Raw genomic sequence first — 140,272 nt, 5'->3', positions numbered from 1 at the left:
GAACAGATCCAGGACCAGCCGAAGGATGTCGAGGAACAAAGTGGCTGCTTGTTGTTCAGTATAAGAACCAGGGGATTGTTCACTAGTGCCCTGACTTCATGTGCACGAGTACGCATTACAATCCTGCTCAGAGCGAAGCGTCTGTTCGTGTCTGCTGTTAGACTCAGGTTAGAGATGTTCTTGCTGCTTTCTCATTGGTCTGCAGCTCTTTGCTGTTGGTGCTGTGTGTGTGTGTGTGTGTGTGTGTGTGTGTGTCTGCGTGTGTGTGTGTGTGTGTGTGTGTGTCTGCGTGTGTGTGTGTGTCTGCGTGTGTGTGTGTGTCTGCGTGTGTGTGTGTCTGCGTGTGTGTGTGTGTCTGCGTGTGTGTGTGTGTCTGCGTGTGTGTGTGTGTCTGCGTGTGTCTGCGTGTGTGTGCGTGTGTGTCTGCGTGTGTGTCTGCGTGTGTGTGCGTGTGTGTCTGCGTGTGTGTCTGCGTGTGTGTGTGTGTGCGCGTGTGTGTCTGCGTGTGTGTGTCTGCGCGTGTCTGCGTGTGTGTGTCTGCGCGTGTGTGTGTGTGTGTCTGCGTGTGTGTGTCTGCGTGTGTGTCTGCGTGTGTGTGTGCGCGTGTGTGTCTGCGTGTCTGCGCGTGTGTGTCTGCGTGTGTGTGTGTCAGTGTGTGTGTGTGTCTGCGTGTGTGTGTGTCTGCGTGTGTGTCTGCGTGTGTGTCTGCGTGTGTGTGTGTGTGTGTGTCTGTGTGTGTGCGTGTGCGTGTCTGTGTGTGCGTGTGCGTGTCTGTGTGTGCGTGTGCGTGTCTGTGTGTGTGTCTGTGTGTGTGTGTGTCTGTGTGTGTGCGTGTGCGTGTGTCTGTGTGTGTCTGTGTGTCTGTGTGTGTCTGCGTGTGTGTGTGTGTGTGTGTCTGCGTGTCTGCGTGTGTGTGTGTCTGTGTGTGTGTGTGTGTGTGTGTCTGTGTGTGTGTCTGTGTGTGTGTGTGTCTGTGTGTGTGCAGGTTTGTGACTCACTGATGTCTTGCTGGTTTCCGTCGCTGTCCTGCAGATCGGGCCCAAGTGGATCGACGTGGTTTCGCGCTGCATTAAAGGCCACTACCAGCCGCTGCTGCTGCTGTACGCCGACCCGCGGGGGACGCCGGTGTCTGCGCAGGACCTGCCCTCGCGCCTCGACCTCCACCACCTCAACAAGGCCTGTTACGACAGCGAAGACTCGGGTAACTACAACACAGCTAGGAGTCGTAGTAGTAGCACAGCAGCAAACACTCAGGTAACTAAACCAGCCTCAGTCGCTCCAATAACACTTTTACTGGCAGGCGGCAGCTGGAGGAGCAGTAGAAGTAGTTCTTAATGTTTAGGCGTGTCTGATGTGATGAGTGCTTTTGTTGTGCTGTGTTTGTGTGAGTCCATCTCCACTGACCTCCTCCCTCCATCCTCCGCCTCCCACTCGCCCAGGCTGCGAGCCGTCGATCTCCAGCGACACTCGCACCGATTCGTCGACGGAGAGCTACTCGTACCGACAGCCCTCCCACTCGCACCATGAGTCCCTGGCCAGTCGCTACTCCTCCGACTCCCAGGGAACCGTCATCTGCATCGACCGCCCAGACGGAGCCCCGCACGCCTCGCTCTGCAGCCTGGATACCGTAGGTGGGTCAGAGGGGGGAACCGGAGACACTGGAACCCTTTTTAGTGTCTGCCAGCATGTGAGTCCACCAGCGGTCCTAAGCTCAAAGATGGAAGGCGTGGGTGTCTTCCTAGCAGAGATGCCCACATCAACAGCCAGTTTTCTTAACTGTGTTCAGTTTGAAGCTTTAGTTTTTAAAAAGGAGCTGGTGTTCCTGTGGTAACCAGCACTACCATAAACTGGGCTTTAATTTAATCTTGAGCTTAAACCATATTTTCGTCAAACAGCCAACGTGAGCAGGAAATGTTTCGTATTTTCTTCCAGAATAAACGAACGTTCTCCATCTTTGTGCTTTGGACGCTCGGTGCGATGAAACAGGATTTAATGAACGTGACAGTTACATTCATTCATTGCTCCGCCTCAGTCATGTGACCCATCTATGCAGCCAATCGCATTCATGCATTCTGCTTCTTTTTCCTATCATGGCGGTCACGCTGTGAACATGTGTTGCCCTGCTTCTTGTTGCTAAGGCCACGCGACGGACGGTGAGCAGCATCAGCCTCCGAGGAAAGGAGGCGTGGCCGGGGATAGGAGGCGGAGCGCTAGCCGCCACCGGCGGTCTAAACCTGAGAACGAAGCGTCGTCAGCTGGTTACCACAGTGAGGGTAGGCGGGGCTTAGGCCAAAGACTTGCTCTGTGAACTGCCTGACATGTGACATGAGTCTAAAAGTATCACGAGCCCACGCTCAGCCTGGCGACAAACACTCGAGTTTCACAGCAGGATGATTTCTGGGCCATAGCGCCATCTAGTGGCATTTTTGTGACCTCTGATAATTCAGCACCAGCTGTGTAGGTGTAGTGTATGTGGGTGGAGCAAAGTCTCAGGGCGTAGATCAGCTGATTCTGAAGGTGAAGCCGTGTTTTTATTTCCCATCCAGTCATTCATCCACCTCCTTCGTTCACTCTCCTCTGGGGTAAGGTTACTCCTTCTCCTCCTCGTCTTTTCTTACTCCTGCTTTTCTCCTCCTCCAGGCGAGACGTTAAAGGAGCAGCAGGTTCCTCGTCACCTCCCCAAACCTTCGTCTTCCTTCTCATCATCGACCAGCCGCCTGCGAGACTTCAAGGAGACCATGAGCAACATCATCCACAGCCGACCCCTCTCCTCCTCCTCCTCCACGTCTCTGCCGGCCGCCGGCTTCTCCTCTGAAATCACCCCCTCCTCGAACAGCAGCCATCACCACCACCTCCCTGCCAGCAGCGCCGCTCCTTCCTCCTCCTCCTCCGCTGGGAAAGCTCAGGACTGGGAGGCCGACAGCACCAGCAGCGAGTCAAAGTCCAGCTCCTCCGGGGGAACAGGGAGGTACCGGCCGGCTTGGAGGCCCCGGAGGGAGGCGCTCAACATCGACAGCATCTTTAACCGCGAGAGGCGGAGGCAAGCAGGGTACAGCCCCCTCGGAGCGCCGCTGCTCGACGACTGTGGAGCTCAGGACGCCTCCTCGGCCCTGGAGGAGGTGACGCCTGTCCGGACGGGCTCCTCCAGGACTCTCCCCGCCTCCTTCTCCAGCAGCCACAGAGGAGGTGGAGCTGGACCGGGAGGTGAGAACGAAGGAGCGGGAGGAGCCGTGCTGTCTCCCGCTGCTCCTCCTGCTGCTCCACCCAGGCTGATCCAGAGGATGGAGAGCGGCTACGAGAGCAGCGAGAGGAACAGCAGCAGCCCGGTCAGCCTGGACCTGAACCCGGGAGACAGGTGAGCTCCAGAAGGTCGTCATCAATCGATCAATACTCCAGTCGGCAGATCGTATCGCACCTTACGTGAAGTCACTGTTTAAGTAAAATAATTATATTTATTAAAGACAGAACAAGGGAGTAAATTCAAACGTGAGATGGCGTGTACGCGAACACAGTAACGTAAAAAACAACATACGATGAGATAATAAAAGCACAAAGTGAAATAAAAGGTACAATAATAAAAGAACTCCATTAAATAAAAAGAAAACAATGCAATAAAAATAATGTAAATATAAAATAAATCAAAATCCTTCAGCAGATTTAAAAATGCACATTTTCTCATCTGTATAAACAAAGCTGTAAAAAGTGGCATAATCAGGAAATTTCCACCTTTTCAGTGGTCCTTGAACTGCCCATGTGCCCTGTTTACTCAAACAATTGGCAAAAATAAACCATTTGCACCAATCAGATCCTGTAAAAACAAATAATACACAAAAGAAAACACGCAGGATCGCCGTCGCTGTGTTTCTGCAGCGGGTTTGTCAGATTAGGAGCAGAGCTGATTACGACCCCGTCCTGCTGCAGCAGTTAAACTTTCCTGTCATGCTAAGTGACTCCTTTGGTGGTTTGAGAGTTCGTTCTTGTAAAGTCATTAAAGAATGATCCTGCCCCTGAACCTGTATGACAGAATATGAGTGTTCAGTGGAGTCTAAACTCAGGATTGGTGTGTGTGTGTGTGTGTGTGTGTGTGTGTGTGTGTGTGTGTGTGTGTGTGTTATATGAAACTTCAGCTCCTGACGCTAAACGTGTCTCTGTTTCTCCTCTTCAGGGAGTGTGTGGTGAAGAAGGCTTTGTCGTCCTCTTCCTCCTCAGGACCCTCGTGGAGGAACGCCCGCTCGAAGAGCAGCGGCGCTTTGCTGCAGGAGCTCAGCTCGTCCAGCAGGGGGAGCCTCGGTACGAACGTCTTCGTGTTCTTGCTCATGCAGACGTTGAGCTCTCAGCTCTGCATGTCAACAGGCCGACTTTACTCCGGCGTGCAAACTTGTTTTATATATTAATGCTGATGGTGTTGTTGCAGCGCCCTCTGCAGGCCGCAGCGAGCTGGACGAGCTGCAGGAGGAGGTGCTGAGGAGAGCGAGGGAGGAGGAGCAGCAGCGGCGGCAGGAGAAGGAGAGGGAGGCGGCGCTCGGCTTCAACCCGAGACCCAGCAAGTACCTGGACCTGGACCAGCTGCAGATCCAGGGTACAGACACACACAGACACACACACACACTGACACACACACACACTGACACACACACACACGCACACACACACACGCACACACACACACTGACACACACACACAGACACACACACACACGCACACACACACACTGACACACACACACGCACACAGACACGCACACAGACACGCACACAGACACACACAGACACACACACAGACACACACACACAGACACACACACACAGACACACACAGACACACACACAGACACACGCACACAGACACACACACACAGACACACACACACAGACACACACAGACACAGACACACACACAGACACACACTGACACACACACAGACACACACAGACACACACACAGACACAGACAGACACACACACACTGACACACACACACAGACACGCACACACTGACACACTGACACACACACACAGACACGCACACACTGACACACAGACACAGACACACACAGACACGCACACACTGACACGCACACACTGACACACACAGACACACACACAGACACACACAGACAGACACACACACACTGACACACACACACAGACACACACACAGACACGCACACACTGACACACACACACAGACACACACACACTGACACACACACAGACAGACACACACACACTGACACACGCACAGACACACACACACTGACACACACACACAGACACACACACAGACACACACACACACAGACACACACACAGACACACACACACACAGACACACGCACACAGACACACGCACACACAGACACACGCACACAGACACACACACACTGACACACACACACTGACACACACACACTGACACACACACAGACACACACAGACACACACACACACACACACAGACACGCACACACTGACACACACACAGACACACACTGACACACACACACTGACGCACACACTGACACACACACAGACACACACAGACACGCACACACTGACACACACACACAGACACACACAGACACGCACACACTGACACACACAGACACAGACACACGCACACAGACACACACACAGACACACACAGACACACACACACTGACACACACACACTGACACACACACAGACACACACAGACACACACACAGACACAGACAGACACACACACACTGACACACACACACAGACACGCACACACTGACACACAGACACAGACACACACAGACACGCACACACTGACACGCACACACTGACACACACAGACACACACACAGACACACACAGACAGACACACACACACTGACACACACACACAGACACACACACAGACACGCACACACTGACACACACACACAGACACACACAGACACACACAGACAGACACACACACACTGACACACGCACAGACACACACACACTGACACACACACACAGACACACACACAGACACGCACACACTGACACACACACACAGACACACACACAGACACACACACACACAGACACACGCACACAGACACACACACACACAGACACACAGACACACACACACTGACACACACACACAGACACACACACACTGACACACACACACAGACACACACACAGACACACACACAGACACACACAGACAGACACACACACAGACACACACAGACACACACAGACAGACACACACACAGACACACACAGACAGACACACACACACTGACACACACAGACACACACACAGACACACACACACTGACACACACACACTGACACACACAGACACACACACACAGACACACACACACAGACACACACACACAGACACGCACACACTGACACACACACAGACACGCACTGACACACACACACTGACGCACACACTGACACACACACAGACACACACAGACACGCACACACTGACACGCACACACTGACACACACACACAGACACGCACACACTGACACACACACACTGACACACACAGACACACACACAGACACACACAGACACACACACAGACACACACACACTGACACACACACACAGACACACACAGACACGCACACACTGACACACACACAGACACACACAGACACGCACACACTGACACACACACAGACACACACTGACACACACACACTGACGCACACACTGACACACACACAGACACACACTGACACACACACACTGACGCACACACTGACACACACACAGACACACACTGACACACACACACAGACACACACAGAAACACACACACAGACACACACAGACACACACTGACACACACACACTGACACACACACACTGACACACACACACTGACACACACACTGACACACACACAGACACACACACAGACACACACTGACACACACACACTGACACACACACACTGACACACACACACTGACACACACTGACACACACACACTGACACACACACACTGACACACACACACTGACACACACACACTGACACACACACACACACACACTGACACACACACACACACTGACACACACACACACACTGACACACACACACTGACACACACACACTGACACACACACACACTGACACACACACACAGACACACACTGACACACACACACTGACACACACACACAGACACACACAGACACACACACACAGACACACACAGACACACACACACAGACACACACTGACACACACTGACACACACACACTGACACACACACACTGACACACACACACACACACACTGACACACACACTGACACACAGACACACACACACACTGACACACACACACTGACACACACACACTGACACACACACACTGACACACACACTGACACACACACACTGACACACACACTGACACACACACACTGACACACACACACAGACACACACACACACTGACACACACACACTGACACACACACTGACACACACACACTGACACACACAGACACACACACACTGACACACACACACTGACACACACACACTGACACACACACTGACACACACACACTGACACACACACACAGACACTCTTCACGCTTCAGCTCAGACTGTTACTAAATTCACGATTTCATAAAAAATGGTTTTATTTTGAAAATCCTGTTGGCTGTAATTCTCACTCTTGTTGCTTCCTCTTTGTTTTTTCTCTCGTTATGTGGCGTTTGTCTCGTGCTGCGAGTGGGTTGTTTGATTGGACGGTTAGCTCGTGTCGCGAGCAGAAGGAGAGACGCATCGAGGTGTTGGGAGTTCAGTGGAAAGTCCGCGGGGGAGTCGGGAAGGACTCCGTGAAAACACAAAGTTTAAAGCTGTGTGCGTCTTCCTCTTTTGCTCTGCAGGTAAATCGGACACTTACGAGCGGTGCGTGTCAGAGGCGGAGCTCCTGCTGGACCAGTCGATGCGTCTGGAGCAGGCAGGCGAGGTCGCCGCCGCGCTGTCAGCTGTCAATGAAGCTGTCTGTAAGCTCCTCCCACTGCCACTAACCACACTCTCTCCACTTTGAACGCAGCCAGGCAGAAACCTGACAGCCGACTTACACACACACGAACGCGAGAAGCTGAATCGAGCTTTAAACAATCCGCTCACCCAAACAAACATCGGGATGGTTTTTGATGACATCATTACTGCGTCTGTATTCGCCGCTGTTTGCTTCACGTGTGTCAGTCAGATGTGAACCATGAGGGTCTGTAAATATCACAGAGTGTTAACTCAGCTCAGGGTTCGAGTCACTTCATCAGATTTGGCTCATTCTGTAGTGGGACAAAGTGAAGACTGTCCTCATTAAAAATAGACAGGAAATGTCCTCAGTGTGACCCCGCCCCCTGCAGATCCTCTTATGTCCAGCAGAGGCAGCAGTGAGTCTGTCCCCATAAACTCCCATGTTAAACGATAGAGCAGGAATATTCATACTTACAGCCTGATACTAACGGTTTCCCTTCAGAAAGCCTGTTTTAAACTTCTGTTAGAGAATAAAGATGAGAGGAAGTAGAAGAAGAAGAGTGTCACTGTATGCAGATGACACAGTGCTGTAAACGGGAGACGTTGAGGGGTCAGAGGTGGACGGGGTCACAGTTCGACTTCATTTCTGTCAGTAATCTGGAACTCCAAATGGTCCCTCTGTCTTCTGTTGGAAAGAAGTTTAATTCTGAAAGTCATCCATTTATCAAACAGACCATCATCACAGCACGTCAGTTTTTCCTCGCCACAGAGAAAAGCAGCTGGAGTGAATCTAAGAAGCCGTGAGCTCTGCTCCTCTAAACACCTGCAAACATCCCAGAAAAGCACAGAAAGGCTGTTTCACACTGGGCTGCATCACACAGCAGCCTCTGTTATTTACTGGTTCATGTGTGACTTCCTGCGCTGTGAGGTCACATGTGAACGTGCGGTTCAGCGCCGTCACCCGTAGATGATCAAGCGTGTCGGAGGTGTCCTCGAAGCTGACAGCCGGGTTGTTTTTCTTTGGTTGTGATTCTCTTACTTTAACCTTCTGTCTGGACTTGATTTCTCCATTTCATCGTTAATAACCACGCCACCTTCATGTCAGCAGTGCGATGTTTGATTTCCTGTCAGCTGTGAGTTTTCTTTGTCAGATTGTTTTGCATGAAATCATCATAACGAGTTCTTTTCTGCATCTTTGGTTCATTTTTTATTCTTTTCTCTCTTTCTGTTTTCTTTTCATTTTCCTTCTGTTGTGGATTTTCTGTTGAATCGTGACCCGGCTGCAGCCAAACTGCGGCCGGTGGTGGCTGAGGGCGGAGCTAGTAGTCACAGCCGGCTGCAGCGCTGCATGAGGAGAGCCCGCAGCCTGCAGCAGCGCATGCAACTGCTGCAGCAACAACAGCAGGACTCAGAGGCAGGCAGAGAGAAACCACCGCAGCAGCAGGAGGAGCAGCAGCTCCAGGAACAGCACAGGTACCGCTGCAGCCTGATCAGCCAATCAGAACGCACCAGCAGGTGGCGCCCTGTTACCTTCTGTGTATTAAACCTTGTTATTCCTGATGTGTGAACAGAACCTGTGGAGGTTGGAGGTGTAAATCCTCAGCTGAGCTCAAAACTCCTGACATCTTACCTCCTCATGGGCTGATGTAAGAACCTGACGAGAGCTTCAACCAGAGCAAAAATAAATTGAGAATAAATCGGGCAGTAATTATTAGTCTCGTGCAGTAAACTCACACATGTGGTTCTAACGCGATGATGTGGCGTTATTTTTGTGCCACTAATCTGAGCGCACGTAAGAAAAATTTGCAAGTTTTGCATTTTGAAGAGAAATTTGTTTTGAGCGAAGAAAAGCTAAATCTGAGCGAACAAAACTCATCGCTGCGTGCAAAAACTGTGTTTCAGTGTTTGCTATTATCCACACACACACAACAGCAGCCCCTCTCGCTCAGTTTTTGCATGTGTTGCTCGCGCTCTCAACATTTCTGCCCGTGTGCGCTCAGCTCTTTCTCTACACCGTTATATTTGTGCCACAAAACCAGCCAATCACAGACTTGGATGCAAAAAATTCTGATTGGCTGTTTTGGTCTCCAATCAGCTTGTTAGCTGCTGTAGCTAAACCCAGGCAAATATCCCAGAATGCATTTCATCCAAAACACAGAGTGGCCAAGTTTGAAATATTACTCTGTCTGGGTCACAAAATAAACGTTTAAGATATTTTCAGGTGAGGATGTTGCTGTGTGAACTTCAAATATCTGCTCGATTCATCAAGACGTCACATATTTGCAAAAGTGCTCTAACGTTTCCAGAGATGCCTGTTACCCACCAGCTGACCGGGTGGTCAAGGCGTGGCCCCAGGTATTGACCGGCCCACCAGGTATTACATGAAAAACCATAAAGCCTTTGAACGAAAGCAAAGCTGCTGTGACAGTGACGTACACTGTTGTATATATGTATGATTTGTATCACCTTCATGTTTCCAAACCGACATCATGACCAGCAGCTTTCCAGCTGTGGCTCCCACAAACATCAGCTGATACTAGAAATTAATATTAAATCAATTCTAACAACAGCTGATCAAGCTTAAATGTGCTGCTGTTGTTTAGCGCGACATCCGCTGGTTTCCTGTTTCTGGCGCAAAGTGGGCGATAAACAAACAAGAGAGCCGATCAGCTGATCATTGATCAGTTTCATGATTGAAGTAGCAACAGGAGAGGGAGGGGGGAGAATGAGAGAAGAAGAAACAGCTGTGCAGCAAAGACACAGAATAACTCCAGCTTTGTGTCTTTTTTCATTGTAGCTGAAGTCCGGGACAAATCGCTTCCCTTTTCACCTCAACATGGATGTATTGTAATTAGAGATGGCACGATACCACTTTTTTATGTCCGATACCGATACCGATATCATAAATTTGGATATCTGCCGATACCGATATGAATCCGATATAGTGTTTTTTAATCAACAAAACTGTTTTTTAATATCTTGCTGCATTTTGTATAAGTTCATACTCAAGTTTAAAACAACAACTACACTAAAGCTATTCTGTTATACCTGTATACAAAAAAAATATTTCATAGTTCAGCAATACTGATCAATCTAATAAACTTAGACCTACACCATCCTCCCTATTCTGGTATTTTAAAGAGTACTTAGCGTAAATATTAAGCAACCTAACTAATAGGGTTCCAACTCCCAGCAACAACAAAAATAAATAAATAAAAAATAGGGAACCACCCCTCACGCTCCACCTTATGATGCTTAATCGACGTAATCAACCTTAATTTGATGCAGTGTGAAAAAAAATGCACAGAAATCAATTATTTTTCAAGAAATATTAAATAGATTCAACATCTTTCTTCAACAAAATTGCAGACTGCACAGATGGTACCTTCCCAAAGGAAAAAGTACTATAGCTTACTAGGGTATATATATTAGACTTAATAGTCACTATATACAGTAATTGACTTCTATTCATTTTACATCAAATTAAAACTTTGGGTGTCAGATAATTATTTATTAAAAGCTCGACATTTTAAATGAGAATAAGAAAGAAAAGTATGTCTTTGTGCCCCCTTTTCCCTGTTAATGCCCTATCGGCCCCCCTGGTTAAACTTTGCTAGATCCGCCCCTGCACAGTTACCAGCGTCAGCTACGTAGAAAAAGATCCTCGAGTAGAAAGTAATATTAAATACATTCTAACAACAGCTTATCAAGCTTAAACGTGCTGCTGTTGTTCAGCCGCTGGTTTCCTCTTTCTGGTGCAAAGTGGGCCAAAAACAAAGACGGACTCGCGACAGAAAAGCCAATCAGCTGATCATTTAAGCAGTTTCACGATTGAAGTAGCAGCCGGAGAGCGAGAGGCAGTCGCTCGTTAAGCTTAACGCAGGAATGCTTTACAAACATTCAGAGATGGACTTACACACTTGCTTTACTTCTCTCGGGGATAACTTTGTCGGAGATGAAATGCCAGGTTGCTAGCGAAGCTCCACATGCTATCCAGACCACCGACAGGTCCCGCATGCCACAGCCGCTCTATCACGTGATGCATACTGCTCTGACATGCTAACGTTCTGAGGTGAGTTACGGCGTGTTGCAAGTTTTGTGAGGTGCTTTCGTGATATTTAATGGATCGGATTACATTTTTTATTTTTCTCCGATATCCGATCCAGTCATTTAGGTCAGTATCGGACCGATACCGATACGTAATATCGGATCGGTCCATCTCTAATTGTAATTGGTCCAGCCCAGCGTTGATCATGACCAATTGGCTAATTCACCACCATCATCGTTTATACCGTTAGAAAATGAAAGTGCCAAATGCCCGGCATGCCCAATGGCCACTCCAGCTGTGCGGTCAGCTGGTGGCTAACAGACGTCTCTGAAAACGTCAGAGCACTTTTGCAAATATGTGACGTCTTGATAAATGGAGCAGATATTTGAAGTTTACACAGAGCTCTGGCGTAAAGCCAGTCATTAACACACCCCTCTCTCCCCCCCGCCTTTCTATCCTATTCCCCCCAAAGTGAAAAGCCTCTCTCGGGCCGAATACTTCTGACAGAGATGCACAGCAGCCAATCAGCCTCCTCTGTGGACCAGCAGACGCCGCCTCCCTCCACCTGCCTCATTAGGTCGCTGCCTCCCCAGTCAACCTCGGTGTCTGACCCCGCCCCTTCAGGTTCACCTCGGGAGGACAGGAAGACCCTCTGTAGCGTCGGCTCCCTCCCTGCTCTCTGTGTGGATGCCCCTGTGGAAGACTTGGCTCCACCCCCTCCGCTTGAAGAGGAGGAGCTTTCAGTGCAGTGGACCATAACATCTCCTGCCCCAGTGCCTCCAGTACAAGCCCCGCCCCCACCCCGGCTGCATCCCCAAATCCTGTCACCTGTTGAGACGTTGAAACCGTCTTACACCCGGCAGCCTCAGGCCACACCCCCAGACTCCAGCCACATACCGTCCCCGCCCCCTGCCCCTCATGCAACCAGGAACTGGTCGTGCTTATACCTAGACCAAGACGTCATCGACTCTCCCAGTCCACCAATCAGCTCGCACCTGTACTCACCGCCAGACTCCCCCGCCAACATTCCCCCAGTGAGCCGCCCGGACCTGCCCGTTTCCCCGCCCACAGTGGCGCTGCCCGTGGAACGCTGGGCTGAAAACGTCAACAGATACTATGGCTCCCAGAGCACTGGGGGAGGGGGACTGGTGGCGGCGGCGCTGGTGACGCCCGGCGAGGAGCTGTCAGAGCTGGAATCGCTGTACCAGGCCAGTCTGCTGGCTCCCAGCATGCACCGGGGCAGCCGGGGAGTCAGCCCCCAGCCGAGCGGCAGCAAACCAGGTAGGAGCCTCTGCTGGACGTCAGTGGAACTGCAGCGTTTGGTGCCTCAGAGGTTGAAGCTGGACATTTATTAATAGTTCCAACCAATCAGGAGCCTTCGCTCAGCTGACCTGTTCATGCCGTCATAAACGTGAACTGATGGCGCTGCTAACACGAGTTAATAAAACAAGTTCAGATTGTTCCAGCAGAAGCAACGCCTGCTCCGTGTTTACCCACAATGCACTTTAAGTTTCCTGCAGTGAGTGAAACGGATCAAACGTGAGGCACCAACGCTGGTCTCAGCTCCTCTACGTCACAGACATGAAGCTGCTGATAGCAGACGCCATCCTGCCCGTGTGACTGTGAGCTATAAATGATGTTCATAGTGTGTGTGTGTGTGTGTGTGTGCGCGTGCAGGCGTGAGGAGGAGGCAGTTGGGTCCCGGACGCTCAAAAACGCCGACAGCTGAGATCGAGAGAGACGCCTACAGGACCCCAATAGCAGGCCTGCAGAAGGTGTGCACACCTGTGCGTTCAGCCGATGACGGCGTTCACGTTGTTTGTGCGACCTTGTTAAAAAAACTGAACTCTCCTGTTTGACCTGCAGCCGCCGTCAGCTGAAGACGAGAGCTACAGCGCCGAAAACCTGCGACGCATCGCCCGCAGCCTCAGTGGGACCGTCATCGGGTCGCGACCCCAAAACCTCGCCCCCTCCCACAGCTGTGTAAGAGAGAAACACACACACACAAGCTCGTTCAACTATCTTAGTGAGGACCTTCATTGACATAATGGTTTCCCTAGCCCGGACTCTAAACCTGACCATGACCTAATTGTAACCCTGACACTAAAACCACATTTTGAGCCTCAGAAAGGCTTCAAACTTGTGAGGACACACCGGTTCTCACAAGTGTAGTAGAATGCAGATTTCGGTCCTCACAAAGATAGTTAGACAGGAACACACAGAGGCACTAGCAGCTTCCTTCTGCTACCTTGTGGTCGCACCTTGTAACTGCAGCCTGGAGCTCAGCTTTGGTGCAGAGCAGGGAAACCTCTTTATTCCGTCCATGTCACAGAAAAATGAGGCATCTTTAAAAATCAGTGAACCTGTCCAGGTGAACTCGAGTCACACCCATCGAGTGACGCTGTCACATTTTAGCCTGTGACCTCATAAACACGTTACCACTCATGAGGATGGAGAATATTTAACTGGAACTGTCTCTGAGCAGCAGCTTCCTGTGTTTCTGCACGCTTCGCTCTGCTCTCGGCGCCGCTGGCGTTCAGCCATCTCGTATTCAGGCCTCAGGAATCGCCTCAGGCCGCCGCATTAAACATTGATGGGCAGTTTAGTTCTCCCATTAAGCTTCTAACCTCAGAGCCCGACAGCTGAGCGGCGCTCGGCGTCAGATCCTCACCGCGTTCCCTCGGCCCGAGGGTTTGATTCCTAAATCTGTTACAACGTGAGGGGAGAACTGAGTCATTCAGCAGCGTGCACGCAGACACGATCATGGTGTCACCCCCAGACTTGCATCTCAAAGATGCAAGCCCCTCCCCCATGTTTGTTGTTTTTTTTTTTAATCTTTTCACTCTTGTTTCATGTGTGTTTTTTTCTTCATCACGTTAACATGTTTTCATTTCTCCCCCTCCCTTTGTTTTCTCACTGACGCCTCCACCTTCACTCCTCCTCCTCCTCCTGAAGGACCCCTCTGTGTCCAGACCCCCCCTCAGACATTCTTCCTCCTCCTCTTCCCTCCTGCGTCGTTCCAGCTCCTCTACCCTGCATCCCCCCTCCTCTCCCTCCTTCACTGCAGACCACTCCCACCACCACCAGCCCCGACTCCACGGCCCCTCTCCTCCTGCACAGCACCCCCCCACGCAGACATCACAGCCCCCCAGCTCCAGGCCCTCATCCTGGGGACACTCAGGTAACGTGCCGGCCCTTCACCTCCATCTTCAGAGCAGCTGGCCGGGCATGCTGGGAAATGCAGTTCAACAAATGCTGAAGTCGGATTCTCTCTGTAGTTCAGACAGTTTAGTTTGATTAAACGCTCCCAGCGTTCCCATGGCAACCTGCTCACAGGTGAAAACCTGGAAATGATCAAAGTGACAGGATTCCTTTGCAGTCATGTGACCCTGCTGCCGTGCTGTACATGTGAACCCGTCACGCCTACAGTGCTGTGCATAAGTCTTGAGTCACTGTTTGTAGGAAAAAGTGAAACGTGTGCAGAGTTACTGAAACATGATGGAGGCGGGCTGTTTGGTGTGAGCCCCGCCTCATTTCTGCCGGTCGTCTTCAGGACTTTTGCACAGCGCTGAGGGTGTGGCAGAAAGCGTGAACGCCGCCTGACGTGTCCTCTTCCTCTTCCTCAGGAGCTGGTGCGAGCATCCAGCAGCACGTTCTGGTTGTGCCTGACCGGCGTCAGACTCTTTCAGCTCACGGCGTCCCGCTGAGTTATGGCACGCTGCCTCGAGCTCCTCGCCGAGCCCCACCTCCCTCCACCTCCTCCCTCCCCAGGCCCAGAGCTGGCACCGGCCCCGCCTCCCCTCTGGGACAGCAGAGCCTCTACGCCACCATGCTCCGCCCTCGTCGTTCCGCCGCCAGCGCCAACGGCCACTACGGGCACCCCTCATTGGGCTACGCCCCCCACCACCTCAGAGCGTCAGATGGCCCTGCCCACCCACTCCGCCTGGACATCCCCCCAGACGGCGACTGGCGACGCGATACCAACTCCAGGACAGTCCAGCCCAGCTCCTCCTGGGACGCCCGCCTCGCTCGCCACCCGCAGCCTCCTTGGCCCCGCCGGCCCCCCCAGCTCTGCTCGCTCTGCCAGCAGCTTCCTGCCGAGCCGGCGCGCTCCTGTTGCTCCTCGTGCGGTGCCTACGTGGCTCGGTTCCGGCCAACCAGCTGATCGGACCACAGCGAGAGTTTTACTGCAAATGTGGCTCGCTGACATCGTGAAGGAGCTCAAACGCTGTGTGTGCGGCGTGATGATGTCACTTTGGAGGAAAACTCTTGGATTGGCTCTGCAGTGTCGCCCTCTCATCCTCACTTCTTCATCACGGATCTCCTGCTGCTCCGCTCGCCTCGCCGAGCTCACGCACACCAACACGTCTCTGACATCACGAAGCTCCGAGCGGCGACCTGCTGTCTGCTCGGCCCTGAACTCTGATTGGACAGAAGCAAAGAGCGGCTTGGTTTGAGAGCTGAAGCACGCTCGAGGTCCTGATCTTAGAGAAGTGTTTGATAATTTCTGTAAAGCTCAAATTCAGACGCGCTGCTTGTAAACTTAAACGCTAACAAACGGTTGCGATGCCTGGCGTGGGTTCACCTGCTATCGCGTGAGCCCCCCCTGGTGGACGCCAGCGTTATAACACCACTCTGCTCCTGACCGTCTTCAGAGGAACGTCCCCAACGAGCCGGCGCAGTTTGCATTAACCTCAGCATCATTTTTTTTGTTTTAGTCTGTTAGGAGGTTTTAACTGAAAAGCTGTCAAATATACGGTCCGGGGGCCAGAACCGGCCCGCAAAAGCAGGGCGCTCTGGTCCACCTGTATATAAACAATGAGGGCTTCAGCTCGTTCAGTGACGGGTGGATGCTGGCTCACGGGTGGAGGACTTTCTTCTGTTGGTCCAGTTGATCAACTTTGATTGGAGCATCAGGAGTTGTTTGCGGGTCGTGGCGCTGACGCGTGGAAGCGCGTCCTCCTGGTGATTTTTGTAGTTGTGTGTAGGCGAACTAACCTGAGCGTGCTCACCTGTCGCAGCCCGGCCGGCTCATTTCTCTTCTCTAGATTATTGTAGAAGAATAACCGCAGCTTTGTTTGAGCAGCTAATATTTAGCATGTCTTCAGCTCACCTGTCGTAGGTGTTCGTGTGCTGCCGTGATGACGTTTGTTAGCGCGGTAGCTTGACCGCTTTTAGCGCACTTCACAAGTGTTACGATAGACGTTTCTTTCGCTCGTTGCCAATTTCTTTCGACATCCCTCCCATTTATTTGGGGGAGGAGCCTCCCTTATTTTTCTTACTCCGATTGGCTTGTTAGACTTTCTGCCAAGACCGGCACTGGCTCCACCCACGTGGTGCTCCAGGTGAGCTCGGAGTGAAAGGTTGATGTTTCAGATGAAGTTATTTTTGCATCATGTTTGCTTTGCCACAGTGGATTTTGATTTCGTTGGTATATTTTTGATGCTTATTTTTCTACGCTGTAGAGTGAACACAGACGAGAGGACGAATAAAATGTTTAAAGGAAAAAGTCTCACTGGTTCATTGTCTCATTCAGGGTTTATTTAAATATTTTCTGCTGTGTTTTTACATCATGAAACTCGTGACTTTACATTCAAATATTTTCTTCATGTAAAATAAAGTAAAAATTAAAAATTGCCTCAAGTTTAAAATAACAAAAACATTTCCCACTTTATGTCCACTCTGATTGGTCAGTAATTGAGCATTTTTAAGCTTGTATGAGCTCTCTGCTATAAGCCCCACCCATCACACGGGCGTGGCTTTCACTCAAGTCCGTCCAGACTTTCAGCGTCACGGCGTTGCACAGAGCTGAGGGTTTTCAGGAGACGTCGATTCTGTAGTTTTGACAGCAGAAGAAGAAAATCCTTTTTTTTTTTGTCACATGTATGAAACCAGAGCTTTCCTGCTGAGCTCTGCTTTTAAAAACCTTTAAATAACCAAAACCTGCAACTGAATGTTAGAAACACGAGGCTGAGCTGTGCTCTCTGTTTTAGTCTAATGATTCAAAACACGAGCAAAGACTCATCGGGTCAAACCGTCCTTCAACTCCCAGAATCAACGCTGACAGGATACACGGGGCAAGTGTTGACAATTTAAAAAAATAAAAACATAAACTTCACGTCCATGAAAACGAGGAGTTACTCTCCATATGAAGATCACACAGACGTCCGCCTTTTTTTCAGTAGAACCAAAAATGTAGTTTGGAGGCTTACTGCCACTTTATTAGGTACACCTAGAGCTGCTTTAATCCTTCACGACAGACATGACAAGGTTCTCATCCATGGTGACACGACATCATCACGACATCATCACTCAGCTGCTGCATCTGTGATGACACCCTCCCGCTCCTCCACATCTCAAAGCTGCTCTGTTAAACTGAGATCTGTGACTGTGGAGCCGCCTGAGTGAACTCGCTTTGTGACATCAGAGGACGGGCGTGGCCCTGATCACAGCAGCAGCAGCAGGCTGAGGTCTGACGCAGGCAGGATGGATTAACTCTGACCATCTGACACTCACAGAGCAGGAAACGTTTCTCCATCCTCTGCTGTCCAGGTTTCTGTGTGAGCTGTAGCCTCAGCTTCCTGTTCTTAACACAGGACTGCTCTTCTGCTGCTGCTGCACATTCACAGATGCTCTTCTGCAGAGCCCGGCTGTAACGAGTGACTTCCCGTTTCTTTCCTATCAGCTTGAAGCAGTCTGTGTATCGTCCTCTGACCTCAGCGAGTCATTTCCTCCCTGAGAGCTGCTCACTGGATGTTTCCTCTATGAGCTCTGTGTGAAACACTCAGACCAACTTTGAGTCTCTTACTCCTCCTTTCTCAGTCTGAACTTCAGCAGCTCGTCTGCATGCTTAAATGCTTTGAGCTGCTGCTCTGTGATTGGCTGATTAGATATTTACAGGAAGATGCACCTAATAAAGTGGCAGTGAGTGCATACTGTAGGTTTGAGAGGTTTAGATTTTTTCTTTTGCTCATTTCTAGCATATTCTTTTCCTCAGTGTTTTGCTGGAACCAAACTGGCCGTCACGCTAAATATGACATTAAAAAAAACAGAATTCTTCTTCTGAGCTGAAATCACAACATCGGATTATTTCACTCCTCCTGGTCCTCTAAGCTGCCTTCATCCGTCCATTCATCCAACCAGTTCCTTCAGCTGTCAGCTGATTGGTCCACAGCGCTCTCAGGTGGTTGGGTAGAGCAGCAGACATGCGAACATGTTGTCCTCTGACTCCGCCCAGTCTCCTCCCCTCAGTTCCAGCCTCACCTCCTGTCCCTCCCTCAGCAGCAGGAGGCTCACCCCGGTAGCCGGCCCCTCCTTACTTACTTCCTGCCTCTGCAGAGGCACCCACGCTCCGCCCTTCTCCTCCTCCTCCCCCATGCTCCTTAGGACCACATGGGCGGGGCCTGGTCTCAGGTGCAAGGTGAGGACAAACAGGTAGATCCCATCCACTGGAACCGTGAAGGTACTGCCAGAGTAAAACTGACCCTGGGTCAAAGACGGCTCAAAAACAACAACGCCAGAGACGCTCTGAAGAGACCGAGCAACGAACAGCGGGGCGCGTTCTGATAGGCTGGCGGGGACGGGTTCACCTGGAGAGAAGAGGAGGGGACAATGGAAGAAGATGTAAAGAAAAAAACCAACAAACAAACAACTATTATCAATAAAACATTAAGACACTGTTGGGCAGCAGTGTGTTACCTGAAACCTCACCTGGTGACTCCCTCCTGCTGCGCCGCTTTCCTCCCCTCTCTGACTCCTCCCTCCGTCCTCCTTGCTTCTTCTTCTCTTTCTTCTTCAGCAGCTGCCACAGCTTATCCAGCTCCAGCGTGGCGTTGGATCTCGCCAGCACGTCGGCGTTGCTGAAGACGTTCTTGAACACCCCCAGGTGTTGCTCCAGCCCCTTTTTCAGCCAAGTCACCTCATTCATCACCGTGGCAGCCACACGTGAGGCGTTGGGGCAGGAGCACGTTTTCTCCTCCAGCTGGGATAGCCTGCGCTCCACCTCCTCCACCTTCCTCTCCAGGTTCCATAGGTCACCGCCATCCCCGGGATGGAAGAGCATCTGCTGCTCCCTAGCAGGAAGTCCGTCGCCGCCGCCCCTCCTTGGGTCACCGGGCAACCAGGAGGGAGGCTGGTCTGCAGATGGCACCTCCTCTCTGCCTCCTGAGAACAGACGAGTCAAAAATGAGTTGAAGCAAAAACAGGAAGCAGCTTCTTAAAAGTACATTTTATCTAACATCCAGCAGGGGGCAACCCTGACAGAATAGCTCATTCAAAATAAAAGCATCAGCTGCCTGCAGCTGTCCCTTCACAGTAAAGGCGTACCCGTCTGGCCCTGCTTCAGCATGATGATCGTATGCTCGTGTTCTCTCAGCTGCTCCTGCAGGTGCCTCAGGTCCTCCTTCAGAGCCTGGACGGAGATGAAGTCAGCCTCCTCCTCCTCCTCGTCCTCGTGGTCCTGCCTCTCCTTCTCCCTCAGGCTGATCATCTTCAAGAAGTCGATCACCTCGTCTCCCAGCAACATCTTCAGTACCCTGCTGTGTCGGCTGGCGTCTTGGAGGAGGATGTTGAAGGTGGTGTCCAGCACCTTTATCTTGGCGTCCTGCTGTCTGTCTGCGTGCTTCAGGCCAGAGACTGAGGCATTCAGGTGGGTCAGGCCGAGGTCCAGAGTCCTGATCCTGCTCTGCTCCTGCAGGAGGAGGATGGAGAGGAAACAGAAACACAGAAAGCAGCCTGTTTAGAAACGCTGTGTGGACCTGTCTCCGGATCGTTATCAGCTGAAAGTCGTGTCTGCTCTTATTTACAGTTTCATTGCTCGTACCCTGTGGAGGCCAAGTTGGAGCGCCTTTACCGCCGGCTCCCAGTCGCTGCTCGTACCCCAATGCCCTCCCCTGCTGTTGTCGTCCAGAGCTAATCTGTTCTCATTGGCCAGCTCGGTCACGTTGGCCAAGTCCCTCTGCAAGATAGCCACGGTCGCCTGCAGGCTCTCACAGTTGCATTCGATGCGCGAGTTGTTCTTGCAGGCGTTCGGGATCGTCCACAGGCAGTCCATGTCCTCCTCAACATCGTCCAGTCGTTTAACCTGCTGGCTCAGCTTCCCCGCCAGCTCGTTTACACGATTCAGCACCTTCACTTTGGCGTCCTCCACCTCCAGCCCCGTCTCCATGAACAGCACCTGGGTGCGCCGCGCCGTGTCGTTGATCTGCTTTTCCAGCTCCTTAACGTGCCGACTCAGCTGCTGGACGGCGCGCGATGTCACCGCCGCATCCTCCATCAGTGTGGTCACCTGCACGGGACACATTTCAGTTTCCTGTTTCAGTCCTGATTTTACTGTCAGAAAGCACACTCGTGCTGAACGTCAAGAACAAAGTCCTCATGTGTGCAGGCTCACCTTCACCGTGTTGTTGACCACCGTGTTGTCCAGCCGGTCGATGGCGTCCCACAGCTCTGAGGCGTCCGTGGGAGGCGGCAGCTGGTGTGGAGGGTTGGTGGGCGGATGGAGGTCGTCCTGATCCTGCTCATCCTCAGCCATCTGCCACTGGTCCAACTTCAGCTCTGTCAGCGTGGCGTTCATGGCCTGCAGGCTGACCTGAGATCAGCAACAGGAGTTATGAATAAATGTGTTTCATTGGCAACATATGAACAGACTGTACTTAAAAATGAGAGCTGCCCTGACTCTGGCTTCCTCTAACAGCCTGAGGGTCCCACCAACACCAGCTAATGTTAGATTATAATGACCTATGTCACCGATCGGACCAACCACACAATGACAGGGAGGAAACATCAGCAATGATCTCAGGGAGGCGACTGCAGCTGTGCATCAACCTCAGGAGAAAGATCACTCAGACACCTGACAGTCTTCTTTGAAGTCAGGCCGTGCAAAACCCAAGAGCTCATACTCAACTGGCCTCAACTAGCATGTGAAAAGCTTGGAAAGGTTGCAGGAGAAAGCCTCTTCTCTCTAAAAGAAACATGGCAGCAGAGCTTTGGTTAGCAAAGCTGCATCAGAATGAAGCGAGAGCGCTCTGAAACCTCATTTCCTAACAGTTCGTGGAAACATTTGTATCCTGCACAAAAAACATGCGATTCATGCAACATGCACACCAGCCTGTGCAATCTGCATAAGCCCGCCCCCATTTCCTCTATATAACACATTTTCCTCCAGGTGAAGCAAAGACAGCAGTGATGATGTCAAAGACAAGCTTGCATCTCTAAGGCAGGAAAACAACGAGCTTGTTCGTTGTGTCCAAGAGGAATCAAGAAAAGGCACAACCGTCCAGACTGCATCCATCACAGGAACGATGGTTCAAGATCAAAAAAATAAAATAATGGAGGCACCGCATGTCATCTCCTCTGACACTGTGGCTCAGTCGAAAAAGAAAGTTTGGACAAAAGTAAGAAAGAAAAGAAGAGGAAAACAGCTGGAGATGACAAACTCCAGATTCTCCAGCATCCAGGGACAGTGCCAAAATATTAGGCCGTCAGTGATGACACCCAGGAATAACAGAAGTCATTTTCTTTAAAAGAGAAGCTGGGATGAGGAATACTGGAATATGTTTAAATCAAAAGTTTCATGGAGCCTTCTAACGTTTTAGAGAACTGTAAATAATGACCAAAAGGATGAATTATTGATCGTGGCCATTTTAAAGATGTTTAAATTCCCAGCCAGGCCTCAGTTTGTCATAATGTCATCATTTCTTTTCATTTTACATCCTCCTGATTCATTATAAAGGTTTATATCGACATCACCATGAATCCTGTAAAGTGTTGGCCTCCCTCGTGCACTGACCTGCAGCGTCTTCTGCTGGCGTTTCAGCTTCACGTCGATGTCGGCCTTGAAGCTGGTGAGGTTGTAGTGCAGCATTACATGCTGCGAGTGCAGCCTCTTCTCCATCTCATTCTGCTGCACCTCCACCTGCCTCTTGACCTCCCCGATGTTCTGAATCACTTCATCTAATCTGGCGTCCAACCGCTCCTCCACCCCATCATCACGCTCCTCCTGAAGAGTCATCTGATGCCCCGCCCCCAGCTGGCTGCTCTTCAGCTGGGCCACATCATGGGCCAGGTCACCTACCCTCTGGCTCAGGTGTTCCAGTGAGTGGTTAAAGTGCTCCATGACCGGCTGCAGCTGGGACCACACCCGGTCCATCATGTAGGGGACAATAAGGGGAATAAGGGCACCGGGATATGGGAGAGGGGCGGCACTGAGGTCCTCTGGAAAAAATACAAATTATGTTTTCAATGTTTGGACATTTCAAAATTAAAGGAACCAAACGGTACAAAGGAAACTGCAGTTACACAGCTCAACGACTGTGTGGATTGTCCTGGAATAAGCTACTTGGTTATATTCGATCTGGAAGTAGATCTGTGTAGGAAAAAAATGCAAAACCCCCCAAATATTTTAAATAAAAGGTAGAAAGAATCTAAATGATCATACAATGAGAGCAGGTCCTAACGTCCTGCCATACCTTTGTAACACCTTTGAGTCCACCTGTAATTAATGCAGGTGATCCACAGAGATCATCTCTGCACTCAAACCTGAATATACATCTTTATGCAGAGGACACTCTCATATGTGCCACCAGCTCGTCTCTCAATCCGCTTGATTTCTGTTTCTCATGAAATATGAAGTTTTTCTAAACTGACAAAGGGAGCAGCCCAGCACGCTGTTTATCAATGAGACACTTAACTTAGCCAAAGCTCTCATTCTTACACTGAACCTGGAGTTAAATATTCTGCGTATTCTGATTTCACGGGAGAGTTTTAAACTTTGCATTTATTTATTTCTGCCTTTACTCAGACCTTTGTTGACACGTGAACACGCTGTCTTTGTGTTACCTGCTGTGACTGCAGCCATTCCCCAACAACAGCCTTGAGAATTTGCATATTAATGACCAAGAAGCTGAGCTCGTTGTTAGTCAGTGTGCTGATGTTTCTCCCAGTGAGAAACTACGTCCAGATGAACAGAATCAACTTGTTGGGACATTTTATTCTTGATGAGCTCATGGTCACATGTGAGGATAGGAACACAGACTGGCCTGCAAACATCCAGCATGGCAGCGCACTCCTTCCTGCTGATATCCATCAACGTGGCTTCACATCTGTCTGCAAACTGCTCCAGTGTGAGCTGAAGGTCATCATTTGATGATGCCAACAAAACCACATCATCTGCAAAAAGCAGAGCTCCTGAAACCTCTGAACAGAAAAGTCTCCACCTCATAGCTGTGCCTAGAAATTCATCCCACTAGAAGTCAAGAACAGAACTGCTGGAACATTAAACTGGAACCTGTGTATCTACTCTGAAACTGTATAAACTGTGTTGTGTGCTCAGGTCTGTTTTAATGTCACTGGTTTAATAAATGATGCAATGGTAAAAATGTCCAGTTTCTATCTTCACTGGTTTAAAAGCTGATTCAAAAACACGAGAACAGTCATGACCACATGAGGAGTTGTGGGCTGCAGCAGAAGTTTTGACCTGTTGGCGGCACTAGAAGAACGCAGGAACCTGACAGTAGGATATCAGCCGCTGGGAAACTCTGGACTTCTGAACCAGATTTCTGAAATAAAAATAGAACCCCGAGGGGCTATTCGCCCACTGCTGACAAAAACACACTCCCCCCTGTGAACCATGGCTCTCTGGGGAGCTAGACTGGATTGTTGTGCTCTAAAATGGAACCAGCTGAGGCTCCAGTCTGGGTTAAAAACACAGCAGAGCTCCAAAGGGAAGCAAACACACCTCAGACTGGTGCTGGGAGGATTCAGAGGATAGTCGCTGAGCTTTACAGCGCCTTGGGATGGTTTGATGAAAAGTGAACATGCAGACCTCAGGGCGCTGCCGGTCCTTCGGCTGGTCGGAGGCACCTCGGGGCCAAGAGGATCTGATTGTGTTGTTATTGTTATTCCTGGAGTCTGAAATAAATCCAACTGTGCTTACACTTCCTGCTCAGCGATCCCGAGAGGCTCTGAAGGACAGAACAGGCTGAGCCAAAGCCAGCCACAAACTGCTGCTGCAAGCATGAAAGCTGTGTTTCAGCAGACGCACGTCACATTACGATCACCTCCACTGGGCGGAAACACGTATTTGGCTTATTCCGAGTTCAAATCCAGGCTGCATCTTTGGAAAGTTAGAAAAGTGCTCTTAATCTGAACCTGTTGATAGTCACCAGGTTTCCAGTAAAGCACTTAACAGTGGGGCTCAGGTTAGCGCTACACATGCTACACAAAGTGAGTTTCACAGAGGAAAAGATGTTGGCCTTCAAACCAACGCTTCACTGGAAAAATGTCTTTAAAAAGGGCGAAATATGAATGTAACCCTGAACGAGTCCGAGTGGTGGATGCTAACAGATTAAAGGATTCGATTCCAGGGCCGGTTTTGTGTGGAAGACTTTTTCCAGTCTGAGTTATTTTTCTACAATGTTGGGAATTGGAACACTTTGAAAGCCCCCCAGAAACCTCATTTATTGGACAAACATTTAACCCTTTCATGCATGAATTATGACAACCTCAATCTGGATTCTTTTCTTAAGTATTTTTATTCATCTTTAGGCATGAAAATAGATTTCTTTACATGTCCACCAAGGTGAACAACACTGGCTGACCAGTGGGTGGCAGGGCATGGACACATCAGTGTCCAATGTAGTGGTTTATGTGCAAGTAAACCATCAACATGGACATAAATACAAGAAGACAGCCTTTGAATAGCTGTAGGCACCACTGTGTCTGAAAGGGTTAAATGCAACACTTTTGTTTTTGCTCCCATTTTTCACGAGCTGAGCTCAAAGATCTGAAACATTTTCTACAAACACAAAGACCCACGGCTCTCAGATATTGTTCACAAATCTGTCTAAATCTGTGTGAGTGAGCACTTCTCCTTTGCTGAGATAATCCCACCTCACAGGTGTGCCTCAGACTGCTCACACTAAAAGGCCACTCGGACATGTGCAGTTCGATCACACAGCACAACGCCACAGATGCCCCAACCTTTGAGGGATGTCAACCGGAGCAGCTGCCATGAAATGAACGTTCGTTTCTCTACCATGAGCCGTCTCCAAAGGTGTTTCAGAGAATTTGGCAGTACATCCAACCGGCCTCACAACCACAGACCACGTGTAACCAGCCCAGGACCTCCACTTCCAGCACGTTCACGTCCAGGATGGTCTGAGACCAGCCAACCGGACAGCTGCAGCAACAATCGGTTTGCACAAACTGTCAGAAACCGTCTCAGGGAAGCTCATCTGCATGCTCGTGTTCTCACCAAGGTCCCGACCCGACTGCAGTTCGTCGTCGTACAACGCGCACATTTCATGGCGTCTGGCACGTCCTGGTTTCACTGTTCAGGACGGATGGCAGACAGCGTATGGGCGGGCGGTTTGCTGATGTCAGCGTTGTGGACCGAGTGTGGTTCTGGTATGGGCAGGCGTCTGTTATGGACAACGAACACATTGCTGGCATTTTGAATCACAGAGATCGTGACACTGATGGTTGTGTCATTCAACCACAACCATTACTCATGTCGCAGCACGATAATGCACAGCCCATATTACAAGGATCTGTACACAATTCCTGGAAGCTGCAAACTTCCCAGTTCATGCATGGCCAGCAGACTCACCGGACACATCACCCATCAAGCATGTTTGGGGGGGGGGGGCTTACAGGTCTGGGTATGCTGGAAGCAAGGGTCCTCACATGTGAGGAATACAAGTGTGTGTGTGTGTGTGCTTGGCTTTGGAGATGCAGTCCAGACACAAAACCACCTGAAACACTCACTCTGATCATCATGACCCGTTTTCTTTAGCATATGTAGAGGTCAAAGGTCAGCTTACAGTGAGGTCACCTCAGGCTGCAGCTGCAGTCAGCAGAGAGGGAAAGAAATCACACGCTCCCGTGTCAGCTGCAGTGTTTCTATCTAATGATCGTCAGCGTGATTTACGGAGGCGAGCACAGGCGACTTCCTGTTTCGACAAAAGAGCGTGTGTTACACTGAAGCGCTTCATTTCTTCTTCTTAAGAAGGTGAGACGTCACTTTAAGTTTATTAAAAGGAAAGCTTAATATGGCATAAGAAATGAACCCAAAATTACACAAAATATTGTGGACTGAAATAAAACTTGTTGTTTATCACTGGATGGTTTTATAAACATAAACTAAGGAGTCGCTGTCTGTGCTTTCTACACCAGCACAGGAGGCTAAAGCTAACAGCTCCGTCACAGAGATGATTTTATAGATCAGCTGTTATTTTTCTCTGGACTGGAGGTTCTGAAACACTCATAAATGTTCCTCTCAGGATGATGTAGCTGGCTGGTCACTGAGGTCAAAGGTCAGAGAAAACAGAACTGTGGGAAACTGAGAGCTGGCCAATCCCAAACAAGCTGGAAGTGGGGGTGTGATGTCATAGGTGTGCTGGTCGGGTGACTCACACACACACACTGATGTATATGTAACGGAGGAACAAGCGGATTTCCTTCGGCGGAAGTGTGTGTGGGTGTTTATCAGCAATGGAAGATGTGCTCACGTCTTTATTTAAATAAAAGAATCAGGAACGCCAAAATAAAAGCCCTGACTTCATCATGCAGGCAGGTTGCAGTTCCTCCAATGTCCACCGGAGGCTCCAGCAGTGGAAGAGTCCCCATTAGTCAGAACAGTTTCCCCTCATAAGTTTTTAAGTGTCACCTGTTTAAATTATATTAAGGTTCAAAGTTTGGAGGGGCGTGGCCTCCTTGACTGACAGGTGGATGGTGACACTGCTAGTCGTCTGCTCGGCTTCACCTCAGCTAATTAGAGTCCCTGAACTGGACCTCTGGGTCGTGATTGGCTGTTGGAACCTTCTCAGTACAGACAGAAACTCACCTGGCGTTCGGTGTTCCTGCTGTGGGTGATCTGGATCAAGGTGGTGGGGGTGTCGGTCGTGGTTGTGAGTGTTCGTCGCCTGGTATGATGTATGATGGCGTTTGTGGGCGTGTCCTGGCCCCGGGGTGGGATGTGTGTCGTTGTCCTGGCTGCTTGGGTAGCTGGCATCATACAGCGTGCTGTCGGGCACTTGGTGGTCGTTCTGTTCGTGGTTCAGGTCTCCGCCCCGCTGCTGGGGCCGAGTATGAACAACTGAAACGTAAAAACAACAATCAGAGCGAGAAGCTGCAGAAAACGTTAAAAACTCAGACTGACGAATGTCTGAGATAATCGAGGTTAACCTAAAACACGCCCAGGAAAAGCAAACCTGGTGTGTATTCTTCTTTGGGAATACCGAACTGAAGGCAGACAGTGACGATACGAGCCTCACTGACCTGAACTAACACAGAGATGAACAGGAAGTCTTGCAGACCGGCTGTGAGAGAGACGGAGAGGCTGATGGGAAACAGGCTGATGTATTTGGGGATTTCTCCGCTGAGCTTCCGTCGTTTTTGTTTGAGCTCATTGTTGGAATCGCAGCGACAGCAGGAGCGCTGATCTCTGAGTCGGTGACCTGCAGGCCGGGTCGAAGGCATAAAATACATCAAAGCAGCTTCTGCGGCTGCAAAGGAAGACAGCGAGGAACACTGTCATCGTTTTCTCCTCTGAGGCTGCAGCACGTCTGAGGTCTTTGACTTTAGTCCCATCTAAAAGTTTTGTTCATGAACATCTGACAACTCAGAAGAGTTAAAAACTTTTAATTCAGCAGGAACATCAGTTTGGCTGGATCAGATTCAGAGGAAGCCGAGGTGGATGGAAAGATGAAATATGTGACCAGTAAAACCTTTTTGGTAATTTTACGTTGCTAGGCTTATTTTGTGGGTCTGCAGGTGAATCTCTTTGTAATGGTTTGTCATTTTATTCTCCTTTCACATCCTGCTGTAGTCATTTTGCATCCCTTTGTGGCTGTTTGTCTGAAACCACAACAGTTTGTAGATCAGCCTTCCTGTGTGCTCTCTTTGCATCCATCTGGAGCGATTCGGTATCCCACAGTGGTAGTTTTTACTTCACTTCATTATGTTGTGTCTCGTTATCATCGTTATTCCTCTGTAGAGTGTTCCTGGTCTTGCATTTCTTTCAGGTGCTTCCTTCAGGGAGCGCCACAGCAGGTCTGCCTCCAGCCCACCCCCAGGATCCCCCCCAGCATCCCTCTGTAATCATTTCACATCCCCTTGATGTAGTTGAGGATCTGTGCCTCTTTTGTATGATTTTAAAATAATTTTCCATTCTTTTGTGCCCATTTTGCATCCCTCTGGTTGCATATGTTTGGTTCTATACGATTTCTTTTTCATCCGTCTGACTGCTGTCATCCTGAATGAACTCGATTCAGTTCGGAGAGTTTCTCCTTCAATTTCTTGAACTCTCTGCCTGCATCACCTCATTCATGCATCTAACCAGGAAGGTCTGAAACTTTAGATTTATCTTCCTCAGCGATACTTTACCTCAGGTTGGCTGCAAACATTATCCTACTGGGAGCACTCATGTGTCTGCTTCCATATGATCTGCAGTGGACTAAAGAAACTAAAGAATAAGTACAGTAAGCGAATGTGAGTCGCTGTATTTGCGTCTTTGGACGGTTGAATAATTATTTTGGTCACTTTTAAGAAAAAACCCCAAAGATTTGTTTGTTTTAGCTTCTTAAGTGTGAACATTTGATACTTCTCTTTTCTCTGAATTTAATATTTTAGATATTTTTGGAGCTGAAGAAACTGATAACTGATGATTTAACCGATAGCTGCTGCTCTAAAACAAAACTGTAATCTCGTCTCATTTATCATTTTTAAGACCACTGAGAGGTGATTCAGGGATTCATGGCTCAATTTGTTGTTTTAAAGTCTTGATCTCTTCTCTCTTTAAAAAGCTGGACACACGTGCATTAGCTTCCACTGCAGAGGCTACTACCGCACAAAGAATTTCATGTGATGCAGTGCTTGCAAGTGTTATGAGTGGATGACTCACGCTTGTTGTATTTGAAGGTGTTCCTGTTATTGTGTCCCATCGTGTTAGTGATTTAATTTCATCGACCCCAGCTCGCAGGAAGTGGGTTCAATCGTAGGCGCGGTGGGAGCGGACTGTACCGTGTGGAGGTGTGTGAGGAACGGCCTTTTTGTTTGTCTTTCTTTGTTAAATCGAGCCCGTAAAGGCCAAAGGTCTATTTCAGTCCCGTGTTTTTCCAACAACATCGACTGTTTTGATTCTCAGGCTTCTCAGTGCCGCACACGCTATAAATACTTCATGTACTCTGCATGTATCCTGCAGTAATGAAATTTCACAGTGCGGCACCGAAGCTGAGAAAACTGTTGTTGTTACTTCCTGTTGAATCAAAAGCAGAACAAAGAGAATCAACCTGCTGCAGTTAGAAAACCGAAAAACAGCAGAACAACCAAAAACTTGCTCTCCTCGGTTCATTGACGTTCGTTTGAGTTTCTGCTGTTGCGCGCTCTTAAACTCCCTTTAACGTCTCTTTGTACTTATTTTGCATCCCTCTAGTCATTCAGTGTCCATTAGATGTTGTTGTTCATTCTTTTGTGGTAATTTCACATTCAGCCCTTTGATTATTTTGTTCGTCTTTAAAAATATCTATCATCATGGTAAATGGCCTGCATTTGTATAGCGCTTTTCTAGTCCATAGGACCCCAAAGCGCTTCACACTACATTCAGTCATTCACCCATTCACACACACATTCACACACTGGCGATAGCAAGCTACATTGTAGCCACAGCTGCCCTGGGGCGCACTGACAGAGGCGAGGCTGCCGGACAAAGGCGCCACCGGGCCCTCTGACCACCACCAGTAGGCAAACATCATGCATTTCTCTGCGGTAAATTTGCCCTTTTATACACTCATGTTGTTATCCCTTTGTAGTCATTGCTTTTGCTTTGGTTGTTTAAAGTCATTAAGTTGTTCTGCATCATTCAGTACTTATTTTGCATCCTTTTGTGGGGTTTTGTTTAATTTTAGTCATTTTTGCACACCCTTGTAGTCAAATTTTTACTTTTCATGCATGCTTGTGGTCTTATTCCATCAGTTCATGGTCACTCTACATGTCTTAGTACTTATTTTGCATCCCACTGTAGTCATTTAGGGTGTATTTGATATTCTTTGGCATCTGTTTGTGATGGTCTTAGGTCACTGCAGCCAATGTCGTGTGAAATGTGTCCTGCATCAGGATCACCTCTGCCCACCTGTCCTGCACAATGCTCGGTCTTTTTGCACAACCAACTGTCATTGTTGCACTTTTCTACTGTCTGGTGTTGCCCTGTTTTTGTTCTCCTTCACTGTGCACATGGTTGCAATGATGATAAAGCCACTTGACTTGACTTGCACTCTTCTCCTCTCCATCAGCTCACTCCAACTTGAATCTTCTCATCAGGCCAGTGTGACCTTTGACCTCTGAACAGTGTGTCTGTGGTTTCCAGATGACTCACTCTTTGTTTATATGTTGCGAATGTGGGAGTAGGGGGTGGGGTGGGAGGTGACCTTGGTACTGGCGCACCCACGCCCTCTTCTCCAGGGGAGAGGAGGGAACTTGACCTTTTGTCAATGTGAGTGCGGTGGTTAAGCGCGGTGCTTCCTCACTTTGTTAGAACAGTAATGAGTCAGAGCGCGGCGTTAACGCAGAGAGTGAAGGTGAAACTCAAGAGCCAACCAATTTATTCTGAGCAAACACGAAGTCGAAAACCACCGCAAACAGAGACCAGCAGGTCAGCCAGAGATCGCCGTAACCAGTTTTCCCCGGTGTGACCGCAGCAGCACCTCCTGCAGCTGGAGGCGGCTCCTCTAGCTCCGTTTTCTCAGCTTATTCTTCCTCCAGGTTTCTGAGGTCATCCTCACTGCAGACCCCTCCTCCACCCTTTAATGACCAGATCTTTTCACTTGTTGTTCTTAATGAGTACATATCATTATTATTCCCTCTACCTGATCTTTTCTTTACACTTATTCATATTTATTCATTTTACTTTGCTTTTAATAATATGTTTATATTTCTGTGTATCTTTGTGTGATTTTCAATGATTTATGACTGGAGACTCATTTGGGTCATTTCCTGTTGTTTTTAAATCTGTCATGTGACTGACGTAGCTTTGCATGATTCACAGTCCAGAGTAATCCTTCTTTCTCAGGTCCATGCATCATCAGTGCATCCTGTGTTTGAAACAAGCTGTTTAGCTCTTCTCTCTTTTTCTGATTGGTCATTTTTAGGAAGCCTGCTGAGGGGCAGTACTTGTAAGCTTTAAAAAGAGTTACTACAAACAGATCTGATAGAAAGCTGAGTTCTGGGTCTCGACTGTAAGTGGAAAAGTCTCAAATCGATCACCCTGAGGTGGAGTCTGATTGTTGACTCCATCGATGACCACTTCCTGTTCGTTATGACCAACGCACTGATTGGCTCGCTGTGGTTCTACAGTCTGAGACGTGAGTTACCTGAAGAGTCAAAAATGTTTCATTTCCAAGAGCGTACCTGGAGCCTTGACCTCTGATGTGCCTGCTTCAGATCGTCCAATCAGAGTCGAGCTTTCAGAATCCTGCCGAGGGCCTGAGACTGTTGGAGAAGAAACAAGCTGTAAAACTGCAGTTTAAACTAACAAAGACAGAGAGTCAGCTCAGAGACAGTCAATACAAATGATTGTATCCTGGAGGCAGCGGTCCGAGCTGAGACGCCCGCTCCTCCTCCTCTTCCCATAAACTCAGATTAAATCAGAGCTGACATCCGAGCACAACGAGGGCTCAGAGCAGCAATAATAACAATAATAATAATAAACTGAGGCAGAGAATGAACGACTTTAATGTTTCTCTTCATGACCTCCTGATTTGAGACTCAGTGATGGATTCATGAACTTGTGGCTTTGACTTTGTGCCTCAGATGCTGGAAACAGAAAAACGCAGGCAGCAGCCGTCTCTGTTTTAGCCGGCTACGATCATGCAATAATGTGGCCTGTTTGTGGGGGAGCTGGGAGCTTTGAGAGACGACCGCTGATAAACTTTGAGCGTCACACAAACAGAAGCGAAGAGCAGAGGACGTCCTCCCGCAGATAAACACGGCTGTTCCCACCCGCTGAGAAAATCTGGAACACATTAAGTTCCCGAGCGATACTAAAGCCCGCCTGTTCTTGGAAAAGTAAAAATAGACTCCAGCGGAGGGAAACCAGAACCAGGCGTCCATTCAGAGCAACTCTTAATATGCTCCATCCTCATCTCCTCTATTAAAACGAGTAGTTTATGAATAACCGCGGCTGCTTTCAGGCTCACTGTGGCCGTCGGGATCAAACTCACTAAACATAAATATTAATAAATATGTTTACATCATAAATACAAAAGGATTTCTACCATTGAAAGGACAATAATATAAATAAAACACATTTTCATACATTATTCCCTGAATATGTTATTCAGGCTGTTTCTGTTCACTTGTTTCTGACTTTGGAACCACATTAAAGTGCAGTGGATAAATGTAATCAGGCTGCTTTTAACCCAAACAAACCAGAGCAGATTTTAGCCAGCGAGTGCAGACCCGGCGCCACCTAAAGGCCAAAACAGGAAGGGCACCAAACATGACAGGAACGCTTAAGGTGGACTTTTAATGGATAACTCTCTGATGTCAGTCTGAGCGTTTGTGCTACAACCTGCGCAACACTGAAGTCTGCTTCACAAAAACATCCTTAACGCGGACTCGAGTGACGGTGATGCTGCTGACTCACCTGTGTCCTCGCAGTTGTGTCCTCCGTGTCCCGGACAGCAGCGCCACAGCAGAGCGGTTACGATCTTCTGCTGCTGCCTGTAAATCGGCCGTGTGGACAGCTTGTACCTGCACACGAACACACACACAAACACACCGTGGTTACCGCTGCTCGGCCTCTATAGAAGCCATCACCTTCAGCAAAGACGTCACGTCTGTGGGCGGGTTGACTCCCAAAGTTTAAGGTTTATTCTGACTCTGAACTTTCAGATTCAGGATTTTGACACAGGAAAACATGAGAAATATGAAACATCAAGCTGGACCCAGGTCAGTGAAGGGATAAAACATGCTTTCTACTGTCTACTAAAGTTACACTGAAAACACACATCAAAGTAGTTTGAAGATGATGATTAGTGACAGGAGGCTTTTAGATCTGATGCCACTGTCACCAAGCACTTTGGTGACAGAAGGAAGACAGGATACAGACATGCTGTGAAAGAGAGACAGAGACTAATAACGAGACAGAATAAATGCATGAACTAGTTTTTCAGCGTCACTCTGAGACAGGATATTTCTAATTTTAGAGATGTTGCACAAATGGAAGAAAGCAGTCTTACATATTTGTTTAATATGTGCATTGAAGGACATGTCCTGGTCAAAAATGACTCCAAGGTTCCTCACAGCGTTACTGGAGGCCAAGGTAATGCCATCCAGAGTAAGAATCTGGTTAGAGACCATATTTGTAAGCTTTTCAGGGCCGAGTACAATAACCTCAGTTTGATCTGAATTAAGAAGCAGAAAGTTAGCGGCCATCCAGGTCTTTATGTCTTTAAGACATTCCTGCAGTTTAACTCATTGGTGTGTGTTATCTGGCTTCATGGACAGATAGAGCTGGGTGTCATCTGCATAGCAGTGTAAATGTATGCTATGTCTTCTAATGATGCTGCCTAAGGGAAGCATGTATAATGTAAACAGAATTGGTCCTAGCACTGAACCCTGTGGAACTCCATAATTAACCTCAGTGTGTGAAGAGGACTCTCCATTTACATGCACAAACTGGAGTCTGTTAGATAGATATATATCATATCTACATATTAAACAGATTTGGAAGTTACTGAGCAAAGATCAACGCATTTTACACTGACGGTGTTATAGAAACCTCACGATCCCCAATGAGAAAAACTAAAATGATCAACGAATGAGTCACAGTCTTCTTCAGCTGAAGCCACGAACCAAAGACACTCACATGGTCAGGTGACAGTCGGGCGTCCCGCTCGGACATGGACTCTGGGACTTGATGGTGTACTTCTCTGTTCCACACATAACTGCCATCGTTTGCACATGGTTATGCACGAACGGACACCAGTTCCTACACACACACACACACACACACACACACACACACACACACACACACACACACACACACACACACACACACACACACACACACACACACACAGAGTCAGGATGTAGTGTGATATGTCCACAGTTTTCCTGCTAAGAAAAAATGTTAGTGCTCCTTTAAGAACAAGAAGAAAGATCACATATTTGTGTGTAACTCGGTCTAACTGCCTCTGCTGTATGTGCACAGACGTGTAGTCGGCTCCTCTTAAAGGCCGGTTGTGAGCCAGGAAAACCCCAGATGTCCACAGCGTTACAGGAAGATGGAAACACACACACAGTTTGTTGTTCTGTATTCCTGTTTGGGGTCAGAGGTCAAAGACTGTGCCCTCTTCTCAGTGGCCACCAACACTCAGCTTCAAGGAAAAGCCCTCTTCCACTCTCTGAAGAGTAATCAACCATGAAAACCACAGAATAAGAATAAAAACGTGAGCCGAGTCCAAAAATGCAGATTTAGTTTATGTTTTTGTTGTGAGACAACGGCGAATGAAATAGTAACACCAGAATAACTAAAAACTATGTTTTTAGTCATTATGTTAATTTGGCATCCCTTTATGAATATTTTTGCTCCAAGACATTTTTCATGGTTTTTAATTTAGCATCATTTTTTAAATGCTTCTTGTTCCTTTGCAGTTGCCTCGTGTTATCCTGATACCTCTGTAATTATTTTGCATCCCTTTTCTAAATGTCCTCTCTCTTTTCGGTTGTTCTGATGTGGTTTTCATCTCTTTGGGATCTGATCACTAAAGTTTTGATTCTTTTTTTGTTTTTGTGAAAAGACACAAGGCTCGTCTTTGGGTTTGTTTTAATCCCTGATCCCACCTGATGAAGACCCTGGAGCGGCTGGTCCTGGCTCAGCTTCGGCGCCTGGTGAGCTCATCACTGGACCCACTTTAGTTTGCCTACCATTGGCATTGGAGCGGATGATGCCGTCATTCACCTCCTACATCGTTCCCTCTCTCACCTGGAGACCGCTGGAAGCACTGTGAGAATCATGTTCTTTGATTTCTCCAGTGCCTTCAACACTATTCTTCCCTCGGTCCTGAAGGACAAGCTGGAGAACTCTGGAGTGGACCATCATAGAGATGGACCGATCCGATATTACGTATCGGTATCGGTCCGATACTGACCTAAATTACTGGATCGGATATCGGAGAAAAATAAAAAATGTAATCCGATCCATTAAATATCACGAAAGCACCTCGCAAAACTTGCAACACGCCGTAACTCACCTCAGAACGTTAGCACGTCGGAGCAGTATGCATCACGTGATAGAGCGGCTGTGGCTTGCGGGACCTGTCGGTGGTCTGGATAGCATGTGGAGCTTCGCTAGCAACCCGGCATTTCATCTCCGACAAAGTTATCCCCGAGAGAAGTAAAGCAAGTGTGTAAGTCCATCTCTGAATGTTTGTAAAGCATTCCTGCGTTAAGCTTACCAAACGATATATGGAGCGACTGCTTCTTCTGGCTGCTACTTCAATCATGAAACTGCTTAATGATCAGCTGATCGGCTTTTCTGTGCGAGTCCGTCTCTCTTGTTTGTTTTTGGCCCACTTTGCACCAGAAAGAGGAAACCAGCGGCTGAACAACAGCAGCACGTTTAAGCTTGATCAGCTGTTGTTAGAATTTATTTAATATTACTTTCTACTCGAGGATCTTTTTCTACGTAGCTGACGCTGGTAACTGTGCAGGGGCGGATCTAGCAAAGTTTAGCCAGGGGGGCCGATAGGGCATGAACAGGGAAAAGGGGGCACAAAGACATACTTTTCTTTCTTATTCTCATTTAAAATGTCGAGCTTTTAATAAATAATTATCTGACACCCAAAGTTTTAATTTGATGTAAAATGAATAGAAGTCAATTACTGTATATAGTGACTATTAAGTCTAATATATATACCCTAGTAAGCTATAGTACTTTTTCCTTTGGGAAGGTACCATCTGTGCAGTCTGCAATTTTGTTGAAGAAAGATGTTGAATCTATTTAATATTTCTTGAAAAATAATTGATTTCTGTGCATTTTTTTTCCACACTGCATCAAATTAAGGTTGATTACGTCGATTAAGCATCATGAGGTGGAGCGTGAGGGGTGGTTCCCTATTTTTTATTTATTTATTTTTGTTGTTGCTGGGAGTTGGAACCCTATTAGTTAGGTTGCTTAATATTTACGCTAAGTACTCTTTAAAATACCAGAATAGGGAGGATGGTGTAGGTCTAAGTTTATTAGATTGATCAGTATTGCTGAACTATGAAATATTTTTTTTTTGCATACAGGTATAACAGAATAGCTTTAGTGTAGTTGTTGTTTTAAACTTGAGTATGAACTTATACAGAATGCAGCAAGATATTTAAAAAAAAAACAGTTTTGTTGATTAAAAAACACTATATCGGATTCATATCGGTATCGGCAGATATCCAAATTTATGATATCGGAATCGGACATAAAAAAGTGGTATCGTGCCATCTCTAGACCATCACCTCACTACATGGATTTTGGACTACCTCACCGACCGACCACAGTATGTGAGGACTCAGGGCTGTGTGTCGGACAGGGTCGTCTGCAGTACGGGGGCCCACAGGGAACGGTTCTGGCTCCGTTCCTCTTCACCATCTACACTGCAGACGTCTCCCACAACTCCACCCAGTGCTTCCTGCAGAAGTTCTCTGATGACTCTGCAATAGTCACCTCATCACTGATGGAGACGACAAGGATACAGAGGACTGACTCAAGGCTTTGTGGACTGGTGCCAGCTGAACTACCTCCAGATCAACGCCAGTAAAACCAAGGAGCTGGTGGTAGACCTCCGCAGGCACAAGCATTCTCCACTGCAACCACTGAACATCCAAGGTATGAACATCGAGGCTGTGGACAGCTACAGGTACCTTGGTGTTCATCTGAACAACAAACTGGACTGGACTCATAACTCAAGACGCCCTCTACAGGAAAGGGCAGAGCAGGCTGTACCTGCTGCGGAGACTCAGGTCGTTTGGAGTGAAGGGCCCACTCCTGAAGACCTTCTATGACTCTGTGGTGGCCTCAGCCTTCCTTTACTCTGTGGTCTGCTGGGGCGGCAGCATCTCTGCCGGGGACAGGAAGAGACTGAACAGGCTGATCCGCAGGGCCAGCTCTGTTCTGCCCTCTGGACCCAGTGGAGGTGGTGAGTGACAGGAGAACGGTGGCTAAGCTGTCATCCCTGTTGGACAACATCTCCCACCCCATGCAGGAGACTGTGACAGCACTGAGCAGCTCCTTCAGTGGCTGCAGCACCCACGGTGTGGGACGGAGAGATTTCACAGGTCTTTCCTTCCCACTGACGGTTGTCGTAAACCACCGCCTCTGTTCAAAGATGGTCGCTCACAGTGGACATAGATGGCTTCTTTTACTCCTCTTTCAAACCGTCTGTCCTCTCTGTCCAAAATGTGAACATTGGCATCCTAAAGGACAAAGGTCACTCTTTCGAGGATGCCAATGTTCACATTTTGGACAGAGAGGACAGACGGTTTGAAAGAGGAGTAAAAGAAGCCATCTATGTCCAGTTTAAGTCTAGTTTAAAAGAAAAACGTAATCCTGCTGAGGCTTTCAGTCACGAGTACAGGATGTGTAGAAAGGAGCAGTCACAGCATGAAGCCCGAGAACGGCGTCAGTTTATGTGACTGCAGAGAGAGAGCGTCCACAGTTTACTGGTCGACTGAACGCTGAAGCAAACAGCTGCTCTGTGTGTGTGTCTGTTTATCTCGGGACTTCCTGTCTGTTGACTCTGGCGAACGGTGGCACCAACAGCTCTCAGAGTTCGTATTTTCACGTTTCACGACCTCGTCTGTGCTCCTGGACGCGAGTCTTAGACAAACACGACTCCCAGTTTTGATGCACGAGGCCTCTGAAGCCTCCACAGTTGCATCCCGGGAGGGGGGGGGGTGCATCTTGTAGTGATTTTCCATCATTTTCTCGTAACTTTTACTCGTTTGCGGTTGCCCCCCCCCCCGCCTGTCAGCCATTGTGCATCCATTCGTAAATGTTCTGATCCTTCCCGTGGCTGTTTCCCTTTAAAGGGCATTTCTTCACTCCTTCATCTTTTAAAGTTCCAGCCTTGTGGTCATTGTGCATCCTCTTTTTAAATGTTTGACATCTCCTTGTGGCTTTTGTGTGTTTCACATTCATGCTGTTCTCCTTTGTGGATCATTTAAATCGATGTCCTCGGGGTCTTCGGGGTTTCTCGTTGCACCTTAAAGAATGTTGAGATAAGGTTTAATTTGATAGGCTAACCTGGTCCATTTTATTTCAGGAGCATGTGACAATCCTCCCCTCTGTAGCTGAACTTTTACTCAACAATCTGTCCTCACAGTGTGAGTAATTCAATACAGGAAGTCTCCCCTCATCCTGCTGCTGAGCCTGAACAACGAAACACACACTTTCAAACAAATAAAGCAGAAACACACACACACCTCGCAGATCGACTCCAGGCTAAACTGAAACACAAATGCATGAGCAAGCTGGAGGAGCAGATTAGGAAGCTTGTGGACTACAATGAGACAACACAGCAACACAAAAGAGTTAACCACAAAGACACAAAAACATCCAAAAACAAAGTAACTGCAAAAAGAGCACAAATCTCTGTAATTGGGGGGAGTGTGGCTCCTCTGTGGGATGCTGGGGGCCCGTCTGTGCTTGCTGCACGCTGGGTCATCGTGTTATTTCCAGGAAACTAAGCTGTTAAACGTCTTTCGTGCACAGGTGAGTGTGAGACAGTGCAACAACATCAGAGAGCAACTCTTTAATCTCCACCTTCAGCTCCATTTGACCCGTCAGACTAAACTCGGGGCTCTGCACCACATCATGCAGGCTAATCTCGTCATTTATCCTGAGAAAACTCCTCAAATGTGCGAGCAGAGCGAGAACCTGCAGGTCTGAGAGTGAAGTGGAAACTCCTCCGACTCATTTCAACACTTTATCTTCACAAACATGAGCCGCTGCAACAAAGTGAAACTAAATGAGGGGATTTTGTTTTTGTTGGATTGCAGAGAAGCTGTTTAGATGGATGTTTGACTCATGCCAGGAATTACTTCAGTGATGAATGACTGTAATTTCCTATAGTTGAGAGCAGACGATATTTTCCTAGAACACATTTCGAAATTTGTGCTTGAACTTGTAGCAGGAGAGCGAAGGATGATGGGAATGAGTGTTCACAGAAGAAATGAGAGATAAAGAGATTTGAGCTCTTTTTACATCTTTTACTCTTCACGTTGTAGACCTTTGAACAACTTTTAGTAACCATCTTGCATCTGTTTATAGAGCTTTTGTGTTTCTTTGTGGTCATTTTGCATCCCTGTGCCCATTCAGCGTCCCTTGGCCTCTGAGTCTGTTCATTTTGGATAATTCTAGTAATTTCTTTAACACTTGTCGTGATCAGACATGATTGTTCCGTTTTATGATCATTTAATGTCTGCCAACAATAACACTTGTTGCTCTTGTTACTATTTGGCATCCCTTTGGGATTTTGTGGAAATTATTTTTCTAATCTTTGTACCTATTGTGCACCAATTTAGCAATATTTGGTGTCCCTTTGATCACTTCGCATCCTTGTACCTGTTTAATGTACCTGCATATTAAAGTCATTTTTCTGTCCTTTTTGTGGACATTCTGAATCCCTGTGCCTGTATTTTGGGTCCATTTTCTCCTCCTTTGCACTCATTTTGTATACTATTGTGGTCACTTTGTATATTTATAGTCATTTTACATAATATTAGTGGCTTTTCTTCTGTCATTTTCCTCATAAATCTATTTAGCGTCCGCCTTTGAAGTCACTGTGTGTCGCCACTCTGGACATTTTTGAAATTAAATTTATTTTTCGGTCAACAACAACAACAACAACAGATTATAATTTTACATAAAAGTATTCAACCAAACAGTAACCGAAAAAGGAATAGGCTGAAGCCTTGTGGCTTATAATTATCCTGTCCTTTACCCCCATACGAATAATCAAATCCTTAGCCAAGAAAATAAATAGCATTGATAAATAAGTTACATAACAGTTTGAAAAGAAATCAATGATAAATCAAGAAATTAAATCAACACAAAATTATTCATCAAACCAAATTTCTATTACCTTGTATGATACAAATTTTTTAATTCTTCCTGAAAAATGACAAATAAAAACACATCTTCAGTTCATCATTAAGTCCATTCCATAATTTCACTCCCATAACTGACACACATCTATACTTAACATTGGTTCTCACTTTAGGCATTTCAAACACATAAGACCCCATTAAATCATATTTTGCATCTCTTAGTTGAAACATACTTAAAATACAAATTGGAACATTCTTTGTCATCACTCGATATATAATTTCTAAAGTTTTAGAATATATAATGTCCATGAATTTTAACATAGATGATCCTACAAAAGACTGGTTGGTGGACTCCCTATATCCAACTTTATTTATTATTCTAATAGCTCTTTTTTGCAATTTAAATATTGAATCCAAATAGGTTTTCTATGTGTTCCTATTTCCACACAATAGGTCATATAAGGCAAACAAAGGGAAGTATACAATAAATCAAGGCAGTTCTTATTCAAAGAATCTCTTGTTTTATAAAGAATAGAAACAGACTTGGATAATTTCCGTTTCACATGTTCGATGTGGGGCTTCCAACAAAGTTTATCATCAATAATTACTCCTAAAAATTTGTCTCATATACTCTTTCAATTTCAGCATTATTTAAATTCAATTTTACTTTAATATTACTTTTACTACCTCCAAATAACATAAATTTTGTTTTACTTTCACTCAATGATAGTTTATTTAATACAAACCATCTATTTAATTACATGAGTTCTGTTTCCACTGTTTTCCGTAATTTCTTTATGTCCTATCAGCAAACACCACATATTTTAAAGTATCACTGGCTGTACAAATATCATTTATATAAAGTAAAAATAACTTAGGTCCCAAAACAGATCCTTGCAGAACTCCGGAAGTTACTTTTCTAAGTTTAGATTTCATGTTATTAATACTCACATATTGGAACCTATTATTCAAGTAACTATTTAACCAAAATTGTGCAACACCTCTTTACCTTTCACACTTCTGTAAAAGTAACGAATGATCTATCGTATCGAAGGCTTTACGTAAATCAATGAACACCTATTCCGAACTGTTTTTCGTCCACAGCCGTTGCAATATTTTCAATAAATTCCATCACAGCCAGAGATGTTGAACGGTTTCTTCTGAAGCCATACTGATGATCATTCAATAAATCATATTTATCAATAAAGGAATCTAGTTTGTTTGCAAATAGTTTTTCAAGAATCTTCAAAAACTGAGGCAGTAAAGATACCAATCTGTTTATCACCAGTTTTATATAATGGGATCCCTTTGGTGATTCATCATTCATTCTGGTAATTTATTTCTCATCATTAGACCTGTGGTTAACTTTGGGCCATATTCCATCTCTTTGCACAAACTTTGTCGTTATTTTCTACTATTTCGTTTTCTATTAGCCTTTTCCCTCATTTTGCATCCCGTTTCATGTCTTGCGCATCTCTTTTTTAACAAATGCTCCCATTTCCAGTTACCTGGTGTCTCTTTGTGATCATGTTACACCTTCATAGTATTTTTTTTCCTGTCATTTGGTTTTTATTTTCCATCCTCTTGAGATTTTGTCTCTACTTGTGATCATTTTCCATCTTTCAAGTTATTTTGTGTCTCCATGCAGTTATTAATAATTATTGTTGCATTATTAATAACAGCATTTTGTAATAGTTTTACTCGTTCCTGGCTGTCATCTTATCAGCTTATTAAGCTGTTTGGGTTTTTTTGTCGGCAACAGATGTTACAGTGTGTTTTTGAACTTTTAAGAGGAGCACTGACATGTTCAGTGTGAGTCAGCCTGAAGAGATTTGAGCTTTTCCAACACAAACATCCAGTCAGTGGGTTTAATTTCACTCTGTCAGTCATTTTCTAAGGAGGAGGTGTCACTGTGTTTTAAACATCGTGGACCAAACATCCTCAAATCTGCTCGGCGTCACAGCTGTGGTCTGTCAAACCGCCGCGTTTAGCTGTGTGCGCATTTGTTTTGGTGAGCGTACAAGATCAAGATCTTAGCGTTTCCGAGGAAGAGTCATCCCGAGAGACACGGAGGAAAACAAGCCGAGGCCGCTGAGGTTCCTGCTGCAGGCCGAGAGTTCAGGTTCATATCTGAAGGCTGTTTGTGAAAGAGCCTCGATCTGAATAACGAGGCTGCAGGAGGTCAGGACGGATATGTCATAACGCCACACAGAGCTCACTCTCAGCAACGTGAAGTTTGGAAGATGCGAAAGCTTCATCCTGCTGAGATCAGGAGGGTCTGCAGTCAGTTTAATGAAAATGTGGCTGCAGACGGTGCTGGATGAACCGGCGGTGCTCTCCTGAGACTTTGTGCACACTTTAAATAAGCACGATGAATATTAAATTATGCTTTGCACCCATCAGCATGTGCAGCTCAGACATGTGACCGTGGTGGAAGATACAAGCCTGATCTCATCATCTTCAGCCCTTAAACACTTTAAACTTCTCATCCTGCACCATTATTTTTATACCAGATTGACACACCTGCATGATCATCGATTACAGCACTGACGATGAGGAGGACATGTTATCTGAATGCTGATGACAGTCACCTGGAGGCATGCGCACATAAAGCACACAAAGAGAAAGAATTTAAATATCTGAGCGCGCTCAGTCCATTTTCTCCCGCAGACACATAATTTCAAAATTCTATAACAAGAGGACAGCCGAAAAGCACAGCATGCATCTACACACAGCACTGTGCAACAGTCTTCCCATGTAAACACATGGAGCAGTTTAGCTTGGAAGTAAATATTTGATATGACCAAGATTCAAAAAACATCTCTCAGGTGTGAGGACTGGACTGAAAATGGGTGAAAAAGCAGCCAATGTCCAAAGAAGAACTTTGGAAGAGCTTCAGGAAGCCAGAGAACTGAGACGGGAAGGAAGTCCGAGTTCTTGGAAGTAAACTGTCAAGAAATGAGAGCCAGCTCAAGACTTTTGCACAGTGTAGTATCTTGTTCAAATAACGTCAAAGGGTTAAAGAAAAAGAAGAAAAAACAGAGAGCTCACTTTGTTAAGAGAAAATATAAATAAAAAAACTGAATAAAATACAATAAAGTGTTTATTTCAAGGTCTGAATGTTCCTGCAGCACGTCTGCAGTTTCGAGCTGATCTTTTTTAAAGGACCTGAAAACGTCGGCAGCCTCGACATGAAGGAATCAAAAACTATCCGTTCACCTTTGACCTCTGATGAAAATGTACACAGTCAGCCGCCCTCCGACTCCGTGAGGAAAGGAGCTGTTATCGTTACAGCACAAAGAGCTCCGCCTGTGTGATTAAAGCAGCGTTGTGGTGATGGGGGCTGATGGGGGCACTTAAAGAGCTAATAGAGGGTTGTTTTGCTGAGAGCCCGGGGGATCGTTTTATCTGGGAATCTGTACGATGGATGTGGGTTGGAATAATGACCGAGGCCTCTGAGCATACTCCAAAAACAAAAAAAAGTCACCCTTTTGGAGATTTAATCCTCTTATTTAGTCTGTCAGTCTCAGCTCCAACAAACACGTTCCACATCTCAGCGTCCACTCCACTTAAGACATCATGAAATGTGACTGAAGGAAAAACAAACACTGTAAGATAATCCTCACTGTCAGAGAGTCCTCCCTTATATAACTGTTGTCTTTTAGAAAATACTCTAAAAGTGAACGCAAAGGCATTTCAAACGAGACACAAAACTACCAACAGGGGGATGCTAAATGGCCCCAAGAAAGTTGTAAAATCACTGAAAAGCTGCTTAAATGTGCACACAAGAAAGAAAATCTACAAATTCAAAAACAAACCAAGTAAAATAATGATAAAATGTCACAGTTACTCCAAAAGGACCTGGAAGTACAGCCAAATGTGTAAAATGAAGGAGGGGAGACAAAATGAGCATAAAAGAGGAAAAATGTCAAGTTAACAAAAAGTCAAGCAGACATGAAGTAACATCGCAACAGAAGAAATGAATGAATGTCAAAGAGGTGATTCAAAATAATTAAACTGAACCCATAAAATGACCTTAAATACAAGTGCTGCAAAAGGATCAAGTGAATCTATAAAATGGCCTCAAAGAGAAGCCAAACCAAACGGGACACAAAATGTTCACAAAATGGGAAGAAAACAAACAAACAACAAAATCAGGACAGGGAGGCATAAATAAGAAAACTACCACACATCAGATGGATGCAAAGACACCAGATTCACAAGCAAAGTAAAAGAGGGATGCAAAATGATGACAAAGCCATTAGAAACCAAAGTGCTGACATGCAGAATTAGACAGGAGATGTTTACTCAAGTCCAAAGATACGAGAGATTAATGTGTTCACAGACCCCGTCTCATATCTGAACTACACTTTGTTGGTGGGACTCTGAATAAAGGACTTCTTTCACCATCAGCTGGAGCACAGGCTTTAAGGGGACATGAATCATGCATGTGTTTGCAGCCTGTTAAAATTATGCTGGCATGACAGAGTCAACAGGGCAAAGCTGTTTCTCAACTTTACACCTATCACAAAGAGCCGATGAAGAGGAGGCCCTGCACGTGAAGAAGATGCAGATCAGCGTGTGAGGTCCAGAGCGGTGAGCGTGTCTGAACATGCCGACAAAACAAACTGCAGAACAGCCACAAAGTCAAAGACAAAGAGCTTCTCCTTGCAAACTTAGCGTGCTCACTGTGAGTCCACAGCCCTAACCAAAGATTATCTTAAGCTTCATCTGAATCAGAGGACGCCTCTTCCAAAGTCACAGCCTTCAGTGCCACAGCCGCTCTCATTGTTCCTGATGTTCCACAGGAAGCAAGAGCAGGAAATGTTATCCCAACCAGACGTCTTATTTCTGAGCACATCGACACAAACGCTGATTCAAGCCTCGCGCTAACGTGTTGTGACCCAACACCAAAGAGAGGTGGATTTATTCTACCCTAGAACGGGATGCAAAATTACCACACAAACTCAAAATAAACAAAATGATATGTTACAAAAACAACAGGGGATGCAAAATGAGCACAAAGTGGTGCAACTCACAAATAAGGGGGTTGCAAAATAAAGATTAAACCATGAAGCAGTAGAAATGAACAGATGTTCCAGAACTATGAAAACAAAAAGCAGAAATGCCAAATAAATAATAGGATCCAAAATAATCAAAAAAAAAACTTCACAGCAACAAAAAGTTTCACTGAAACAAAAAAAAACATTTTTTCTATGAAATTATTTTTCTTTTGCAGAGTGAGGAGGCAGTGGTTTGTGGACTCACCCGGATCGGGCCGGATTGCTCCCCGTCTCTCCCAGTGGGCTGGTCTCGGTCGTCCTGGGGTGAAGGGGGAGCACTCCTCCTCCTCCTCCTCCTCCTCCCAGCTCCCCTTCCTCCTCCTCCACCTCGGGGTCTCGTGCTCTCACCTCGCAGTGAGCGCTCACCAATAATCCCAGCACCAGCACCAGTTCTCCCACTGCCGTCATGTCTGCATCTGTGTGGCTCACGCGCCAGCCGGTTTTAAACAGCTGGAGGAGAGAGAAGGAGGGGGGGGGAGGGAGGAGGTCACGCCTCCTGTTTCCTCTGCAGGAGGAAAGGGTTTAGTCACGTTTCCCCTCCTCCTCCGACCGGCTCCAGCTCTGTGTTTATAACGGATCAATAAATGTGATCGACACTCTTTCATGCAGAGACATTTTCAGTTCATTTAATGTTTTCTGAACATTTTTTTGCCCTTTTCTTTTTGTGAGTGAAAAGCTTTCTGCATTTGTAGCATTTTGGATTTATTTACCTGCTTTATTAAATACTTTGAGGTACTTTATGTCTTTGAGCCGCTCGATAAAAGGCTTCAGTGGGCGTTGTGCCTGTTGTTGCTGCTCTCTGTGTGAACACAGTACGGACAGTTTCACCTCCTTGTTGACTCCATTAAGATTCCTTCACTGACTCAGGGTCTGTGCTTGTGCAGAGTGATAAGAGGAGGGGAAATCCACCCGCCTCCTTCCTTTCTGTTTGTGCTGCAGCTGCTGTGAGTGTTCGACCTGAACGTGAGGACATTTTCTTTGAGCAGCTCCTTCAGGCCAAAGATTTTCATTTTTATCCAGACTGAAGCCGAACGTCCCTTCGTCTCTGTCCTGGTCTGTTTAAAACTTTGCTCCTCTTAAACTTTAGTTTGTGTGCAGTACCCAGCTGTGGCAGCAGAGGTCGCTGTTCCTGCAGCAGGACACAGGGCACTGCTGTGCACCTGTTTTATGCACATTTTTAGACAAAACTAAAATACAGAGAAATTTAAAATAATTAAAGTCTTGATCTTGGCTGAGATGTAGAAACTAAAACTCGATTTTTATTTTCATGATTTTCTGTTTAATTCAGTTTGGATTTGAAACAAACTCTACTTTAAAATCCGTTTAGTAGAAGCTGATTTTATTGGGATTTTTATTCGAGGTATGGGGCCTCGTCTCACTCTGACACTTTTATTTTCTCATGTTTGCAGCTGATTAAGGTGAAGTGAAGCAGGACGCAGTGACGGAGGCCGACCTGGAGCCGGAGCCAGGAGGGGGCAGCTGGTCTTCTGGGTGGGGATCGTTTCCGTGCATTGTTTCAGAGCTGGGGGGAGGAGGAGGAATGAGAAAATGAAGATTACTACTACTAATGAGGGATTGTGCACGTGCGGGCCATATTTGTGTTATCTGTGTGATTTATTGTGGATAAAATGATTTTGAGTCTTGTGGCAGCACGGTGGCACGGTGGTTAGCACTGTTGCCTCACAGCAAGAAGGTCCTGAGTTCAATTCCAACATCAGGCCGGGGTCTTTCTGTGTGGAGTTTGCATGTTCTCACCGTGTTTGCGTGGGTTCCCTCCGGGTACTCCGGCTTCCTCCCACCATCCAAAGACATGCAGCTTGTGGGGATAGGTTAATTGGATAATACAAATTGTCACTAGGTGTGAATATGAGTATGAATGGTTGTCTGTCCCTGTGTGTTAGCCCTGCGACAGACTGGCCACCTGTCCAGGGTGTACCCTGCCTCTCGCCCTATGACAGCTGGGATAGGCTCCAGCGCCCCTGAAAAGGATAAGCGGGAGCGGATGGATGGATGGATGGATGAAAATGATTTTGAGGAAGTGTGGTTTTCGTTGAGCTTTTGCTTTTTATGCTATTTTGACTCATTTTATTGTGGCTATTCTTTGTTTTTGTGATTAATACTCGGTCACTGTTGTTCTTTGTTCTTGTTTTTGCCGGTCCTGTCCGGCACTGTACTAATCAGAATTATTGCCTGAAGGCTAACAAAAAATTTCCAAATGTTCATCTTGTGGGATTCTTGTTAGTTGGGCTCATTTGTGCCACGTGTATTTTTTTAATGGTTACCTTTTTATCTGATGTTTTGATTCATTTTTCTTTGACGTGGGTGCTTTTTGAATGTTTTCCTGTGTTTTTCTCCCTGCAGTCTCTACTTTGAGCCCAGGCTGTGTGTTGCAGATGTGACCAGCAGGGGGCAGCAGCTCCATAAACTCTGCTTCTCTGTCTATAGATTTGAGTTCTGGGGAAACGTGAAGATTTCTGCCTCCTGTGCTGTCCCAGCTCGTGTTTGTGCAGAAAACGGCCTGGGGGGGCATTTCCTGCTTGCTGCGATAACAAAACAAGCTCAACAATCTTCTTCCGGCACATTAACTGCTCTGCCTCCCAGCCCACCAGCCGTTTACAGACCCCTCATCCCAGTGCAGAGGCCCAAAAAGCAGAGGCCTCTGACTCTGGAACGGTCTGAAGGTGAAACACGTCAGCTGATTCTGAGAATTAGAAATAATCGAACTTGTTTGTTTTACCAGCAGAATTTTCTGTGTGCAGGCTGCGATCAGCTGACCTGCTGCTCCGTGCTGTTAGCTTCAGCATGACATTTGTAACAAGGATGAATCACTAATGAGTTAATACAAATGAGGTATTAGGATATTGGGCTATTTTAAACTGGAGCCAATGGTCAATAATCAATAAATACACATAAGAAGACGCTTGTGCAGGAACCATGTAAAGGAAAGAAAACAGCTGAAAACAGGCTTAAAGTGCACAAAGACGACAGAATAATCTTTTAGCTTAGAACAAACAATACAGAGTCTCCAATTTCAATTATGTTCTCCTCCATTGAGCGGGACGCTTCAGTGGAGGAAGGTTCTGACACCCAGCCGTCCGTTGACTCGGCATTCTTTTAAACCCAAAAAGGGTCACCTGACCGGTATTAAATAAAAACGGCCAATAAGAATTCACAAGAATAATGCAAAGATGTCAGTCAGTTTACATTGACAAAAACCAAAAACTCAGGCACACATTGCTGGGTCCATGACACGTGGGATTATTATTATTGAGCAAGAATCTCCGTACTGTCAGTGAACGCACCACCAGGACATCCTGGTTCTCAGTGATCCATGTTTAAATGATCGTTAGTCCCAGATCCACGTTCACTGGATTTACTGTGATTCAGGTCAGACTCGTGTGTTTGCTTCAAATACACGAGTCTGAAACTGTGTGTGTGTGTGTGTGTGTGTGTGTGTGTGTGTCAGGTTGAACTGAAGATGTTGAGTTAAAATTAAGAGTCGTTGAGTTTTTGCTGTCTTTGCAGAAACATGCAGGTCACCACAGCTGTGAAAATATAATTAACACAAACAGGCATGTGAGAAACACACACACACACACACACACACATCAACCTGGTGGGTCTCAATTAGCCGTCAGATTCCTCACGGAGGTTCAGTCCTGAGCTCGTCGGGAGGAAAACATCATGAGACTCGATGACTCACCCATGAGCTTTAACACACACGCTGGACTCAACCAACCAAACTGAGTATTAAACATGTTAATGACACTCTCAGCTCCACTGAGCCATCAAACTTCCTGTCTATGACTTTTCACATTAAAACTTTAATGTTTTAATGTTAATCTTTAAAAGCAACAGCATGCGTGACGCTTACAGACCCCAAACCAAAAAAACAGCATTTAGTATTTTTATTAAGAGCGTCATCAATAATCCACTTTGCCAATGCTCCCACTGAAGACTGAAATATGAGTCATAATTACACTAAAAAGTATTTATTTCATTGTTGTGGTGGCAGTAACTCAGTGACGTGTCTGTGTGTTTGTGAGTTGCTAACGTTGTGTTGGAAGTATTTTCCAGTCCATTATTCTCTGTTTCATCTGGATTAAAGAGCCCTTTGTCTGTCTGTGTCCTGAAGGCGAGCAGCTGAAGCAGTGTGAATACAAACATCTGTGATATCTGATCCAATAATCACGCTCACTGAAAAGCACTTCAGCTACATTTAACTACACATCTCAGTTCAGTATTTAGGGTTTTTAGCTCTGCTGGGATTCAAATTCAAGCAGAAGAGGACGGACACGCTGAGCCGACACGAGGCCACACCTCCTGGGTCTGAAGGTTTAGGCTGTTTGTTAAGACGTGACCATGTTATTGGATAATGCCCAGTAAGCTTGGTGATACCTGCAACAATCAGCTGATTTCTGGAATTTCACTCACCAAAACTGGAGCTCCGCCTCCTCAGATGCTCTGTGAGTACAGTGACTCACAGCACCGATATTACTGGTCACATGATGTCACTAAAAACTAGCAGACAACTAGCAGCTACAACCACCTGTGCCACCATTCACCTGTCACTCACAGAGGCCACGCCCCTAATAATGCTAACTTTAACTCAGCTGAGTTATAAAAACATTGTCCCTCCATACAGGTGTTATAAAGGAGGAAGTGATCCACAGAGACCAAACAGTTTGTGTACCACGTGTTTCTGATGGAAGGTTTAACATGGGAGTCTATGGGGACGGACTCGCTGCCGCCCTCTGTCGGACGTCAGAGGAACTGCAGGTTTCATGTTCTTGTTGCTGCTTGGCGGTAAAGAGAGATTTGTCACTAATAACAGAGACGATGCTGGAAAGTGATTTGGTGTAAAATGTTTTTGAAGCATTTGTTTCTAAGAGGCCACAAAGCTGAAACCTTTTGGACGTTTTATATTTGACATATTGGAAGCTGATCAGCTGTGAATAATTCTTCACTTCTGGTTAAAAGTGTGATTTACAGGTAAACAAAGCGCTGCAGTCCTTTCACTGATGATCAGAAGAATCTGCTTCTTGCTCTCAGGTCACATTTCCCAACGAGGATCAATGACACAAACCATCAATAGGCGTCTTTGTGCAGCTATTAGAGAATTCTTCATGAGAATCAATAATGTATAACATTACTGTGTACGCCTGTGTGTGTGTGTGTGTGTGTGTGCGCAGAGCTGATGGTCAGCATCGATCACTACTGTTGAGAAGACAGCTCTTATCGCCACGGTAACCCACAACAGACAGTGCTGCTGATGAGCCTCGCCCATCAGTGTGGGGAAAAACATGAAATAAAGTGCATCTAAAAATAGCTCGGCGCCTGCAGTCAGCCAATAAGAGAAGAGGTGAGGCAGCCAAGGGTAAGTGTGGGAGAGAGCTGCGAGTTCTGCTGAGTCACGTTCGGGTTCGTTTCAGAGGACGAAGGTGATGAATCCACTCCTTCATCATTTCCTCTGCCACGTCCTCCATAAACCTGCCAGACTCGCCGCGGTCGAACGGGACTTCCACATTCACCACACGACACCAGAAAGCTCCAGAAACATTTCGATCATGGTTCTCGCCACCTTTGACCACCAAAAGATAAAAGTTCAGGTCTGCCAATTTCTAAAGTCCAACAAAGGCCTACAAAGTTTGGTAAAGTTGTGAAAATGAGGGGTGAGGGTCCTCAAAGCCACTGGTTCTTTTTCATTTGTTCTGTAGCTGCGTGTTCACTCACTGTTTAGGTGTAAAGTTACGTGGTCGGCTTTTTAAAGAGTCGTCCTTCATGTTAAAGAGAGACGACGAGTTTCTGATGACGATAACTCGAGGCATCACGCGCCTCAGTATTGTACCAGCATCATGCTTTCACACCACATGAGCAATGACAATTTCAACCCGATCTTTGGGAGAAGCTGAGATATTACAGTTATTCTTATTATATTTATTAAATCTGTAATTCAGGTCAGTTTTATTAATAACGCAGCAGTGCACAGCAGTTTTATTCTTTGAGAAAAAGGCCTGACAGTGAGCTCTCAGAGGTGGAACATTACTCATTTCTTTCTTATGTGGACACAACACTGCTGAGTGCTGCCCCTCGGCAGGCTTCCAGAAGTTGGCCAACCAGAGGAATGTTGCTTTTAGGGAGGGAGGGCTTAAAGAGACAGGAGGTAAAACAGCTCCCAGAGAATGAACAAGGCCCAGCATCAGATAAAGAAGGATTATTTTGAACTATCAGTCATGCAAAGCTGTTTGAGTAAAAATACAGAGATGGAGCAGATCCATCGCGAAAAGATCCCACTGCTCTTCTGACACACATTAAACACATGGTACAATCTATAATTTATTCCAACATCTTTACACACACACGCACACACACACACACACACACACACACACACACACACACACACACACACACACACACACACACACACACACACACACACACACACACACGGCTGGTCTAAGTGGATTAACCGTGTCAGCATGCACACAGGGACCATGTTTGATGGAAGAAGCTTTGAGCTAAAAATAGAGGACGGTGAAGTTGGCTTTGTGTTTTCTCCCAGTGTCCTCGTCTCATCTCACCATTAAAGAAGGAAAGATGGAGGCTGGCTTCCTTTAATCTGATTGGAGGCTCTGTTCAGCGCTCAGCAAACAGCAGCTAAGTGATTACCTTCTGCTCCGTGTGCAACTGAAGTTTTCACTACAGCAGATAAAATGTGGCCCCAACCAAAAGCTCGTGAGCTGGAGAATCATTTTATATGTCTGATAGATCTGATTGGTTCAGGGAGGACTCTGGTCTCCTGCAGCTGTTAGAAAGATGACCAAAGGAAAGGTCCAAGAGGGTGAACAGCACAGCAGAAGTTCTCAAGCTGAGACGTTCTCGAATATCAGCTCTTTGTTGAGTGAATCCTTAGCATGAAATCCTGCAGATATTTTGATGGAATTTCCACATTAATGGAGTCGAAGGCACAGCTACAGATGACGGGGAGCCTCCGCACACTGTTTCACTCCAACAGTCCAATAAACAGGAGTCCTTTAGCTTTAGTTACCTTTAAAATCCTGAGCCTGAGTAAAGTGACAGTCCTGAGATAAAGAATATTATATTTCACGTGTTTGTGGGACATCGTCATTACTCAGTTTCCTGATTAAACCAAGAATCCTCCAGACCTGAAAAAGGAGGAAGTACCAAAGCCGATGTTCCTCCGCTGTCCACGCGAGGCTCTGAAAGCCAGCCAGTCCCCACAAACCCCCATTTTAAAACATCTAAGCCAGTTTTTAGCCCCTGCAGGTGTTTCTGAGCAGTAATGTCTCTGTTGTGTGTTTCAGTCTGAGCTCCAGGTCTGGGGACATTTATGGTTTTAGCATTTTCTCTGTTTTCTCCTTTTCCTTCTTATCTCCGACTCACTTTTCTCCTCTGTAGGCTCCACTGCACCACATGCACATCCACATGCACAGAGCTGTTTGCACGTATTACCCTCCCTCCCTTTCTCGTAAGCAGCCCTCTCTCCTCACGTGCCCTCTCTCCACCCTCTCTCTCACTTATGCATTAGCAAGAGGAACAGATCCCAGCAGACGAGAAGAGGCGAGGCACCCGAGGCAGACGGAGCAGCAGAAGAAGACAAGCAAAGCATCATGGACGTTTTCAAGAAGGGATTCTCCATGGCGAAGGATGGAGTCGTCGCCGCCGCCGAGAAGACGAAGGCCGGAGTGGAGGAGGCAGCTGCCAAGACCAAGGAGGGGGTCATCTACGTTGGTGAGAGGAGATGGATGCAAGTAAAATTAGATTTGTGGTGAAAAGAGGAAGAGAAAGACGAGGACGGAAGCTGCATTTAAATAATTTATCATTTAAGAAGAAAAGATAAAAGGAGGGACGGGTGGAGGACAAATAAAATCTGAAAGAAAGAAAATATGATGAAAAATTACAAACAATCACAGCACTGTGAGGAAAGGAGGAGGCAGGGGGAGGGATAAAACAGGAAGTTAAACTTTAGTGACAGATCAGGGAAACACAATTCATCCCGACGCTGTGCATGAAAGATGTGGGAAGAGAGATGGAGGGATGAGAGGATGAGGGGGATAAAGAAGAGAAGCTTTCATCTTTCTGCTGGAACCCGAGCGATGGATGGACGGAGTGAATGTCAACACCATCCCTCCATCTTTCCATCTGCAGATTTAACACAGCGTCAGGATGAATTGCACTTTTCTCTCCACTTCCTGTCGTCCGTGTGTTTCTTTTAATATTTCAGGATTCAGTTTCTGCTCCAACTTTGAATTTCACTCTCTTCTAAAACTACTTTGCACTTGAAATTTCACATTTCCTGGTGGACAGTGGATGAAGCATGGGCGGAGGACGAGTGAAATCCAACACCAAAGGACAAACAGCAGTGGACGGAGACAGACGCACCCACTCGTTTCATTCATTCACCACCAAAAGTATATCCTCCATCTCTCCTCTTCTGGCTGTTTGTCTCTTTCTTGTCCCTTCTTCATCCCTTCCTTTCATTCATCCCCGTTTGCTGTCGAATTTCACTCGTCCTCCTCGCATCCCTCATGATGGGGAACAGACCGAGGGAGAATAGGAAGATGAGGGGAGGTGGAGGAAGAGGAAAACACGAACACAGTGTACAGTCGAGTCTTAATAGCTTACTTACAGCTGGGCTACACCACCCATCAGGCTCCATGCTTTAGGGCGATGCCTGTAACGCTCTGCCTGTTGCCTTCATATTAAATCATTATGAGACGTGAGATTGAGACACAGACATCTGAGCCTCTTAATGCGTGTTTTGTTTGGGTTTCCACCGACGTGGAAACCAAAAAATGAGAGATCATAGCAAACATATGAAACAGGAAAGTACCGCCGTGTAATCCGTTTATTTCAACAAAGTAACTGTATTCTAAATACCACCTTTTAAACAGTAACTGTAACAGTATACAGTTACTCATATTTAGTATTTTAAATACTTAACGGCGGCACATGTACTCTGTTACTCCCCAACACTGAGTGGCATTTGTTTAACACCAGAACAACAGACTAATGGAAAGAAAGAACTGAGATTTCTTGTGTAGAAAATCAAGGAGGGCTGAGTGGAGGACACTAAAATCAAGGAGGGATGAAGAGAGCGGGCGACAGGAAGCTGAATGTTCAGTGATTTAAAGTGCAGCTCTTCCTGATGGATCGCAGCTCCGGTTAGCGTAACCTGTCAGAACGACGCTGCGACCGGATCCTGATCTGCTGCTGCAGCACGATTTCATCCGTCCACTTATCCAAAGCAGGTGAAGCAGGTGAAGCAGGAGTGGCGAGGCCCTCCCAGGCACGAAGACACATTTAGTCCCTCAGACGAGTTCTCACTCTTCTTCATCCAGAGACTCTCGGTCACTGCGGGGATGTAGGTCCATGCATGCCAATTCATAGTTTCTGAAAACGTGCTTGTTCAGCATGTGGCCAAAACACAACCAAAGCCCCGCCCATTATGACCCTTTATGGTGGATGTTACCTGAGGCAGTAATCCGGCTCACGCCCGGCTGCAGACGGCGCCGGTTCATGCTGAAGGTCGTGTGAAGAACAGAAGACCATCATCTGCATTCAGAGATCCCCAGATTGGATCCTGTCCACGAGCAGGAAGGGTCAGAGATGAGCCCGACACCTAATCACACCGTGCTCACCTGTTCAGCAAGCTCAGGCTTTCAAAGTAAAAGCTTCTGACAGCTGAAGGATAATTCGTCATCTGTGGGGTTTAAATGTGTGTGCTGTTTGATATTTAATGACATTAAAGCAGCTCTGCCCTGTTCATTCAACTGTTCTTCTGTTCAGCCACAAACCACAGCTCATGTGGGGCGAATAAAACCAGGAGCAACAAGCAAACGTCTGTTTTTAAACGTCCAGACGGAGGCTGACCTGGTTTCTACCTCACAGATAAACTGAGCTCTCTGAGTTATTCACTCATGTCACCCACTTTGCGCCCAGGCAGCCCACTCTCTGCTCTCATTCCCCTTGTTTTGTTCTTTATTAACATTCTGGGGACGGCGCGCTGCCTCTGATCAGACAGCGAGGTGGACGGACGACTTCAACACTCGGCATTCTTCTTCGTGTTGTTTGGAAACGATTCAGACTCGGTTGTAATTCAGCCAGTGGGCGTCGAGCTGCTCGGACATGTGACGGTTCGCAGTGAACGGACTCTTTGTCTGTGATTCGCTGTCGGCTGATCTCACACAAACACCGTGGAAACTGTTTCCCTGCAGCGCTGATGTTTGAAGCTGAGGCTGCTGCACGAGCGCAGTTACAGGAAGGAAGACGCTCAAAGATGCAAAGATGATGCATAATTAACGAGGCTGCAGATTGGCTGCTGTCAGCGAATGGCCTTTTATTCATACCAATAAACAATCATCATCCTTTATCCATGCAAAACAGCTGAGTCTGATAATGGTGCTTTTTCATGAAACAGATTAATAGATTATAACAAAGGTGAAGAGATGAGATTTTCTGTCTGGCCGCCTCTAACAGCTGTGGCCTGATTCTTTGAAGCCTTTTTAATCGTTGGAAACAGCAGGAAGGGTTTGAAATCCAGACTCATAAAATCGGGTCCATGAACACGGCTGTGATTGTGCTGCTGCGCTGATGTGAAGAACGAACATTGTATGAAGCATCAGCAAAGTAAGCACTGAGAAGCCAGCGAGAAAGTCTCCAGCCACTGTTGGTGAATCGAATCAACTTGATTTTATTTATATGGCACAAAAACAAACAGTGTTGCATTCTGCTGGTTTATATTGTACAGTAAAGAGAAAACCCCAACAAACATACGAGCGAGCACTCGGTGACAGCGGAGAGGAAGACTCCCTGTTAAGAGGAAGGAACCTCCAGAAGAACCAGGCTCAGGGAGGGGCGGCACGGTGCGGAAGAGCCAGAGAGGAATAATGACCACACAAACTCTCTGCTTCTGATTTATGCATTTCTCACGAAGGTTTTCTCTCTTTTTTTCCAGGAAGTAAGACGATGGAGGGAGTTGTGACAGGTGTGAACACAGGTAAAGCACCTGCAGTGCAAACTGCACTTACTGTACTGAAGTTATGCAATGGTGGAAGCAAGAATCGAAATCATTCACGAGTTTGTAAATTCATCTTTTTCTCATTTACTTTAAAACGTAAACAATAAAAATAGCATTGATTTCCTGTCTCCCAGTTGCTCAGAAGACGAACGAGCAGGCTAACGTCGTGGCCGACACCGCTGTTTCTGGGGCCAATGAGGTTGCCCAGGCAACGGTGCAGGGGGTGGAGAATGCGGCAGCGGCAACCGGATTCGTTAGCACGGTGAGTGACGTCAGCTGATTATAAATTTTAAATATAAACGAGAACTGAGGCGTCTCGTTTCCATTTTTGCTTTTGTGTTGTTGTTATTTTATTTGTATAACCTGGGGTTTGTTTTTCTCACATGTTACAGATAAAGGTTATACTTGTATTATACAATTATTTCAAATTTCTGTTTTTAAGTAATTTATTAGCTGGACTTCTACTTTGCACATTAACAAAATTACAAAAATATATTTCTAAACCGAATTTTGAAAGTCGTGACAGAATTTTGGAGACTCACATAAAGTGTGTTTCATTATATTCATGACTACTGAGTCAAAGTCATGTGTTCAGCATTCATGCAGTAATTATTCACAGTCTGTTTTTTGTGTATAACTTTTTTTGTCCTTTGTCATTTCCAACTCTCTGGTTATTGGATGTGAACAGGAGGAGGCGGAGCCAGTGCCTGAGGAGGTGCCTGATTGGTTGAGGGGGAGGGGTGGCATGGCATGAAGCTTCTTGCCTGATTATCTGACATCGACAGCTTCACGAATCAGACATTTCAGATCAGAAAAGACCAGATGTCAGGGATTTTTTGGACATCAGTAAAATATCATTTCCTTTAGATAAAGTCCTCCTACTGTCGCTGCGTATGAAGTTAAAACAGACAAATAAGGTCCTGGACAAGGAGAATAACAAAATAACAAGCAAAAACACTGTAAACTTAAAAGAAAAGAAACCAGCGAATTTACAGTAAAACAACCAGCAGATATGTGAAAATAAAACAAAGGAAAATGAATGTGGAAAAGGAGCATGTTTACAAGAAAAAAGTAGAATCTAGAGAATTTGTTTGACAGCCTTAATGATCCCTCTCCGACCTTTCGTTTAATGCTGACAGGCGCTCTCTGAGAGCTGGGCTTGATTTAAGCGGTGTGGGTGCTGTGACAGCGGTGGCAGTATGGAAGTATCAGAGGGAATCGAACAGCAATCTCTGCTCCTACGACACAAGAAACAAAACCTGCATGAAGGGTGTTTAAGCAGAAAAGAGGCTGACGATGAATAACAACACTAACAGGAAACGGCTGCATGATACTGCTCTTTATTCTGTTAACCACAACTGACAACTCTGCACCCATGAAGACAATGACTACATGTAACTTTGAAATATATTTCCTGATGTATCGCATCATATGTAGCCATGTTCTCTTGAGGAGCCTACAGAAACCAAAGTAGGAGCTGGAAATGATCACAGATGATCTCAGCAGGTTGTTTACAGCGACTAACACGAGTTTTTCTTTCGCCTTTGCTCAACTTTGGCTTCGTCTTACTTTTCTGGATTTCTGAACGCCTTGCTGTGGTTCTGATTGCTCCAAATGAAGTTTCATTTCTCCCAAAAATAAGCAGCTTAACTTCTATTTACATCTATTTTACATCAGCAAACCTTTAAAGTGGTGTCTCAGAGTCAAACCACAAGGAGATTATTCATGTCATTAGTGTTGTGTTAATGGCTTCTGTTTTGGGGAGAAATGCAGCTTTGTATATGGACAAATTTGCTGCACTGACCTCTTTTCTGTCTGATTTGTAGACTGAGCTGCAAAAACCAAACGCAGGAGGAGAACAGACTGAACCAGCTGAACAGTAGGTGAGAAAAACCATGAAAGAGCGGTGATGCTGAGTTTCAGCTGCAGATGAATCTGCAGAGTTTTGGGGAAGCAGGATGATAATGATCCTCATACGATCAGAGTGCGTTCGCTCTATTCTGCAGAGTTGATTGCACTTCCTGACAAAGCCCTCCCCCTCGTAGTTAATCAGTCTCATGTCAGCTGTGTCTGACTAGCCGAAGATGCAGGTCAAACTGCTGGAGCGGTTCACTTTTAGATCAGTTAACTCGTCTAAATGCAAACATCCTTTTAAACGACAGAGTCAGTAGATAACAACACCCCTACCTTGGTTCAAAGATTCTTATCGGACATCCTGATGGTACATGAGTGAGCAGATGAAGGATCACCTGCTGGTGCTGATGGCGCACATCTGTAAGTGTCTCAGCTCAGCAGACCAGCACTTACTGCCCTCTGGTGGCATTTCTGTGCAGTACACTAAATGGTAAATGGCCTGTATTTGTATAGCGCTTTAGGACCCTAAGGACCCCAAAGCGCTTTACACATCCAGTCATCCACCCATTCACACACTGGTGATGGCAGCTACACTGTAGCCACAGCTGTTGGTGTGAAAGCCCACAGCCCTTCAGGTTTCACATTGCTCCTGTTAGCTGTAAATAACAAACATGGCCCCAATAAGACCAACGTGGTGCTAATCATAAAGTTTCTGTGCAGAGAACAAGCAAATAAACCAGCATGAAGCTGCCACCAGGAGGCACAACATAATTATGAGAACATACAGAAAAGAAAAGCTGCTCGGTGATGCGAGTCACCAGGAAAGATGCCCACAGCTCAGCATCAATACAACACAAAAATGATCCATTACAGGTCAAAAGTCCTTGATTAAAATGTCCTTTGGATATATGTGCTGCACCGTACCTGTCACAGGTAAGCTTCACGTCAGCTGACCTAACTCACCTGCTTTAAACAAAATGTTTCTCCTCTTCATTTGGTTTCCCTCAGACTCTGAACTTCCTGCCGTCACCGAACGAGAGAAGAAGAAGGATCTTCATATTTTATCTGTTGCTCAACCTTTGACCTCTGACCCCTCATTAACCAAGAGAAACCCTCCTCATCACTCCCCCCGCGCACCATGGTTACGCCGCCTTCGCTCATCATATACACTGTCGGTTTAACTCCACACTTTCATCTGATTGGCTGTTGTGGACCACAGGTTTCTTTTGGGCTCCGCCCCCTGACAGAGGGCTACCTGAAGCCTTATAAATGCACGTGGCTTTGCTGACACACACACTGAAACGATTAATCCACACACACACTTCCTGTATGTGTTGCTGATTTTTAACAACAAAATAAAAATGTTTTAACATTCTGAGCTTCGTCGTCTTCAGTGTCACAAAACGTTGATTCGTTCTTGTTGTTTTTATTCAAAGGATTTTATTTTGCTTCATATTTTATTCACCTGCTGTGGAGCATTTTCATGTGTCCGCAGTATTCCCGGGACGGTCTGAGGGGGAACGTTTGTTTCAAAAATGAATTTTGATTTGCTAAATTTAAAACCAAAAACACAAACAAACAAAAAGACTTGAAAGACTGGTGTTTGTGTGTCGTCACTAAAGCAAACGTCTGTGTCGCCCACAGACACTCAGCTCGTGTTTTCCGCCCGCGCAGACGAGCTGATGAAAGGATTTTTCAGTTTTTTATTTTGGGGCTCAGAGTAAACATGTGCCTGATTTCCTGCTTCCTGTCAGCAAACACAATAAAACAACTCTGATTGATATCCAGTAGAATATCTTTTACTTTTGCTGACGCTGCAGGTTTCTGGTTCTCATCTTCACCCGGGTGTCACTCGGTCCACCGTTAGAAAAATGATGTTTATTGTAGGACTCAGAAAGGAAGACTCGCCGTATAAACAGGAAATGCTTTGAATTTAAACACAGAATTCGTTATTTCGATGCGCGTGGCTGTTGTTGTCCTGGTTTAAAGCCAGTGCTAAAACTATGCGATGTGTAAATTTTCACTCTTTATGTTAAATATTTGATTAACTAGTGTTCATTTTAAAGTGATTCTGCGTTTCCGTTAACAGAGTTGCTAAAATCGAAACACTGTTTCTAGTCTAAATGTTAAAGCTGCCACATGTGTGAGGCGCTGCTGCTCCTCTGCAGGGCCGCCGAGCTGCTGCAGCGTCACCCAGTGTCAGAAATGCGCAGCAACAAGCTCGTCCTGCTGTCGGGAGGAGAGCAAAGCTTTTTGATTCCTGTCATCATTTAAACTTTTTCCCCAGAGCGATGAGTTTCTTATATTAACCCTCAGAAATCTGACGTCTGGTGTCTTAACATTAAATCAGCAAATTATTATTTTACATTTTTTCTTCATATTGAACTTTATTTCAGTTTAGAAATTTTATTTCATCATTTTTTAAATTATGAATCTATATCATCTTTTTTATTATTGTGTTGATTTGAATTTCAAATAGTAATTTAATTGTAACTGATGCTTTGATCTGCACTTTTCTTGGACTTTGAGTTTGAGTTTTGACCCAGAACATAAACTTCTGTAAAACTGTGATTTTTATAAATTGTCTTCACAGTAGAGTTTTTGCAGATTGCTGAACCTCGGCTCTTCTTTACTTCTGAAAAACTCTGAGATCCTCTTTTCAGACCCGATCATGTGACTGACCTGCTGAGCTGCTGAACGTTCCCAGTGTTTGGGAATGCAGTTCTATTTTCAGTTAGTTTATTGTCTGCTCTTTGTTTCCTGACCTGATTAAGCTTTGTGTTCCAGATTTACTGGATGTTTTCAGGTGCAGCGATGTGTCGGTATGTTCCAGTCTGCAGGGCGTTCCTCACGAGTATTTTTACTTCTTGCTGATGATCGCGTGAAACTGTCACTTAACGAAAGAGAAACCTGTTTCTCTGCAGAGCAGCTGATGTCACAAAGTGGCAGTTGAAGAAACTCCTCGCTAATTTTTAAAAGTCAAGATTAACTGAGTTTAAACAATAAAGAAACATATAGCAGGAAAAACAGCAAACGACTAAAACCATTTGATACTGCCAGTCACAATCTGTTTATGAAACTCACACGTTTTCATCTTTCTGAAGAAGCTGTTATGATTTAATGTGGATTTAATCATAACAGTGTATACCAAAGATCTGCTGAGCTTGAATCCTCTGTAGGAGTCCCACAAGGCTCCATACTTGGGCCACTTTTGCTGCACTGTGAAGATCTACACAACACACGTAGAAAAGTTAATATAGACCAAATGTTTCCAGACGACACAGAAAAGGTTGCCTACTTGTTTCTGCTGTTCTGTATAAGGACTAAACCTCAACTAGTTTCAGTTCAGGTACCTCGTGGGAGCTCACATCTGTGTCCTTACAGTGGATGGTGGGATGCAAACACTGTCCCTTCTTATGTAGATGCACTCACAGATACTTTTTTCTCTAATTCAAATGTTATTTGTGAAGAAGTTCATGAAGTCATTACTAGTTAACGTTAAAGGGATTGTTGGCTCAAAAGAGCTCTGACTGTTTGTCAGCCTGGCTACAGAGCTGAAGAGAAACCTGGGGTTGTTCTTATTCTTCAATCAGTGATGAATAGTAAGATGTTCTGGCTTTGCGGAGGGCTTTCTTATAAAGCAACAAACTATTTCTCCAGGCTAAATGATGATCCTCTAAATTTGTGACACGCCATTTCCTCTCCAGCTTACGAGTCTTTTGCTTTAGGCTACGTGTTTGAGAATTATACCACGGAGTCAGGTACTTCTGATTAGAGACCTTAGTTTTCACAGGAGCTACAGTATCCAGAGTCGTACGTAGTGAGGAGGTGAAATTATTAACAAGATAATCGACCTCTGTTGGGGTAGCGTTCAGATAGCTGCTCTGCTCTATGTTGGTACAGGGCATTGAAGATGATAACAGTGGGTGGATTATATTCTTAAACTTAGTTGCAGCGCTTTCAGAAAGACATCTACTGTGATAAACGTCTACTCTCCACCGCTGTGTAATCAGTTATTGTAAATGTAAATATTATCAGGAAATGATCAGACAGGAGAGGGTTTTCAGGAATGTTAAATGTTTTGGATTTTATATTATGTTATCTTATTATGCTAGTTTGAGATTTTGAGTTTTAGTCTCAAAATGTGGACTAACATGAATATATATTTATATATTTATTTATATATTTCAAATTTAAAAATGTTGTTTTTATCTCATTTTTAAAAAAATTTTTATTACTGAAGACGTGAAATTATGTTGCTTGAATTGCTTCCATTATGTTGACTCCTGTAAATGAGCTAATAAGATCAACATGAACATGTTGCGCGTAAAAGGCTGCAGGTGAGTTTGTCCTGTCACCTGGTTTCCATGGTTACTGTAAACTAATGTGGAAAGGCGTTCAACAACAGCTGGGCAGGTGCAGTCCAACCCATAAACCATCTGCTAAGAGCAACACCTGGATTCAGCAGCCAATCACGTACCCGATCCTCATCGCTGCCTCCATCAACACAGCAGTGTGAGAACCGAGCAGCCGTGTGACAGCAAACCAGCAGGAACCAAAGAGAGAAGACACATTTGTGTCATGACACACAGCAACAACACACACACACACACACACACACACACACACACACACACACACACACACACACACACACACACACACACACACACACACACAGTCCTTCCTGCTGTGTCCTGATGCAGTTCTATGAAAGCAGGTTTTTATTATGAGCATTAATAATAAAGCTTGTTATTGTCACTTAAATATGCAGACACACCCCTCATTGTTTTTAGAGCCAGTAGGTGATGCTCATAGTATCGGCGTAGCTCTGACCGCAGGCGATGTGACTTTTACATGTGGAGCTCCTCACCGTCACTCTTCAACTGCCGCCTGGGTTCACACCAACATGATTGGTCCTGTGTGGCAGCCACACCTGATTCCTCAGCAGGGCGGGAACGGCTCTCGTACCGCATCACCTGAGGGGACGAGCGCACCCGCGTGTATAAGACCGAAGCTTCGGCATCCACAGACACACTCCAGACAGCAGCAGTCATGGACGGGATTGCTCGTACTGCAGGACAGCAAGCCGGTGAGTTTGGTTTAAATGTTATTTTAAAAAGAGAAGAGTTTTTATTCTGCTGTCTGCAACAGCTTCAAACCTCAGGCCGTTTATTTCTAAAGATGCACAATCAGAAGCTAAAGGCAAAGATTTTAATATGTTATGAAAGAATGTGCACTTTTTTCTTTTTATCATTAGATCGTGTTTCAAACATTTTAAAGTTGGGACGTTTTTGTAGAGTCAAACTTACTCGCATCATATTTGACATCATGTTTCATACACACAGCTCAATGATAACCATGACGACAAAGAGCATAACTTTACTCATGGATCAAGTTTAAAAACAAAGATGAGAGAAAAATGTCAGACAGATGATCAGACACAGAAACTACAGAACTATTAAATAAAACAGGTTCCATTCAAACATGAACATATTTAATAAATCATTTAAAGCAGAATCAGTTCAACAGTTTTAGCAAAAATTATAAAAATACAAAAAGAAAAGGAAAGATGATAAAAAGATGACATCAGTGAGGACATCCTCTAATAAATCATTACTGTGCAGGTAAGGTGGTGGAAGGTGTCGTGAAGAAGGCCTTGGGTGGAAACAAGCAGCAGGAGGGTGAGCAGAAGAAGGAAGGAGGAGGAGGAGGAGGAGGAGGAGGAGGAGGCGTGGGAGACGTCCTCAAACTGGCCGGTGGAAACAAGAATGAGGATCAAGGAGGAGCAGGAGGAGGTGAGCGCTGTCTAACTTCCTTTTCGTTTCCTCCTGTAACTGTGAAGCTCACAGCTACGGCAAAGCAACAGCTGTCACATGATGTGGATGTGATAAGATCCCAGCTGTGCCAGGATCTGTAACAGCATCCTTTTCTTACTTTAAAGTGAAACAACTTTAAAACTGATCTTATGTTGTGCAGGTTAATTTGCACTTCATGACCAGCAGTGGATCACAAACCTTAATAAATGACAGCACAATGCAGTTTCCTCATAAACGATAGACCACAGGAAACATGCCAAACATTTAAACTAACTAAAGACTCATTTTGAGTTTGGTAGCAGCTGAACATGTTTTCTGTGGGTTTATGAAATCGTTGCATCCCAGCTGTTAAAAAATTCAACATGTGAACAATAAAAACGTACTCTGAGTTCCTCCTGACACATTCTTTAGCAGTCTGCCTACACTCAACATAAGAGCTGTAGAAGTTTCCTCCACACGCAAGCAAAAGTCAAGCAGTTTGTGTATCAGACTGTAAACATTTGTTTCTGCTGCAGTTTTAACATGGGAGTCTATGGAGACTGACTCACTGCTGCCCCTGCCGGACACTAGAGAAACTGCAGGTTTTGGCCCCGGCTGTTGATGTCTTTTCACATTCAGTGTCTTTTATTAATCGGATCCTTTTTCTCTCAGGTATGGGGAACGCTCTCGGGGGGCTCTTTAAGTAGGAAGCCAGAGGTCCAGATTCTCCTGCAGCCTCCTCAAACCTCCGTCTGCAGCAGCCTGAGATGAAAGTGTCCAACCGAACTGATGGGAAACTGCTTCTCTGAAAATGTGTATATTCATATATGTTCATTGGTTTAAAGGAAATCCTGAATGAGAGATCTTTTATTGGGAATACTTTAAAATAAGTGCTTCTGAAATGTACAGAAGGTAAAAAAAAATTATGTGAAAATGAAATAAACTTGTTCAAATAACATGGATGATGATGTGGTTTTATTCATTTGAAGGTGTTTTTAATCTGGGTTCATGGAGAGACATCACTCCTAATATGCTGCTAAGTGTGTGGATGTAGAGGGGGTGCATGGGGTGGAGTGATTGTGTGGTTACATAATTACACAAACAGAATGAATTAAATGTGTGATGCAGTAATACAATACCCACCTGTGTCACTCCTGCAATGCTCTCTTACATGTCAGCACCCAGCAGTTAATTATTTCACGATTAAATGCTAAACTTTAATAGCAGGCTTGTACAAAGTGAGATAGAGTCAGACCCTCTGAGGAGGGTTTCACTTTCTCTCTTCTTTATAACTGACCCTTGTTTTCTCTCTCTCAGCTCCTTGTCTCAGAGTGGGAGGGATTTGAAGCACAAAGGGAGGAGCTTGTCGTTTGGTTGGCTGATATGGATGTCCACCTGAGTGAGGTTGACCAGCTGACAGGAAACACCTGTGAAAAAACTGAAACAACTGCAGGTGTGGGCTTGTTTTGATATGATACAAACGTCAGAGACATGGTCCTAAACTGGACTAACAAAGGACAACGAGTCCAACATGAAACTAACCTCACATAATGCTGAAGTTCATTGATCATTTTAATCAAAAACGTTGTTTTTTACTGAACATGCAAACATCTGCTGGTGAAAATGTTATTTTATTGGTCTGTTATGAAGCTGTTGCTATTTCTAATGTGTTTTTATCACTTTTTGACGTTTTATTAATTAACCAATACATGTATTCATTGTGTTATCTATAGATATAGTATTTATGTTTTTATTTATAGTGTAGTAAAGAATTTTATTTATTACTGTTTAAAACACTAATATGTGACATTTATGAGTAGTGATGTTGTGCTGAGGGTTAAAATGTCTTTTTGTCTTTTTGTATACTGCAAACTGGCAATAAACCATTAAAACATGTCTGTGCTGTGCTCGTATTTATTTTACCCTAGTCAAGACAATTCCATTTATGATGCATTTTATTTTGAAAGATTTAAAATGGTTCTTTGAATAACCACTCAAGTTTCTTTAAAATGATTCTGTAAAGAACCATTTTAAAAAGGTTCTTCAAAAACCATTAAAGGTTCCCCAACGACCCATTTCTTGATGGTTCTTTGGGGAACCTTTGAAGGTTCTTCTACGGCATCAGTCTAAAGGACCACTTTTGGTTCCAGTTGACACCTTTATTTTTCTGAGTGCAGTCCTCTTCAGTGTATTCCGCTTTGCTTCCTTTGTCTGGTTATGTCTGATCATTCCCAGCTGTTCCTCTCGTTGTCCTGCCTGTTTTGGTGTTTCTCCTGCTGTCATTCTCTCCAACGTTCAGCTTTTCTCTCGTTCTTTGTCTCAGGTTGCATGTTTCTCGTTACCAGTTTAGGTTTTTCTTAGTTTATGTCACTACCATTCTCTACTTTTGTTTGCACTTCATCCAGCCTGTAAATAAAGCTCACTCACAGGACGCCAGTCGTCAGTGCCTGCACTTGGTTCCTTCAGCATCCGTGACAAAATCATTGTTTTTTATACTTGGTGAGCCACAACCACAGAGTCCAAGCTCCACTTTCTGTCTCGTTTCTTAGGTGCTCTACTTCATTTGCTCCAAGAATATATTTATATGTGTGAGGCAGACCGTGTGATGATGAGAGAGAGCGGACCAAGCGCAGACAAACGGAGGTGTAGGCGGAGCTTAAACTGAGAGCAAGTCTTTATTCGGAGGCTCAACAAAAACACAACAAAGCTGAAACCAGGAGCAGCTAAACAAAAGAACACGAGGAACATGGAAAACATTACAAAAACCTTACAACCATGAGCAAAGACATCGAGGAGGAGGAGGAGGGGACACGGCTGACGACGAAGACAATCCGACAGAGAAGAGAGGGAAGCACACACACAGGGAGACGAGGAAATGGCAGCTGAGACTAATCAGACGAGACTCAAAACTCAAAGCACTGACTCTTCGCCTCCTTCATGTTCACGGTGGATCATAGATGTTATGCAGTAACTTCAACTGGAAAAGATGAGATGCTCCGTCAAAGGAGCCACGTCCAGCTTTCACACTAACTGGCAAACATTTCTGACATTTATTGGCAAATGGAAAGATGGACAATAGCTGCCTCCTCCACAGTGTGTCTGTACATGTCAAGTTTATATAAGTCGTTCTGCCTTTTTTGTTTTTTCTTTCTTTTCCTTCTGGCAGATGGGACGGTTTCAGTTTATGAGCAGTGTGTCCCTCTGCTTGTATGTTTATTTGTTGTTGTGACTGTATAAAAATCTCTTTCAATAAAAAGACCTCGATTAAAAAAAAAACTGCGAAACTCTCCAAAATACAACAGGAAACACACGAGCGTGGAGACAAGGAGGAGGCACACAGGAGCACCTAAACACTAGAAATAATAAACAAATAACCAGAAACTCAAACGATGAGTTTTAATAACACGGAGTCGTTCTGTACCATGACAGTGTCGGTGTTTTACAGAAAGGTTCTACGTTTAGATGTTGGTAAGATCTCCTGAGCGAATTTGAAATGCATGAATATAGTAAAGCTTTCTGTAAACCAATGAACTTCCATTTTCCCTCCATCATCACCGGTTTGACTAAACGCTACTTGTATTCTCGCTGTCACAGACGGAGGTCAGAGGTCCGCCATGCTCCTGTCAAGGACCCCTGACGATGACACACTGCCTCACCGACAACAACAAGGCAGCAGTTGAAGATCTCGCGGCCTCAGCCAGACATTCCCACCCTCACTGTATGTTTGTTCTCCCATCGCCCCAACCAAGTCGTCACCAGGTGGTGATGACGACTTGACCCACGTGTCCAAAACATACAGCTGCAGATCCGATGGTATGATTACAAAATCCTGGTGCCGCATGCAAATATGAACACCTTTATCCTTCAACACGGTGTTCAATGTGTGGTTAGCACAGAGGTCCAATAACAGAACACCACTCGTGTTCACACTGGGCCGTTTCTCCCATTCAAACCTGTCCAGGTCACACTCGTGCCCACACAAGTGTTGAAGTCCCTCAGCAGAACGATGGAGCACCTCCATGAGGACGCTCTGAGCTGCTGTGTGGCACACAGACACAGACGCCAGTCAAAGACCTGTTCCACGTAGCTTCTCTGCGTCTGCTCTTTAGATTCTTCCGGTTTTATTTTGCTCAGTCTCATCACCAGCTCAAGGAAGGCCTGGAGTTTTCTATCAGTCGTGGATTAAGACTGCATAAGGCTGGAGGATGACTACTGCTCATCTTACAGACCTCCTTTACAGCCAACTCAGTCATTCTACTGGATTCCCTCCAGAATCCGGCGCGTATCATAGGGACACGGAAGGTCAGCTTTCGTATTCCTGTGGGACACCTCGGGACATGACAAATCATCGGTATGTTACGCGTTGGGAATGAGAACGGTCTCCCTCAGCACACCTCTGCAGCTTATTGAATCACTGCACCCACAACAGGTGCAGACGTGGAAACCATGGTTCTACCTGTCAGGCAGAAATGTTTCCCCACGTGCTCGACTGACCAACCCCTCGAGCAGCAGCTGTTGCTTTAATATAACATTTTGATAATATTCCTGCACGCTCGCAACGTTCTTATTCACCACCGAACAAAAAGGCTGCATGTCCTGAACGATCCAGCAATAAACAAGTTTGTGCATCTGCCCATAATGTTTACAGAGAGGGAACAGGAAGGTCGGACCCGTCACCGGTGGTTACAGCGATGTGATATGAATATAATTAAATATCTTGTAGAACACAAGCTACAGATATCACAAAGATCACGGGTCTGGCAAAATTGTAAAGTAGCTTGAAATGTTGTGACTTCTTAACAAGAACAACATCAAGACTGGAGCAATTTCTATCCAATCACCTGGTTTCCGTGGTTACTATCCGCTCCGAGCTCCCTGACCTGCACTCAATCTACAGCAGGCGGTGCTGGACCAAGGCCAGGAAGATGGTGAAGGACCTCAGCCATCCCAACAACAGACTGTTCTCTCTGCTGAGGTCAGGAAAGCGATTCCGCTCCCTGAAGACCAACACAGAGAGACTGAGGAGGAGCTTCTTCCCGCAGGCGATACGGTCTCTCAATCACACCACCACACAGTACTGACCCACACATATGGTTCTTACACACACTGGACTTTCTGGACTTTGGTTTTGCACAACACTGGTCACTATATTCTTCATTTCCGGTTAATACTTGTACAGCTGCTGTTATTGTGTATATATTTATTTAGATTTAGATTTCTTCATACATTCTTATATAGTTCTATATTGTGTATTTTGTTGTACAGTTATTTTATTTTCAACTTTAATTTATATATTTTATCTTATTCTTCCCAGTTAAATTTACCCTTCATTCTAATTTGTGTTGTACAGTTATTTCATTTTTAACCTTAATTTATATTTTATTCCTTCCTAGTTAAATTTACCCTTTTTAATTTTTCATATTTATTTCCTATCTTATTCATAGCCTTTTCCTTTTTTGTTTTCTTTAGGTCACGAGCAGTTGTCCAAGCATTTCACTACATATCGTACTGTGTATGACTGTGTACGTGACAAATAAAATTTGAATTTGAATTTGAATTTGAATACTTAACCCACTTTTATTTGTGAAGCAAACAAAGAGAGGCGTTCAGTGACAGCAGGGCGGCTACAGTCAAACCCATAAATGTTAATCACTTGCCCGGAGCAACACCTGGATTCTGCAGCCAATCAGACACCGGATTATCCTTGGCGCCTCCATCGAGAGAAGAGCGTGAATCGACCGGTCTGACAGGTCAATAAAGAACAACGAGCTTCGCAGAAACTGACGAGTGAACTCACACTGCGTTACTCCCCAAAAGGTTTCAGATTATAAAACGTGAGGCAGGCTGCACGTTTACCCTGATCACACATCTGTCTCTAGATGTTCAAACCAACACCAGGATGTGACTGAGTCCTTGCTGTGTTCACACGCTGAACGATTCCCGAGAGCTGTGAGGCAATCCTGCAAACAGCAGAAGATCCCAGTTTGGCTTCCAGCATGTTGTTTGTGTCCCAGTGAAACAAACAACAAACTGCGAGATAAATGTAGGTCTCTGAGGTCCCGGTGTACATGTGGACAGCTTCTGTTTCACTTGTTTGTTGTCTCTTTGTTTTCGTTGTTTGACCTTTTGAAATAAATCTTTGAGTTTCCATCAACGAACTGAGGCCTGGGATGTTGCAGGTACCCACGTGATGATGTCCTGTTGACCTGATTAACCCCGGAGTCCTGTGAAAAAGCTCTTTGTCAACGAGCTTATTATGAACATAAATAATACAGCGTGACTCATGCAGGGCTTTTAGAACACACACACACACAGAGCAGGAGACTCTTCACATTTGTCAAAACATGAAGATTCAGTCACTTCAGCTCTGCCATGTTAAACACTGTGTCATTACGAAGTTTCGTCGGCTGGAGCATCGTTGGGATGAGCCTGAAGCTCATCAACTCCACCCTGCAGGGCAGTGGAGCTCCTCCCTCAGACTGCGTCAGCCATAGAGGAGCTTCAGCTGCATATTAACTCCTCATTCGGTCTCAGGGAGCACACCTGCCACCTGTCAGGCAGAAGAGCCCAAACAGATCTCTGCATTTCACCTACAAAACCTTATTATTATGTTACGTTGTGTTTTTTTGTCACACTGTCACTTTGTTGCTCTTGTTTGCACATTTGCACGTGCACTTTGCTGTCTCTTAACAAAAAAAAGTCTTCCTTAGATAGTTAGATAGTTTTTGTTCATTTATGTTAGGCCAGTCTGTCTTGCCTCTGCTAGCCAGCTAACTAGGCCTCTTAGTTAGCTAGTTTAGTGTTTTCTGTTAATTTATGTTGCATGTAGCACCTTGGTCCCGGAGGAACGTTGTTTCGCTTCACTGTGTACTAACTGTACATGGTTGAAGTGACAATAAAGCCAACTTGACTTGACTCATGCTGTTTTGCTCACATTCATAGTCTACAAATGATTTATGAGCGAGGTTTGCACTCGTCTCTCATCTAGAGGAAACTGTTCAGTCACCTGTTGGACTCCCACCATCACAGGTGTATTCCACCTCAGTGCTGCCATCTTCTGTAATTTCCGTTCCTGTTTGAGCAGGTCTTTTATTAAAAGTCTGAAGTAACCAACCACAACAGCAGTTGTCGTGAGCTGACACTGTATACATAATATAATAGATAAATGATGCTGCCGCCTGGCCTCAAACCTGTGTGACAGGTCAGCCCTGTGCGGCAGCCTCACCTCAGCAGGGCGGGAGGGGCGCTCGTATCCCGTCACCTGAGGGGACGAGCGCACCCTCCTGTATAAGACAGATGCTTCAGCATCCACAAACACACTCCGGGCGGCAGCAGTCATGGCAGACTTCGGTGGCAAACCCGGGGGAAATGATGGGATTGCGCGTGCTTTGGGACAGCAAGCCGGTGAGTTTGAGGAAAATCTCTCAGATTTCATCAGCTTTAAATATTATTTCAAAGAAGAGAAGAGTTTTTATTCTGCTGTCTGCAACAGCTTCAAACCTCAGAGAGTTTCCTTCAAAAGGTTCAAAGTATGAAGCTAAAATGAAAGATTTTTAATTAGGTCATAACAGTTGAGTTGAATCTCTTCATTAGAAATGTAAACTTACGACCTCTGTTTATTTTGATGTTTCATTCTATTATCATGATTATGATTATCTTACTTTTTCTGTGGTTATCTAAACTGTCCACGCTTTTTAAAATCCTTTTGCTCTTTAAGCAAAAACAGAAAAATGGATAAAATGTTGTGTGGCGATCAGCTGACTGAGCACTCACACTTTAGTTCAGACTCACAACCAGGAAGCGATAACACTGTCTGATACTAAATCACAGACTTTATGAATGAGCAGTCATTTTATTTTCAGCCTGCAGTAAAAAAAATTTAAATATTTAACGTAATTTTTGGACTTTGTTGAGAAGACGAGGTGTGAAACAACATCGATGCAAACACCAACACCGACAGTTCCCCGGTTTGTCCGTCCACATTCCTGCGTGAAACTGACAGGAATTTCCACACGGCCGTGTCAGTGAGGGCGGCCTTGTTTACAGTGCAATCAATCATGTTGTCATAGAAACGTCAATGCAAAGTAAGTGTAATTATCGCACTCGGCCGTCGTTGTTCAGCCTGTTCTGCAAACTCAGCCGCTGAAGCTCAGGGAGCAGACACGAAGCACAGCAGGTACACGCCCACGTCACGCACGCCCACACCGCCCATCAGGTACTGCAGACACAAAAAGAGGAAACTGGTCCACGCGTACCCTTCCACAGCAACGCTAACGTGAGGCCAGAAGCTTTAGAGAGCGAGCTGAGGCCACCAGCTCCAACCTAGCTGCTCAGCATGTCTCCAAAAGTAGGGTCACCACAAACTAGCAGCACTACACGCACAGACACGGTTCACCTTTCAGCGGCCGTGGCTCCTGTTTCTTCCCTCTGCCTTCCCTGACCTTTCTTCCATCTGTGGCTGTGGAGCTGTGTCGGCAGGTTGCAGATGGCCAAGTACAGATGAAATAGCTCACGCTGAAAGTAGAAATAAGCAGTAATAATCAGTACATATAAATGTGATGGTGAGAGCCCTTCAGGTGAGGATGCCTAAACGCTGTTTGTTGTGCAGGTAAGGTGGTGGAGGGTGCAGTGAAGAAGGGCATGAGTGCATACGCACAGAAGGGGCAGAAGGGTGGCCAGGAGGGTGAGAAGAAGAAGGAAGGAGGAGGAGGAGGAGGAGGTCTCAACATCGATGACGTGCTGTCATTCGACGGTGGAAACAAAAACGAGGGTCAGGGAGGTGGAGGAGGTGGAGGAGGTGGAGGAGGTGAGCGCTGCCTAATGGAGCAGCATTTTTAAACATTTTGTGTTTACATGTGACTTGGCATCGTGCAGGATGAAAGCAGAAAGCTGATTTAGACCAAATATTTAAATTTGATATGATTTCATTTTGAATTTGATGGCACCCTGTCACGTTATCATCCAAAAAAATCACACCTGTACAGGTGTTATGAAAGAGGAAAATATCCACAGAGGTCAGTGTGTGGGAGTCGACTCGCTGCTGCCTCTGCTGGACGTGGGAGGAACTGCAGCTTCAGAGACGGCTCCATCTGTGTTTGTCTGATATTAATTTCTTGTTTCTCTCTCAGGTCTGGGGAACGTCGTTGGCGGGTTATTTAAATAGAAAACCTCCTTCAGCCCCATCAAACCTCCACCTGCAGCCTCCTGAGATGACTACATCATATCATGTTTGCTGTGTTTTATCTTCTTTCACTTCATGTTCAGCAGAAAATTCAAATTCTTCCGTCTGATTGTTTTATGATTATTATCATTATATTGTTTGTCCTGCCTTAATAAACAGGCACAATTAAAAGAGCTTTGTCACCAGTGTGCATTACTTCCTGCTTTATTTGTTTAGTCAGATTTAAGCAGTGTCCCAAATCAGGGTCTGCATCCTCCTGAGGCCGCATCTGTAGGCCGATTACGTCACAGCGACATGACGAAGGCTGCTCCAAATGCGGCCGATAAATGCGTCCTTCATTTCCCCGGATTTGAAGGATGGCTCAGGTGTACAGACTGAGGGACCCACTGCTGCACATCATCTGTGAGGCTTTGCAGCCCTGATGATCCACCAGGACAAACTCAGCAGTATGTGAGGAAGAGGAGGAGGAAGAGCCAGCAGCAGCTGACAGATGGAGAGAATAGACAGACTGTTCCCTGTTTGTGAAGGACTGCTAGGAAAGTTTAACATAACTGTCTGTGCTGAATCAGTCTTATTAGGTAATGTTCAAATAATGTGATCATCCCAGTGTTTCCAGTGTGGGAGAAAGTACTCAGAGTACTCAGGGCCTTCAGGTTACACACTATGAAAGGCAGCAACAAGTTTAATGTTCAGAAACCTAAAGTCTGTATCAGCAGCAGGATGGAGCTAAAATAAATGTTGGTTTCAGTTCTATGAAGCTTTGAGTATTTTGGATCAGTAGCTGCTGTGTTTGTTGCATCATATTGCTGTAACTGTTTATATGCTTTATATATTCTGAGCTAAGTTGATCTATAGTGTTACATCATATTCTATAAGGATGTTATGTGTTTGTAGACTTTCTGCCCAGTTTGACCCATTTAGCAGAAGTCAGCCTGTTTAAGGCTCTGATATCTATTCTGTATGACTTAAAGAATAATCCTTTAATTGTCCCACAGGGGGAGATTTGGTTGTAACAACAGCAATAAAAACAAATATACAAACAAACAGGACACAGAACAGAAACATACACTTTTTTTTTTTAATATTTACATCAAAGACCATAGTTACCAAAAACAGAGTACTGTACAGTTATTAAAATTAAATACAGATAAGAGGCAAACCCAGGCTGTAGTGTGAATTGGTTAAAGCAGTTATGACATGGTCTGATTTTCTCACCCAATACAGGAATATTTCATATATCAGTCGACTCTTCATTCTATCAGACACAGTTATCACAGCTCGTACATTTGCTTTTTACACATGTATGTAAGCACTGAGCCAAATTTAGTGATGCCAACATATTAAAAGAACAATATTTGTCTCTTATATATAACACATCTGTATACACACTGTCAAAGATACTTACTTGTCTTTGAGTGAAGATTTAAGGTGAGGAAATATAAATAACTGCAGCTTGAATCTTTACTGAAGCTCAGTATTAGACAGAGTTCAAGCTCACTGCTGTAATAACTAATTAGGACAGAGGCCTTAGACCTCCTGTCCTAATTTCCTCTCCTTTCTATTATTGTACGATCTTCTGTACGATATAAAGCGCCAATATAAATTCCAATTAGTTGAAGAGATCAAAGCATTATAAGTTTAAGTAAAATATTCTAATACGCTGTGAAAAGACTTAAACGTTATAGACTTCATCTGTGTAAACAAGCTTTTTTGTGAACTCAAAAATAAGCCTGTTTTCAGCTTTGTGACCTTTTTGCGTAGCCTAATGCTCTCCAAATTCAGGGGCAGCATGCTTCAAAGGACCCGACCCACCTGGTCCACGTAGGACGGGTCCTTCAAAGGCCGGGTAGGCCAGAAGTGCGGAAGCGTAGAGCTGCCACCCAGGCAAAAGAAAAATACAAGTGTATCACGTTATAACGTGAAAGGTTTATTGTTCTAACAAGATACTTTTCCTGTTTGTACAATATAATATTTATATTGTACGAACGTGATAATTATGTATATTGTAATAACGTGATATTATGTTGTTCAAACAGGAAAAGTATCTTGTTAGAACAATAAACCTTTCACGTTATAACGTGATACACTTGTATTTTTCTTTTGCCTGGGTGGCAGCTCTACGCTTCCGTACAGAAGTGAGTGGCCTACCGGCCTACTGAAATTATCCATTGAATTAGCTAAGTAATTCCTAAATGCGTGTAGATTAAATAAAATTATTTTACCTGGATGTGATTGTCTCTGATGAGTCTAAGGTACCAAACATGCCGGTGACAACGATAAAGTTTTTCCAGCTCCTCGAGAATGAAAAATGTACAAAACAACGGAGCGACATTTCTGGGTCAATTTTAAAGTTTTCACGCTGTGGCGCTAGTGACCGGACAAAAAGTGGAAGTAAGGGTGGACTTGAACAAAGGCTAGAAGGATTTCACAGCCGCTCATTTCCGGCTTTCCTGTATATACAGTTCTGGTTGTTGCAGATAGGGGGGGGACTGTAGTTATCGGTGCATGTATGAGTTCAGGGTGGTTATGGAAGAAACTGTTTCTGAGTCTGTGGGTCTTTGTGCTGATGCACCTGTTCAGCTTGTACTTCCTGAGGACTCTCAGGAAGTACTCTCAGGAAGTACACTTCCTGAGGTAAAGTTCTAGACTAAACCAATATTATATATAATAATAATAATAATAATAATAATAATAATAATAATAATAATAATAATAATGATAATAAAGATTTTAGACCTTTCCCCAAGCTTCCCTTATGAAGTAAGACCTTGGAGAGGATTGTACATACCCAGCTGTTAGACTACTTGAATGACTCGCAGCTGTCTGAAATCTTCAGATCCGGTTTTAAGCCCTTTCACAGTCTCTTGTTAAAGCTATGAATGACATTCTTGTTGCGACTGATCCTGGTAAATATGCTGTGCTTGTGTATTGGACATGACAGCTGCATTTGACACAGTGGACCACGACCTGCTGATCTCCCGCTTACACCACTGTGTGGGAATTTCTGATTTGGCATTGTCATGGATAAAATCAAATCTGTCCAAAAGGAGTTTTTGTGTTAAGCTGGCCCTCCGTGGTCCCTCTGCTTTGGGGTGTGCCCCAGGGATCTATCCTCGGGCCCTTATTTTTCTCGCTGTATTTACTCCCTCTTGGTGCGATTTTTCGTAAACACTGAGTGTCATTTCGTTTGCATGCTGATGACTGTCAGCTTTATTTACCTTTAAGTCATTTGGATACCTCCACATGTCAATCTCTGCTTGACTGTCTTAGCGATGTCAAATAATTTTCTATATTTTAATGATCGCAATTCGGAAACAAATTTATTTGGCCCGCATCGTTCTACTGATTCTCCAGATGTCGATTTTGGTGTTTTGACCTCCCATCTGAAAAGTTCAATCATTAATCTTGGTGTTAAATTTGATTCCGCACTTACCTTCAATGGTCATGTAAATATTAAAATCAGCTTTTTATCACCTCAGACGCCTGTCGAAGGTTAAGCCTTTCCTTTCCAAACACAATTCGGGAACTCTTATTCATGCTTTTATCACCTCACGTCTGGACTATTGTAATTCCCTTTTAATAGGGGTCGGGTCGCGCACTTTGTCAAACCTGCAGTTAGTGCAAAATGTAGCACCACAATTTTTAACCGGTAGTAGAAAATTCAATCACATCACTCCGGTTCTGGATTCTTTACATTGGCTCCCATTGAATTTAGGATTCGTTTAAAGTCTTTTTTTATTGGTTTTTAAATGTTTAAATGGTCTGGCTGTGGGGAATGAGGGCCCTGGACTCTTTATGCTGAGCAGCGTGTTTATTTACAGTGCAGCAGAATGACAATATATCCCCGTGCGCTCCCGTGTCGTGTCTTCTTCTCAAAAGTCCGTGCTCGCCATTCCCGTGTGTCCGCACACCCTGTGCTCGCTGCCCTCCAGTGTTCCACGCTCCTCCTGAGGGGAAATAACAGAGGCAGCTGTCAAGACACTTAATTCCAGTAGACACACACTCACAGACTTAAACTAAGCTAGAAGACTGACGTGGAGTCTCACGCAACAATCCAACGTCGAGGCGCGCTCAACCACACTGTTAAACCTGGCACCTGGCAGACACACCCACCAGGCCTGAAGAACCGGTGCTCTGTCACACCCACACACACACCTATACACAAACACATGGAAACAAAGGGCAGCAGCACCAAAAATACACATGCTTATTCAAAATCCGACACCGGCTCCTGTCATGTTCCTGCTCGCTCGTGGCGTTCAGCTGAGCAGCTGTTGCTGTCGGTACCTATGTCGCAGCCAAAACTCAGGAGAACGAGGGTTCTCAATTGCAGCTCCGATGCTTCCCCTCCATATTAGACAAGCGTCATCAGTGCAGGTCTTTAAATCCAGATTGAAAACCTATTTTTATTCCCGGCTTTTAACTCTGTAGGAAACTGACACCTTTCTTCTCAGTTTTATTGTATGTTTAATTTTGCTTGTTGTGTTGATTTGTGTTGTTCAGCACTTTGGTCTGCCTGCTGTGTTTTTAAAGTGCTATACAAATAAACGATGATGTTGAAATATTAAAGGTAAAAATATTAATGCTGCAGTAGAATATTCCGACTGCTACAGGTGTTGAACTTTGAGCTCATTTTAAATACTTCATATATTCTGTTTATGCATCATATTCTATAAATCATGTGTTTACATGACACGCAGCACAATCACGTGTGGATGTCCACATATCTACGAAATCTGCTGAAAAGGCTCGAGCTGTGTGGGAAATGGTTAACCGTTGGGATCTACAGGGTTATTAAAATGTAAATGAAAAATGAAGCACTGGCAAAAAAAAGTCAACAGGCTGTAAAGTAAAAGAGTAAAATGTCTGTGACAGCGCTGTGGGACACGGGGACAGGGGAGAGGACAGCGCTTTACTTTTAGATTTGTCCTGCTGGGACACCACTGCTCCAAACGAATGCACAAAACCATCACCGCAGCACAACAAACAGCAGTTCAGCTGTCAGAACCACACTCTGTGTTTTACATTTCTGTGAGGTCACAGCAGGTGGAACAGGTCGAGCTGGTCTGCAAACACACCTGAGAGGTGTCACCGGCTCCAGTCTCACCTCCACCTGCCTGAGAAGGGAAACGTCTCCTCACAGCAACACAGAAAATCACAGACATGGACAAACTGGCCGGGATTGTCGGGAAAAAAGTGGGTGAGTGCAAAAACAGTAATAATGATAAATGGAAAAGAAGTGAAGCTGATTCGTTTTTCTGCTCCTGCTTTGATTGGTGGAGCAGGCGGAGCTGCAGTCAGGTGGAAACTCAAACTTAAGTTTTTTTAGTTGAGCTGATGCACAGACAACAGTAACAACAACTCTTTCAGTGTGCGCTCAAATACTGGACTCAACAGGACAGCTTTTTTCATAATGCTCAGACACATCACAGACCCTGATTCGCTTTGATGGAGAGAAACACAAATAACAGTTTAATTCTTTTATCTTTAATAGTTTTGATATTTTCATGTTCAAGCATTGTCTCAGATTTCAATGTGTGAAAAATACTTTTACAGCTTACATGACAAAGTCGAGACTGGACAACCTTTCTAAACCAGTACGATACACAGTGACATTGCAAACATGCTCACTGTGATCTCACAAGTTCAAGTGAGATCATCTTTTCAAAGATGGCCTCTGGAGCTGGAAAATATAGTTGGAAAATTACTCTCGTTGGGTTCAGCTGAGTGATTATTACTGATTATCAGTATTAACAGTTACCTGGCATGGTTTAACATCCATAAAGCCTTTATACGAGTCGCAGTGGGACAACACCTGATTCTGCGGCTATAAAGGAAACTGAGGAAGAGGAACAGGAAGTGGAAGTGCAGGAAAGAACGTTGTGTATACCCATTATTTTAAACTTGTGCTTTTCGTACAGGAGATGCGGTGGAGGGTGCAGTGAAGGGCGCTCTGCATTTAGGGAACAAAGACAAAGACAAGAATAAGAAGAAAGGTGGAGGAGGAATCTTCTCACGGACAGGAGGCGACAAGGACAAAAAGAAGGAGGTGGACAAGGGCGAAGACAAAGGAGGACTCTTCAACAGAGAGGACGAATATGAGAAGGAGCGGAAGTCCGGATTCAAGGGTCTCTTCACTGAAGGGCCGCTCCCTGAAGCTGGCGGTGGTGGCGGAGCAGCGATGGAAGGAGAAGGTGAAGAAAAACCACAAAGTGCTTCTGCCAACGATGGGGGTACGTATGAGGAGCAGGACTGCACATCGCTCCGTCACACTGAAGCCTCTTTGTATATGGCAACCTCGGAAGTGTACAAGCTGTGCCGCTGAATGGATTCGTTCATAATGTCTCACTTTTGGTTCTTCTCAGATTTGCTGGATGATCTTTTCGAATTGGCTGAAGAAACATCTCAAGGAAACTAAAACAGGAAGCTATAAAGCACATCCCGACCCCCGAGGAATCAACTCCCACTCCTGAATAAAGACTAAAAAAAATCCACTTTTTTGTCCGTCTTTTCAGAAACGCACAGCTTCAGGCAGATAACTCGTAAGCTGGAAAGGAAATGGCGTGCCACAAACCATTAGAGGAAAAATGACCAATAATCATCCCACAGATGTAATATTATCTACAGCTACTTTCAGTACATTGATGTTAAGTTAGACTCTTTTTCTCCAATTGATCTTTCTGAGTTAACTTCAATAATTACTTCCTCCAAACCATCAACGTGTCTTTTAGACCCCATTCCTACAAAACTGCTCAAAGAAGTCCTGCCATTAATTAATGCTTCGATCTTAAATATGATCAACCTATCTCTAATAATCAGCATTTAATCATTTGTTATTATTAGAGCTGTCAGCATTAACATGGATCAATCCAACCAATCACAGCAGATGGCCCCACCCCTCCCTGAGCCTGGTTCTGCCGGAGGTTTCTTCCTGTTAAAAGGGAGTTTTTCCTTCCCACTGTTGCCAGAGTGCTGCTCATAGGGGGTCATATGATTGTTGGGTAATAAAAACTAAAATGCTTGAACATGGACTTTAAATACATTCATTTATTGTTTCTGGTTTGGTTGTCCTTTAATATTGAATAAATTAAATGAATAAATTAGTTATGTGGAATTATTACTCTGGTCAAACAGAGTCTCTGAGGTAGCTCATCACACACATAAATAATCCATTTCTATGAACTGATCTAAATGTGAGGAGAAAATACCTGAAACGTTGCACAGGTTTGGTATGACAGTCTACCTGTGACACAGGTGACCAATCAATGACCTTTCTGTGACCTGATGGGGGGTCGTGAATATATGTAATACATGAATACATAAATTAGATGTATAACAAAAAAATAATTATAAAATATGTAATATATGTATATACTGTAAGGCAGACCCTACAATAGTACATACAGAGAAAAACCCAACAATCATATGACCCCCTATGAGCAGCACTTTGGCGACAGTGGGAAGGAAAAACTCCCTTTTAACAGGAAGAAACCTCCGGCAGAACCAGGCTCAGGGAGGGGCGGGGCCATCTGCTGTGATTGGTTGGGGTGAGAGAAGGAAGACAGGATAAAGACATGCTGTGGAAGAGAGACAGAGGTTAATAACAGATATGATTCAATGCAGAGAGGTCTGTTAACACATAGTGAGTGAGAAAGGTGACTGGAAAGGAAAAACTCAATGCATCATGGGAATCCCCAGCAGCCTACGTCTATTGCAGCATAACTAAGGGAGGATTCAGCGTCACCTGGTCCAGCCCTAACTATATGCTTTAGCAAAAAGGAAAGTTTGTGTCAAGGCTCTGTGTGCGGGCAGGCAGAGATGAGGATTCAAATGCAGGACTCGGAAAATGGAATGTAACTCAAAAAACCTCAGCTTTATTGCGGGCAGGAAAACAAACATAAAGTGAGGACGGAACACTGAGACCAAGAACACACAGGCAAAAACTGATGGTACGACGCGACACTGAGCATGGGAAAACACAGGGCTTATATACACAGGGTAGTAACGGGGGAATCGGCAACAGGAGGGAGACACAGCTGGGAGAGATCAGGGCTAACGAGACGGGGGAGCTAAGCTGCACACACTAACATAAGACAAAGACTTTCACAATAAAACAGGAAACATGAATTACTAAACAAGCATGCAGACTTTACACTGAGAGACAGACAGAATGACACATGGAATCTGAACTAAACTAAACGTGAGATATAACTGAGAACAAATCCTTAAGCACGGATAAACAGAAACAAGAAACTAATAATAATCATCATCATCACTACGAGAAGAAAACAATCCATGAAGCAGAAATAAACCAAAACATAATAAACTCAAAATACTGGGTCCAACGGACCCAGAACCGTGACAGTTTGAAGCCTAATCTTGAAAGTAGAGATAGTGTCTGTCTCCTGAATCCAAACTGGAAGCTGGTTCCACAGAAGAGGGGCCTGAAAACTGAAGGCTCTGCCTCCCATTCTACTTTTAGATACTCTAGGAACAACAAGTAGGCCTGCAGAGCGAGAGCGAAGTGCTCTAATAGGCTGATATGGTACTACAAGGTCATTAAGATAAGATGGGGCCTGATTATTTAAGACCTTGTATGTGAGGAGCAGGATTTTGAATTCTGGATTTAACAGGAAGCCAAAACAGGAGAAATCTGCTCTCTCTTTCTAGTCCCTGTCAGGACTCTTGCTGCAGCATTTTGGATCAGCTGAAGGCTTTTCAGGGAGTTTTTAGGACTTCCTGATAATAATGAATTACAGTCGTCCAGCCTGGAGGTAATAAATGCATGAACTAGTTTTATTCTAGGGTCAGATTTGTTATTTTACAGGGGAGCACGTGCACTGGTACAGACTACAAATAACATCTGAGCATCAGAGCAGTAGCTGAGAATAGAAGTAGAAACAGAAAGTAGCGTATCATAGAAATACTTACTCACTGATTTTGCTTTTGTTTTCAGGTGAGTCACAGTTTAACAGTTCATACACTGTTATTTAAAGTGTGAAGTGTCTGTGGCCTGAAGAGCGTGGCAGCACTTTGAGCTCACATTCAGTGATGGGCGGTTTGTGTTGGCTCATGTTTTGGAACTAGTTCGATGCACAGAAACATACGAAGTAACATCAGTACAGAAAAGGAGAGCACTTCTGTGAATGATGAATTAGCCGGTGGAACAGGTCGGGCTGCTCTGCAGACACACCTGATTCCTCAGCTGAGCCACCTGATGGGCGTCGCCGGCCGCGCTCTCACCTGAGAGCTGAACTTAAAGCACACCTGAGTGCGCCTCAGAGACAGAAACACCGCAGAGATGGACAACCTCGCACAGATAGCCGGCCAAAAAGCGGGTGAGTAAAAAAACAAACCACCCGTTTATGGTCTGATTCGAAACAGTGAAACTGGCATAAACTCTTCTACTGCAGACATGTAAAGAGGAAAAGATGTTTCATTAGTAAAACCTGAGATTTTCGCAGCCTTTGTTGTTGGCGAGACGGGTCAGAGCAGCTCCTTCCTGCCGGGCTTCACCTCCTCTTTGGCTCCTTTGGTCAGTTTTGTTGCTTTGTTGTTAGAAGCAGGCTCAGAGAGGCAGAGGGCAGATTTATTCTGCGTATTTCAAGAAAAAAAACAGCTCATATTTTCTTTCGTTTTTGTTCATCTTTACGTCCTTTTGTTCAGGTTACCTGACTTTACCTGGTGCAGGTAAAGGCTGCAGTTTTAGTTAATATTCCCCTATTCAGATTAAGTTAACTTGTGTTTAAGCATTTATTAATGATTGTTAATTATGCATACCCGACCTGTTAACTGATCGTAACTGTGATGTGAGTCCCACGCCCCCCTCGTCAGGGACGAGTCAGAGCTGAGGAATTGGTAGAAAAACCTGTCTGTGTGAGGAGTCAGTCATTTGGGAGGGGCTCAGAGTAGAGACGCCACTTGTCCACGTCATAACATGGGTTCATCTGAGGGCACCTCCCGGGCACCTCTTAGGTGAGGCCCTGGGGCACTCCTGAGTGTCCACCAGAAGATGAGGAGGAGGTCATCTGGTCTTTATCGGGTCTAAAATGACTCGATACAGCCTCAGAAGAACAAAAGTGTGACGCACTGCATCATGTCATCATTTATTTGATAGGAACTAAAGCAAACTGACTCCGCCCCCTGATTCAGCAGCATTAAGTTGCAGTGATGGTTTCTGTTGTGTCCTGTAATGTTAGATACCAAACGGCACCAGCACAGGGTGGTGCTGTAAAAAGGAAGAAAATGTCGTCCAGCGAGAGATCGCCAAGGTGACGAACTGATAAACAGACATGTGACTCCCTGCTGCATTTCATTATGTAAACATATGTGCTGTGTCCATTAAAGGGCAGCAGTTCCTCTTTGCAGCGTCGCTTCAGCTCATTCAGGTTTGCAGCATTCATTCATGCTCAGCTCTGAGCTCTGCAGCAGCTCCATGCAGACGTGCTGTCGCAGATTTGCAGCTGCGCTCAGAGCTTTGTCCTGCTGATGACCAGTTTGGTCCGAACTTTCTGTGAGACAGACGGCCTCACGCTGACTCAAGAATACTTTGGTGTAGAGAGGAGCTCGTGGTGCACTCAGATCATCATTCCTCCTCCACGGTGCTCACAGCTGCTCTGAGGCGTTTGTTTCCTCCAAACGTGCTGCTGTCCATGACGGGCAAACATCTGCAGTTTGGTGTTGTTTGTTCAGAAGCAGCTTTGCTGCAGTGTTCTGTTAAAGAGAAGAATATGGCTTTCTCCTGCAGCCCTCCAAACAACCCACATTTGATGGACAAGTATGGCTGTCATGAAATTTAACCTTTACTGAGGCCTGCAGAGTCTGAGACAGATCTCACCTCTGGGTGAATTTTGGGAACGTTACTGAGTTTCTCCTCAGAGCCTTCAAAACATTAAATGAGGAAAATGTGTTGGAAACCTGAGCTGCAGAGAAGGGGGGCAGTGGAGATCGAGAAAAGATGTTTTTGAACCTAAAGTGTTTGTTTTTTCCGAGCAGGTAGCTTGGTGGAGGGGGCAGTGAAGGGAGCTCTGAATTCAGCCAACAAGAACAAAGGTGAGAAGAAAGGAGGAGGAGGCGGCATCTTCTCGATGTTTGGAGGCAACAAGAACAAAAATAAGGACAAAGACGATAAAGGAGCGCCCCTCCCAAATGTGCCCAACAAAGATGATAGTGGGGGCAAGAAACCAGTACCCGAAGGGAATTTAGCGGGAACTACAGGAGGGAGCGTGGGACCGACGATGGGAGGAGGTGCAGGAGGAAGTGGAGGATCAGCTGGACCTGTAGGACAGGAAGGAGTCACAACAGACAGAGGTAGGGATAAAGAGACCCTCCTGTTGGTGCTCAGCTGTCCGCTCACTGAAGATGAAGCCATGAAGGCTTAAAGTCAGGAAGTTGTTGCTAAAAGAAAACATGTCAGGAAGTGACAAAAGAAAGAATCAGCTACAGGCAGGGTGCTCGCTGCAAGCACCAGTTTTTGCCCCTCAGCAGGCTTCCTGAAGTCAGCCATTCAGAGGAAGCCTTGATAAAAGTTAAAGGGGTTTTTAGGTACTGGGATTCTGGATGAGTCCAGAAATCCAAAGCAGATATATTCACACACGTGTTGCATCTTTTGGTTTAAGTATGTCATGACTTTACGCCTTCATCACTCACTGGTTTAAGTTGTCTTTAGTGAACCTCCGACTGACGTATCAGCAGCCCAGACTCACGTATAATCTGTTTAGAGTTAGTAACCTATCCTCTGTCTTCTTGGTTTGTCTCAGATCTGATGGATGATCTGTTCGAGCTGGGAGACGAAATGAAAGGGAACTGAAGCAAAAGGAAGAAAACCCGACTCCCACAACCACTCAGAGAAGATCCGGAAGGACGAGAGCGCCCACATTTTTCTCTGGTCTACAGTTTTGCACAGAACTAAAGATTTTAATGCATTATCAGCCTATTATCCACCGTGTTTTATTCACCGTGTTTTATTCACCGTGTTTTCTGCTTTTAGATAACCAGTCAGTGTGTTTAACTTTATCATAATAATAGCACCAGCAAAGACGTTATGAATGAATAAATTTAAATGTTTTACTGGAGGGGACTTTTCCTTCTTTTGGTCAGTTTGTCAGTATTTTGTCTCGTAGAAGCTTCTCGTAAACTCCATGGTGGATGTTTTAAAGCATATATTAGTTTTAATTTTAAGAAAAATAAACATCTTACACATAGTTCAATATATGATCATTGAAAATCAATAAAAGCAATCTGAAATAAATACTGTCATAACAAACAGAATTAAATAAAGAAATAAATTTATGAAAATGTGTTTTTTTCCATTTACTTCTGATGTTTTTCCTTATGTTGACATACACTTTGATTCATTATAAACTCAAAATAACATTTCAAACCTCAAGATTACTCAAGTAGTGAGTAACTGTTTGAAATGTCCGATTTATTTTTTAGATAAATGCTATCAGACAAACAAAAATAAATAAAGATACAAATCTTAGTATTTTCAAAAGGAATATATGTAAAAACAACAATTCTAATTTCCAGATTTCAGTTTTCCCAGCATAAAGCTTGTTTTCACCAATACCTGCAGTAAATAATATAAACATATAAACAGTGCAAACAATGTCCAGTGACAAGATATGCTGTAAACTTTATATTCATCTTTGCTCCAAATGGCACAGCAGCCTCAGAGAAAACTGAACGAGGCATCTTCACACAACGCAGCTCAGTTTACCATAAGTTGTGCATCTATTTCTGCATATTCAGCAAAAATGTGCCCTTTCTTCACTCGGTGAGGTGATGGTTCAGCTTCAGCAGCAGTTTGCTCTCAAGGTTCTTTCTGTGAAGCTGTGACTGTTTAGCAGTGAACAGGAGTCGTGCACGACTGAGAAGTCCTTCACAAGCAGTGCTCGCCAATAGATCCTCCTTGCACTGTTTGGCTGTTACTCTGGGAAAAGACAAAGGCAGTGATGGAAGCCGTGACTGGAGCTGCGATGTAGCCTCTAATCTCAATTGTATGAGATCAGAGGCTAAAAGAAGTTACCGGAAACTCCACTGGCAGCATGTTATCTAATGTGTTAGACTAATTTTTTTTTTTTAAAGTAACAAGTCGAATTTTGCAAATGTAGTGGAGTAAAAGTACCGTTTCTTCTTCACAAATGTACTCAAGTAAAAGTAAAAAGTATTGTGCAAAAAGGGTCCTTTAAAAGTACATTTTTTTCAAAAACTTACTCAAGTAAATGTAACTCGTTACACCTCAGCTGGGTTAGGGAGCTAACCCTGCTGCTAACAGTAAATACGAAGTATTAAACATTATTGTGCAGCACGTAGGATCGACAGCGCACAGTGTGCTTTGAGGTAGGAGCCAAAAAGGGTGCAGTTTGTGTGTGAGCACCCGTGTGTACACCTGTGAGCATGGACGCGCTGGCATTTAAAAGGTTCCTTCATGTAATGATCTGCTAGAGGGTGCTCCAGAATATAGGGTACTTATCATTTGTAGGTATAAATGTGAAACATGAAAACATCACTGAAGCATTGAAAATGAGTTTTTATTGACCTATGACCTCTGATAAGCCCCGCCCTGTTCTTTACTTATGTCACACGTGTCCTCAGGACCCACAGATCCCAAAGCTGCCATCAGGTCTGCAGTCACTGTGAGGTCAGCGGGGTTCAGGGAGGAACTGAAGGTCCAGCAGTGTGAAGTCCTGACTGATGGGGATGCTGTTCTCATCGCACAGGAAGTTGCTTCTGATGGTGGTGATGAAGGTCTTCCTCGGGAGGGAGAGGAGGGTGTGGATCCTCTCTGCTGCCACCTGGATGTGTTTCACCTCCGACCCCGGAGCTGAGGAACAAAACAGATGCAGACAAGATGAGCAGAGGCGCCGAGAATGACACCAGGAAGGATCTGAAACCAAGAACTCCTTGTGTAACTCCTCCCCTCTGACTCCTCCCTCTGACTCCTTGTGTAACTCCTCTTCTGACTCCCTCTGATTCCTACTTGTGACTCTTCTGTATGAGTCCTCCTCTGACTCCTCCCTCCTGTGACTCCTCCCCTCTGACTCCTCCCTCTGACTCCTCCCTCTGACTCCTTGTGTAACTCCTCTTCTGACTCCCTCTGATTCCTCCTTGTGACTCTTCTGTATGAGTCCTCCTCTGACTCCTCCCTCCTGTGACTCCTCCCTCTGACTGATCATTCTGCTACTCAGTGTACTGTAACCCAAAAAGTGCAGTTACCACAGACACGAGCAAACTGCACAACAAGTGCAGAAAGAGGAAACAGGCGATATAAACTACATTTTGGGTTACAGACATTTTCTACCTCGCGCTGCCTTTAGGGCCTCAGTGAGTCTGTGTGCGCGTTCAGCCGGCCGCGGGACGTGGACACGTGACAGCACAGTTACAGGAAGGATGCTCACTCAGCTTTCTTTCTTTGAACCAAACCAACAACACTGTTTATGTTTACATTTTATGTTGCTATATTTTATTTTACTGCTAATATATTATTGTAAGGTGACCTTGAGGGTCTTCAAGGAGGCCATAAATAAAATGTATTATTATTATTACCAAACTATTTTAACAGCCTGGCTTCATCAAACACACCTCAAAAATAGAATTTGCATGACTAACGATGATGTAATCACCAAAGAAAGCATCCCGGTGCAGCTCTCTGAGCTTTTATAACGATGAAGTTGGTTCCACCATGGAAAAGATGGAGGATGGAGCCTCATCACCATTTTATTCCCTTTCCACTTGAAATGTTCGATCTGAGCGCCAGACTCTGAGGAAGAGCTTTAACAATCGGTTTGCCAGACCCCGATTCATCCATGCATCCACCCATGGTCCTCCATGGCTCCTCTATACCCACTGCGAGCTCCGTTTCTATCCCGCTGGTTTGGATTGGTCTTCTTGTGCATTTCCCGTTTTAGAGACTTGGAACTCCCGAAGCTTTGACATGTTCCACGACTGACCGTTTGTTTTCCTTTTATAATCGTCTCGCTGACAGGAACCAGCAGTCAGTCCGTGTTGGATTCATTCATGGAAGCACAGCCACTCATTAAGATCTGCAAACACGTTCTGCGAACTTCAGGCTGTTTCACACATTTACATCTGTGCACTTGTTTCAGGAATGCAGGTGACAGTAAATCCATATTTTTCACCAACACTGTGTCATTACAATGATTAAATGACTTCTAAGAAGCCAGGATGTTCAGCTGAATCAGCATCCTCTGACTGTCCTGCATATTCATTATTTTCCAGCAGGTTTCCTGTGCAGCAGGTTTGCAAAGCAGCGACTCCCTCTGCTGGACAGTTTCTGTAACTGCAGCTCCTCCTGCCCTCAGACGGTTGGACTGACATCACCTTTGCAGGGCTGAGCCAGGTGAGACAACTGCTCAGTGAGATTTACATGTACTGTATTAGCACAGGCCTCAGTTCACCTGTCAGAGGAAGTGGTCAACAGTGAGGAAGGCGACATCAGTGAGACACACCAGCAGACACACTCTGGGTGTGCTAGTGATGGGCAGGAGAAGGAGGGCTGATTACTAGTGGATGTTTTTGTGCTTCATCTGCTTTGACCAGAGAGATGGTGAAATTGGAGGATGTGAGGTGGATGTGGTGGAGGAGTGTGATAACCTCGCCATCCACATTGAGCTCCGGCTGAGCTGGAAAAGCAGCACAGAGCAGATTCCTGAGCAAGCTGAGCTCCTTCGGCCAGTCGGAGATGTTCCATCACTCTGCATCGGAGCTGCAGACAGCAGCAGACCAGAGAAACCGATGAGGAGGTCGGGCTCTGTGGCTGGACACCGACCCAGCTGTGGCGGCAGCTTGTGGGTCACGCCTGTGCTGCCACATGCCTGCTTGGAATAAAGCGTCACTCTTTGAACGACAGTCTCACCTGAGCTACGATGGAGTTTATCAGGCGGAGCCTTGAGGATCTTCTGCAGAGGATCAGGAGGTACCTGAACACACACCTGGATGGAGCCCCGCCCACTCACTGTCAGCACACCTGGTCTGAAAAACACACCAACACATGCTGGTGTTTTTATCTGTGAGGCTCTGAAACTTGTTATTTTTTATATTTAAAACTAAAAGAAAGAAAACCGTTAATCATCCGATGATGTCATCAGTACCTGTAGTAGCGGCGTACAGCGGTGTGGGGCAGGCAGGGGTAACACGGCCTGTAGATGTCGTTGGCGTCTGTGTCGAGCTCTGCAGAGCAGCGCCCGCAGCCGGTGTAAGTGATGTCACCGCTCAGCGCCACCATGATGCCTTCCAGTGACGTGGAGCAGTCCAGGACGGGCTGAGGTGCATTCTGGGAAGCCGGTGCATCCTGAAAGCAGAACGTGATGACCTGGACTCTGAGCTCCACATCACCTGATGGAGCGGAGAAGAGAACCTTTTAAAAATGTAAAAATAAAAACGAACAGGACCATGAATGGAACCCTGAGGAGCTCCGCTGCTCCTTAAACGTGGCGATAAAGCTGCTGTGGACGTTTCAGGCGAGTTTTCGTAGTTTCACTCACCGCTGTACTTCTGGGACAGCAGCGTGTCCAAGTCCAGCTCCGGAGTGCTGCTGTTTCCTTTCTGGCACCGTCGTGTCCGGTGGAAGTCCTGCACTCGGCGGTCAGTCGGGTCCACGGCCTGAACGGTGCTCCAGGGGGTGGAGTGCAGCTCTGGAAGGTCAGAGGTCAGACCCTCCCTTACCAGGAGGACACGGAAGTCCCAAACAGCCCCTGAGGAGGCAGGATTTACTGTCGGTGTGATTCACAGCAACAAACTCTTAAAGTAAAGCTAGAATCTAAAGTGACAGTTTCTTAGTTTGGTGGTACCAGGACGTCAGACATCCTCCTAAGCATTGTATCAACACAGCTTTTCTCCTTGTGTCCATTTCTAAGGAATCCATTTGAACTTCCTCTCACCAGCTGTGCTGCATGTGAAAGTGTCCAAAGGCTCATCCCTACAGTAGAAGTACTGCAGTACTCGTACCGTCCCACAGACACTAGAGTGAAAGTGAGATTTCACCCCACAGTGGGGTCTGGCGACAGCTGTGTCCATCTTTGACGTACAGCCTTTGTTCCAGAGCGTACCTTTGTCTCTGCTGAAGCGAGGCAGCCAGTCCACAGCTGCTCCCCACAGTAACACCGCCCCCTGCTGGTCCTCTGGCTGCTCCACAGTCAGGACAGCATTCAGCTGAACCGCCGACCTGCTGCGAGACTCCGCCTCAGCACGCCACTCTGAAAAACAGGGAAGGAAGCGTGCAGCGAACAGTTCAGCCGACTTAAATAATCTACATCACTGACTCGACTCGACTGCTGACAGCATTTCAAATGCTGAAACACTCAGACCTTCAATTAGAGCAGCACAGGTAAAGGTAGGACTCACCTGGGCTGATGTGTGTATGCGTGACTCGCAGCAGGGCGTGAACCAGTGCGTTTGCCCTCAGTGACCTCAGCGTGGCGTAGGGGAGGCGGTTCAGGTCTTGAGGGGGGCGACGTGGCAGAGACACCAAGAGGGGGCGCCGCTCTCGGAGAAAGCTGCACAGACACCTGAGAGAGCGAGCATTAACCTGCTGGGAAACTACAGAGAGAGAGAGAGGTAACTGAAGCAGGTCAGCTTTGGAGGCACGTGATTGGACGAAGGCTCGGCTTACCTGGTGGTGAAGAGGAGGAAGTGATCTGTCCCACGTTGAGCAGTTTGCTGCTGAAGGTTGACTGCAGCACAGTCTCCCCTCTCCACCTGTCCTCGTTCACCTGCAGCGCTGACAAAACACACAGAGAGCTTACGCACGTGGACACAACTCACCTCATGGCAGGGCGGCGACCATCTGAAGGTGACAGCCCCGCCCATTTATGAAGAAAAGTTGCAGACTGTAAATTAAAGATGGACAAAGCTGCCAAGCCTCAAAAATGAAGCCGAGGTGGGAGGAAGACCTGTTTTCTTCAGTGATCCAGAGAAACATGGATCCCTCCTGATACGACGCTGCGAACAGTAACAGAGAGTTTCTCTTTCTGCCTCCAGGTCTGTTTTGACGTCTTTTCTTCATCCATCCCTGACACAGAGCATCGTGTTCAAACTAAACCAGTCAGCTGTGTTTGTGTACCTGTGATGAGCAGAACGTCTCCAGGACCGACAGTCAACGCCCAGAACGCAGCCCGCCGCCATAGCACCACCTTCATCTCAACGCCAGATTGGTCTGTCACTACAATAGACGCTAAAGGCACAGAGGCGCCCGCCGACGGCCCCGACTTCACCTGTAGACATTAAACAAACATTCGTGAATTCAGCTTTTGAAATATTTCACCAGTAGATGGATAGAGTGTGATTAGAGCTCCAGTTTAGTCTAAGCTCAGCCCCCCTCTATCAGTAAAGGTGTAGCTCAGGGCTCGAGCTCACGTCTGTTCACCTGTATGCTGATGACACTGCCCTTTACGCTCGACCAGGCCGTCTTTCAGCAGTCGTCACTGATGAGCCCAACAGTCACCGCCCGGCTCTGCAGGGCTCGATCTTGCTTTCTTTTCTTTATATGACATCCTCCTTCATGTTTCTGGTCCCTACCCTGATGGGGCTTGTTTAGGGCCTTTTCTGCCCCCACACTTTTGTTAAATACTGCTGTCACCAGTTACTGGCCAGTCCAGAGCATCACTGCTTTCCAGAGGTTGTCCTAAACTGGTCACTAAGGTTAAATATTTTGCCTTTCTCACAGCTCATATCAGAGGAAGTAAAACATCTCATGCTCATGATTAGAATTTATTTCTTTATCCAGGTGTTTATTATTTCATTTCTTTCTAACCAAACATGGTTAGAAAGGCGTTATCCCACTGTAGCACGCTGTGGTACAAACTGGTGTTACCTGGAAACACACCTGGACTCACCTTGACTTCCTTCAGGTGACAGGGGTGAACCACCGCCACCAGAACTGAGTACCGCACCCCTGGTCTGTCACATCGGGCCAGGAGTGTGGTGGGACTGTGGAGTCTGGTGTTGGCACCTCTGTCAGGTGACTGTGGGGAGATTCTGGCTTTTTTGCTGCTGGGGGACACGGCGGGGGACTCGGCGTTAGTTGTGGACTCTTGAGAACAGAGGACCCCATCGGTGGTGGCCTCAAGGACAACACCGCCTTCCTCCACTCTCGGGGTCAGACAGGGGTGACTGAAGAGCTCGGCAGAGGCTGCAGGTGATGGCATCGCTGGGCTGAAGAGCTCTGGGGTGCTGGACGAGACGGAGGGAGGCGTTTGGGTGTGTTTGGGCGGGGTTTTCTCTAGGCTGGATGCTGATTGGACACTGCGTCTCAGGATTAACGCCTGGCTCAGAGTCCAGGTGGTGAGGTAATGAGTCTGGGAGGAAAGAGGTGCGGCAGCTGGCGGTTGTTCAGGTTTTCGATGATCTGGTTGAGCGGCAGGGAAACAGCGGTCCAGGTACTCGTGAACCGAAGCTGATGGCTGATCGTCCCGTCCAGCGTCTGACTCCTGAAACTTCTTCTCAGGCCGCAGATCCTCCTTCAGACTCCCTGTCTCTCCTTCCTGTCCGACTCTGTTTTCTGTCCAATCGCCTTCAGCGATTGTCGGATCGTGGTGTGTACTCGCCTCTCCTGTCTCATTTCCAGGATCACCTGAAAAATTTAGGTGGATTATTTTTCTTAGTCTGACGTTCAGAGAAGCGTTCACGATTCTGCCTCCTGAGGGATCCTGATCACTAAATCTAACAGGTGAGTTTTAAAACTGAAGTTACCTGCAGCCCATAAAGAGACACAAAGACGTCCTCACAGAGACTCATTTTCCAGACAGCCATGGCCTGTGGCTGCCTGCACATTTACAGCTCAGTAATTCAGTTAATAAAAAGACCAAAGCAGCAGTGAGTGCTCCTCCCCCCTGTTTGGTCCCTGAACGTCTCACCTGCAGGTCTGAGCTGCCCGTCCCTCCAGGTGAGCTCCAGGTGTCTCCAGCGAGCAGGAGCACGATCGTCTTCCTCTAACCCGGCGCCGGGCTCTGAGGCTGGGCTGCAGGCGGGCGGAGGAGCCCCGAGGAAGACGTGGATCTTTCTCTGGTCACACATGCTCCCTGCTGGAGAGGCGGACACGTACGGAAGTTTAACCACTTCACTCTAAATCCATGCATGGATGCTTTTTCACAAGTGACTGATTAATCATCAGCTGCTGCTGCACAGAGCCTTTCAAAATAAGAGCTCCACTCGTAAAATGACTGTGAAAAATAAAAAGCATTCAGTTAAAGCTCTGAATGGTTTAGGACCAAAATACATCAATGACCTCCTGACCCAGTATGAACCTTCCAGATCCCTCAGGTCATCTGGATCCGGTCTTTTATCAGTTCCCAGAGTCAGAACCAGACACGGAGAAGCTGCATTCAGCTTTTATGCTCCTTATATCTGGAACAAACTCCCAGAAAGCCTCAGATCAGCTGAAACACTCAGTTTATTTAAATCCAGGTTGAAGACTCACCTGTTCTCAGCTGCATTTGAATAAAGCACCAAATCCACACTTTAAGCTTAAATTTCAAAACTTACATTTAACTACTGATTTTATCTACTGTTCTGATTTTATCTGTTTTGATTTTATATCCTGTTGTTTGTTTGTTTGTTTGTTTGTTTGTTAATTAGTTAGTTAGTTTATTTGCTTGTTTTAATCAATTTTAAATCATGCTTTTTATTTGTTCTTGTTTCTAATGTCTCTGTAAAGCACTTTGAATCACCTTGTTGTTGAATTGTGCTGTACAAATAAACTTGCCTTGCCTTATACTTGGATGGTCAGAAAATTTGGTGCATTTCCTTCAAAACAGGGCTGAAAAAAGGAAACGTGCGTCAGCATGAACAACAGTCCTGTGGTCACCTGGTCCAGTGTTCCTGCAAACTAATGGGATTAACTGTTTTTCCTTAAAAAGTCCTTTAAATACTTACAATTCTGAAAACTAGCTGTCACCAGTGTTCCTCTCTCATGAAGTCAGTATTTATTTGGGCTAAAAGAAGATATTTAATGATAAAAATGTTTAATTCTCTTAATCTAAAGAAAACGTAAAATTATGCACTTTATTCTGGAGCTAAATCAGCTTAATGCAGACAGAAGCCCAGCACAAAAAAGTAAATAATAATAAATAAGTTTTACCAACAAAATATTGATTAAATGACCCATCTGTGAGTCTCAGACTGTGAGATCAAAGATTTTTATCTTCTGAGACCTGCAGAAAGTCTGGACTCTGACAGGAAGCCAGGACGTCTGCGCTTTTCAGACGTCAGAGAATCCGAAGCTTCGTTAGAACTGAAACATCTCTCAGCCAAACTCAATAACAAGTTACACAACAATGACCGAGCAGAAACGCAGAAGTGAAGACTGATGATGTGTTTCACAGCTGGGAACGATAACAGGGCCGTAAACAGCCCTCCAGCAGCTCCACCAATCAGAGCGCGAGACGCCGGGGGAGGGTCGCCCATCGGTGAGGGTTTACAGAGGCGCAGACACGTTTTAGACCCGCAGCCTTCAAAAGCACTAAAATCACTTTGAATCCAGGCCGACAGCTTCTGTTTTAGCATCGGGGTCAAAGGTGAGCACACCTCAGCACCTGCAGCACCTGACGCCTCAGCCACTCCTCCACACCGAGTAACCGTAACGACTTCACGTTCATTTTCTGATTCACACAACAGAAAACGGTGAAGTGCTCAGACTGCAGATACCTGCCAATCAGCAACATCCAATTCAAATCCTAGAATTTCACTCTGGCCTGGAACTGGAGAAAACACAGACAGGAAATGCACTTTCATAATAAAGCCATTTTTAATGACGTTCTTTTTTATTTGCTCAGTTAGCAGTTGAAGCCAAACATGGCCGACAGCATTTTCCTGGCAGCGGCCTGCTGGCGTCTCTTCCTGTGTCTGGTTTACCTGCAGACTCACGCTCCTCCCGTAGGATCGCATCACTCGGAGCTCGTACAATCTCCTCTTCATCACACGGTATTTCCAGACTTCCTGGGAGCAGGTATCGGTGTTCTCTTCGTCCTTCAGTGACTGATGTTCCTGCACTTCGTTTTGGTCCTCCAGCGTTTCTTCTTCTGGGGTTTCACCCTGCAGCTGGACACTGAGCTTCTTGGAGATCTCGTCGATCATCTTTTCGCTCATGTTTCTCCTTCCTCCTGCGCTCAGAGATCTGTGCTGCTCCTGGATTTGAACGTCCAACTCCTCCAGCTGTTTGACCTCATTGCTCAGCCCACTGTAAAGCGCCTGAGACACTTTGTCCTGTGAGGTTCCACTTCTAACCTTTAAAACGTTGGGACGTCATTCTTAACGCTCCTCTGTCTGACCTCCAGCTGCAGCGTTTTCTTTAGAAATCATGGATGAGTCATGGAGCAAACTCTTCAAACAGCATTTCCATCAAAGCGTCTTCCATGTCCACCTTTGACTGAAGCTTCCACCATTTCTCGCTCCAGACCTCGATCTCTCCATAGAGGTTCTCCCCGTCCTCCCTCCAGGTCACTCAGGTACTGTAAGCCTGCTCTTTCAGCGAGTGAAAGCAAAGCTGAGCGTGCTCCCTCTCTGACCTTCTGAGTGGTTTAAACCTGCATTCTCTCTGATGTCCAGCAGGGGGCAACATAGTCTAAGCATCATCGTGTTCGTTGCATTTCGCATTCTCACACGAGACACACAGACTTGGATGCAAAAATTCTGATTGGCTGTTTTGGTCTCCAATCAGCTCGCTAGCTACTGTAGCCAAACCCAGGCAAATATCCCAGAATGCAATTCGTCCAAAACCCAAACGAGACAGTTGCGAGACCCAAACTTTTAAGATATTTTCAGGTGAGAATGGTGCTGTGCAAACTTCAAATATCTGCTCGATGTATCAAGACATCACATGTTTGCACTAGTGCTCAGAAGTGTGTGCTCAGAATAGAGGCACTAAAATAACGCCATACATTACATCCTAACCAGCAGTAGAAAAATGAGGGAACAAATATATGATGAGCCAGTATCTGATTGGCTGATAGCATCTGAGTGCTGGGGTTTGTCCCTAACACTGTAAAATCATCTTCAGACAATGTTTTTGTAAACTGAGGAATCTGCACTGACAATATTTACTTATCGTGTAAATGTTGTGTTTACACAGTCTTGGGTTTCATGGTGATATGTATGTGAATTTTTGCATGTATTCTTATAATTGTTACTTTTTTCTTTTACCCCTGGCTTTGTGTGTTCATGTTCTGTTGTTTTGTATACTTCATCCATTCGTATGTTGTATATACTCATTGTTTGTTAAATAAAGTTTATTTAAAAAAAAAAAAAACTTCCCCTGAGCACAACATCAGCTATGAAGTTAGTGTTGCTATGGACAATATCATGGTAGCAAAAGAACAAATAAAAACATCAACAACAGGACACAAATGGAGTGTAAAATGCTTTAAAAATAGGAGTTCGTCTTTTATGTACAGTCTTTGTGATATTCAGCCCTTTCTAAATGTGTTAGCGCCCGTCTACTTCAGGTCCGCCTCCCTACACCCCACTGTTTCCTGATTGGCCAGCTGTATGAATAAGTCTGTGACATGCTGACATCAGCGCATCACTAAAGAAGTAAGAACAGTGTAAAGTCAGAATCAGAATCAGAAAGGGTTTTATTGCCAAATGTTGAGCGGGTTTACAACATTAGGAAATTGCTGCGGTGCTTCAGTGCAAACATACTGTCATAAATTACGCTTAAATAGACATGAAAATAAAAATAAGAATTAAAAGTTAAAAATTAAAAGTGCTAAATAGATAGGTATATACATGATATATACATGAGTGCAGGTGGTGATCAGTGCCAAACATGGAATGATGCAGTGACACAGCGTAGGGTCATGTGTTAGTGGTGGGAACAGTCATATGGTTATTGTTCATGTGTTCAACAGCAGAGGGGAAGAAACTGTTCTTATGGCGAGAGGTTCTGGTGCGAATGGACCGGAGCCTCCTGCCTGAGGGGAGCAGGTCAAACAGACTGTGTCCAGGGTGAGAAGGGTCAGCTGAGATCCGAGCTGCACGCCCCAGTGTCCTGGAGGTGTACAGGTCCTGCAGAGATGGGAGTCTGCAGCCAATCACCTTCTCAGCAGAGCGCACAATTGCGCAAGTGAGCGTGTAGACACGGTCAAACCTGAGCTCGTGAACAAAAAGTTTGTGAGTGACCTGTTGGCCACATGCAAACATCCATCACTTTCACTTTTCACCGTTTTGGTTCTGTGGATTTTGCTTTAATTTCTCTTCGATATTTTTTAAATCGATGCTCAAACTGAAGTTAGAGTAAAACGCAGACATTTCTACTCTGGACTTGTTTTCAAAGAAGTGTCTGTGAGCTGCAGAAAGGTCAGAAAATCTGAACAGAAAAAGTGTGACGACCCAACAGATTTAGCTGGCGACCTTTAGCAGGAGCCTGACCCCTATGTTGGGGAGCGCTGGACTGAATGTACTGCTCGTACTTCTGCACTTTCACATACGTTTTTTGTGCAATTTTGCATGCTGGGTTTTTTGTTTGTTTTTGTTTTTTACAGCGCATTGTGTTCTGCGTCCTGATCGACTGTAGACCACTGTCAATCAATCCCTGTCTCCTGTACAGTACACAATGCGTTCAGCTTGTCAAATGTATATAAATCTTCGATCCTACAGTGTAACTCTGAAGTGCTGGACTGTGTGTTTTTAAGTTTTCTCCCCAACAAACACAAACAATGTCGTTTTGCACCCTCAAAGGCAACCGCGGGTGCCTTTGGTTTCATTCTATAATACTGGACTTTTTTTCTATGAAGTTTTGAAGTTTGAGTGTTTAAACAAGAGGACAAAGTGTGAAAAAGTTCACGTGTATCTGAGAAAAGTGTACAAAGCTTGTAGTGAGGGGTTTTACAGCCTTAAAACACCTATAATAATTTAAAAAAATAAAGTTGGCTACTTCGCGGGTTATTTTTGGAACGTAACACCCGCGATAAACGAGGGACCACTGTATCAGGAGAAAATGGCTGAAAATCTGCAGTTAACGTTGGGCTTTTATTTGGAAAGTTGAGTCCAGACGACCGGATATGCAAAACTGTGGCGATGCTAGCTTAAACCGCCACACATTAACTCTAAACGTGTTAAATACCATCAAAATGTCCATTTTTGGGTGGATGCTTCCGTTTTAGAGCGGTATTTGGTCCTCTCCGTGTGCTTCTCTGCACTTTATTTAATAAGTTGTTCAGTTTTAACGACTTTTCCGGGTGTTGCCAAAAGCTAACGATAAGCTAAGCTACGTGCCTCCCCGGTGCTGCCGTTACAGTCTCGTGCGGGTTTTTGTGTATGAAATTGAGCCGCACGTCTTGCCCGGCGCCGCACGCGGCGGTGTAGCTTGACAGGAAGGGGCGGCGGGAAGGAGGAGCCGCTGCTGCGGTACAGCTCTGTGTTTACGCGGCTCCATTTCCTCGTCTTCCCCGCGGTCTCGTCTCACCTCCCTGGGACAGCGAACTTCTACAAACCGTGAAAATGTACCGGTACTTCGGAGAGCTACTCACCCGGGGAGCGGGCGGCGTCCTGGCCTCGGGGTACCCCGCCGCCGCTGCTGACTCTGTTCTGCCGGCGTCCGCGTCCCTGCTGCGGCACCGCGGCTACAGCCAGGCCGTAGATCCGGCCGACGACCCGAACTTCTTCACTATGGTAGAGGGCTTCTTCGATAAGGGCGCCGCTATCGTGGAGGACAAGCTGGTGGAAGACCTGAAGACTCGAGAGACTGCCGAGCAGAAGAGGAGCCGGGTCCGCGGGATCCTGCGGATCATCAAGCCGTGCAACCACGTCCTGAGCGTCAGCTTCCCCATCAAGAGAGACAGCGGGGAGTGGGAGGTGATCGAGGGCTACCGGGCTCAGCACAGCCAGCACCGGACGCCCTGCAAGGGAGGTGAGTCTCCCGCGCCCGGCGCCTGTTAGCACCGCTGAAAAAAGTTTCACTGAACAACGTGAAGCGACGTTCGCGCAGAGCCGGCGTGACACGATTTGAACCCACATGAAAAATGAATGTAAAGGGTTTGAAAGCAGCCTGATTCAGACAGACTAGATTTTTGTGCTTTTACTGTGATTTAAAACTAGACTCCCGTCTTTTAACCAACTAAAACCACATTGTGCATGCGCAAAGAAACTAAAATCAGATGTGCAGGAAATGTTATTCACACCAGCCCGAGGAAGCTTTCGTCCAGTGAGACAGCCACTTTAGGATTTTACTCTCCTCTCACTAATTAATGTGCATTCATCCCCAAAGCAGGGATTTCCTGTGTGAACCTGAAACACAGCTTTAATAACATCAGACGGTTGAGGTAAAGGTTCAAAGATAGCTCGGTTAAACCAATAACGACGTCAAGCAAACGCATCCACTTAACACACTGTTTGCTGCTACAACTACACATGTTTCTTTTCCAACTATTTATTTATGAGTGACTTATGTATGTATGTATGTATGTATATATATATATTGTACTATTCTTAGTTAGTGTATTGTCTGTCTTGTCTTAATGTTGGTTTAAAATGGAGCACTGTAACAAAAAATAATTTCCCCCAGGGATGAATAAAGTATTCTGATTCTGATTCTGAAACGGCAATGAACAATAATGCAAATATTGCACTGTAAAAGAGCTGTAGTATAAGAGCTGGGGTGGGCGAGAGTGAGGCGTGAATGCTGCATGTGTGTGCGTGTCTGGGGCTTGCTGAGCCATGACCCCTGTGGGATGTGGCCCCGCACCCTGCTGGAGGCTTCTGTTCTGGCCTGTAGCGGGTCCACTGCCTGCTGCAGATCACAGTTCTGACTGCAAAAGCTGCTGGACAGGATCTGTGTGTGTGACGTGTATGTACATGCTGAAAGGAGCGTTGTCTCCTGGTGCTGACGTTTCCGCCTGAGGCAGGAATGTTGTCAGTCCGGTTCGAGCTCAGGGCGCCGTGTTTTTGTTCTGAGCTCTGTGCCATCACTCTGTTTGGTCCGAGGTTCAGACTCTGCAGTACATGTGGAGACGGGGGTCACAGTGGTCCGACAGGTGGAGGTGTCGTGAACGAAATGCTTGGTTTATTCGGAGCACGAAAGACCACGTTTGGAGACTTGAACAGATACGATGGTGCAGCAGAGGATTCGAAGCTGCTTTGAGTGACTTTGAATGCAGACTTGCTGTGACACAACTCAGCCTGAGCCGCACTCACTCTTTAACATGTCAGCTCATGACGCTGACGGGGTGTCAGGTTATTGCCTGAGCTGCACCTTAATCCACCCACACACTGTCTCTGATGACCAGTTTCCTCCTGTGTGCTGGACAGAAACTGTCCTGCTCTGAGCTCACACCCCAGCCTCACAGTGGAAACGCTGGTTTTACTGGGGTTTCCACTGTGAGGCCGTGCCTGCTGGCTCCGGTCACACACAGACCTGAGCTTTTCCTGCTATTACAGGTTTACTCGGCTCATGTTTCTGCTGACAAATTGGTGCCAGTTTGAGCCTCGAGCCGCCCAGTGAAGGTTTCCTGGAAAAAATCCAGCTGAGTAAACGACCGCAAGCCGTCAGCGGCCTCCAGGGGGGCGGAGCTTGGACAGAAGTTCATAGAAAGGAGGGAAGCGATTATTAGGAAATGTTCCCCTCAGGTAGATTGTAGTTAGACGGTTTATGAGAACACAGAGAGCCTGTTTAATGCGTTCATGTGACCTGAACCACCAAACAAACAGAGACCTGAGCTGTCCAATCAGCTCAGAGCTTTTTCACACCCGCCTCAGCTGTCGTCATGGACCCCTCCACCTTTAACTGTCCTCAGAGTTCCCGCAGCTCCCCGAAGACTCGCAGGAACCTGAACGATCACATGATGCTGCTTCGCTCTGAAATCACAGAGCCGGTCAGATTAATTACTCAGGATTTATTCACGTCTGCTGCTTCGGCACACAATTTAATCAGTTAAACTTATAATGTTTCAAATTCACTCACATGATGGACGTGATGAACATACAGTCTCCGGACACTTTATTATGCACATCTTGCTAATATTCAAGTCTTCTCGATTCAACAAGATGCTGCAAACGCTCCTCACAGACTGTTTAACCTGATGTCATTAGTATTATTGCATTAATGATATTTGTAATAATAATAATGATGGATTGCATTTATATAGCGCTTTTCGAGACCCTCAAAGTGCTTCACAATGCCTCTATTCAGTCACTCTCACATCCACACACTGGTGGAGGCAGCTACAGGTGTAGCCACAGCTGCCCTGGGGCAGACTGACAGAAGCGAGGCTGCCATATCGCACCATCGGCCCCTCTGACCATCACCAGTAGGCGTTAGGTGAAGTGTCTTGCCCAAGGACACAACGAGCAAGACTGTCCGAGCCGGGGCTCGAACCGGCAACCTTCCGATTACAAGACGAGCTGCCAACTCTTGAGCCACGATCGCCCCATTGTATATGAGCTTTGGGTTATTAATCTTATATGTAATTGACTCCTGCTCATCAGTGATTGAGGGGGAATACAGGGCTCCATTAAGAGGCCACAAAAGGCTTTTTATTCCTGTTCACCCGTCATTCGCTGGTAACTCCACTCCACAGTGGCCTTTATGATGGCATTGTCCATCTTTGATATACAGTCTGCAGTTGGAGTTGATTGCTGGGATGACAGAGGGTTGGTTTTATTTCTATTTATTGGCATTTGTTTGTCCCAAAGAGCTTTGCTGACGGTAAGAAGAGGCGCTGTACGAGCCACAGACGTGTTTTACTCAGTAGACTGGGAGTTGTGGTGTGCTGATGGTTTGGTCACAGCGGTCTTTCCCGTGACTCTTGTCTGCTGCTGTGTCGTCAGCTGTGTGTCTGCAGGTCCTTCAGCGAGTCCAGCTTACAGCTTTTACTCATCACATCCAGTGTTGTGTGCGAATAAAGAGACGTGGTGGAGCAGGTGGAGGGTGTGGTGGTTTTCCTATAAAGCAGCGTGTGTCTGAGGCGAGGTGGCCACACCCGCCCTGAGTCACACCGAGTTTCTCTGCTTCCTCCTCCACGCCGTCCTTCTCACTTCTGCATTTCTCCGTCTTCCTTCTCTGCTTTTGTCTCCTCATCCATCATGTTGTCACTTCCTCCCGCCGCTGCTTTCACATTTCAACCTGCCTCCATGTGTTTTTCTTTTCCTTCCCACTCGCCTCCGAGCGCAGCCATTTTGTCCCTGCAGCCTGTGTTTGCAGTGATGCGTGAGAGCTGCTGGCCCACTTCCACGCTGACCTCCCTCCACTTTCTGAGCGCTCGCCTCAGCGGCTCAGGCCACCTTTATAAATGTTCACATAGCTGCACGTCCACCTTAAAGCTCAAACACACTTCCATTATGGACGGAACGTTACCCAAATATGGGCAGAGGCCTCCTGGTGGCCAAAGCAGGTAGTGCAGGTGGGCTGGCACAGATGGTGAACTTTAACCATTGAAAGTCTCATGAAATAACGGCGTGTGTCTGTTGCAGGTATCCGTTACAGCACAGAGGTGTCTGTGGACGAGGTGAAAGCTCTGGCCTCGCTGATGACCTACAAATGTGCCGTCGTAGGTGAGGACACACTGAACCCAGCACCCCGTCGCCCTCTGCTGTGTTTGAGTGAATCTGCTGCTTGTTGTCTTGTGAACTAAAGTGACTTTGTTTCCAGATGTGCCTTTTGGTGGAGCCAAAGCCGGCGTGAAGATCAACCCGAAGAAGTACTCGGTAAGTGCGACGCTTCCACGCCGGCCGGCCCTCCTCGGTGATCCTTGTGGTTTTATTTCTTGATCAGCGCTCGGCCTCGAACTAAACTGGAAATAGGATTATTGGGGCGATTGTGTTGCCATGGAAACCTAATGCCTTGTGGGTAAGTGAACGAAGCGCGAGTGTGCAAGTGTTCTTTCCCACGATGCTGCAGTCGGCCCCGCTCATCAGCTTGTTGTTTGTAATGGTTCCACGGCTGTAGATGGAGAACCCGGAGCAGCTGCCTGCTGTTTTACAGTAAACGTTCCGACCTGAGCGGAAACGCTGAGCCATCAGCTGGCAGAGAGACGCCAGGATTCACTCTGAAACGTGATGACTCGTGACTTTCTCCCCACATTGATGTCAGGGCCCTCTGCCACCCCCTCCCTCTCTAAATGTTTGCTCGACCTTCGCTCTTTGCTGCTTTCTCTGCTGGAAAACTTCGATCAGCTGACACGAGCATAACTGGGAGGACTGCTGACCTCTGACCTCTTGATATGAGAGAAATACAGGAAATGGACGGACAGACATGATGAAATGTTAAAAGTAGAGCTGTTCTTGTCCTGCCGAGCGCTAGGTCAGACTTTGATTGCGTTTGATTTATACCACAAGAAAAATCACACGAGTTCGTTTTGCTTGATTATCGTGTTTTCTCCTTTGTGTAAAGACAGAATGATCGTTTAAATAAAAATGAAAGCGCAGTTACAGGACGCCATATTTACTGTAACATACGGATGTTTGCATCGCTTCACTTTCATGGTTACATAAGAAATAAACTCCAGAGATGCCTGAGGGCCTCTTAATGTCGTGGTTTATGCTGTTGTTCGCCTGAAGGTTGCTGGTTAACCCCCCCCTGGAGACACGGATCCTGTGTCTGGTTTAAAACTGCCACTCGCGGTGACGACCAATTATGACAAACCCGTGAGGAACCATATCAGAACATCAGCAGAAGCTTCCTCGGGTCATTAACGCAGAGAGCTCATTTTCACTCAAACCCGTCGTGACCACAGCGCTCAGGGACCGCCTACAAAATGCCGCAATGGAAAAATAAAGTGGAGGATCACAAGAATCACGCCAAGCATTTCCCTTTGATCACACTGCAACACATAGCTTGTGGTAGTGGGGACTTTCCTTCATGTTCCCAGTTGCTGCTCTTTGGTTTCCCTCGTCAGACACAGACCAGACAAATGTGGGCGTGCACTCGTGCTGTCCTATAAAAGTGCCTGCTGTGTTTAATGGGGGTCAGACTGGGGTGTGTACTCCAGCCAGCACCGCTGAAAGGTGAAATGCATCAAAATAAAAATATGTGTATTTTTTTAAATTGTGTTTTCAGGACAACGAGCTGGAGAAGATAACCCGAAGGTTTACCATCGAGCTCGCCAAGAAGGGCTTCATCGGTGAGTGATGTCACACAGCGATGTCACACCTGTCAGCTCCACTGAAGGTGGTGCGGCTCTTAGAGCAGGAGGTGGGCTGCAGAGTGGCTTGCAAGTGGCTTAAATCTTACTGACAGGAAGTTCAGACAGAGTCAGCTGACGTGGGCTAATTTTCACTTCGCGTCCTCCCTGAACCGATGCGCTCTTGCAGGGCCTGGCATCGACGTTCCTGCTCCGGATATGAGCACCGGGGAGCGCGAGATGTCCTGGATCGCCGACACCTTCGCCACCGTCATGGGACACAATGTGAGTACTGACCCAGCAAAAAAGACGTGACGTCCAAATGCGTATGATTACACATTAGGGCTGGGCGATATGGCCTAAAATCCATATCGCGGTATAATTTGAATCATGTGCGGTAACGATATATATCACGATATAGTCTGTTCTTCTTTATAACGTATTTCCTATAAGGACTTAAAATCCTTTAATTTTCTCAAAAGTCGACAGTGTGCCTCATGTATGAATTCTGGTTGTGCTTACTGACCTCGAACAGATTTTCTGTGCTACACGGCGCTCAGCAAACTGTCAAAAATGTTTTAGTCCGACTTTGATAAGCTACGAAGCCGGCTGCCGTAGTCAGGAGCCTCGCGGAGTAATCTGGGTCCTAAACTCTGTCAGATTCAGGTCCCAAAGTCAAACGAACACTGAGAGTTAAAAACTGTCTAAATTCTTTCATCTTTAATAAAACGATCAGCGTTGCTGCTTTACCAGGTGTAACAATGAAGTTTAGCATCCAGGCATCCATGAAAACAAAAGTTATTACATTTAACGGAGTTAGAAGTTAGCAGGGAGTTAGCTCGCTAGTTACCTAAGCATGATATAGCATGTTCTGACTGAGAGATTTCTGAAAAATTCAAACGTACAGCTCTGCTATCACTTCCAACATAAATGAAGACAGGAAACTAAACAGCAGTGACGTTTGTAGGGTTACTGAAGTTGGGCTAGCTGCTATATAATGATGTGCTACGTGATCGCTAGCGACACAGCTATGTTAGCATAAACACAGAGAAGCTGGAGGATGAAGCTAACTTTTTTTCCATTCGATAAAAGTTAACGTGACGGTTCCTGATGGTTAGAGACAAATGCAATCGCATGGCAGGATGCTGTAAAAGGACCAAACTTCAGTCAGGAGAACAACTGAGATAATCCATCCACAGTACGAGGTTAGTCATTCAAATACTGCTGCATGGGAACAGAGCAGCTGCGAGAGAATTCAGCATTAGTGAATCAATGATAGGGAAGTGAAGGAAGCGCAGTTTTTGGCTTTCCCCATATTTCAAAAGTGCTTCGTCTCTTTGCTTTTACTGTCGCCGCCATAATTTGCAGATGTTATTGCTGCAGCCGCTGCCATGCTTTCAAGCAGAAACAGGCGCAGCTTGATGACACCATCAACATGCGCTATCGTGGTAGAGCGGTATAGTCAAAATCTCTACCGGTGGCCAGATTTATATCGTTTCTACCGTATACCGTTTATACGACCCACTCCTACATGTATTTGTAAAAACGGTCACGAGAGCATTTCATGTGTTATTTCAGAATTAGGCTGTTGTTTTTGTCTTTGACCTCGGCGTGTCGTCCATGTTCAGGACATCAACGCCCACGCCTGCGTCACCGGGAAGCCCATCAGTCAGGGAGGAATTCACGGCCGCATCTCCGCCACCGGCCGGGGAGTCTTCCACGGCATCGAGAACTTCATCAACGAGGCGTCATACATGAGCCAGCTCGGGATGTACCCCGGGTTCCAGGACAAGACCTTCGTCATCCAGGTATGCTCCGCCATCGTCACAACAGAACGTCTGCAACGTTCTGACGAGTTTCTCACACTTCGTTTAAAAGCAGGATGAACAGTGAACGCAGCACGATGACCACGAGCCCGAAACCTCCGTGTAAAGTTCTCACAGAAGAGCTGAGGGACGTCAGCGGGAGTGGGCCGATGTGAAGAAGGGTTGCTCATGTTATAAATGATGAGCAGATTAAGCCTAAGTGACGTTTCCTCATCCGTTCGGGTCCGAGTGATGTAACTCTCATCATCAGACGGCGAGCATGAGGCAACGTGCAGATGTGCATGTAGCTGCCTGCTCTGACCACACTGACTCGGCTGTGGATAATTTACATCACACTGCAGCAACTGCACCTCAGACGGGGACATCGAGGAGGAGTAACAGGATCTCCAGCTGTCCCTGTCCATCTTTTATTTACAGTGTGAGAGCAGACGGCTCGGTCTGGATCCATTTATGAAGAACAAATGAGAAAAACTTTTCTTCCTCCTCGTCACTTCTTCCATCCTTCCCTCCTCAGGTGACTCATGTCCAGCTGCATGTTTTCATTTAATCAACAGGCGACCGCAACAAAGAGACCTCAGGATGCCCTTCATGACGTTCAGCACAAGTGTTGCTGGAGAGCAGGGAGGAGGCTCCGCCCGTCCTCTGTGCTGATGATGTTTGGGTTTTTTCAAAAGGCAAATCATCCAGCGACTAAGACGCAGAAGGACCACGAGGAGACAACGCTGACTGAAAACAGACCTGAGCAGATACAGCGACGTCGTGCCCACAACATCTGCTGCTGCGAAAACTCAACCACTAAAGTCACAGAACAACCGCCGAGGACTTCAGTCGAGATTACAGACGCACCTCCAGGTTTACCCCTGAAGGTGGTGCTCCTCTACGTCACCGCCTCAGGACCAAGTGAGGTCAGAGGGCAAACTGAAGCTATCAGCTTTTCCCTGAAGTTTTGTGAGCGCGTTTCCTGTTTTTATCTTCTGGCACTGACTTTGGTTGAACACACTGGAACATTTTCTCTCAAAGGGCCTGAATGACTTGGATAGAGATGGATGAGTGTCTGGATCCTCGCCACAGTAATGCAGCCACTTTAGACTGTCACAGAATCTGAGTTACTTATTTTTTCTACCCATACCGTGCTGGTGCCCAGTCTAAAACCAGTGCTGTGTCTGTCCACCAAATGGCTGACCCGGCTTCTAATAACTCTACATAAAAGTGTGCAGTTTCCTATTCAGGAGAACGCTGTGTGATTTCTGACAGTGAAGCAGACACATGGGTTAATGCGCCCTCTGCTCTGCCTGCAGGGCTTCGGTAACGTGGGGCTTCACAGCATGCGCTACCTTCACCGCTTTGGAGCGAGGTGCGTCGGAGTCGGAGAATTGGACGGAAGCATCTGGAACCCCGAAGGCATCAACCCCAAAGAGCTGGAGGACTACAAACTGGTGGGTACACAGAAACAGGAGCAGTGTGCCACCTGCTGGCAGTACTGTGTCACTGCAGTGTACTAACAGTCCAGCTGGTTTGTTTTATGATTCGTGTGAAGCAGCTGCTGTTTTCATCAGTTTGAACGGTTTGTCGTTTCCAGGCCAACGGGACCATCGTGGGTTTCCCGGACTCGACGCCATACGAAGGAAGCATCCTCGAGGCCGACTGCGACATCCTGATCCCCGCCGCCAGTGAGAAACAGCTGACCAAAAGCAACGCCCACAAGATCAAGGCCAAGGTGCCACGGTTACCAGATCAGCTCATCACGTATACGTGCGACGATAACTCATGCACGCAATATTTAATTCAGTCTTTAGTCACAAATTATTCCGACTCTCGGGAATAACGGCACTGGCAGGAAAACAAAATCCTTCATGCAAGAAGCAGAATTCATAGAAGGAAGAAACCCACAAACTTATACAGAAAACAAGGTTTAGTAGATTATAAATATACTGCGTATGTATGAATTTAAAGGAGTGAATGTTCTCAGATGTGAAGAGAAAAAAGTGCTTTACATAAATAAAACCTACAAATAAAAGTAAATAAAAACCTTTAAAAAGTACAAAAAGCAGAAAATTATAAAGAGAAACAAACAGAAGTTGAGGAAACAAGACTTTTGATTTAAAAATAGTCGTTGTTGGATTTTCTGACTGTTTGGGAACAGCTGCTGGGAAACATCCTTAAAGCTGGAGATGAACGTTATATTAAAATCCAGTGGGCCAATGATGGAGGAACTCCACATGCACCCCTGTATACCGCTGTGTCTCATGCACACATGAGGAACCGTGCCGGTCCAGAGGCTGGAAGCCGTAAACATTTCAGATAAATTCAAGTAATCTAAATAAATAGCGCTAAAAATGTCCGTCCTGGGAAACCGTTTGTGGGTTTCCATCAGTAAACTGACCTGGAGTCTGTGGTACCTTCAGATCATCGCAGAGGGAGCCAACGGGCCGACTACACCTGAAGCTGACCAGATCTTCCTGGAGAGAAACATCCTGGTGATCCCGGTCAGTGGACGCAAACGCTCGTGACCTTTGTCAAAGGTTAATTAGTCTCAGACTGAAGTAAACGAGACGTCTGTGTTATCCCCTCTCTCTTCTCCTCTCGTGGGTCAGGACATGTACCTGAACGCTGGCGGTGTGACGGTTTCCTACTTCGAGTGGTTGAAGAACCTGAACCACGTCAGTTACGGGCGACTCACCTTCAAATACGAGCGAGACTCCAACTATCACCTGCTGAGTGAGTCTGAGCATCCACTCAGGAAGCCTCCCACCAACGCTCTGATCTTTGTTGTCAGTAACGCTCTCGTCTCCCTGCAGTGTCGGTCCAGGAGAGTCTGGAGAGGAAGTTCGGCAAACACGGCGGCTCCGTCCCCGTCGTCCCCACCTCTGAGTTCCAGGCTCGGATCGCCGTGAGTACACACATACTCGTAGTACTCGAGTACTGTCTCCTCCTCTTCCTCAGGTGTGTAAGCTCCACTCTGTGGTTTCAGGGAGCGTCTGAGAAGGACATCGTTCACTCGGGTCTGGCCTACACCATGGAGCGCTCTGCCCGGGTAAGCACGCCAAACCTGCAGCGCCGCACGAAGGGAAAGTCATACAACGTCACCGCGACCAGTTTATGACTCAAAATAAGCGATAACGCAGATGATGACAGAGAATTGTTATTGTCACAGTCGATGTGGAACTGAGATAAATATACACGATGATGATGATGAGCGACTTCATCCGTTGATCCCAGTTTTGGTTTAACGCGGGTGATCAGACGACCCAAAGGTTACATTAAACTTTCACATCTCACATCTGCAAACACCTGGATCATAACCCGACTGTTATGAAGAGTACGTCAGAATAAATGCAGATGTACGTGTATTTTTATTTATTATAGTTGGCGCCCTCAGAGACCACACCTCCCCGAAGGGCGTGACCCTGACCTGATTTTGTTGGTTCGTTTCTACGGTGACACAAAAGTTAAACAGAAGCTGTAACTTTTGTCATTTCAACTGTCAAAGCAAATGAAATCTTTGGAACGACAGATATTCCTCCCGTGCTTCCTTCTGAAGAAATCTGAACGTGACAGCGTTAGCGGCTACACGCTTCCTCCCACCGAGGGGGGAAAAGGAAGTGAGCACATCGCCAGGAACTCCTGACGGATCGTTTATGACACGAGACAGCACAGTTTAAACGCAGTGTCAGGGTTATTAGAATAAATCTACCCCTCACCCTGATGAACACATGGATGATAAATCAATGCATCGCGTGCTCGCTGATAAAAGTCTGTAATATTTGATTTCATGAAACAAACGTGTTTGAGTCACTTCCTGTCTCTTCACCGATGCAGCAAATCATGAGAACCGCCAACAAGTACGACCTGGGTTTGGACCTGCGGACGGCAGCGTACGTCAACGCCATCGAGAAGGTGTTCAAGGTTTACAGCGAGGCCGGCCTCATCATCACATAGACCCGCCTCCATCCACCTGTCCGTCCGTCTGTCTGTCCTACCTGAGTTTAGTTTCCACGTGTGTTTGAATTTCTCTGGGATTCTTCGTCTTGGTGCAGTCGCTCCTCCTCCTCCTCCTCGTGTCTGTGTCCTTCTTTGAATTTAAACTTTAAAAAACCAAAGAAACTTGCGGTCGGCAGCTTTAACGCCACGGTCGCTCACCTGAATCGCTGCTTCCTGCACAGAAATGACAAATTATCTGAGCTCACTGGCCAAAAGTATGTGGACACCCCACAGATGATGTGGGCGGAGCCTTTCAGATGAAACGATTCCTTTCTCTGGAGTGTCGCGGTCCCGAAAGCCTCGAGTAGACGAGTCATAAAACGAGCTTCAGGAAGAAACAATATTTGTTTTTTCATTTTTATTGTTTTATTAATATTTTCGGGTTGAATCATGAACAAACTGAGCTGAAGTGTCGGTTTAACACGCATGATTAGAAAAAGGTGCAATCACTGAATAAACCTGAAGACGTGCAGCGGGACATTTCTGTTGGCACACTTGAGATGATTTCCTTTTTCTCATTTCTGTAACTGTGGGGAAAGTGCCGGCGCTCTGTGGGAACGCTGGATCAGTGCTGTCACAGAGATCACACACAGATCAGACCTGTGAGAGATTATAACTTCAGGATTAAATGAATCTTTTTCTATCTTTCGAAAGGTTAAAAACTTGAAACGAGGCTGAACTCGGTTTGGACGAGTGACAGTGGTCTGTAGGTCGCCTCCTTCAGGCTCCGTTAACGGGCCCGGTTCGTATCGTGGAGGGAACGTCTGCTGCTGCAAACACTGATCCCAGATCAGTTCGTTGTGGGTGTCCACATACTTCTGACCGTGTCGTGCTTTTCTTCTTCTACTGTGACGCCGTGTGCACGTGCCTCAGGACTGTCGCTTTAATGTTCTTCTGCCCACAGTCACTTTATTAAGAGCAATAACTCGTTTACAGCCATCGCTGAAATTTTAAAAAACATCCAATTGAATGCAGACGTTTACAGCAGAGAAAACTTCATCATCTTATCATCAGTCCAGCCGCCGGAGCTCCAGACCCAAAACATTCAGGTCAGGAAAAACTCGACCAAAGAGCCGATATTTATTTTTCACTGTTTGAAATCTGTAGATTAATTTAGAAGATTTCATCTTTAGCTGCAGAAAGTTTGTTTCACTTTAAAAAAAAAAACAAAATTTATTCAAAAATTTGAAGTTTCACAAAAGTTTGTTTTTGTTAAATGAGGGGAAATCTGCTGCGCCGATAAAGTGCCGTTCAGTCAGGACGTCTGTTTCATTCCAGCTTTAGTTTTTATTTTCTGATAATGACCACAACCAAAAGTTGTTTCTTCTTCTTTGAAATGTTTGAAAAATCAGAAACCTGCTGTAAGAAAACTACAAACTATGCAAACACAGACGGTTCCCTGCGACCTCGCCGTCACAGCGCCCCCTGGCAGCCTCGCCTCTCGGGGTCAAACACTTGTTCCTTCTGTGGACTCTGAGTTTTTATGTTAAAGAGAAATAAAATCCAAACAAAGTGACGCCTGAATGTGTTTCGTTTTTTTAAAATCAAGCTTTATTGTTCAGTCTCCAGCTAACAGCGTTTTGTTTCAGTGCAAATACAATTTATATTTAAGAACAAAAGAGGTGCAGGGTCCGATCTGGCCGTAGGTCGAGTTGGAAAATGATCATTTAAAAAATGCAAAAAAAAAAAGTTTCATTTGTATTGGTGTCAAAATAAAATCTCTAAAGTTTGTTTTGTTTCCAGTTGTTTTTGCATGTTGCCAAATCATTTTGAAAAGCTGGATGGACCCTGTGCTGTAAGGCAAACCTGCAGGTTAATATGAAAACAATGTTATCAAAGTGTTTGATGTGTAGAGCTGGTCGTCACACACTGGAGTGAGCTCGTGTGCACATGTTGGCTCGTTACAGACGTTTGTTTGTTTACATGCTGATAAACACAAACAATAAAAATCAAATCAACTTTATGATGCAGAAGAGGAAGAATGAGTCACTCTGACCACCAAAAGTCAATAAATGAGGACGTTGAGTCGTAAAATGTAAGCTGTGCGAAGGAGTGCTGCAGGGGAGCCAGCAGGGGGCGCTGTCGCAGCACGACCTCTGCTCCCTGCTGTGACTGACATCTGTGGACGTGCAGGTGGCGTCTCACAGCTTGACCTGAAGGTGGCAGTGTTGCATCACTGGCTGCTGTTCATGGCCCTGACAGTGTTGTCTAAATAAAGTTTACCTGCTGAAGTACAGCAAAAACTATCTGAAGGATGGACACGGGTATGATGAACGAGCTGAAGACAGAATCTTAATGGGTCATCGGCTGAGCATGACGTCAGCACTCGCTGCAGGTGCAGAAGCACCTGAGACGTTTACCTGGATTCATGTTTGGTGGATCCAGGTGGAGAGCGGGGAACAGCGTGCACCTCCCTCCACACCGTTCTCAGCCTGAGCTGATGAGCGATGACGCTCACGACTCATCTGACGAATCAGTGATTTCATAGATACACAAGAGGGTACTTCCCCGACTGTGACCTGCACAGGCCGGCTCAGCTCATGCCACAGTGCTGTGAACGTAATAACACCTGAGTGCAATCACGTACACACACACACAGCTGTATAGGAGCAGTAAAAGAATATATGTAATATTTTTCGTGTTTTTGTATTTTTCTCTTTATGATCATTCATTTGTTTTTACTATTTTTGTAAAGTTTTTAACTTGATTCGTTTTTTAAAAAACAAGTTTTTTTTGTTTTTTTCTTCTTGTTTTTCTGCCTGGGTGGGCGTGGCTCCCCTTTACCATCCACCAATCAGTAGGTAGAGTTTGCCACGTGGTGCCGGAATTCCCCTTCAGCTCTGGGGCTTTCCAATCTGACTGCCTGCCTGCGGTCACCATGACAACCGAGCTGACCTAAGTCAAGTTTGTTGCGGAGGGCGGGACATGACTTCCTGATTATCAAAACAAAAGCATCATTTTACCGCACATTTTGAAAGGATAGTGAAATAGTTAAATATAATTTAGTTTAATTTTTTTTTAATTTTTATACAAAGCATTAAAAGCTTCTTTTTTTGTTTATATTTCTAATTTTTCTGTTTGTGTAAAAATGTTTGTATCTTTTCGCTTTTCTCCTTAAATTAATTATTTTAATAATTTGTATAAAATTATCTGGAGAATTTTAAATAAACAAAATCTAAAAATTCAAATGAAATAGTGATATCTCTGAACTGAATGTATTACAGTCGATGAGTTCACAGGAAATAAATAAAAATTAAGATAATGTGAATTTTTGATATATAAATAAAAAAACATTTGAAATGCTGTTTTTTAATTTTCCTGAATATTTTTTGCGACTGTTATTGTTTTATTGTCCTCCTTTTTTGTTGTTTTTTTCTCTTCTCGTTTGAATGTTTTTCACACTGATTTCTCTCCTGTTCGCTTCACATCAGAGGTGCAGGGTTCTTAGCTTTATTTTGAAAATCGGGAGCAGGACGTGACCTTGGGGTTGTGATCTTGGTCTTGTTGCTGAATCCAGTTTGGAGTTTCCAGACTGAAGTGAACCTTGAGAGCTGCGCGCAGGTAACGTTTCTTTAACTTCGTTTAAAGTCAAACTGCTGATCAATAAAATAAAATTATTAACCGAGCGCTGGACACGCACCTGTAACTCAGGTGATTCCACCACAGCCGAACTTTAATGTGCCTCATTCTCGCGTGACAAACATTCGGGGTGACGTGAGGAGCTGTTACTCGATCACTGAGGATTATTGATGATCGATTATTGGGTCGTTTCAGCGCTGGCTGTGTTTGATGCAGATGAAGTGTGGAGGTGTTGGAGGTGTTGAGGTTGCGCTGTGATGTTTAAACTGGCTCGTTCTGCTTCTGTAATCCAGGCTCGTGTTTGTTGTCAGGCGCAAAGAATCCAGTTAAATAGCCACTGTGCTCGGCTCCTGGGGTTTGTTCTTGAGCTGCTTCACAGTTCAAAATGATCCTTTACCGCATACCGAGCCCTCAGATTCGCCAGTTTCCGGAATCCTGCCGAGGGGCCGCGGAGTGAGGACTTCCAGTGTGGCGTGTGGTGGTCTCGGTGTGGCCCACCTGCGGCTCAGATGTACCTGAAAGAAGTTCCAGAGGAAACAAGGCCTTTCTAACAGGAAGCGTGCTGCACGCCAGCCCTGCCGTCGGCCGTTTTACCCCGTGTGACCCGAGGCGGCTCCAGGCGCTCCGCCACACCTGCATCACCTCCATCCAGGTGTTCACGGTGGATCCAACGCGTGTGGCTCTGCTCGCACATTTCCCCGAAACGAACCCGTGAAACAGCCGTGCTGACGTCAGACATCTGCAGGGTTAGGGAACATTCATCGTTATGACACTGACCTCTGAGCCTGAAGTTTTCCTTTAAGGCGCTCTGATGACATCCACAGACTTCATTACTGTAAATATGATCAAAAGAGAATTTTCTAGACACAGATGTTACAATATTTAATCATCTTGTCTGTTTTATTTATAAAGCACCAAAGACAACAGCAGTCGCCTCAAGGTGCTCACAGACTCACAAATATACAACAGACAGCAGCCAACAATCACGTGACGCTCGCAGAGCACAGATGTGGTGCTGATGGTGCTGATGGTGCTACATTAAAATGAGACTTTTTTGTCCGCTCTGGAAAAATGAATGAAAGGAGAATTTCTACCTTACAGACGTGAAAATATCAAAGCAGATTAAAGAAGCTGAGGAGAGTTTAAATAAGGCCGAGGTCCGAGAGTCAAAGTTCAGAAAACTGTGTTTGGAGGAAGCAGCGAAGCTTCAGCAAGTCTTCCTCGTCTGTTTGTAGGACAGAAAGTTCTGACGGCGCCTAAACGCCTCGTTTGGTTTGCAAATCATTGAAAAAAATTCATCATTTTCTTTGAAAGATGAATTTTTCTGAGTAGCTTGAAAAACATTTTTCCAAAAACACATGAAAGCAGATGTAAATGTGACCTTTCCAGAGCTGCTCCCCCTCCTCCTCCTGTTGGGTTTTAGGCTAACAGTTTCCATTGGTTCTCAGTGTTTGTGCTAAGCTAACCCTGTGAAACTGAGGCTGTGGTGAAGGCGGACTGCTCCTTTAACTGTGTCTGTTGGGCCTGAGCTCCCTGATCGTCCCCACACATCACAGAGGAGGAGGAGGGTGGAAATTCCCACTGATGTGACTCCATCAGCACTGAGCTGTGTCATTAACCCTTCGCTTACCATCCACAGGAAAATCCCTGAAGGAGGAAGAACAGGTCAGCTGCCGCCTCCTCCTCCTCCTCATCATCATCATCGTCGTTGTCAGCGCTGAGCCATGGCAGGAGCCCTGCGGTACGTCTGCTGTTAACCCTGTAATGTGCTGTGATGCGTTTCCTGTTTGTTATGAGATGTTTTGGAATCCTGTTGCTCAAAGCTCAGCGACGCACAGGAATGTTTCTGTGGTTTCTACGGAAGCCCCGAAGCTCCAAAAAGTGATTTTTGTTTTGGTTTGTAGGTTGTGCACTGAAGTTAAAGCAGGTTGTGTATCTCACTTCCTGTCCTGCTCGCTGCAGCGCCAGGGTTTTGTTTTAAATCGTCATGGCACTATTATTATTATTGTTGTTGTTGTTATTAGTAATATTAATTCAACTTTATTTATAACAGTCGCCTCAAGGTGCTTTATATTGTAAGGTCGACCCTACAATAATACATACAGACAAAACCCCAACAATCATATGACCCCCTATGAGCAGCACTTTGGTGACAGTGGGAAGGAAAAACTCCCTTTTAACAGGAAGAAACCTCCAGCAGAACCAGGCTCAGGGAGGGGCGGGGCCATCTGCTGCGACCCAAGACGTTTGGGTCCATGTTCTTTTCACCATTTTTAATCAGAACGACTTCACTTCAATGTTACACTGACTGCACTCACAGCGCTTTATGCAGCACACACAAACACACACATAAAGAGCAGTGATGTGATTGGTCCTCCAAACGAGTTTTTTACCCTCTGACAGTGAAACACCGACCGTGAGCTGATGAATGAGAGCAAACACAAACATGAATCAAAAGGTTAAAGGTCGTGAAAATGTGACAGTGTCACGCTTGGTGCACTCGGGTGTGTTTGTCCTCCACGTGTCTGCGTGGGTTGCCAGACAGGTGTGTTCGATCACCTGAGGAAATGAACCCAAACCTGCGTAGTGTCTGCGTCCTCCGGCTGTAGGCTCCACCCCCTCGCCCCTGACTTGATTTGCAGGAAAGAAATCATTTTTAAACCGCCAACAGACCGCCGCTCTGAAGCGTGTCATGCTTTCTCTCGTGGATTGCATAAATCATCATTCAGCGCAGCTCACATGTAGGTACGTAGTGCCCCTCTGCAGGCTTCCACAAGTTGTCCAATCAGAGAAAAGTATGTTTTTAAAGAGACAGGAGCCTGTTTGAGACGGAGGATGGACTGATGCTTCGGTCCCAAGCCGACAGCAGCCTGTTTTAGATTAAATAAATCATCTGACCAGCTGAGACCTCAGTCTGTTTTGTGTTTCCGTGACAACCAGCAGCTGATGACTAACACCTCGTTAAGGCGCATGGAGGTTGTTTCTGAAACAGCGGTTGCTACAAAACATCCCAGCGCAGCGGAAAGTTTGACTCTATATGGCTCTCACCTGAAAGCGATGGGAACCTCTGATGCAGACTGACGTTTGTTTATTCGTTCAGTTTGTTGCTGCTCTTCCTCATAATCAGAGCCAAGCTGCAGGAAGCGCCTGATGTTTACAATAGGGGCCAGTTTAATACGGGTCAGAATAAGAAAATAAAACTGACAAACCATCTCATCCTCAGATTTGGATTATAAGTGACGCCCTGTCTGCGCCTGTCAGGTAAAAATACACGTTAGACGCTGTCGGTTTTCCTCATCACTCCTGTATCAGCTCAGTGTATGTTTGCAATAATAATAATAACAACAGGAAATAATAATAATGTTGTAGTGAGAATAATAACAGGTGTATTCGAGTCGTTCTAGTTCATTTTTCCTTGATGAGAAACTAAAAGAGCAGCGTTTGTGTCCCCGTGAAGCCCACACACACCCTGGTTTATTTAAAGTTTATTAAAGTTCTTCTGGCGGTTGTTCTGCTAACAGGCAGCAAAGACGACGTTGTTGCTGTTACATTTAGAAGTTCATATGTGGGGAATATTCTCTGACTCATGGCAAATATTTCCTGATTTTACATGCCTCCATTGAACTTCTCATCACAGAACAATAGTGGATTCAGACACTCGTATCACTGCAGTAAAAAGAACATAAACGTGTTTATCAGTGTGGAAACTAGTGCTGGGTCATTTCACACCGTTCACAGTAACACCGGTATGATGTTGGGCAACGATAAGAAAATGAAATATGGCGATAGAATATGGGTAAAACGCGCATGCGCAGTGCCTTTGTTTACATACGCACATGGCCGAAAAATGGCGGCGACGCAGAATGAGAAGAGCGAAAGCGGATCGTTGAGTGAAACCATGAACCTGAACTGGTTTGTAAAATGCTGCAGCTTCACTGGTGTGGAACTGGTTTGGCTTTCCTCCGTCAGATACACAACAAAGCACTATTTTTGGTAGCGCATGCTAGCGGGCCGTCGTTATTACCGTGTTGTTTGGAAAATACGGCGCACTTAAAATCAATCCTTTGATTTGTCTGACAGTCGACAGAGCCCCTTATAATCCCGTGCGCCTTATGTATGAACTCTGGTTGTGTTTACTGACCTCGAGACGATTTTATGTGCACGGCGCTCGAAAATCTGTCAAATGTTTCAGTACGACTTTGCTGAGCTACGAAGCCGCACCGCTTGATGGATTGTCGGAGCGTTACGGCTATCGTAGGCGGAGCCTCGCGGAGTGATACGTACTGTGCTTCAACATAATATTACCGTACTGTGTGTGTATAAGCTCTTTAAGTTTTGTGGATATTATACATGGTTATGCTGAGGATGTGTCGGCCAGTTTCCACTGGAAATGCCTTTTGGTTAAACTGTCAGCGAGGAATTTGCATTTGCACTGTTACATGTTTATATAACTTTAATGCACATAAAAAACAGCTGCTTGTTTCAGTGGAAATGCATTGATGGGGTTTTTTGCACTAATAAAGTTGAGGAGTTGTAAAGTATTTTGTCTCGTGTCAATTATATCGTCAGTTATATCGTTATCGCAAATTTTCAAATGTATATATTGATATAAATATTTCTGCTCTGGTGGAAACAATCTGATTTATCTGAATGGAAAAGTTAAAGTTCAGCTTTTAAGGTTTTAATCTCTACTCGAGGCGGTTACAAGATGTTTGTTTTCATGACAGAAGCTCTGTTAATAATCTGGATCTGATTTGAGATTATTTCAGTTTCTTATTGGCTCTAACGTTCTGATCCATCACTTTGAGCGTTTCTTACTAACTAATGTTACTGACAGGTCGAATCCTCCTGCCTGTAAATGACTGTCTCATCTGTTTTAACATTTAGAAATGTTTGTGAGTCTAAGGGACGGTCTACGTAAGCATGAAACGCTCCACCTGTAGATCTCCACCCTCGTCCTGCTCTTCGTCTTTTCCTTCTAACGTATTGGAGGACGTGGATTTCCAGCAGCTGCAGGTTTTTCAGCCTGGCTCCACAGAAGCTGCTCTTTTGTCTGTTGTTAATGATCGCATGTGTTGTTGACGGTGGTGATGCTGCTCTGATACAGTGGATCACATGATCTGGATCTCCTGAACTGTCGGATACTGTCTCTGGGGCATACCTCAGGGTTCGGGTCTGGGACCACTTGTCTTTTCACTGCATGTGCTGCCACATGTTGCGGATCATTTCTATGCTGATGACGCTCTGACGGGTAACTCTTTGTTGTCATTGCACAGTCATACCTAGAACAACAGTACAATGAAATACGACACACAACACAAACAGGACAACACAGTAACTTAACTAAATAAAAGGAAGAAATAAAAGGGACGTTTTATTGCACATTTTTATTGTTATTATTATTATTATTGTTGTTACCCCCCCCCAAAAAAAGTCCAGGGAGGTAGCCAATCAGGTCAGCTGATGTGCCGGTCCTTCAGGGAGGGAAGAGGATGTCCAATGATTTTTTGGGCCATATTAATGACCCTCTGAACCTACATGACGTTCATCAGCTGCCGGTCGCACTCTCCATAACTCCTCCTTCAGATCTTGAGCCCTGACATCAGGTAATGTTGGAGTCATATTTGATTCTTTCATTTGGCTCAGGTATCGAATACGTTGATAAAGCAGCGTACTTTAGACTTAACTGAAGTTAAACCGTCTGTTTCTGGTAGAAAGGTCTAATATAATGATTGCAGCGGGTTCATAATGCTGCTGACACGGAGGCGTGGCCATTATTGGCCCGTCCTCTGATTGTTGCACTGGCTTCCGGTGACGTGCACACAAACATTTCAAATATTGTCGCTAACTGCTTTACGGGGTTCGTCTACGTCACGTGTCATTCACTGAGGTCCGCCTACTAGCTGCTGATTGGTTCGCACTGCTGACCGGGTGTTGTGAAACTCCAGAATCGTCTTCCTCATTACCAGCCTTCAAACTGAAGAAAACCCTTCTCTTCATCATCGTTCTCAGCTTCAGACTGGGTTCAGCTTCTGTTTTTCTATCATTGTTTTACTTTTTATCTTATTTCTCTTGTCTTTCTTTATTAAATGATTATTCTTATTTTTACTTGTTATGCAGCACTTTGCTCGTTGCTTCAGTGTGGGGTAGAAATGCAGCGACAGAATCAGGAGCGGCAGTGAGGCCGATAGCAGAAACTCAGTCTGCAGCTCGAACGTCTCAGGCTGATTATTTATAACCATCATAAACCAAACATAACCAGATTCAAGCTGCACAAGTTTCATGAAGGTCAGTGCAGCTCACAGCTGACTCACAAACCGTGAATAAGACACGAGAAGAACAAATCCAACAAAATAAAGAAAAGACACAAATAAACTAAACTAGGAACAATGTGCAGTAATCAATAAGCTCTGATCAGCAGGTGGAAGAAGCTTTCAGATCCATTCAAACCTGCAGCGTTTTTATTTACTGGTGAGACGAATCAGGATCCACAGTTTGGTTAAATACACACAAACGAAGAATGTGACATCACATTTGCACTGGCATGTTTTTTTAAATACAGATGTTAATAATGTGCGTGACGATGACTCATTGTACCATCTGCTGGTGCAAATCGGTATTACACAAAAGTCAAACTGTAACTGAAGATAAAGTTTCACAAACTGAGCGCGCGGCTCTGTTCACATCATACATGCTTCCCTCAGGCTGGATCATCATAGCAAACATTTCTACTGCTATGCTGATGACACCCAGCTCTCTGTCCGTGAAGCCAGATAACACACATCAGTTAAACTGCAGGTCTTAAAGATTCCTGCAGCTGCTGTCAGCTGTTCTTCTGTGGTGAATGACTGAAGCTCTTCGGCTGTAGAGCGTCCGGATGCTTCGGGAAACAAGCTGAAGGAGCTGGAAGCAGCCTGGGACGTCTGCTCGAGGTCACAAACATGAAGTGTGTCGCATGGGCATCCTCAGCTGTTGTTTGTGTGTCTGCATCGCGTTCGGTGCTTCTCACGCTGCAGGTGAAGAAATGTTTCATCAGGTTAATTCAAGCGAATGACTGAAGCTGTTTCAGGGAAACATGAAAGAAATAACCTCTGTGGATTCCTGCAGACTTCCCCTCGGGTTTTCTCTCATCTTGCTCGTACTCTACCTTTGTGGGTTTGTCTCTGCACAGCGCTCTGATTGGTCGATGCGCTGAGAGGGGCTGTCCCGTCACAGCGGGTTGAAGCTGGGAGAGCAGTGAGCTTCGCATCAGTTTTGAGTCAGAGGCGTTAGACGAGGGACAGGAAGTCGAACGAGAAACCAGCAAAAAGACAGAAAAGAGAGCAAAGAGGAAGCAGAGCGGAGCCGGACGCCCGGCTGTGACAGAGCGCCGTTCACAGCTGTAACCTCTGCAGGTTCGTCCCTGTCTGCTGGTTCTAGCTTCACGCTGGGCTTCAGCTTTAATCAGCTGCTTTGTCTCAGTGTTAAACTGCTGGGGTCTGACGGCTGAACGCTGTCGGGCCGGTTTCTCGTCCGCTCTCTCGTGACTGTGCTGCAGACCTCATCAGCTGTTTACGCTCTGATGAGGTGAAATAAGCTGTGAGAGTGCGGCTGTAGTTATTTACTGCTCTTTAAGCTCCACACGGCTGCTTCCATTCGAAGCTGTTTCTGTAGAAGTCGTTCACACCATCATGAGTGTTATTTAAAGACTTTAACTGTCTCAGGATGTCGACTCTGTCTTTATTTTTCAGCTCGAATGTTTATCTCTGTTTTTCTTTTTGTTTGTTGTTGCTCTTCTTCCTCGTCTGCCTCACCGGCAGCAGCAGAGTGACATCAGCAGCTGTAGCCCCGCCTCCTCTCTCTGCAGGCCTGGGATTCTGGGGGTTTTCCTCAGCTCAGCCACTTCCAGGAAGTGACTGAAAGCAGAGCGAGATACGGGAAGGGGAGGGGCAGAGAGAGAGGGGGGAGATTAGAGACAAACAGCAGAGAAGAAGGAGGGAAGGAGAGAGGTCGTGCAGTGTTTGAGTGCGTGAAAGTGAAACTGCTGAACTTTGGATCGCTTTGCTGCGCTCTTGTGTCTTTGTCCGCCTCTCGGGACTTTCAGCTTCACCCTGAGGGGGCTTAAAGCGACTCGGCTCGGCCGATGGTTCCTCCGACACGCCTCTGACTTTCTCAACGCTTCTCACTGACTGTCTCTGTTTGTGCTGCAGGATGACTGAAGCCCAGTTCATCGGCGGCTACGAGCACGACGTAAGTACTTTCTCTACATTTGTCTTTATTCTCTCCACTACAGGAAGTGTGTTTTTAATCCAGCTGATCAGCGAGCGTGCCTGAGCCTCGCTCTAACCGTTCGTTCTGACACGAGAACGTGGAAATGATTTCAGGTCTCCTCTGATTACATCATCCTGAGTGGATTCAGAGGTTTTCTGCACATCTGTGAAGTTTTATTTGATGTCTAAAAGAAGAGACGCGTTTACATCAAAGCCTGAAATCAAAGCGTGCGGTGGGCTCTTTGTTGTAAACCTGTGGAGACCTCAGCAGGAAGCAGCGACACAAAACCAGTTCAGAAAACTTTTCATACGGTGCGCGAGGATCGGATCAGTGTTGGATGTTGACTCGGGAGCAATGACACCGTTTCCAGTTAAAGAGGAAGCCACTTCTCATTCAAAGAAGCACAGCTTTGTATTTAACCAGGCGAGAGGTGCAGGTGACACAACGAAGCGTCGCAGAGCTTCAGTCGGTTGCTGCTCGTTTTCGCTTTGATGCAACAACAACGCGTTTGAATAAAGTTGTTCCTGCTTCTCATTAACTGAGGAGGCCTACCACAAGCCAAACAGGCTCCAGATGTTTGCACTGGGTGTCTGCTTCAGGTTAGCTGCTGGAGTACGAGCTCAGCGCGGTGCGTTCATTAGGACGGCCGCAGTTGTCGCTCCTGTAGACGTGGCTCAGGATTAATGTGCAACTTACAAGCTTAAATTTGGTAAAGCATCCCAAAAATGACATTTAAAATCTTCTTCATTCTCTATATGAGTGAATTCTGTGCAGCTGAATGCAATCATGCAGAAAGGTGTAAAACAAGTGGAGGCAGTTAAAGAACAGAGTGCTTCAGTTACGGTAAGAAATAACCGATTCGTTTGAAACTCGTTAAAAAGCAGAAATCTGAGGGGCTGCGAGGGGGTTTACAGCGCTAATGATTCACGTTTAACTGATCAATCATTTTGATACCAGGGATGTGTCAGTTTTGCCGATAAATCGATGATTCACAGGAACGTTATGAAGCCCCTGAAACTGTTTTACAAGGGTTACCTAGGCAACTGGAGTCTGGAATGTCCGCCAGCGACCAATCGTAAGCCACAGAGTGAGGCACAACGAACGAGCCGCTTCCTGTGTGATGGAGGTGTTCCACAGGGATCGACATTGGGCCCGCTGCCTTTATACATCACAACTGTAACATGTGCTTTTACACCGACAGCACAGTCTGATGGTACTGAAAGGTCTGAGCTGTAAAGACGATCGATCGACGCTCTGTTAAAGATGTTTCTGCTTGTTCGTCCTCAGCTGCAGCAGTTCATGCCGTACGACTATATTCCAGTGGACATAAAGACAGAGCCCTTCATGCCTGAGACAGGTGAGCATTCAGGACGATGTCACAGTCACGTCAAACTATGGAACAGGTTGAACTCCCAGCTCATTTTTTGCCTCCTTAATCAGAAAAAAGATGCGTGCCATTGTAGGAAACAACATCAATCTGCAGACTCTCATTTGTGTTTGTTATTTAAGTCAGTTTGTTGCCTTTAACACACTGACCTCCTGTCTGAAGCATCTCACTGCACCACAACATCTGGTTTAAAAAGGTCAAAGGTGAACCATTAACGGGTCTGACTGAGAACACGGTCAGGCTGGAGTCAGGAGCTCCTGAGAACACACGAGTGTGTTTGAAACCAAGCCTTGTGAAGTCCAGAGCCTTTCACCATCTTTAGGTTTTGCTACAACCTCAAACAGCTCAGGATGGACGCAGCTCTCTGATCCTGCCCTGGGGGCGCCCCAGTACCCTCCCTCAGTTTTAGAAACATGTACAGTCTGGGTTTCATACCCAGAAGTGTGTGTGTGTGTCGGTTAGTGGGCATCAGTACTGTAACATGTTACAAGAAACTCCACAAAACTCCAGCGAATAACACCTGGTCATCTAGAACCTTCTACAATTTACTCACGTCTGGTAACATTTTGCTTCTCGCTGATGAAATAGTGAAAGTTGATGATGATTTTGAGAAATGATCAGTCACAGCGACTGACGAGTGTTTTTTCTTCACCTGTGTTTGTGTTGTAGCTCACGGCCCGTACATTCAGATCATCGAAGAGCCCAAACAGGTGAGACTCACATCTTACTTCCTGTTACAAACACGACAAGGCAGCGGTGGGTGGATAAAGACTGCAGTGGAAACATGGAGGTGACAAAGATAAAGATCGAAGCAGTCGTCAACAATATAGCGTAGCAATAAGACACAGACGGCCTGATAAACCTGGATTCTTGGTGGTTCAGATCTTCAACAATGGTTTAAACGTGATTGTTCCTTTGTTAGTCCTCATTTGAATTTTATTCACCGGTGGAGTGATTAACAGACGCCAGCATTACCGACGAACGGTCCATTAAGTGCTGTAGCTGCTGATGGTGTCCCACAGGGATCAGAGTCAGGTTCACTGCTTTGTCCCAGTCCAGTTTTATTCCCCTGAGCCTACCACAGACATCATAACATTAACGTCTTATCCTGATGTTTTAAAGTTTGAAGTAGAAAAGCTCTGACAATACAAAGTCTACAGCTGTGGTGGGATGCAGCGTGATGACGTAACACCAGCAGCACGACACAAAAATGTGTTTGTTGTTGTGTGTAACGTGAAGCCGAACGATGCCCTGCATGGCAAAGCAAACAAACAAAGGATTTGAACAGCGTGAGGTGATGAATGAGCTCAAAGCTCCGACCTGAGCTGAAGCTCAAACAGGAAGAAGAGACTTCGTTCAGACTCAGAGCGGTGCTTCCCCGGCAGGCTGATCCACACGTTAATACAACAGTCACTTCCAGGGTTTTCCCAACAGTCATATAAGAACACGGGACAGAGCCGACAAGCACAAACAGGGAGTTTCTGCTGCTAAAGGTTGCGTGTCTGCTGACTGTCTCTATGCAAATCGCTCAGTTCTGCTCTGAAGACAAAGGAAGTGCCGAGTTTACGCAACCAGTGCTGAAGTAGTGACGCAAACGCTCACAGCACCACAGCCTGCACACCGGCTCTGATATGCAGTCGCAGTTTTAGCTTTTCTTCAGAATAAAGTTTTAATAAAGTTTAAGATCACGAGTCATGCACACAGCAGCTGTTTGTAATGAAATGAACAACAGTTTCAGACCCGTCGCCTTGTTTTAAATGTTGTTGAATTCATGCACTGCTTTGAAGAGAAAGTGAAACTGTGAGCGTGACGGCTCAGGGAAACAAATACAGATGTTCCCTTATCTTGACTGCTGTGCTTATCTTTAACGTGTGTGTGTTTACAGAGGGGATTTCGTTTCCGTTATGAGTGCGAGGGTCCATCACACGGCGGGCTCCCGGGGGCCTCCAGCGAGAAGAACAAGAGAACGTACCCCACAGTGAGGGTGGGTAACACACGTCAATAACAACCTCGGCATTTTGCCACGTTCACCTCTCCGGCGGTCAATGTTTCTGTACGTCGACCTAAAACTGAACTCAGTCAGGTCGTTTTAAAAAACAAACCCTCGGACATTTGTTTCTGGATGAACGATCCAATAATCAATCAGTGTTGATCTTGAAATGTGGACGTGGAGTTTCCAGCCAGGTGGGGGCGAGCACCACATTTGTACCGATCTTCACGACAGTTTGAGGAACAAATGTTCTTCACGCACACTGACAGTTTGCATCCAGGGAATCCGATGAGCGTCCCTGTTCGTGCTGTCTCTCTACATTTACAGTTAAAGACTTTTTGGAACTTTTTTATCGGGTATTTTCAGGACAGGAAATGTGGGAGAGCTCGGTACTACACCTGATCTCCCTGTGCGTGGAGACGCTCGGAGGAGCTCTTAGCAATAATAAACATAAATGTTTATCCGCAGAGAGCCACGCGTGTGTGGTAATGACGTAAAAGCCGGTGTCCCACAGGGCTCCACGCTGGGCTCGTTATCGTTCGTGTCCTAAAGCAGGTTTTGAAACGTTCTCCCACAATACGTTTTCTGATGTTTGTGTAATAATTGTGCAACACGTGGCTCAAAGTTCACCACTGCAGAACCTCCAGCCTTCATCTTTACACACCTTTAACCAGAACATCCACCATTTTTATTAAAGCTGTTCATGGAGTCCAACCTGAAGCCCGCCTGTGGCGTGCAGACCGTAATGCTGTCTTTGTTCCTCAGATCAATAACTACGTGGGTCTGGCCCGGGTCGAGGTCCAGCTAGTGACGCACACCGACCCTCCTCGCGTCCACGCCCACAGTCTGGTTGGACGCCACTGCGTCGAAAACGGCACCTGCACCATCGACATTGGCCCCAACGACCTCACCGCCTCGTCAGTATCCAATCACATCACGGCATTATTACCCCCTCCCTTTTTATTTACTTCCCCTTGGCCTTATTATTATTAAAAAACACAAGGACCCCCTCAGAGTCAGCTTCTAGTCAGTCTTTGGTCACTTTGAATCTTTTTTATTTAATATTTATTTTATTGTTATTTCGTTTTCTTTGTCAGTTGGATGTTGTTTTCGATGTGCTCTTTGTTGCTCTAAAGTTTGGATTTAGTGTCAGACAGTTTAAAGACAGAGAGGCAGACGGTTTGTGTGTTTGTGCCTCTTTGTGCTGCTGTGAGGGAAAAGTCCAAAGAGGAAGTCGCAGCTTTCTGTCTGAGATTCAGATGAAATCCAGCAAAGTGTTGGGAATCTTTACTGCAATGAAAAAACCCAGAGAGAAAAACAAAAACACACTGAACACATCGCTGCCTGTGTTTCACTGCAGTCACGACCTTTATGTAGAAAAGAGACTGTGCATAATGGATGATGTCACTTCCTGTAGGTTCAGCAACCTGGGGATCCTCCATGTGACCAAGAAGGGTGTGGTTGAAGTTCTGACCCGGAGGCTGAGAGAAGAGAAGAAGCGGCTCAAAGGGCCGCACTGTCACCTGACAGGTAGACTCACCTGAACACCTCAGTCCTGAGTCTTTGTTTCGCTTTGTCACCGTTTAAAATGGTTTGCTGTTCGTTTTCAGAAACGATAAGTAATCGTTTTGCTTTCAGACGTTCAGAAACAGAAAGTCAGAATTCTCCTTTCAGTTTTTGAACTTCCTGTTTCTTTAAGCATCAGAACATGCCGTGCTGTCATGTCCGCACACGAACGTCAGACCGTACACGTAGCGATCAGCTCAGCGGGACGAGCAGAATAAAAGGTGTCGAACTCGTGCGTGTTTGCAGATGTCGAGGAGTCGGCCATCGTGAAGGAGGCCAAGGAGCTAGGGAAGACGATGGACCTGAACATCGTCAGGTTAAAGTTCACCGCCTACCTGCAGGACAGCACCGGCGCCTTCACCCGAGCGCTGAAGCCCGTCGTCTCCAACCCCATCTACGACAGCAGTGAGTCCTCAGTAAAGATTTGCTTAGACGAGAGCTCGCTGTGCTGCAGAGGTGGACGAAATCAATGCTGACCATGCAGCGTCCTCAGGCCTCTGATTGGATAGAGGTTTGAGCGTCCTGCTCAGCTGATCTGAGCGCAGTGAACTTTGTAACGATGAGCTGTATTTGCAGACGTGTTTAGTGCTGAAGTAACCAGTTTGTTTATTAAAGTAAACAATGTAACTGATGAAGAAGCAGAAAATGAACCGCACTGCAGACGCTGACAGAAGCTCAGCTCTGATAAAAATCTGTTCCTCCTGCAGAGTCTCCCAACGCCTCCAACCTGAAGATCTCCCGCATGGATAAGACGTGCGGCTCGGTGCTCGGAGGAGACGAGATCTTCTTGCTCTGCGACAAAGTCCAGAAAGGTAAACAACAAACCTCCAGCGCTTTGTTTTCACCGCCGCTCAGGCTGCAGACATATCCCATCATGCCTCTGTGCTCCTCAGATGACATCGAGATCCGGTTTTACGAGGAGGACGAGGACGGATGCTGGGAGGCATTTGGGGACTTCTCACCTACGGACGTCCACAAACAGGTAAGTGTGTGTGTGGGAACCAATATCCCGTCCCCACAAGTTGGAGACTCAAAATGTGGTTTTAGTGTCAGGGTTACATTTGGGGTGTGTGTGTGTGTGTGTGTGTGTGTGTGTGTGCGTGCGTGCGTGCGTGCGTGCGTGCGTGTGTGTGTGTGTGTGTGCGTGTGTGTGTGTGTGTGTGTGTGTGCGTGTGTGTGCATGTGTGCGCGCTCTGAGGGGAATTCCTCCAAACGGGCTGCAGACACATCTGCCCGCTGGACGAGTTCACCTGCCTCAGCTTCAGCTTGAGGCTGCGTTTGGGGGAAGCAGCTCTGCCAGAAATCCCGTCTCAGATCTGCTTCGTAGGAAATGTCTGAGTCGCCGAGAGACAAACAGAGGCAGCCTTCAACACAATAAACCTGCAGTTTGTGGGTTTGTGGTGTGTGACGTTAAAAATTGTGAAAATAATATTAATAAAGTGTCGGTGGCTTTTTTCGATGTGCAGGAAAGCCCCCACGCACAGCACAGCATGTGTAACGTCATTAAAGAGGAAGTCATGTGACGCACTGCAGCTGTGCACAATGAACACAGACGACTGTCAGTGTTTTTATAAATGCTCTCATCACTGCACTCACCTCAGGTTTTTCTACTCCTGCTCTGTATGATGTCACAAAGGGCAGGTAGCTCCCAGCCACAGAAGCCCCACCCACTTTAAAGTCTTGCATTTGTGAGCGTGCTCAGAGAGGAATAAGGCGTTTATTTAGTAGAGATCCATCGTGGATCACATGTCTGAACTGAAATGGAACCAGCCCCTTAGTTTGGCTCGCAGTGGAGCTGATGTTTCCCATAAGGCACTGCTGTTCTGCTACTGCGTGCTGATTGGTCGGTTAAGGGTTTAGGATACTGTAAAGCGGCTTGTGCTGTTGTGATGTTCCTGATACTCACAGAAACCAGCAAAACTTTTTTCTCCAGTCTGTTAAAGACGCTTTTACCAGCTCAAGAGCGCCCCCTGTGGAACAGGAAGACCATACACGGGCGGTTCTCCGTGGTGTTGGAGGCTCTTTGGCATTGTCTTAAAGGGGGAGGAGCTACAACAGCTTATTTTAGGCCAAGGGTGATCTGAGGGGCTGTGTAATGTAAAGAAGGATTATTTCGAGCCTTCACTCATGCAAAGCTGGTCTAATAGAGGCCACGAAGAAGAAAACACTTAACACTGAGTAACTGTTCTCCTCCCTGCAGTACGCCATCGTGTTCAAAACGCCGGCCTATCACAGCACAGAGATCGAGCGGCCCGTCACCGTCTTCCTGCAGCTGAGGAGGAAGAAGGCGGGCGACAGCAGTGACCCCAAACAGTTCACTTACATCCCGCAAGTCCTAGGTGAGCCGCCACGCTGCACACAGCACATTCTAACCGGGCGCTGCCGGTAAATCCCCAAAGAGGCTCGCAGATGTTTGGGGTTAAAGGTCACAGTTCTGGGGTTTCCCACAGTGGAAACTGTTGCCATGCACAGACTTTCAGTCCTCACCTACTCACTCAGGTGTTCATTACACAGCAGCGAGAGACACAAAGCGCACTTTCTAGTTTGTTTTCCGTCACCATCGTCTCGTCTTCTCTCCCTCGCAGACAAAGAGGAGGTGCTGAGGAAGAAGCAGAAGCCGCTGCCTCACTATGAGCACTGGAGAGGAGGAAGAGGAGGAGGAGGAGCCGGGGGATTTGGTGGATCAGGAGGAGGAGGTAGGAATGTTTCTAAGATTGGCATGAGAAGGGTGATTTCCTCGCATCAACACGAGGAAGGCGTCTCTCAGACTCAAACGGACGCGGCGCCGGGCTTTCCTCAGCCGTCCTGAGTTTTGAATCTTCTTTCTGCAGGATTTCAGTTCCACCAGGAGATGAATGGAGCCGGGGGAGGAGCAGGAACGGGAGGGTTTTTTAATGTCTCTTTCTCTGGCTTCGGTAATGGGGGAGGGGCTCAGATGTCAGGCTCCGCCCCTCAGTCAGGTGCTGCTCAACAGCAGCAGCAGACCGACAGACAGACAGGAGGACAGAGCGACTCGCCGCTCCGTCAGCAGCTCCTTCAGATCGGTAAGAAACAAAACTGTTCTCCTCTCGTCGTACGCCGATGACGTGCCGCTGTACGCTCTCTCACCTGAACCTCCACCTGTGCTGCGTTTCCAGCTGCTGCCCTCAACAGCAGAGTCTCTCAGAGCGCCCGGCAGACCGCCACCGCCCTGCTGCAGTACTGCAGCACTGGAGACGCTCGCGTCCTCCTCGCCATCCAGAGACACCTGTGTGGCATCCAAGATGGAAACGGAGACACGTGAGTGTTTCTGAGAACCAATCACAGCAAGTTTCTCCTCTGAGGTTTGTTTGGTGGCTTCACGTGTTTGTTTCTCCTTCCAGACCTTTACACCTGGCCATCATCCATCATCAGACAGGTGTGATCCAGCAGCTGATCCACACTCTGCTCAGCAGCCAGCAGCAAGGCATCATCAACACAGCCAACCACCTCCAGCAGGTAAGCTCCTCCCCCTCCTGTCTGATGTAGATAATGAGTAAACCCAGCTGTAACAGGTAATAACATCCTGCATAGTTTACAGGTTACTAGGTAAACTAGAACTCGCCTCATCTTTTTAGCTGCAGTCTGAGGACAGGTAAGCAGAAACTGGCAGATCAGGTGTTTTCAGATGCGCAGGTAAAGTCCTGGGAAGTTTTTCCTGTTTGGAGTGTTTGTGCTCTGATCGGAGCACGGAGCACACACCTGTTGGGCAGGTTAGGGCGCTGCAGGAAGCTGCAAACATCCTTATCACGTGACCGCTGACTCCTCCTCCTCTGCAGACTCCCTTGCACCTGGCGGTGATCACACGGCAGGTGAAGGTGGTGGAGGTGCTGCTGAAGGCGGGGGCTGACCCCAGCCTGGTGGACAAAGATGGCCGTACCCCCCTCCACCTGGCGGCGCTGGCCGGGGACCACAACATTCTTCGCTTCCTGCTGGCTCACCTGGGAGAATGCCACGCCCACCTGGTCAACATGCCTGATTTCCACGGTGAGAGGATGCCACACACACACACACACACACACACAGAAATATAAAAGGCTGAAAGTAACCGAAACGTTTCTCTCCGTCAGGCCTCCACCCACTTCACCTGGCTGTGAGGAGGGACGGCGAGCGCTGCCTGCGTCTGCTGGTGGAGGGCGGAGCCAAAATAAACGAGCCTGAGCAGAAGAGCGGGAACACCGCCCTCCACCTGGCCGTCAGAGAAAACCTGTTCAAGGTGGCCTGCCTGCTCATCACCGAGGTAACGAGACACAGCAGGGGGCGGAGCTTCTTTACATCAACCGGCAGTGTGAATCTGATGTCATTAATGTCTTTGTGTTTCCAGCTCCGAGCTGACGTTAACGCCTGCACGTTTGGAGGAAACACGCCGCTCCACCTAGCCGCAAGCCTCAGCTCGCCGACCTTCTGCTCCATGCTCATCGCTGCAGGTGAGACACGCACACATGGGGAGGCGGAGCCACGTTTAACAAACAGGTGATTAAAGGTGGGCTGTTCCTCAGGTGCTGATAAGTCCATCGAGAACGATGAGCCGCTCTTCTTCAGCTCCTCCTCCTCAGACGATGAAGATGAACCAATCAGAGAAGAAGAGAAAGAGCGAGAGGTCTCCCCAAAGACATCCAATCCCCGCAAGAGACCTGCAGGAGGCCACACCCCCCTGGACCTGGCTAAATGCCAAAAGGTAAGTTGTACTTTCAAAATAAAAGCATATTTTCCAGATGTAGAGACGACAGATGTACATGTGATCGACCAACTGCGTAAACAGCGGGGTAATCGATTCAGAGTAATCAGAGTACACCCTCAGGTGGCATTTTCTGAACGTCGTTACGGTTTGTGAGGACGCTAACAGAGAAGCTGTTGTGTGTGGCTACATCACCTCTTCAGGTCAGGAAAGTGTTGTCGCCATCTAAGAGTCCGAAGTCGGATCGCCGCGGCAGCGGGAACATCAGACCGACGACCAGCAGCACTGAAGGTTTGTCGGTTTTCTCTTTTTAGCTGATCGGCTTTCAGATGTTACTAAAAACAAGCTAACGTGAAGCTGCGATGCCGCCACAGAGGTGGAGCGCGCGGGGCTCGACGAGGACACGCTGTCACGGCTCGTGAACGTGCTGAGCGTCGGCGACGTCCCCTGGAAGAAACTGGCGGAGAAGTTGGGCATGATGACGCTGACTCACCTGTACCAGGACAGTCCGACGCCCTGCCGCCAGCTGCTGCGCCATTACAAGGTAAGAGCCACGCCCACTGCACACGTGCCTCGCTGAGGCTGCGCGGGGTCACGTCTGACAGCCGGCCTCACGTGATGGCACCCCACGTGTCCGCCTCTCCCTCTGCCCGAGTCAATTAGAGGTCTCTTCCTGTTAACAGGGAGTTCGTCCTCGCCACCGTTTTAGGGTCTTTACCCTGAAATCAGCTGCAGGTAACAGCTCACCTGCCAGCCACGCCCCGGCTCTGCGACACAAACAGGAAGCATCGCTGGTGCTCATAGATGTTTCCGTAAGCTGTGCTGCTACTTCCTGTGCACACAGTCACATGATCGCTGTCAGTTTATTATTTAGAGGAAGACTCTGTGAGGGACGTTTCCTGTTTATCTCGATCAGGTTGTCAGACACACCTGTGACACCTGTGAGCAGCAACGCGTCTGTTATTACTGCCGAGTCTCTAACGTACCGCGTAAAGCACCTGGAGGGGACTTCGGTGATTTTCTGTAGAACTGAAACAAACTGAATGTCATGGGCTCCTCCTGGTGGAGTATGTGGGTACTGCAGCAGTGTGACTCATGTATCTCACAGGAGCTCGTGGCAGTCTTCCACGTTAAGCTGCAGAGGTGTGCTTTGTGACAGCTGCAGGTCAGATTAAACGTTTGTGTGTGTTTGCAGCTGGGTGGAGGTGCAGTCGAAGGCCTGGTTGAAGCTCTGCAGTCTCTCGGTCTGACAGAAGGAGTCCGACTGCTGAGGAACGCCGAGCTCCGAGACGACAAACACAACACAGGTAACTGACGGAGGCGTCCGTTAGCTCTGCTCAGATCTGATGTTTTACACGCTGCAGCGATAGAGCAGGACGGTACTGAGCATGTGCAGAACAGCGACGACTGGAATCTGTTTTTAGTCTCACATCTAACATCGAAGTGCTGCTTACGTTTTGTTACGTCCAACAGACCCACTCACCTCGTTCTTATTCTTCTCTTCAATCAGACGTCACTGTCGACAGCGGCTTCGGCAGCCAACCAATGGAGGACGTGGAGCCGCCCGCGGGCGTGCAGTGACGAGTGCGTCACGAGCACCATCCTTCTGCGATCCATCAGAAACCTGCAGCGGGTTTCAGAGATCGGACTGTAAACGTTTGCTTCCTGTAGGATCGAGACGAACATTTGAAATCCAGCTCAGCGAATCAAGATGAAGTTTTTTATAAAACAAATACAGAGGATGGACGAATCGACGCTGAAACTGTACCATAGATCTCAGAGCGTGCTCTTTTTAACTTATGTTTCATTTTCCTGTAATAATTTCACTTTATTAAAGAGTATGTGTGTTGTGTCAATAACCTTTTTGAAAAGTTGGGTGGATGAAATGATCAATAAATCTGTTGTTTCACTTTCACACTGAGCTGCTTCTTCTCCATTCTGGAAACTGGAATTTCCCATTTTCTGTCCGGTCTGAAACGCAGCACGCCTGCTCCCTGATATGGACGATCCCAGCACCTCAAAAATAAAGTGACGATACCAAAACTAAACGTATAAGTTTGATGTGAAATAAGAGCCAATCAGACCGCACTTCAGAGAGGAATTAAAAATAAACATTGAAGTTTACCAGAATGAAAAGACGGCGACCTGCCCGCCATGTGGCCGCGTTTTCTGAGGTAAGTTTAAAGGAGGAGCTAAGCTCGCGGTCTCAGGTGTTTGACACACCGTAATCTCTCAGCAAGAGGATTTTAACTCTGATCCAAGAGGCGAACAAAAAGTGGCGGCTCACCATCAGCACAGGATTGATCCACCTGGAGACGGAGGAGCTCAGACTGCATCATGGATTCTTTCACTGCATCTGTCTCCTGTGCAGAGGTCCTCCCTGCACTGCTGTGTTGTTGTGTGTCTGAGCTACACTGGGACATCGTGCTGGGAGAAGACTGACAAACCTGACTTCCTGTTTGTCCTTCTGATTCTCCCTCGTTGGTGTCTGACCTTCGTTTCTGTGCAGCTTCTCTGATTTGATGATAACCTTGTTTTAAGAGCCTCCTTTGCACATGTGTGTTCCTTTGTGGGAACATTTTCTGTGTTGTCCTGATTACTCCCAGTTTGTGTTCCCGAGGGTGGTGGGAGTCAAAGAGGACGAACTGGTCTGTGTGTGTGGGTAAACTTCCTCAGTGTTCACAGCACAGTGCAACACTGGTAACCTACAGCAGAACCCGCTTCACCCGATCAGACCTCAGACGCATATTTAGATACGAGTGGGAGACCAAGTTCAATGACATGAGTTTATCGGCTGTTGATCAAGTTGTTTCTTTGTGTGACGAACAGATTTATTTTTAGATAACTCATGACCAGAACTTGCCAAATTTGGCATACGCCATGAATTCATTTACTAGATGATGTCATTGCTGGAAAAACTGTCACTATGTGAGGGAGGGAAGATTAGCCAGTAGTAGCCTCAGCGTAGGTACAAAGTCCTGTCTGTGTCACAGCACCGGGTCTGCCACTCAGTGTTTTGTGTATTTCCTGTTTTATTCTTTGATTATTGTGTTTTCTCAGTGTTTCCTGTTTTATTTTGACAGAGTCGTTAGGTTTGTTAGTGTCAGCTGTTTCCTCATGTGTTTCCACTCCCCAGATTACCTCTAGTGTGTATTTAGTCTGTGGCTGTATCCCAATTCAGGGTCTGCAGCCTCAACGATCCTCAAGGGCCGCGTACTTAAAGACCGCTAAGGCCGGAAGTGCGAGGCTTGTGAAATGGGACGGTCTAACCTCCGTTGCACTGCCCAGGTTGCCTAGCAACCATGATACTAACAGCTGGAAACGTGTCATACAGCTGTGTTTGACAGAAATGAAGGAGAAAATCTTTTGTTCATGTGTTTGTTTCTACATGAGCTTTGATCATTCTCTGTAAGATGAAGCTCAGCTATTGAACGACGTATATTTTAAAGTAAAGGCTTTAAAACCAAGTTAGTACAAACGTCACTAATGTCACATGACTTTGCCGACATGTGGCCAACAGTAATGTTTTAATGTTCTTCGTTATTAAACATTTGCACATAAATAAGTGACATAAAATTCAGTACTTAAAGTTTACTCTTCGGCCGCCCCTCATCCGCCGTTTTTTTTTTCTGCAAAATTATCCACACCCACCGCCGCGCTATGCATTCTGGGATATGTTGGGCCATGTAATCGGCCTTAAAATGCGGCCTTTAAGGCTGCAGACCCTGGATTGGGATACAGCCTGTGTGTTTCGGTCGTCTGTTGCAGGCACGTGCAGAGGGGGGGCTAGAGGGGCTTGAGCACCCGCCCCTTTCCTGATGGGTGCCCAAAGTGCCCTTTTGTTGAGGCAACTTTTAAAAAAATAATAATTTTTAATGTGTGCGTGCGGAGTCCTGTCTGTGCCCCTCAACAATAATATTTAACTATTAATCACAGTTTTGCTAAATAAAAGGATCTGGCTTGCATCAGTCACATGATCACATTTAACCAATGATCGCCCTTGACGGCAGAACGCGCTGGTTACGAGCCGGGAACGAGCTCACAAAGAGCACGCGCATTTTTTCCGGTCCGGAGCTGCAGGAGAAACACAAGTTAACTCAGAGACACAGACTGATGCGACACAACCAGTAAGTAGGTGTACAGCGCACACTGTAGTGTGTAGCACACAGGAGTGTTAGCTTATTACGTACACGTTGGACTGACGAACTGAAACAAACGAGCGTGCTGTGTGTGCAACAGCGCGACAAACATTACCTGTCCTTTTATTAACTGCACAGGTAGTGCTGGTCACAGCTGCTGGCTACCTGTGTAAGGCTGTCATGGGTCTGCAGCTGTGTCACATATTTAGGGAACATATTTAGTTTTAAAGTAAGTTTCCGGGCTTTTCCTGCCTTTCTGGAGGGATTATATTTCACTAAAAAATGATCTAATACGCATGTCCACATAATTATGCATTATTATAATATTTTAAAAAACACACGCTGTATTTTAAAGAACATGCATTAAGAAGCAGATTATATTAGATTTATATTTTAAATAAGACAAAATTTGGATTTTACAGCAGTAAAATGATTGTATCTCTACAGTTTAAAGATGTAATAAGCTTTGCCCCTGCACAGAGTGGATAGTGAAACAAATGGAATCATCATAATGACATTATTTCATATTTATTACTTCCCCCTCCTCATTGCTTTATTATTGTAGCTCTAGTAATAAATAATAATGTAAGGATTCTGGATCAGCACCGTGATGCCCATAGTATATACAGTATTCTGAAGAAGGTCTAAAATGTCACTGTGTGTGTTTTATTTAGATGGATTTAAAAAAATATTACTCATGATATAACATTGTGCAGACATGGCTGGTAAGGACATGAGGAGGAAACAGTAGAGCTGTGTGAGGCTACTAAAGGCAGGGCTATAACATTTTTCTGTCATCATTTTATTATAGATTAAGTGCAGGAGTTGTTAGGTGTGGATAATTAGATTATAGTTTATTGCAATAGCAAGTTGTGCCTTGTTCTCAGATAGACAGCAAGTGGAGAGTGATATATGAAATGATGGAAGGAAGAAGAGAAGCAAAGAGTGATTCACAGGCAGAGCCTAAATTATTTCTCAGTTTTTTGTGTCCTTATGGTTCCAAGCGCTGTCACCAATCTTTGCACTTTGTTATTATTTCATGACACTTGTTTAATCAGCTACCATCTCTCCTGTGGACTTTTTAATGTCTACAGTCTCAGATCAGCACAGCCCTGCCCTTCCCATATTAGACTCTTGATGAATGTGTGTTGTTGTTATTCAGCCTGGTTCAATGTGCCCCTTTTTAACTTTGAGCACCCGCCCCTTTAAACCTCTCTGCACGGCCCTGGTCTGTTGTTCCTCACCGCAGTCATCATCGTTTTCCCAGTTCATAGTTGTTCAAAGGCTAACTTTTGTTTTGCTAACCAGCTCCGTCGTCTCTGCTCTGGGGTCAGTTTAAAAAGACAGCAAGTACAGTGAAATGACATTAAAGAATCATATAGTAATATTAATGTTTCTATACATGCATACAAAATTTCAATGATTGTAAAATAAAACCCAGCGTCAACCCTGAAGTTACTTAGACAAGCTTAAAGTCTTTCTTCATAGTATTAGAGGCCTAGGAAACAGGATCTTTGACTCATCCCGATAACCTCAGGGTCGATCCTGGTTTTCTGTGCCACAGAGGTGGTTTACTTCTTACAATCGTCCTGCTAACTTATGCTGTGAAGCTATAGTCCTGCCACTGCAGGTCAAGTTCCACATTAGAGATCAGCAGGTATGAAATCTCTGCCTGATGGATGGAATTTTACTTTAGTGGAAAAAATGATGACCTCCATCCTAAAAAGCTAACAAAAGCCAAACAGGAGCTCCGTGTCATCACAGAGACGTTTAGATGTTCAAACTTAGCATTCTTGAAAGCAAAACAAAAATCTGCTATTTATTTTCTCTTAAATGAACGTATACTTTGATTCTTAAATGAAAATGCATTGGCCCTCGTATATAATATAATATGCAATGTTTCTTACAAATACTGTTGAATGAATAATTCCTCACTGTTGTTCATTCTTCTATTAATGTAAAAATGCTCATGAATATACAGTGGGGCAAAAAAGTATTTAGTCAGCCACCGATTGTGCAAGTTCCCCCACCTAAAATGATGACAGAGGTCAGTAATTTGCACCAGAGGTACACTTCAACTGTGAGAGACAGAATGTGAAAAAAAAATCCATGAATCCACATGGTAGGATTTGTAAAGAATTTATTGGTAAATCAGGGTGGAAAATAAGTATTTGGTCAATAACAAAAATACAACTCAATACTTTGTAACATAACCTTTGTTGGCAATAACAGAGGTCAAACGTTTACTATAGGTCTTTACCAGGTTTGCACACACAGTAGCTGGTATTTTGGCCCATTCCTCCATGCAGATCTTCTCGAGAGCAGTGATGTTTTGGGGCTGTCGCCGAGCAACACGGACTTTCAACTCCCGCCACAGATTTTCTATGGGGTTGAGGTCTGGAGACTGGCTAGGCCACTCCAGGACTTTCAAATGCTTCTTACGGAGCCACTCCTTTGTTGCCTGGGCAGTGTGTTTTGGATCATTGTCATGTTGGAAGACCCAGCCTCGTTTCATCTTCAAAGTTCACACTGATGGAAGGAGGTTTTGGCTCAAAATCTCACGATACATGGCCCCATTCATTCTGTCCTTAACACGGATCAGTCGTCCTGTCCCCTTGGCAGAAAAACAGCCCCATAGCATGATGTTTCCACCCCCATGCTTCACAGTAGGTATGGTGTTCTTGGGATGCAACTCAGTATTCTTCTTCCTCCAAACACGACGAGTTGAGTTTATACCAAAAAGTTCTACTTTGGTTTCATCTGACCACATGACATTCTCCCAATCCTCTGCTGTATCATCCATGTGCTCTCTGGCAAACTTCAGACGGGCCTGGACATGCACTGGCTTCAGCAGCGGAACACGTCTGGCACTGCGGGATTTGATTCCCTGCCGTTGTAGTGTGTTACTGATGGTGACCTTTGTTACTTTGGTCCCAGCTCTCTGCAGGTCATTCACCAGGTCCCCCCGTGTGGTTCTGGGATCTTTGCTCACCGTTCTCATGATCATTTTGACCCCACGGGATGAGATCTTGCGTGGAGCCCCAGATCGAGGGAGATTATCAGTGGTCTTGTACGTCTTCCATTTTCTGATGATTGCTCCCACAGTTGATTTTTTCACACCAAGCTGCTTGCCTATTGTAGATTCACTCTTCCCTGTCTGGTGCAGGTCTACAATACTTTTCCTGGTGTCCTTCGAAAGCTCTTTGGTCTTGGCCATGGCGGAGTTTGGAGTCTGACTGTTTGAGGCTGTGGACAGGTGTCTTTTATACAGATGATGAGTTCAAACAGGTGCCATTCATACAGGTAACGAGTGGGGGTCAGAAAAGCTTCTTACAGAAGACGTTACAGGTCTGTGAGAGCCAGAGATTTTCCATGTTTGAGGTGACCAAATACTTATTTTCCACCCTGATTTACCAATAAATTCTTTACAAATCCTACCATGTGGATTCATGGATTTTTTTTCACATTCTGTCTCTCACAGTTGAAGTGTACCTCTGGTGCAAATTACTGACCTCTGTCATCATTTTAAGTGGGGGAACTTGCACAATCGGTGGCTGACTAAATACTTTTTTGCCCCACTGTAAACATTTCTTCTAAGGTCGTTTTCAACAGTTGTTTCTGAGTTAGCAGCTGGAGCTTTTGATAACCAGCGAGGCACCAGAAGCCTTTCAAACTTTGAAACCAACGGGTGCTGCCCCTCGGCAG

At 46.0% G+C, this 140,272-nt stretch overlaps 8 protein-coding genes and 2 long non-coding RNA genes across 22 annotated transcripts in view; 8 read left to right on the top strand and 2 right to left on the bottom strand.

Moving 5' to 3' along the window:
- The window catches only part of usp54a (ubiquitin specific peptidase 54a), a 46,240-nt gene extending 29,640 nt beyond the window's left edge, over window positions 1-16,600 (top strand). For 7 of the 9 annotated variants that reach the window (XM_085427747.1, XM_085427745.1, XM_085427748.1 and 4 more), the window contains 14 exons: window positions 1,033-1,201; window positions 1,440-1,631; window positions 2,139-2,273; window positions 2,641-3,355; window positions 4,166-4,290; window positions 4,415-4,579; window positions 7,905-8,024; window positions 9,291-9,477; window positions 9,576-9,650; window positions 12,525-13,333; window positions 13,730-13,827; window positions 13,919-14,035; window positions 15,008-15,233; window positions 15,679-16,600. In XM_085427747.1, the coding sequence (XP_085283873.1) occupies window positions 1,033-1,201; window positions 1,440-1,631; window positions 2,139-2,273; window positions 2,641-3,355; window positions 4,166-4,290; window positions 4,415-4,579; window positions 7,905-8,024; window positions 9,291-9,477; window positions 9,576-9,650; window positions 12,525-13,333; window positions 13,730-13,827; window positions 13,919-14,035; window positions 15,008-15,233; window positions 15,679-16,217 (3,672 nt within the window). In that variant the 3' untranslated portion in view covers window positions 16,218-16,600. The remainder of the gene's footprint in view (window positions 1-1,032; window positions 1,202-1,439; window positions 1,632-2,138; window positions 2,274-2,640; window positions 3,356-4,165; window positions 4,291-4,414; window positions 4,580-7,904; window positions 8,025-9,290; window positions 9,478-9,575; window positions 9,651-12,524; window positions 13,334-13,729; window positions 13,828-13,918; window positions 14,036-15,007; window positions 15,234-15,678) is intronic. The other 2 variants (XM_085427750.1, XM_085427749.1) reach the window with 2 other exon arrangements.
- An 834-nt stretch (window positions 16,601-17,434) lies between these two features.
- On the bottom strand, window positions 17,435-46,626 carry mmrn2a (multimerin 2a). Of its 2 annotated transcripts, none has more exons than XM_085427751.1 (11): window positions 46,409-46,626; window positions 34,917-35,039; window positions 33,693-33,799; window positions 32,456-32,536; window positions 27,897-28,148; window positions 22,842-23,266; window positions 21,444-21,641; window positions 20,874-21,338; window positions 20,378-20,741; window positions 19,751-20,215; window positions 17,435-19,641 (listed from the first exon to the last, which is right to left on the bottom strand). In XM_085427751.1, exons 1-11 carry the CDS (start codon window positions 46,609-46,611, stop codon window positions 19,232-19,234), a joined length of 3,093 nt encoding a protein of 1,030 aa, XP_085283877.1. In that variant the 5' UTR covers window positions 46,612-46,626; the 3' UTR covers window positions 17,435-19,231. The 2 variants fall into 2 exon arrangements, with proteins under 2 accessions (XP_085283877.1, XP_085283878.1); XM_085427752.1 differs by having other exon boundaries at window positions 19,763-20,215.
- A 7,138-nt stretch (window positions 46,627-53,764) lies between these two features.
- Window positions 53,765-60,474, top strand: sncga (synuclein, gamma a). 2 transcript variants are annotated; one of them, XM_085428416.1, is made up of 6 exons: window positions 53,765-53,958; window positions 57,185-57,226; window positions 57,382-57,509; window positions 57,936-57,962; window positions 59,074-59,130; window positions 60,110-60,474. In XM_085428416.1, exons 1-5 carry the CDS (start codon window positions 53,838-53,840, stop codon window positions 59,128-59,130), a joined length of 375 nt encoding a protein of 124 aa, XP_085284542.1. In that variant the 5' UTR covers window positions 53,765-53,837; the 3' UTR covers window positions 60,110-60,474. The 2 variants fall into 2 exon arrangements, with proteins under 2 accessions (XP_085284542.1, XP_085284543.1); XM_085428417.1 differs by lacking the exon at window positions 57,936-57,962.
- A 3,643-nt stretch (window positions 60,475-64,117) lies between these two features.
- On the top strand, window positions 64,118-65,857 carry LOC146655011 (uncharacterized). The gene is made up of 3 exons (XR_014914371.1): window positions 64,118-64,193; window positions 64,729-64,899; window positions 65,572-65,857. It is a non-coding gene; the product is annotated as an uncharacterized LOC146655011 (long non-coding RNA).
- A 6,291-nt stretch (window positions 65,858-72,148) lies between these two features.
- LOC146655010 (uncharacterized) lies at window positions 72,149-74,265 on the top strand. The gene is made up of 3 exons (XR_014914370.1): window positions 72,149-72,303; window positions 73,508-73,705; window positions 74,028-74,265. It is a non-coding gene; the product is annotated as an uncharacterized LOC146655010 (long non-coding RNA).
- A 4,857-nt stretch (window positions 74,266-79,122) lies between these two features.
- On the top strand, window positions 79,123-80,574 carry LOC146655009 (uncharacterized). The gene is made up of 3 exons (XM_085427687.1): window positions 79,123-79,280; window positions 80,002-80,313; window positions 80,446-80,574. The coding sequence occupies exons 1-3, from the start codon at window positions 79,244-79,246 to the stop codon at window positions 80,496-80,498; spliced, it is 402 nt and encodes a 133-aa protein (XP_085283813.1). The 5' UTR covers window positions 79,123-79,243; the 3' UTR covers window positions 80,499-80,574.
- Window positions 80,575-83,261: 2,687 nt separating this feature from the next.
- Window positions 83,262-86,377, top strand: LOC146655008 (uncharacterized). Its single transcript, XM_085427686.1, has 3 exons — window positions 83,262-83,418; window positions 85,076-85,390; window positions 85,840-86,377. Exons 1-3 carry the CDS (start codon window positions 83,382-83,384, stop codon window positions 85,887-85,889), a joined length of 402 nt encoding a protein of 133 aa, XP_085283812.1. The 5' UTR covers window positions 83,262-83,381; the 3' UTR covers window positions 85,890-86,377.
- Window positions 86,378-86,496: 119 nt separating this feature from the next.
- Window positions 86,497-99,700, bottom strand: shld2 (shieldin complex subunit 2). The gene is made up of 11 exons (XM_085427689.1): window positions 99,568-99,700; window positions 93,958-94,125; window positions 92,938-93,674; window positions 92,166-92,316; window positions 91,716-91,823; window positions 91,448-91,642; window positions 91,153-91,299; window positions 90,589-90,798; window positions 90,196-90,439; window positions 89,961-90,076; window positions 86,497-87,908 (listed from the first exon to the last, which is right to left on the bottom strand). The coding sequence occupies exons 2-11, from the start codon at window positions 94,115-94,117 to the stop codon at window positions 87,727-87,729; spliced, it is 2,250 nt and encodes a 749-aa protein (XP_085283815.1). The 5' UTR covers window positions 94,118-94,125; window positions 99,568-99,700; the 3' UTR covers window positions 86,497-87,726.
- On the top strand, window positions 99,144-112,691 carry LOC146655006 (glutamate dehydrogenase, mitochondrial-like). Its single transcript, XM_085427685.1, has 13 exons — window positions 99,144-99,947; window positions 103,505-103,585; window positions 103,683-103,738; window positions 105,090-105,153; window positions 105,344-105,438; window positions 106,782-106,961; window positions 108,278-108,415; window positions 108,559-108,696; window positions 109,385-109,465; window positions 109,574-109,697; window positions 109,778-109,869; window positions 109,951-110,013; window positions 110,799-112,691. The coding sequence occupies exons 1-13, from the start codon at window positions 99,539-99,541 to the stop codon at window positions 110,916-110,918; spliced, it is 1,641 nt and encodes a 546-aa protein (XP_085283811.1). The 5' UTR covers window positions 99,144-99,538; the 3' UTR covers window positions 110,919-112,691.
- A 1,431-nt stretch (window positions 112,692-114,122) lies between these two features.
- nfkb2 (nuclear factor of kappa light polypeptide gene enhancer in B-cells 2 (p49/p100)) lies at window positions 114,123-134,424 on the top strand. 3 transcript variants are annotated; one of them, XM_085427682.1, is made up of 24 exons: window positions 114,123-114,521; window positions 116,179-116,280; window positions 122,729-122,768; window positions 124,077-124,146; window positions 124,846-124,886; window positions 126,062-126,160; window positions 126,932-127,083; window positions 127,584-127,696; window positions 127,979-128,137; window positions 128,440-128,544; window positions 128,626-128,714; window positions 129,933-130,071; window positions 130,318-130,428; window positions 130,564-130,776; window positions 130,870-131,011; window positions 131,095-131,209; window positions 131,530-131,737; window positions 131,821-131,990; window positions 132,075-132,177; window positions 132,250-132,428; window positions 132,632-132,719; window positions 132,803-132,972; window positions 133,624-133,735; window positions 133,939-134,424. In XM_085427682.1, exons 2-24 carry the CDS (start codon window positions 116,264-116,266, stop codon window positions 134,007-134,009), a joined length of 2,706 nt encoding a protein of 901 aa, XP_085283808.1. In that variant the 5' UTR covers window positions 114,123-114,521; window positions 116,179-116,263; the 3' UTR covers window positions 134,010-134,424. The 3 variants fall into 3 exon arrangements, with proteins under 3 accessions (XP_085283808.1, XP_085283809.1, XP_085283810.1); XM_085427683.1 differs by lacking the exon at window positions 114,123-114,521 and having other exon boundaries at window positions 115,834-116,280; XM_085427684.1 differs by lacking the exons at window positions 114,123-114,521; window positions 116,179-116,280 and adding an exon at window positions 121,791-121,933 and having other exon boundaries at window positions 133,939-134,423.
- Window positions 134,425-140,272: the final 5,848 nt, after the last annotated feature.

Source organism: Rhamphochromis longiceps, linkage group LG13, assembly GCF_057381845.1.
Source record: "Rhamphochromis longiceps isolate RC_006_pf linkage group LG13, R_longiceps_female_GT1.1, whole genome shotgun sequence".
NCBI classification, from domain to species: domain Eukaryota; kingdom Metazoa; phylum Chordata; class Actinopteri; order Cichliformes; family Cichlidae; genus Rhamphochromis; species Rhamphochromis longiceps.
Note: the sequence above shows the minus strand (reverse complement) of the source record. Positions and strands in the feature narration are given on the sequence as shown.

What these genes read in the sequence shown, in the direction of transcription:
- mmrn2a (XM_085427751.1), bottom strand. Translation starts at nt 46,611, where the DNA reads ATGACGGCAGTGGGAGAACTGGTGCTGGTGCTGGGATTATTGGTGAGC. An exon ending in AGCAATCCGGCCCGATCCGG is followed by an intron (nt 35,040 to 46,408) that starts GTGAGTCCACAA and finishes GTGTGTGTGTAG; the next exon opens with GAACTGGTGTCCGTTCGTGC. An exon ending in TGGTCAACAACACGGTGAAG is followed by an intron (nt 21,339 to 21,443) that starts GTGAGCCTGCAC and finishes TGTCCCGTGCAG; the next exon opens with GTGACCACACTGATGGAGGA.
- sncga (XM_085428416.1), top strand. Translation starts at nt 53,838, where the DNA reads ATGGACGTTTTCAAGAAGGGATTCTCCATGGCGAAGGATGGAGTCGTC. An exon ending in CAACCGGATTCGTTAGCACG is followed by an intron (nt 57,510 to 57,935) that starts GTGAGTGACGTC and finishes GGATGTGAACAG; the next exon opens with GAGGAGGCGGAGCCAGTGCC. An exon ending in CGGAGCCAGTGCCTGAGGAG is followed by an intron (nt 57,963 to 59,073) that starts GTGCCTGATTGG and finishes TCTGATTTGTAG; the next exon opens with ACTGAGCTGCAAAAACCAAA.
- LOC146655009 (XM_085427687.1), top strand. Translation starts at nt 79,244, where the DNA reads ATGGACAAACTGGCCGGGATTGTCGGGAAAAAAGTGG. An exon ending in GATTGTCGGGAAAAAAGTGG is followed by an intron (nt 79,281 to 80,001) that starts GTGAGTGCAAAA and finishes CTTTTCGTACAG; the next exon opens with GAGATGCGGTGGAGGGTGCA. An exon ending in TGCTTCTGCCAACGATGGGG is followed by an intron (nt 80,314 to 80,445) that starts GTACGTATGAGG and finishes GGTTCTTCTCAG; the next exon opens with ATTTGCTGGATGATCTTTTC.
- LOC146655008 (XM_085427686.1), top strand. Translation starts at nt 83,382, where the DNA reads ATGGACAACCTCGCACAGATAGCCGGCCAAAAAGCGG. An exon ending in GATAGCCGGCCAAAAAGCGG is followed by an intron (nt 83,419 to 85,075) that starts GTGAGTAAAAAA and finishes TTTTCCGAGCAG; the next exon opens with GTAGCTTGGTGGAGGGGGCA. An exon ending in AGGAGTCACAACAGACAGAG is followed by an intron (nt 85,391 to 85,839) that starts GTAGGGATAAAG and finishes GGTTTGTCTCAG; the next exon opens with ATCTGATGGATGATCTGTTC.
- shld2 (XM_085427689.1), bottom strand. Translation starts at nt 94,117, where the DNA reads ATGTGTGACCAGAGAAAGATCCACGTCTTCCTCGGGGCTCCTCCGCCC. An exon ending in GTCACCTGAAGGAAGTCAAG is followed by an intron (nt 92,317 to 92,937) that starts GTGAGTCCAGGT and finishes TAATGTCTACAG; the next exon opens with GTGAAGTCGGGGCCGTCGGC. An exon ending in TAAACTCCATCGTAGCTCAG is followed by an intron (nt 87,909 to 89,960) that starts GTGAGACTGTCG and finishes TTTGTTCCTCAG; the next exon opens with CTCCGGGGTCGGAGGTGAAA.
- LOC146655006 (XM_085427685.1), top strand. Translation starts at nt 99,539, where the DNA reads ATGTACCGGTACTTCGGAGAGCTACTCACCCGGGGAGCGGGCGGCGTC. An exon ending in TCAACCCGAAGAAGTACTCG is followed by an intron (nt 103,739 to 105,089) that starts GTAAGTGCGACG and finishes TTGTGTTTTCAG; the next exon opens with GACAACGAGCTGGAGAAGAT. An exon ending in GAAACATCCTGGTGATCCCG is followed by an intron (nt 109,466 to 109,573) that starts GTCAGTGGACGC and finishes CTCGTGGGTCAG; the next exon opens with GACATGTACCTGAACGCTGG.
- nfkb2 (XM_085427682.1), top strand. An exon ending in GACGACCAGCAGCACTGAAG is followed by an intron (nt 132,720 to 132,802) that starts GTTTGTCGGTTT and finishes ATGCCGCCACAG; the next exon opens with AGGTGGAGCGCGCGGGGCTC. An exon ending in AGCTGCTGCGCCATTACAAG is followed by an intron (nt 132,973 to 133,623) that starts GTAAGAGCCACG and finishes GTGTGTTTGCAG; the next exon opens with CTGGGTGGAGGTGCAGTCGA.